Below are 144,179 nucleotides of genomic sequence, written 5' to 3' on the forward strand. Positions count from 1 at the left end.
TTTGCTTAATGAAGATGCGGCAATGCTCTTCGTGGACATGCATTCGAAGAAGCATATCGAGAGTGAGTGAAGAGGGGAAGAGAGAGACAGAGAAGCAGATCGAGAGTGAGTGGAGAGTGAAAGAGAAAGAACAGAGATTAGAGGGGGAATAGTTTTAGACTTTGTGTTCCAACTTCTAAGTATTAAATTTGTTTCCAAAAAAAAAAGTATTAAATTAGTCAAATGCTCGGGTTGTTTTTAAAAACCCGAGCATTTGTGAAATTTTCTCTTTAATTTTCCAAAAGCATGTCAAATGCTCGGGTTGTCAAAACAACCCAAGCATTTGCAAAGTAGCAAAAGAGGTTTTTTCTACTAGTGTCCCTTCAAATAGCTTCCTGCGGCCCCGGGGCGGACAACATGGGCACCAGTATACGGTCCACGCGGGCGACCGGATTTGTGTACTATAATCAACAATTTTTCTCGATTTTAGGCAATTTTTCGACACCCCGGCGCTTCGCGATTTTTTTCGCCACGACCTCCCTAGGTCGCCGGGGTGCCTGAGGATCCCCCATGGGGCCTCAGACCTTCATTTCTTTCCGGCTTTTGCCTTCCCTTAGCTCGCTTTGGCACGACCCTAGCTAGGCCTAGGAAGGCCTCCGAACGGCATCACACGACCCCTCCACTGTACGAGTGTACCTTCAAATGGCCGCTCACGTCGCGGGGTGGATCCCATGGGCACCGATGCTCAGGTCTCGCAGGGGCCTGGATTCGTGTTCTATAATCCATAGTTTTTCCAGTTTTCGGGCCATTTTCCGACTTATCGAAGCCCGACGAATTTTTTCGTCCTGGAACTTCATAGGGTCCCCGAGGTTCCTGAGGATCCTTCATGGGGCCTCAAACCGTCATTTTCTTCCCACTTTTCCTTTCCCTTGGCTTGCTTTGGCACGACCCTACCTAGCCCTCCGAATGGCACCACATGTCCCTTCCACGGCACGAGTGTGCCTCCAAAGGGCCTCCGACGGCGTTGGGGAGCCCGGATTCGTGTACTATAATAAATGATTTTTCCAGTTTTCTGGCCATTTTCCGACTTCCCGGGACCCAGCGAGTTTTTCGTCCATAACCTCCCTAGGGTCCCCAGGGTTCCTTAGGATCCCCCATGGGGACTCATACCTTCATATCCTTCCCACTTTTGCCTTCCCTTGGTTCGCTTGTCATGACCCTAGCTAGGCCTAATAGGGCCTTCGAACGGCACCACATGACCCTTCGGCACGAGTGTACCTTCAAATTTCCTCCCACGGCCCCGGGGTGCACCACGTGGGCACCGGTGCCCGGTCTACGAGGTCGACCGGATTCGTGTACTATTATCCACAATTTTTCCTGTTTTCGGGCAATTTTTCGACATCCAGGGCTCCGCGAGTTTTTTCGTCCACGACCTTCCTAGGGTCCCTGGGGTGCCTGAAGATCTACCATGGGGCCTCAAACCTTCATTTCCTTCACTTTTGCCTTCCCTTGGCTCGCTTTTGCACGACCCTAGCTAGGCCTAGGAGGGCCTACGAACGCCATCACATGACCCTTCCATCGCCTGAGTGTGCCTTCAAAGGGCTCCCACAGCCCTGGTGTGCACCCATAGGCACCGGTGCCCAATCCCTGCAATTACCCTGATTCGTATACTATAATCCACGATTTTTCCTGTTTTCGGGCCATTTTTCGACATCTCGGGCCCATCGAGTTTTTTCTTCCCTGACCTCCCTAGGGTCCCGGGGTGCCTGAGGATCCGCCATTGGGAATCAAGCCTTCATTTCCTTCCCACTTTTGCCTTCCCTTTGCTCGCTTTGGCACGACCGTAGCTAGGCCTAGGAGAGTAGGAGGGCCTCTGATTGCCACCACATGACCCTTCCACGGCACGAGTGTGCCTTCAAATAGCCACCCACGGCGCCGACGTTCACCCCATGGCCACCGATGCCAAGGCCCCGCAGGCCCCCGGATTCGTGTCCTCTAATCCACGATTTTTTCAGTTTTCCGTCCATTTTCCGACTTCCCGGGCCTGACGAATATTGTCGTCCTCTACCTCCCTAGGTTTCCCAATGCTCCTGAGGATCCCCTGCGAGTCCTCAAATCATCATTTCCTTCCCACTTTTGCCTTCCCTTGGCTTGCTTTGGCACGACCATTGTTAGGACTGCGAGGGCCACCGAATGGCACCACATGACCCTTCCACGGCATGAGTGTGCCTTCAAAGGGCCTCCGATGGCCTTTGGGTGCACCCCATGGGCACTAGTGCTCGAGCCGCGCAGGTGCCCGGATTCGTGTACTATAATCCACGATTTTTCACGTTTTCTGGCCATTTTCCGACTTCCCGAGGCCCGACGAGTTTTTTCGTCCAGAACCTCCCTAGGTCCCCTAGGGTGGGTGAGGATCCCCCATGGGGCCTCAGAACTTCATTTCCTTCCCACTTTTGCCTTCCCTCGGCTCGCTTGTAACGATCCTAGCTAGGCCTAAGAGGGCTTCTGAATGGTACCACATGACCCTTCGGCACGAGTGTGGCTTAAAATAGTCTCCCACAGCCCCATGGTGCACCACATGGTCACCGGTGCCCAGTCTACGCGGGCGACCGGATTCGTGTACTATAATCCACAATTTTTCATTTTTTCAGGCAATTTCCCGACATTCTGGGGTCCGTCGAGTTTTTTTTCCAGGACCTCCTTAGGGTCCTCCGGGCGACTGAGGATCCCCCATGGGGACCTAGACCTTCATTTTCTTCCCAGTTTTGCCTTCGCTTAGCTCGCTTTGGCACGACCCTAGCTAAGCCTAGGAGGGCCTCCGAATGGCACCACATGACCCTTCCACGGCACGAGTGTGCCTTCAAAGGGCCTCCTACATCCTCGGGGTGCACTCCATGGATACCGGTGCCCAGCCTTTGCGGGCGCCCTGATTCGTATACTATAATCCACGAGTTTTCCTATTTTCGGGCCATTTTTCGACATCACGGGGCCCGACGAGTTTTTTCGTCCAGGACCTCCCTAGGGTCCCAGAGGTGCCTGAGGATCACCCATGGGGCCTCAAACGTTCATTTCCTTCCCACTTTTGTCTGCCACGTGTCATGATTCCATCGCTTAGCCGATTAGGTGCTCTCAAATTAGGGGGACCTCTAGGTACAATAGTTATCTCATACACTATAAATAGTCCTTGAAATCAGGAGAAATGTACGTTTTTCAGAGCAGTGTACTGTTACTCTGTCATAATTCTTTCTCTCTATTTTCTCTCTCTAAAATTTTCCTTTACTACTCCTAATACCTGACTTAAGCTTCAAAGGGGAAAATACCACCCAAACCCTTAGGGTGGGTCCATTTTTTGCAGGTCCAGAAGCGGAGCTAAGGTTCGGGTTATTTGGGTCAGCGTACCTCATTAACTCTATGAACTTAGAGTAGTATTCGTTGACAGTCATGGTCCCCATCCTCAGGTTGGTAAACTCTAGGCACTTCTTTTTTCTTAAGTGAGGTGGATAAAACTTGGTTGTCAAGGCTTCCTTAAATTGCTCCTACCCAAAATCCTCTCGAGTTTTGGATTTACTTCCGGATCTACTGGCCATTTCTTCCTGGGTAAGAAACAACGACTTATTAAGTTATCCTACTAAATTTGTAAATCATAAAACAATCATGATTCAATATATGATTGACAAATTGCACATAACATAAAAAGAACAAACTGGAATTTTATTTATTAATCCTTGAAAAGGAATGCTAACAATTATAAGGAGTAGAAGTCTAATTACAAAACTACTAATTATTAAAGCTACAAAAAAATCTCCTTCCTTGTGAAAATTTAATAATATTTTTATACTTAGCTAGACAGAATATCATACAATTATTCAAAAGAAAAATAATGCCAATGTAAATAAGGAAACAAAAAATTCAAACTATTTGTGTTTTTGAAAAAAAAAATTATATATAAATATGTATGTAATAAGTTTTTTTATTCAGAATAAAAGGTTTTCGTGTATGGAAAAATTAATCGAGGCAGTTCCCAGGAAAGAGAGGTGCGGCACAAATGGCCAACTTAAGTGCCAAGTCATTCCTTAGCCCGAACTTTCTTTAGAAAAATAAAGCCACACACTTATTCCCAAAATATATAAATCGGAAAATATTTATACATGAAATATAACTTTTTAGGCGGGATAAGAAAAAAGTTATGCAAATAAAATGCAAAAAATTATGCAAATAAAATGCGAAACTCTAACTTATATGCCCTTCTTAAATCTACCCAAACTCTCATTAATAAGGCTCTTGATAACACTTTGTAATACTCTCAAGTTTCTCAAGTGTTATATTAAGATATATTATTCAAAAACGGAAATTTGGGGGTGTTACACCAGGCGATTTTTTTCGTCCTGGACATCCCTAGGGTCCCCGGGGTGCCAGAGGATCCCCCATGGGACCTCAAACCTTCATTTCCTTTCCACTTTTGCCTTCCCTTGTCTCGCTTGGCACGACCCTAGCTAGGCCTAGGAGGGCCTACAAATGGCACCACATGATTCTTCCACGGCACAAGAGGGCCATTAAAGGGCCTTTCACAGCCCGGGTATTCACCCCATGGGCACCGGTGCACATACCGCGTGTTCGCCCGGATTCGTGTACATCCACGATTTTTCCTGTTTTCGGGCCATTTTCTGACTTCTCGAGGCTTAGCGAGGTTTTTCGTCCCCGACCTCCCTAGGGTCCCCAAGGTGCCTATGGATCCCCCATGAGGCCTCAGACCTTCATTTCCTTCCCACTTTTGCCTTCCCTTGGCTCTCTTGTCCCTAGCTAAACCTAGGAGAGTATGAGGGCCTGCGAACGACACTAATGGCCTTCCACGCATGAGTGGGCCTTCAAAGGCCTCCAACGGCCCCGGGGTGAACCCCATGCCTACTGGTGTCAAGGCCATGCTGGCACCCAGATTCGTGTACTAATCCACTATTTTTCCTGTTTTCAAACCATTTTCCGACTTCTCGGGGCCCGACGAGTTTTTTCGTCCCGAACTTCCCTGGTGTCCCCAGGGTGCCTGAGGATCCCCCATAGAGCCTCATACTTTCATTTCCCTTCCACTTTTGCCTCCCTTGCCGCGCTAGGCACGATCCTAGCTAGGCCTATGAGGGCCTCCGAACGGCACGACCTGACCCTTCCACAGCACGAGTGTGCCTTCAAATCGCCTCCCACGGCCCCGGGGTTCACCACATTGCATTGGTGCTCGGACCTTGAGGCGCCCGGATTCGTGTACTATAATCCACGATATTTCATGTTTTCGGGCCATTTTCCGACTTCTCGGGGACCGACAAGTTGTTTCATCCTGGACCTCCTTAGGGTCCTCGGGTGTTTGAGGATCCTCCATGGGGATTCAAACCTTCATTTCCTTCCCACTTTTGCCTTCCCTTGGCTCGCATGGGACCACCCTATCTAGGCCTAAGAAGGCCTCCGAACGTTACCACATGACCCTTCCACGACACGAGTGGGCCATTAAAGGGCCTCCCATGGCACCGGGGTGTACCCATGGCCACTAGGGCCCGGGTCCCGCGAGCGCTCGGATTCGTGAACTATAATCTACGATTTTTCTTGTTTTCGGGTCATTTTCCGACTTCTCGGGGCTCCGCGAGTTTTTTTCCTCCCGTACCTCCCTAGGGGCCCCACGGTTCCTGAGGATCCCCCATGGGGACTCAGAACTTCATTACCTTCCCACTTTTGCCTTCCCATGTCTGGCTTGGCACGACCCTAGCTAGGCCTAGGAGAGAAGGAGGGCCTCCGAACGGCACCACATGACCCTTTCACGGCACGAGTGGGCCTTCAAAGGGCCTCCCACAACCCCGATGGCACCCCATGGGCACCATAGCAAGGGTTGTGCGGGCGACTGATTTCGTCTACTAATTTTTCTCATTTTCGATCCATTTTACGACTACTCGGGCCCGGCGAGTTTTTTCATCCTGGACCTCTCTAGGGTCCTCGAGGTGTTTTAGGATCCCCCATGGAGCCTCAGACTTTCATTTCCATCGCACTTGTGCCTTCCCTTGGCTCGCTTTTGCACGACCCTAGCTAGGCCTAGGAGTGTTTCCGAACGGTACCACATGACCCTTTTTCGCCCACATCCCAGGCGTGCACCCCATCGGCACTGGTGACCGGGTCCTGCGGGCCCCTTGATTCGTGTATTATAATCCACGAATTTTCTAGTTTTCGAGCCATTTTTCGACTTCCTGTTCCCGGACCTACCTAGGTTCCCCGGGGTGCCTGAGGATTCCCCATGGGGCCTCAGCTCTTCCTTTCCTTTCACTTTTTCCTTCCTTTGCCTCGATTTGGCACGACCCTAGCTAGGCCTAAGAGGAGCTTCGAACGGCACCACATGACCCTTCAACGACACAAGAGGGCCTTTAAAGGGCCTTTTACGGCCCGGGGATTCACCCCATGGGCACCGGTCCACAGAACCCGTGTTCGCTCGGATTCGTGTACATTCATGATTTTTCCTGTTTTCGGGCCATTTTCCGACTTCTCGAGGCTCAGCGAGTTTTTTCGTCCCGAACCTCCCTAGGGTCCCCAAGGTGTCTAAAGATCCCTCATGAGGCCTCAGACCTTCATTTCCTTCCCACTTTTGCCTTCCCTTGGCTTTCTTGACCCTAGATAGGCCTAGGAGAGTAGGAGGGCTTCTAAACAGCAACACATAACCCTTTCACGGCACGAGTGGGCCTTCAAAGGGCCTCCCACGGCCCTGTGGTGCACCCCATGGGCACTAGTGCCCGGGCCCCGCTGGCGCCCGGATTATTATACTATTATCAACGATTTTTCCAGTTTTCTAGCCATCATCCAACTTTTCGGACCCGGCGAGTTTTCGGGCGTCGAGGTACCTGAGGGATCCTCCATGGGGCCTCAGACCTTCATTTTCTTCCCACTTTTGCTTTCCCTTGGCACGCTTTGGGAGGACTTTAGCTTAGCCTACGAGGGCCTCTGAACGGCACCACATGACCCTTCCTCGACACAAGTGGGCCTTCAAAGGGCCTCCCACGGCCCTAGGGTGCACCCAATGGGCACAAGTGCCCTGACCCCGCATTCGCCCAGATTCGTGTACTATAATCCAAGATTTTACCAGTGTTCGGGCCATTTTCCGACTTCCTGGAGTTCGACTAGTTTTTTCGTCCTGGACCTCCCAAGGTCCCCGGGGTACCTGAGGATCCCCCATGGGGCCTCAAACCTTCATTTCCTTCCCACTTTTGCCTTCTCTTGGCTCTCTTGGCATGACCTTAGCTTGGCCTAGGAGAGTAGGAGGGCCTCTGAACAGCACAACATGACACTTCCGTGGTACGAGTGGGTCTTGAAAGGGCCTCCCACGGCCTCGGGGTGCAGTCCATGGGCAGTGGTGCCCAGGCCCCTTGGGCGCCTGGATTCATGTACTATAATCCACGATTTTTCCAGTTTTAGGGCCATTTTCCGACTTCCCGCGGCCCAACGAGTTTTTTCATCGTGGATCTCCCTAGGGTGCTTGAGGATCCCCCATGGTGACACAGATCTTCATTACCTTCCCACTTTTGTCTTCCCTTGCCTCGCTTGGCACGACCCTAGCTAGGCCTAGTAGCGAAGAAGGGCCTCCGAACGGTACCACATGACCCTTTCACAGCACGAGTGGGCCTTCAAAGGGCCTCCCACAGCCACGAGGGCATCTCCTAGGCACCATAGCAAGGGCCCTGCGGGCACCTGGATTCGTCTACTAATTTTTGCAATTTTCGGGCCATTTTACGACTACCCGGGCCCGACGGGTTTTTTTGTCTGGGACCTCCTTAGGGTCCTCGAGGTGTTTTAGGATCCCCCATGGAGCCTCAAACTTTCATTTCCTTCCCACTTGTGCCTTCCCTTGGCTCGCTTTGGCACGACCCTAGCTAGGCGTAGGAGGGTTTTCGAAAGGTACCACATGACCCTTCTTCGGCACGAGTGGGCCTTCATAGGGTCGCCCAAATCCCCGGCGTGCACCCCATCGGCACTGGTGCCAGGGGCGTGCGGGCGCCTCGATTCGTGTATTATAATCCACGAATTTTCTTGTTTTTGAGCCATTTTTCGACTTCCTGTTCCCGGACCTGCCTAGGTTCCTTGGGGTGCCTGAGGATTCCCCATGGAGACACAGACCATCCTTTCCTTCCACTTTTGCCTTCCCTTGCCTCGATTTGGCACGACTCTAGCTAAGCCTAGGAGGGCCTCCGAACGGCACCACATGACCCTTACACGGACAAGAGGGCCTTTAAAGGGCCTTTCACGGCCCGGGTATTCACCCCATGGGCACCGGTGCACAGACCTCGTGTTTGCCCGGATTCGTGTACATCCACGATTTTTCCTGTTTTCGGGATATTTTCTGACTTCTCGAGGCTCAGCGAGTTTTTTCGTCCCCAAGGTGCCTAAGGATCCCCCATGAGGCCTCAGACCTTCATTTCCTTCCCACTTTTGCCTTCCCTTGGCTCTCTTGACCCTAGCTAAACCTAGGAGAGTATGAGGGCCTGCGAACGGCACTACATGGCCCTTCCACGGCATGAGTGGGCCTTCAAAGGGCCTCCAACGTCCCCGGGGTGAACCCCATGCCTACTGGTGTCAAGGCCATGCTGGCACCCGGATTCGTGTACTATATAATCCACTATTTTTCCTGTTTTCAAGCCATTTTCCGACTTCTCGGGGCCCGGCGAGTTTTTTCGTCCCGAACTTCCCTTGTGTCCCCAGGGTGCCTGAGGATCCCCCATAGAGCCTCATACTTTCATTTCCCTTCCACTTTTGCCTCCCTTGTCGCGCTAGGTATGTTCCTAGCTAGGCCTATGAGGGCCTCCGAACAGCACGACTTGACCCTTCCACAGCATGAGTGTGCCTTCAAATCGCCTCCCACGGCCCCGGGGTTCACCACATTGGCATTGGTGCTCGGACCTTGCAGGCGCCCGGATTCGTGTACTATAATCCACGATATTTCATGTTTTCGGGCCATTTTCCGACTTCTCGGGGACCGACAAGTTGTTTCGTCCTGGACCTCCTTAGGGTCCCCGGGTGTTTGAGGATCCCCCATGGGGATTCAGACCTTCATTTCCTTCCCACTTTTGCCTTCCCTTGGCTCGCTTGGCACCACCCTAGCTAGGCCTAGGAGGGCCTCCGAACGTTACCACATGACCCTTCCACGACACAAGTGCGCCATCAAAGGGCCTCCCATGGCACCGGGGTGTACCCCATGGCCACTAGGGCCCGGGTCCCGCGAGCGCTCGGATTCGTGAACTATAATCTACAATTTTTCTTGTTTTCGAGTACTTTTCTGACTTCTCGGGGCCCCGCGAGTTTTTTTCCTCCCGTACCTCCCTAGGGTCCCCAGGGTTCTTGGGATCCCCCATGGGGACTCAGAACTTCATTACCTTCCCACTTTTGCCTTCTCTTGTCTCGCTTGGCACGACCCTAGCTAGGCCTAAGAGTGAAGGAGGGCCTCCGAACGGCACCACATTACCCTTTCACGGCACGAGTGAGCCTTTAAAGGGCCTCCCACAACCCAGATGGCACCCCATGGGCACCATAGCAAGGGCTGTGCGGGTGCCTGATTTCGTCTACTAATTTTTCTCATTTTCGATCCATTTTACGACTACCAGGGCCCGGTGAGTTTTTTCGTCCTGGACCTCCCTAGGGTCCTCGAGGTGTTTTAGGATCCCCCATGGAGCCTCAAACTTTCATTTCCTTCGCACTTGTGCCTTCCCTTGGCTCGCTTTTGCACGACCCTAGCTAGGCGTAGGAGGGTTTTCGAACGGTACAACATGACCTTTTTTCGGCACGAGTGGGCCTTCAAAGGGTCGCCCACATCCTCGGCGTGCACCCCATCGGCACTGGTGACCTGCCTAGGTTTCCCGGGGTGCGTGAGGATTCCCCATGGGGCCTCAGCTCTTCCTTTCCTTCCACTTTTGCCTTCCCTTGCCTCGATTTGGCACGACCCTAGCTAGGCCTAAGAGGAGCTTCGAACGGCACCACATGACCCTTCCACGACACAAGAGGGCCTTTAAAGGGCCTTTAACAGCCCGGGATTCACCCCATGGGTACCGGTGCACAGAACCCGTGTTTGCCCGGATTCGTGTACATCCATGATATTTTTTTCTGTTTTCGGGCCATTTTCCGACTTCTCGAGGCTCAAAGAGTTTTTACGTTCCGGACCTATCTAGGGTCCCCAAGGTGCTTGAGGATCCTCCATGAGGCCTCAGACCTTCATTTCCTTCCCACTTTTGCCTTCCCTTGGCTTTCTTGACCCTAAAAGGCCTAAGAGAGTAGGAGGGCCTCTGAACAGCACCACATGACCCTTCCACGGCACGAGTGCGCCTTCAAAGGGCCTCCCACGACCCTGTGGTGCACCCCATGGGCACCAATGCCCGGTCCCCGCTGGCTCCCGGATTTGTGTACTATTATCCACGATTTTTCAAGTTTTCTAGCCATCATCCGAGTTTCCGAGCCCGGCGAGTTTTCGGGCCCCGAGGTGCCTGAGGGATCCCTCATGGGGACTCAGACCTTCATTTGCTTCCCACTTTTGCTTTCCCTTGGCACGCTTTCGGACGACCCCAGCTTAGCCTAGGAGGGCTCTGAACGGCACCACAAGACCCTTCCACGACACAAGTGGGCCTTCAAAGGGCCTCCGACGACCCTACGGTGCACCCAATGGGAACCAGTGCCTTGACCCCGCGTTCTCCCGGATTCGTGTACTATAATCCAATATTTTACCAGTTTTCGGGCCATTTTCCGACTTCCCGGGGTTCGACTAGTTTTTTCGTCCTGGACCTCCTCAGGGTCCCTGGGGTGCCTGAGGATTCCCCATGGGGATTCAAACCTTGATTTCCTTCCCACTTTTGCCTTCTCTTGGCTCGCTTGGCACGACCGTAGCTAGGCCTAGGAGAGTAGGAGGGCCTCCGAACAGCACAACATGACCCTTCCATGGTACGAGTGGGTCTTGAAAGGGCCTCCCACGACCTCGAGGTGCAGCCCATGGGCACTAGTGCCCGGGCCCCTTGGGCGCCTGGATTATTCATGTACTATAATCCACGATTTTTCCAGTTTTAGGGCCATTTTCTGACTTCCCGCGACTCGGTAAGTTTTTTCATCGTGGACCTCCCTAGTGTCCCCGGGGTGCTTGAGGATCCCCCATAGGGTCTCAGACCTTCATTACCTTCCCACTTTTGCCTTCCCTTGTCTCGCTTGGCACGACCCTAGCTAGGCCTAGGGGGGCCTCCGAACCTCACCATATGACCCTTCCACAACACGAGTGGGCCTTTAAAGGGCCTCCCACGGCCCAGGGGTGTACCCCATGGGCACTGGTGCCCAGGTCTCGCGGGCCCCCGGATTCGTGTATTATAATCCACGATATTTTCTTGTTTTCGGGCCATTTTCCGAATTCCCGGACCCGGCGAGTTTTTTCGTCCTATACCTCCCTAGGGTCCTTGATGTGTCTTAGGATCCCCCATGGGGGCTCAGACTTTCATTTCCTTCCCACCTTTGCCTTCCCTTGGCTCGCTTGGCACGACCCTAGCTAGGCCTAGGAGGCCCTCCAAACAGCACCACATGACCCTTCCATGGCATTAGTGGGCCTTCAAAGGACTTCCCACGGCCATTGATGCACCCCATGGGCATCGGTCCCCCGGCCCCTCGAGCGCATGGATTCGCGTACTATAATCCACGATTTTTCCTATTTTCGAGCAATTTTCCGACTTCCCGGGGCCCGACGAGTTTTTTCGTCCTGGACTTCCTTAGGGTCCCCGAGGTGCCTAAGGATCCCCCATGGGCACCGGTAACCAGGCTCCGCGAGGGACAGATTCGTGTACTATAATCCATGATTTTTCTAGTTTTCGGGAAATTTTCCGACTTCCTGGTGTCAGGCGTGTTCTTTCGTCCCGGACCTCCCTAGGGTCTCTGGGGTAACTGAGGATCCCCATTGGGGCCTCAGACCTTCATTTCCTTTACACTTTTGCCTTCCCTTGGGTCGCTTGGAATGCCCCTAGCTAGGCCTAGGAGAGTAGGAGAGCCTCTGAACGACATCACATGAACCTTCCACGGCACGACTGGCCCTACAAAGGGCCTCCCACGACCCAGAGTTCACCCCATGAGTACCGGTGCCCGGGGTCCGCGGGCGCCCGAATTCGTGTACTATAATCCACGATTTTACCAGTTTTCGGGCATTTTCCGACTTCCCCAGCCTGGCATGTTTTTTCATCCCTGACCTCCCTAAGGTCCCCAAGCTGCCTGAGGATCCCCATGGGGCCTTAGGCTTCCTTTCCTTCCCACTTTTGCCTTCCCTTGGCTCGCTTTCGCACGACCCTAGTTAAGCCTAAGAGAGCCTCCGAACGGCACCACATGACCCTTCCACGGCATGAGTAGGTCTTTAAAGGGCCTCCCACGACCCCTGAGGTTACCCCATGGGTACCCTGACCCCGCGTTCTCCCGGATTCGTGTACTATAATCCACGATTTTTCTAGATTTTGAGCCATTTTTCGACTTCACAGGGCCCGGCGAGTTTGTTTTGTCCTGGACCTCCCTAGGGTCCCCGGGCTGCTTGTGGATCCCCCATGGCGACTCAGACCTTCATTTTCTTCCCACTTTTTCCTTCACTTGGCTGGTTTTGGCATGACCCTAGCAAGGCCTAGGATAGTAGGAGGGCCACCGAACGGCACTATATGACCCTTCCATGGCACGAGTGGGCCTTCAAAGGGCCTCCCCACGTCCCTGGGGTGCACCCCATGGGCACTGGTTCCCATACCCCGCGAGCGCCCGAATTCGTGTGTTAAATCCACGATTTTTCCAGTTTTCGGGCCATTTTCCGAATTCCTGGGCTCTACGAGTTATTTCGTCCTGGACCTTTCTAGGGTCTCTCAGGTGCCTGAGGATCCCCCGTGGGGCCTCAGACTTTTATTTCCTTCCTACTTTTTCCTTCCCTTGGCTCGCTTTGGCACGACCCAAGCTAGGCCTAGGAGAGTTGGAGGGCATCCGAACGACACCACATAAGCCTTCCATGGCATGAGTAGGCCTTCAAATGGCCTTCCACGGCCCCGGGGTGCACTCCATGGGTACCGGTGCCCACGCCTCACGAGCGCCCAAATACGTCAACCATAATCCACGATTTTTCCAGTTTTCGGGCTATTTTCCGACTTCCTTGGGCACGGATTCGTGTACTATAATCCACGATTTTTCCAGTTTTCGGGCCATTTTCCGATTTCCTGGGGACCTGCGTGTTCTTTCGTCCCGGACCTCCCTAGGGTCCCCGGGGTGACTGAGGATCCCCCATGGGGCCTCACACCTTCATTTCCTTTCCACTTTTGTCTTCCATTGGCGCGCTTAGCACGACCCTAGCTAGGCCTAAGAGAGTAGGAGGGCCTCCAAACGGCACCACATGACCCTTCTACAGCACAAGTGGGCGTAAAGAGGGCCTCCCACGGGATCGCCGTGCACCGCATGGGCACCCGTGCCAGGGACTAAGGGCGCCCAGATTCGTGTACTATAATCCACGATTTTTTTCCAGTTTTCGGCCAATTTTCCCACTTCCTGGGGCCTGGCGAGTTTTTCGTCCTGGACCTCCCCAGGGTCCTCGAGGTGCCTGAAGATTCTCCATAAGGCCTCAGACTTTCATTTCCTTCCGACTTTTGCCTTCCCTTGGCTCGCTTTGAAACGACCCTAGTTAGGCCTCCGAACGGCACCACATGACCCTTCCAAGGCACGAGTGGGACTTCAAATGGCCTTCCACGACCCCAGGGTGCACTCCATGGGAAACCGGTGCCCAAGCCTCGCGAGCGCCCAAATACGTCTACTATAATCCATGATTTGTTTCCAGTTTTCAGGCTATTTTCCGACTTCCTGGGGCACGGATTAGTGTACTATAATCCACGATTTTTCCAGTTTTCGGGCCATTTTCCGAATTCCTGGGAACCGGCGTGTTCTTTCTTCCCGGACCTCCCTAGGGTCCCCGAGGTGCCTGATGATCCCCCATGGGACCTCAGACTTTCATTTTCTTCTGATTTTTACCTTCCCAAGGCTCGCTTTGTCCCGACCCTAGCTAGGCCTTGAAGGGTAGGAGGGCCTCCGAACCGCACCACATCACCCTTGCATGGCACGAGTGGGACTTCAAAGGGCCTCCCACAGCCCGGGGTGCACCCCATGGGCACCGGTGCCCGGGCACCGCGAGCGCCCGGATTCGTGTACTATAATCCACCATTTCTCTAGTTTTTCGGGCCATTTTCTGACTTCCCGGGGCCCGGTGATTTTTTTCATCCCGAACCTCCCAAGGGTCCTCGGGGTGCCTGAGGATTCCTCGTGGGGCCTCAGACCTTCATTTCCTTCCCGCTTTTGCCTTCCGTTGGCTCGCTTTGGCATGACCCTTCCATGGCACGAGTGGGCCTTCAAAGGGCCTCCCACGGGCGTGCGGTGTACCCTATGGGAACTGGTGCCGGGGCTTGAGGGCGCCCGAATTCATGTGTCATAATCCACGACATTTCTAGTTTTCGGCGCATTTTCCGACTTCCCGGGCCTTGCGTGTTTTTTCGTCCTGGACCTCCCTAGGGTCCCCAAGGTGCCTGATGATCCCCGATGGGGCCTCAGACTTTCATTTCCTTCCAACTTTTTCCTTCCCTTGGCTCGCTTTGGCACGACCCTAGCTAGGCCTAGGAGAGTAGGATGGCTCTCAACGGCACCACATGACTCTTCCATGACACGAGTGGGCCTTAAAATTGCCTCACACGGCCCTGGGGAGCACTACATGGGAACTGGTGCCCAGGCCTCGCGAGCGCCCGAATTTGTGTACTACAATCCACGATTTTTCCAGTTTTTGTGCTATTTTCCGACTTCCTGGGGCCCCGCGAGTTCTTTCGTACTGGACCTCCCTAGGGTCCCCATGGTGCCTGATGATCCCCCATGGGCCCTCATATGTAACACCCCGTATTTGTATACCCGTTTAATAATTATTTGTATTAATTTATTTGATGAAAATAATTTTAGATTTCTTTTATTAAAAATATTTTTTTACTAGCTTTGACTCTACCTTTTAAGTGGTTAAAAAACAAACTGATTCCTAAATTTCCTAGGTTAAAACCTAGCTAACTTTATTATAAAGATAGAGTAGGAAAAGAAAACAAAACAAAAAAGGGATTAAAGGTTTTACGGGAGTATTTCCCAGCAAAACCAACAAAAACTTCTTCCCAAGCACTATTCATCATCTTCTCCAAAAATAAAAAAAAACTTCTTTCTATTTCTATTTCTTTTTTGTTGATTCAATACCCTAAATTCACGAATTTTGTTCAACTTTCTTCACAATTCAACCTTTCTTCATCTATCTTTTACAATACTTAGATATTGAGAGTATTTCAAAGAGGGAAAATTTGGGTTTTACTTTGGACGATTTTGGGACAAACTTCGGATCGAAAGTGCGATTTTCGGGTCTCTTATTGTGTAATTTTATCTTCCCTTAATCAAGTAAGTTATAATCATAAGTTTTATTTCGTATTTGGTGATTGATTTTCAGAATTTGGGGTTTTACAAATTATGGTTCATAACAAAATCGAATTGGGGGAAAGTTATGTCATGTGAAATTTGTTTAATTGGCTATTGTATAATGGTTATTCGAGTTGATTTACATGTTTTCAAGTTTAGATTTCAAAGTTTATTGCTTACAAAACTTATATTGAGTTCTTGTCATATTGGATAAATGGTTAATTGCTTGGTTCAAACAATTAGTCAGATTATTGTGATTATAACGAATTTATGAGATTAATTCATGTCTGAGCATTTGTTTACATACCTAGTCAATGCTATTATCCCTTTACTGTGCGTCGTCGAATGCTACAGAGTACTTGTTTTATCTGGAGATCCATAGACCACGCAAACTATGTTATTTGTTTATTGTCAATGCCAAGTGTAGTCTTGTGCACAAAGTTTTGTATCTTTGGAATTTGCAATGGTGGTGCTGTGATGCAAATAACATTATGATAATTGATATTTCTACCATTTATGGAGTACATATATGTAGATAGACATAGTAGGTGTCTGATACTTTCTTTAGAACATAGAAGTGTCGTCGCTACTTTACTACACTATATGGCTATATACTCCATATTATTCTGATAATTAGATGTATAGTAATCCTTATAAATATAGTGTTTATATAATGATATGAATGATTTTGCGAGTCAACTTTAGGTATGTCGTAAGTGGCTTATACTATGTTATTATTATATTGTAGATTGCGGGTTCGTAGAGGAACCTTTTTGACTTGATATTGGGATTTGCTAACTTTGATTGCTGATAAGGTAAGATTTCTTACTAAACTTGTACAGTTAAGGTTTGTATTTGTTTGATATTGTTGTGGAATTTTTATTCTGAAAGGAAAAATCATTTTTTTACAAAAGTTTGGTATTGAGGTTTAAATCGTTTATTTATGCTCATATTTGAATTGAAAGAATTTATTGGAATTTATATTGAAAAGAAGAAGTTCTCCTATGTAACAAGTTTGATATGAAAGTTTTAGATTTTGAGCAGAGAAAGTTCCTCGCCCTTACGAGGGTTTCTAGTTTGATTAAAGTTTGAGATTTTGAAAGGAGGAAGTTCCTCACCCTTACGAGGGTTTATAGAGTTTTATTGTGGAGTTGTCGGTAAGCGGTATTCTCCGAGTTTGGAAGTATGTTGAGTTAATAGTGTCTCAACAATATATTTTAGTAGTTGGGAGTATGTTGATCAATACTCTTGCCATTTGTCTTCCTTCTTGGTACGTTATCAAGTTAGGGGTATGCATACTAGGGACTTTGGTGTTTACCTTGTCTAGTGAGCCTAGCTAGCTCATTGGATTTTTATTACTTCCTACTCACAGATTACGAAAGATTATATTTGAAAGTTTTACAGAATAGTTCAGGAAGAAAGAAAGATTGTATTTGAAGTTATTAGAAAGTTAATATATTTTATATATAATCTGTACAGCTTTTAAATAAATTTGTAAGATATCCTTATATATCTTACCTGCACATTGAATAGTTTTGTTTTATTACAGTATCAAATCTTGCTCAACCTTTGGCTAATATTACAGTGTTTAATGTGCAGGGACTTGAAGATAGTTAGCTCCAGTTGGGTTAAAGAGTGCGTTGGATCCTTTTGATTTAATAGGACTTTTAAAAAGACTTCCGTTGTTATTCATTTATAAGATTTATGTTCTGGTTTGTAATAATTAATTTACATTCTATTTAGTTGGTCTGTAATAATTAGTTAAAACTTATTGTTTATTGTTTTAGTTAGAGCCATTAGCCTTGCGGTTATTTTTAATAATTATCGCGGCGTAGCACCTTTGGATTTTCGAGTTAATTTATATTAAGTTGATTTTAGAAGTATTGGAAATTCAGGGTTGTTATAGTTTGTATCAGAGCCAGGTTTCGATCCTGGGACCTGTGGGTTATGGGCCCACCACACTTCAAGCCTGAGATGAGTTCGAGGAATGGGGCACAAGCAGATCAGAGACCACAAAATGGTAACAACAGTCGCCCTGCTCTTTCTACACCAGATAATGCTGCACCTAATCGCAATGGAGGGACTGCAAATGCTACTCAGGGGCATAGAGGTGATGTGAGGAGGAACACTGGGCAGGTTCATGTGATGAACCAGACAGAGGCAAACACCAAGGGCAACGTGGTCACTAGTACTTTTTCTATTCATTCGATGTCCGTTTATGTGCTATTTGATTCTGGTGCTTCTCGTTCTTTTGTGTCTTAACCTCTTGTGAAAAAGTTAGGGTTAGAGAACTCTAGAACTTGTGGTGTAGATATCTCTATTCCTTCTGGTGTGATCATAACTTGTATCCAGATGTCCCTATTATGTGTGGTAGTACCACTTTAGTAGCTGATTTGATAGCTTTTCCTTTGCATGATTTTGATGCAATTCTAGGGATGGATTGGCTTAGTAGGCATAAAGCCAAGATAGATTGTGAGAAACAATAGGTGTCTGTAGTTGGTCCTAGTGGAGTCCATGAGTTTTATAGAGGGTCTTCTTTGAAAATCATTTCTACGTTGACTCTAAAATCCTATTTGAGGAAGGGTTGTCCTATGTACTTGTGCCATGTTCACGACACTAGTAAGGAAGAGCCACGTGTTGAAGATGTTCGTATTGCTAATGAGTTTGTAGATGTTTTTCCTGATGATATTCCTGGCATGCCTCTGAGACGTGATGTTGAGTTCAGTGTTAACTTGATGCCTGAAACTGGACCTATTTCTAAGCCTCCTTATAGTATGGCGCCTGCTGAAATGAAAGAACTTAAGGCTCAATTAGAAGAGTTGCTGGATAAGGGATACATTTGGCCTAGTGTATCCCCATGGGGTGCACCTGTTTTGTTTGTGAAGAAGAAGGATGGGAGTCTTAATCTATGCATTGATTATAGAGAACTGAACAATGTTACGGTGAAAAACAAGTACCCCTTGCCAAGAATAGATGATTTGTTTGATCAGTTGGTGGGAGCTGGAGTTTTCTCGAAGATTGATCTGAGATCTGGATACCATCAACTTCGTATTGCAGAGAATGATATTCCTAAGACGGCTTTTAGAACTCGCTAGCTCATTGGTTTTTTATTACTTCCTACTCACAGATTACGAAAGATTATATTTGAAAGTTTTACAGAATAGTTCAGGAAGAAAGAAAGATTGTATTTGAAGTTATTAGAAAGTTAATATATTTTATATATAATCTGTACAACTTTTAAATGAATTTGTAAGATATCCTTATATATCTTACCTGCACATTGAATAGTTTTGTCTTATTACAGTATTAAATCTTGCTCAGCCTTTGGCTGATATTACAGTGTTTAATGTGCAGGGACTTGAAGATAGTTAGCTCCGGTTGGGTTAAAGAGTGCGTTGGATCCTTTTGATTTAATAGGACTTTTAAAAAGACTTCCGCTATTATTCATTTATAAGATTTATGTTCTGGTTTGTAATAATTAATTTACATTCTATTTAGTTGGTCTGTAATAATTAGTTAAAACTTATTGTTTATTGTTTTAGTCAGAGCCATTAGCCTTGCAGTTATTATTAATAATTATCACGGCGTAGAACCTTTGGATTTTCGAGTTTATTTATATTAAGTTGATTTTAGAAGTATTGGAAATTCAGGATTGTTACATCATACTTTCATTTCCTTCCGACTTTTGCCTTCCCTTTGCTCGCTTTAGCACGAGCCTAGCTAGGCCTAGGGGAGTAGGAGGGCCTCCGAACGGCACCACATGACCCTTCCATGGCACGAGTGGGCCTTCAAATGGCCTCCCACGGCCCCGGGGTGCACTCCATGGGCACCGGTTTCTAGTCCCTGCGAGAGCCCCTGTTCGTGTACTATAATTCACGATTTTTCCAATTTTTGGGCCATTTTTTGACTTTTTGGGGCCCAGCGAGTTCTTTCGTCCTGGACCTCCCTAGGGTCCCCGAGATGCCTAATGATCCCCTATGAGGCCTTAAACTTTCTTTTCCTTCTGATTTTTGCCTTCCCTTGGCTCATTTTGGCCAGACCCTAGAAAGGCCTAGGAGAGTAGGACGGCCTTCGAACCGCACCACATGACCCTTGCATGGCACGACCATCAAAGGGTCTGCCACAGCCCAGGGTGCACCCCATGGGCACCGGTGCTCGGGCCCCGCGAGCGCCTAGATTCGTCTACTATAATCCACAATTTCTCCAGTTTTTAGGCCATTTTTAGACTTCCCGGGCCTCACACCTTCATTTCCTTCCCTCTTTTGCCTTCCCTTGGATCGCTTTGGTACGACCCTAGCTAGGCCTAGGAGAGTACGAGGGCCTCCGAACGGCACCACATGACCCTTCCATGGCATTAGTGGGCCTTCAAAGGGCCTCCCACGATCTTGGGGTGCACCCCATGGGAACCGGTGCCGGGGATTGAGGGCGCCCGGATTCATGTACTATAATCCACGATTTTTCTAGTTTTCGTGCTATTTTGCGACTTCTTGGGGCCCGGTGAGTTCTTTCGTCCTGGACCTCCCTAGGGGCCTCAGACTTTCATTTCCTTCCGACTTTTGCCTTCCCTTTGCTCGCTTTGGCATGAGCCTAGCTAGGCTTGTGGTTATAGGAGGGCCTCCGTGACACTTCGATGATAGGAGTGGGACTTCGAATGGCCTCCCACGGCCTCGGGGTGCACTCCATGGGCACCGGTTTCCGGGACCCGCGAGCGCCATGATTCGTGTACTATAATCCTCGATTTTTCCAGTTTTCGGGCCATTTTCGTACTTCCTGAGCCCAGCGAGTTCTTTTGTCCTGAACCTCCCTTTGGTCCCCGAGGTGCCTGATGATCCCCCATGGGGCCGCACACTTTCATTTCCTTCTAATTTTTGCCTTCCCTTGGCTCGCTTTGGCCCGACCCTAGCTAGGCCTAGGAGAGTAGGAGGGCCTTCGAACCGCGCCATATGACCCTTGCATTGCATGAGTAGGCCTTCAAAGGACCTCCCACAGCCCTTGGGTGCACCCCATTGGCACTGGTTCCCGAGCCCCGCGAGCGCCCGGATTCGTGTACCATAATCCGAGATCTCTCCAGTTTTCGGGCCATTTTCCGACTTCCCATGGGGCCTCAGACCTTCATTTTCTTCCCACTTTTGGCTTCCCTTGGCTAGCTTTGGTATAACCCAAACTAGGTCTCCAAACCGCACCACATGACCCTACCACAGCACAAGTGGGCCTTAAAAGGGTCTCCGATGGCCCCAGAGTGCACCCCATGGGTACTGGTGCCCTGACCCCGCGTTCGCCCGGATTCATGTACTATAATCTACTATTTTTCAGTTTTCGGGCCTTTTTCCGACTTCTCGAGGCCTGGCGAGTTTTTTCGTCTTGGACCTCCCTCGGGTCCTCGTGATGCGTGAGGATCTTCCATGGGGCCTCAGACCTTCATTTCCTTCCAATTTTTGCCATCCCTTGGCTGGCTCTAGCACGACTCTAGCAGGCCAAGGAGAGTAGGAGGGGCTCTAAACGGCACCACATGACCCTTCAACAGCACGAGTGCCTAAGGGTGCCCGGGCCTCGCGAGCGCCCGGAGTCGTGTACTATAATCCACCATTTCTCCAGTTTTTCGGGCCATTTTCTGACTTCCCGGGACCGGTGATTTTTTTCATCCGGAACCTCCCAAGGATCCCCGAAGTGCCTAATGATTCCCCATGGGGACTCAGACCTTCATTTCCTTCCCACTTTTGCCTTCCGTTGGCTCGCTTTGGGACGACCCTAGCCAGGCCTAGGAGAGTAGGAGGGCCACCGAACGGCATCATCTGACCCTTCCATGGCACGAGTGGGCCTTCAAAGGGCCTCCCACGGGCGTGGGGTGTACCCTGTGGGAACCGGTGACGGGGCTTGAGGGCGCCCGAATTCATGTGTCATAATCCCAGGGTGCGCTCCATGGGAACCGGTGCCCGAGCCTCGCGAGCGCCCGGAGTCGTGTACTATAATCCACAATTTTTCTAGTTTTCAGGCTATTTTCCGACTTTGTGGGACCCGGCGAATTCTTTCGTCCTGGACCTCCCTAGGGTCCCCACGGTGCCTGATGATCCCGCATGGGGCCTCAGAACTGCACCACATGACCCTTCCAAGGCACGAGTGGGCCTTCAAAGCGCCTCCCACGGGCCCGAGGTAGTGCCAGGGCCTGAGGGCGCCTAGATACGTGTACTATAATTCACGATTTTTCCAGTTTTCTGGCCATTTTCCGACTTTCGGAGGCCCTGCGAGTGTTTTCATTCCGGACCTCCCTAGGGTCATAAGAGTGCCTGAGGATTCCCCATGGGGCCTCATACCTTCATTTCCTTCCCACTTTTGGCTTCCTTGGCTAGCTTTGGCACGACCCTAACTAGTCTTAGGAGAGGCTCCGAACGCACCACATTACCCTTCCACGACACAAGTGTGCCTTCAAATGGCCTCCCACGGCCCCGGGGTGCACCCCATGGGAACTGGTGCCCAGGCCCAGTTGGCCCCCGGTTTCGTGGACTATAATCCACGATTTTTCCCGTTCTTTGGCCATTTTCCGACTTCTCAAGGCCCGACGAATTTTTTCATCCCGGACCTCCCTAGGGACCCTTAGATGCTTGAGGATCCCCCCTGGAGCCTCAGACCTTGATTTCCTTCCTACTTTTAGCTTCCCTTGGCTCTCTTTGGCACGACCCTAGCTAGGCCTACGATGGCCTCCGAACCGCACCACATGACCCTTCCATGGCACGAGTGGGCCTTAAAAGGCCCTCCTACGGATCCGGAGTGCACCTCATGGGTACTGGTGCCCTAACCCCATGTTCGGCCGGCTTCATGTACTCTAATCCATGATTTTTCCAATTTTCGGGCCATTTTCCGACTTCCCGAGGCCCGGCGAATTTTTTCGTCCTGGACCTCCCTAGGGTCCCCGTGGTGCCTGAGGATCGCCCATGGGGCCTCAAACCTTCATTTCCTTCGAACTTTTGCCTTCCTTTGGCTAGCTATGGCACGACCCTAACTAGGCCAAGGAGAGTAAGACAGGCTCTGAACGGCACCACATGACCCTTCCACAGCACGTGTGGGCCTTCAAAGGGCCTCCCACGGGCCTGGGGTGCACCCCATGGGAACCGGTGATTCAGCCAGCCAACGCCCTTCTTCGTGTACTATAATCCACGATTTTTCGAATTTTCGGGCCATTATCCGACTTCCTAGGACATGGCGAGTTTTTGTCCTAGACCTCCCTAGGTTCCCCGAGGTGCCTGATTCCTGAGACTTTCATTTCCTTCCGACTTTTGCCTTCCCTAGGCTCGCTTTGGCACGACCCTAGCTAGGCCTACGAAAGTAAGAGGGCCTCCGAACAGCACCACGTGACCCTTCCAAGGCACGAGTGGGCCTTCAAAAGCCTCCCACGGCCACGGGGTGCTCCCCATGGGAACCAGTGCCCGGGCCCCTCGGGCGCCTAAATTCGTTTACTATAATCCACGATTTTTCCAATTTTCGGGCCATTTTCCGACTTCCTGGGGTCCGGCGAGTTTTTTTGTCATGGACCTCCCTAGGGTCCCCGAGGTGCCAGAGGATCCCCCATGTGGCCTCATACCTTCATTTTCTTCCCACTTTTTCCTTCCCTTGGCTCGCTTTGGCACGACCCTAGCTAGGCCTAGGAGGGCCTCCGAACGGTACCACATGACCCTTCCACGGCACGAGTAGGCCTTAAAAGGGCCTCCCACGACCCGGAGTGCACCCCATGGGCCATTTTCCGAAGTTCGCTCGGATTCATGTAATATAATCCACGATTTTTCCAGTTTTCGGGCCATTTTCCGACTTCCTGGGGCCTGGCGAGTTTTTTTGACCTAGACCTCCTTAGGGTCCCTAGAGTGCTTGAGGATTGGCGATGGGGCCTCAGACCTTCATTTCATTCCTACTTTTGCCTTCCCTTGGCTGGCTATGGCACGACCCTAGCTAGGCCAAGGAGAGTAGGAGGGCCTCCGAATGGCACCACATGACCCTTATATGGCACAAGTGGGCCTTCAAAGGGGTTCCAACAGCCCCGGGGTGCACCCCATGGGCACCAGTGCCAGGTCCCCACGAGCACCCGGATTCGTGTACTATAATCCACGATTTTTCCAGTTTTCGGGCCATTATCCGACTTCCTGGTACCGGCGAGTTCTTTCGTCCTCGACCTCCCTAGGGTCCCCAAGGTGCGTGATGATCCCCCATGAGGCCTCAGACTCTCATTTCCTTCCGACTTTTGCCTTCCCTTGGTTCATTTTGGCACGACCCTAACTAGGCCTAGGAGAGTAGGAAGGCATGTGAACGGCACCACATGACCCTTGCATGGCACGAGTGGGCCTTCAAATGGCCTCCCACTGCTCAGGGGTGCACCCCATGCTCATCGATGCCAGGGCCCCACAAGCGCCTAGATTCATGTACTATAATCCACGATTTCTCCAGTTTTCAGGCCATTTTCCGACTTTCCGGGGCCTGACGATTTGTTTCATCCCGAACCTCCCTAGGGTGCCTGAGGATTCCCCATGGGGCCTGAGACATGCATTTCCTTTAATTTCGACTTTGCCTTCCTTTGGCACGCTTGGCATGACTCTAGCAAGGCCTAGGAGAGTAGGAGGGCCTCCGAACGGCACCACATGACCCCTCCATGGCATGAATAGGCCTTCAAAGGGCCTCCCACAGCCCCCGGGTGCACCCCATGGGCACAGGTGCCCAGGCACCGTAGGCGCTCGGATTCGTGTACTGTAATCCACGATTTTTCCTATTTTCGGGCCATTTTCCGACTTCTTGGGGCCCATCATGTTTTCTCATCCCAGGCTACCTTAGGGTCCCCTATGGGACCTCCGACCTTTATTTCCTTCCCACTTTTGCATTCCCTTGGCTCGCTTGGCACGACCGTAGCTAAGCCTATGAGTGTAGGAGGGCCTCCGAACGGCACCACATGACCTTTCCACGGCACGAGTGGTCCTCCAAAGGGCCTCCGACGTCACCGGGGTGCACCCCATAGGCACAAGTGCCCGGGCCACGCGAGCGCCCGGATCCATGTACTATAATCCACGATTTTTTCAGTTTTTGGGCCATTTTTCGACTTCCCAGGCCCAGTGAGTTTTTTTCGTCCTAGACCTCCCTAGGGTCCCCGAGGTGCATGAGGATCCTCCATGGGGCCTCATACTTTCATTTCCTTCCGACTTTTGCCTTCCCTTGGCTCGCTTAGGCACGACCCTAACAAGACTTAGCAGGGCCTCCGAACGGCACCATATGATCCTGCCATGGCAGGAGTGGACCTTCAAAGGACCTCCCACGTCCGCGGGGGGCACCCCATGGGAATCGGTGCCCGGGCCTTGGGTGTCCCAGATTCGTGTACTATATGATCCACGAATTTTCTAGTTTTCCGGCCATTTTCCGACTTCCCGGGGCCGGCGAGTTTTTTTTCCTTGACCTCCCTAACGTCCCGGAGGTGCCTGAGGATCCCCCATAGGGCTTCAGACTTTCATTTCCTTCCGACTTTTGTCGTCCCTTGGCTCGCTTTGACACGACCCTCGCAAGGCCTAGGAGGGCCTCCAAACGGCACCACATGACCCTTCCACGGCACGAGTGGGCCTTCAAACAGCCTCCCACAGCTCCGGGGTGCACTCCGTGGGTACCGATGCCCAGGCCCTGTCGGTGCCCGAATTCGTGTACATTTTCGCGCCATTTTCAAACTTCTCAGGGCCCTGCGAGTTGTTCGTCCCGAACCTCCCTAGGGTGCCTGAGGATCCCCCATGGGGCCTCAGACCTTCATTTCCTTCCCACTTTTGCCTTCCCTTAGCTCGCTTGGCACGATCCTAACTAGGCCTAGGAGAGTAGGAGGGCCTCCGAACGGCACCACATGATCTTTTTACGGCAGGAGTGGGCATTCAAAGGGCCTCCCACAGCCCCGGGATGCATCCCATGGGCATCGGTGCCCGGGCCCCGGGTGGCCCGAATTCGTGTACTATAATCCATGAATTTTTCAGTTTCCAGGCCATTTTCCGACTTCCCGTGGCCCGGCGAGTTTTTTCATGCTGGACCTCCCTAGGGTCCCCGAGGTGCCTGAGGATCCCCCATGGGGCCTCAAACTTCCATTCGCTTTCGACTTTTGCCTTCCGCTTGGCTCGCTTTGGCACGACCCTAACAAGGCCTAGGAGGGCCTTCGAACGGCACCACATGACCCTTCCACGGCACAAGTGGGCCTTCAAAGGGCCTCCCACATCCCCAAGGTGATGGTCTAGGCTCTACATGCTTTTCGTGTTGATGTAAGTCTCTTCCCTTCTTTCTTTAGTTTTCATACATTCCTTGCTCATCATCTTTATCTTTGTGTAGTGTTCGATCAGGATGGCAATCATGAGTCACCGCCACACTACTGACTCTCGTAAGCTTCGAGAGGAATGACGGCTTAGAAGGAGCTAGTGGTTATTTGTTAACGGCCAAATCGAGCTCGCGGGGAAAGAGAAGGCTTTCACCGAGAAGGAGAAAGCTACCAAGGATGAGGAGTCCTCGGCCAAGGACCAGATCATCACCGGATGGCAAGAGTCTCTAGCAGGTAGAGAGTTTGTAGTGGATATGGGGCTTTAGGCTGCCGATGTAGCCACGAAGAAAACTCTTCAAAAGGTGCGAGGGACCCTTTCGAAGATAGCTCCATCTCTGGACTGGGATCATATCGAGGCCGAGTATACGACCATGGTCGAGGCCGAGTTGGCAGCAAACTCTTCCTCTGGTGATACTGAGGCTATGCTCGAGGAGGATGTTGTTACTTATTTTCTCGAGGATTCTCAGCGCGATGATGAGCTCGAGGCTCAGCCAGATGAAGAGTGAAACTACCCCGCAGGTGATTCCAGGATTGCCCCCAACGCTCAAGTCAGTACTGGAACTTGAAGTATAGAGAGAATTGGTGGGGATGTCATTCATTACCTTTATAAATTAAGATATGTTCCTTAATTATAAGCATTGGAAATGATGATATCTGAGTGCTAGTTTGAATTTGAGACCTAGCTGGGCCGAATCTTATCGATGGACCAGCCTCTTGAATGATGCGGTAATTTACCTTGGGCCTAGGGCCTAGAGACATATTGGGCCAAAACACTAGGTGTTTTCAAAGAGAATCAATTCGTGGATTGCACTTTCACAATAATTGGTAAGATTTCTTTCATGATGCTAAATTATGTTTGATATCCTTACATATGCCAAAGAAGAATACAGCTCCGCCAGAACATGGTTCTATGACACAATGAATTATTGCTTTACAGCACAAATTAATTAATTAATAAATAGTACAAATTATATAGTAGCAGTAGTATATATTAAAAAAAAAAAAAATACACTAAAAATTACGATACATAAACTTTCAATACACCTAAAATAAGTAATAAAAAAATCCTCACAGATCCACCAGTTATCACCGACGCGTGCCAGTACTTTCCAACTACAGAGTACAGAACCACCGACTAAAACCACATCTGTATTACCAGTCTGTCTTTTGATGTTTTTGCAAAATCTGAAACTGGGGATGGAATTGCTTATTGATATGTGCACGCTTTCTTAAGAGAGATGGCAGAATTGGGCTTCTTAGGATCATAAACAACTGAACAATCAATGAATCTATAGAATTTAGGTTTAACTAATCTCCCCAAAACATAAGCTCTAGATCGAACTGTGAAGCTTAGTGACATATTTACTGCTGCCGTTGGTACACCCGTTGAAGTACCCACTAAACTCTGCCCACTTCCATATAGTGGAATTTTATCTCCATATATCTGCACATTCACTGTTTTCTGACTCTTTCTCGATTGATAGAATTTCTTCAGCTGCATCCCAACAATCAATCAATCAATCAATCAATCAATCAATTTTGTAAGTTACCCATAAAAAATTAAAAGTCAGAAAGAAGAGAAACTTACATTTCCAGTGGCGACAACAATCTGGGAGTAAGATAGATCTAAAGGAGTAGAAGTAACATGAACTCCAAAAAATGTAGCTGTGTTGCGATACAGAAACTTGAGTGTTGAATTTACTGATGCCATTTCTGTTGCTACTCCTGTATGATCTGATCCAGCTGATACCATGAATCTATCGAATTTAATACTCTGTTGAAATTGAAATTGAAATTGAAATTGAAATTAGAAATCAAATCTGATGACTTTATGTGGGTGTGTGTTAGAAATAAGAAATAAGACATGAACCTTGATAGTGATCTTGGGTTTCTGAGGTCTTGCAGCACCCCAAAGAATCAAAGAAAAGAAAGAGAAAAGAAGTAAAAAACCGAATATAAAAGCAAGAACATAGCAACGACGAGGAAGAGGTTTGTGACTTTCTTCATCTTCAATAAGTCCTTCTTCTTCAATAACATCACATTCCTTCCATGGTGATTGTTGTTGTTGTTGTTTCTTATTATGTGCGGCTTTTTTGGCAGCATCGTTAGGTGAGATCTTGCGAGACCCTGAAAAACGAGTAGATGAAGATTCTCTCGAGTGTCTCCCAAGAGATGAGTGAGAATGAGGTGGAGAACCCATAGGACTTAACACTGGTGTTGAATGAAACGATGTTGTTGTCTTCTCACCATCGTGCGAGTCTCTTGATGGACTCTGCACGTAGTACACTGGTCGTCTTGGTGGTGATCTGTTTGGTGATGATGCCGCTAGACTCGTCACCTCGGAATCTGTCTTGGCGTGCATCTTCAACTCACACGACGAGACTACTAAAGTCTAAAGGGTTTGCCTTTGCTTCTGATGGAGAACTGCTAAAACTGCTTGTGTTTGTGTTTGTTTTATTTTGGGTTTGTGAGATCAGAATATTTACGCTCGCTGTTGTCTGTGATGTTTCGGTGGAGTTTGATTGATTATTATTGTCTTTAAAGAAAATTAAGTACTATAATAAGTTGAGAATGTGGTAAAACACTTAATAAAGTTAAACAAAACCTAACCCATCTAAAGAATAAACAACTCAAAGCACTCAAGAGTATACTGCTAGGAAGGATCTGACAGCTTCGTAATAGTTGGCACTTTGGCAGGATCTTTCTTGTGTTATGCCAACCTACCGTCTTAACCTTTTCTTTTTTTCCTTTTTTTTGTTTCGGTGTGGGGGTATAAAATGACAAATGTTGTATAGGTTAAATAGAGAAAGAAAATGAATCTTTTGTCAAATGCAGTATGGTAACTTTATTAATCTCAATCATTTGATTTTAACCTCTTTGATTATGATTTCAAATAAATCAACATTTTTAAGTTGTAGGCAAAAAAACGTGAACATTGATTGGATTTAGACTGCAAGTTAAAAGTATATATGGTTTATTTGAGTATGCAACTCAAGAGATTGAAAAAAAAAATGCGCACTTTAAAAGGTTGTATTTGGTAAAAAAAAAATTCAAAGAAAATATTGAAGTGTACAATTAAATATAGTGATTAACTTTTGTTTTGTTTTAGTTTACTCACAATTTGTAATTATATTTACTTGTTCTCTTCTAAATGTGATACTTCCTTATTTTATATTTAGTTGCAACACGAAAGATACGCATTAATTAATGTGAGAATTGTACAGAGAGAGATAAAAAAAAAAGTGAATTTTAGGATGATGAGAGAAACAAAAATAAAGAATTTATAAAAATAAGCAATGTAGCAACTAAACTGAAATACCCAAAATTAGAAAGTTACAACCCAAAGAGAACAAAAAAAGTATATTAGAGATTATTCACCTTCTATTTCCTCCTCAAATCTTTGTGGCGAAAAAAAAATAATAGAAGCAGGTAATGTATCCGGATCGAAAGAGATAAGTATTTTGATGTATATAACAATCTGATGTACAATATTTGTATATTACCTTCGTCTCAAAATTTATTACTCATTTTTTGCAGTGTGTCATATAAGTTTTACTCAAAGAACTATTCATAATCACTCATATAACTAGCGTTTGTATTTCACATGTATGAAAAAATATAGTCATGTAGGATCTTATTGAATTCGTCTCAATATGTACTTTTATTAATATGTGATTCTTGTAATTTTTACCAAAATATAACCAAAAATATTAATAGTGTAAATTGCCCATTGATAAGCGTAAAATTGAAAGTGTTGCAATTAAATGGGAGCGGAGGAAGTATGTTGGATTCAACTCTTCATGGCAGACCACCTAGAAGACAAATAAACTAATTAACCCAGGGGTTTTCTGAGAAAACCCTCTCTAATCTTAAGTTAGGCAAGCAGACAATAAGTAAAGTATAATAGAGAGTATTTGTGGATAATCTTTACCTTGTGTCATCTGTAGTATTTATAGAGTTCCTTTAAACATGAGAGACTTTGGGCCTTTCTCCTTTTGGGACCATTTTGCAAATTAGGCTTATGGGACTTGGTGATGAGATAAAGGGTGCAAATTCAGCCATAGGGTGATGTAGAATGCATGAAGTTATCTTTTATGGAGATTAGAGAGGAAACTTCGAGTACTCAACATTCAACCAAGAGTACTTTAGAGAGAGATTGAGAGAGAAATAGAAAGATTAAGAAGGTGAAATGATCCAGAAATGTGTTTACTATTAATCATGATCTCAATGATAATAAGAGTATAGTATATATAGAGAAGTAGCATAACAGAATTCTAACATAATGGTAACAAAATGGAAGTTAGTTAGACAACTAACTTTCCCACCCAAAATTGGGTTTAAGTTGTTAAAATTATACCCTATATCATACCTCCTCCCTTTATAAAAGACTTGACCTCAAGTCTGGAAAGGGAACTCAGGAAACTGAGCTTCAAAGGCATTAGCAAAGACCCAAGTAGCTTCACTAGCAGGTTGATCAGCCCATTGGATCAAATACTGAACTTCAGCCACATATGACTCTTAACAACCCTCCTATCCAAGATGGCAAAAGGTTGAAGTACTTGATCAGCAGCAGTACCATGGAACCAAGAGGGAATCTGAGGAGAAGATGGTAGAAGTCCCCTAAAAGGCTTCAACTGGGAAACATGGAAGACATTGTGAATCTTCACATAAGGAGGAATAGTGAGTTTGTAAGCTACATGGCCGACAATGTCTTCCACTCATAATTGACCAAAGTATTTATGAGCTAACTTTTGGTTCATTCTAGCTTGCACAGAAGATTGTCTATATGGTTGAAGCTTCAGCCAAACCCAATCATCAATGTGAAAGGATCTCTCAAACCTTCTCTTGTTAGCCAACACCTTCATCTTATGCTGAGCTTTAGCTAAATGAGTTTAAAAAGAAACCATCATTGCATCTCTCCTTTGCATAGTTCTATCAACCGCTTCATTAGAAGATTCCCCAGGCAAGTAGGGAATGTAGACAAGAGCTGGTTGGTTATAGATAATATCATAAGGTATTAACTTGGTAGCAGTGTGATAGGTAGTGTTATATCACCACTCAGCCAATGGAAGCCACATAAACCAATCCTTGGGATGCTCACCAGTCATGCACCTCAAATAAGCTTCCAAACACTTGTTCAAGACTTCAGTTTGTCCATCAGTTTGAGGATGGTAAGCTGAAGACAGTAGCAACTAAGTACCTTGTAGAGTAAACAAGGCTTGCCATAATTGACTGAGAAAAAGAGCATCCCTGTCACTAACAATAGACTTAGGCCAACCATGGAGCTTAAAAACTCCATCTAAGTATACTTGTGCCACATCCACAGCAAAATATGGATGATGTAAAGCAAAGAAGTGAGCATATTTGCTTAACCTGTCAACCACCACATATATCACTTCTTTGCCTTGAGACTTAGGGAGCCTAGTAATGAAATCCATAGAAACTTCATACCATACTTTTTGAAGAATTGGAAGAGGCTGGAGGAGGCCTGGATAAGCTGATGGATCATACTTGCTAGCCTCACAAACTACACAATTTCTCACAAAAGAGCTGACATCCTTGTGCAGACCCTTCCAAGTGAAGAATGTTTTGAGTCTCCTAGTAGTGGCATCTCTACAAGAACGTCCCCCCTTCAGCAGAGGAATGCATCAAGACAACAGATTATGTTTAAGTTGGTCACTAGAGCTGACATAGGAAAAACTAGGTCGTTACTAATCTCCTAAGGTCAAACAAAACCTAACTAAATCACTAAACTAGGTAAAGTGATAAGTAAGGGTCGAAATCCACAGGGACTAAGGAACACCAAAATGTATTGATAAAACAATAAGCTAGGCCGGAATCAAGTCGGAAATTGTCAATAACCAACTAAGAACTACGAAAAAGCTAAATATCAAAGATAACTAAAGTTAGGAGATGGGAGTAAACACCAACTAATCATGAAATAGGCATAAGAATATCAAACATAGAGATAATACATGAACACTACTTGAATTAGCTATTGACCCAACACACAACTCCCATCTTACTCTCATAGGCGGAGAAATCCTCAAAGACATCAAATAAGGACTCTAATCCATGACTAACATATCCCGAGGTTCAAAGTAACCCAAGTCAATAATAGAAATCAGTAGGTCACACTCTCATGCCAACCTAAATCAATCAACTCCATCTAATACGACATTCAAGTGATCAAAGAGAATGCAACATATTCTCTAAATCCAAACTCAAATGGCCAATTCAATCATGGTTGGGTTTTCACCCAAACCCTAACCAACAAACTACTCCATAAATACAAAAATGAGGACTTTAGAGAAATAAAACTTTAATAACATGATAATAATCATTAATCTAACATTAAACTAAATAAAATAAATCAAAAATAATTAAACTAATCATGAACAACAAAACTAAGAAAAACAATTAAAATAAAACAATAAAAGAGGAGATAGAGTAAGAAATGCTCATTGATGAATGGTTGAAAGTTCCAATACAAGTGTCACCCTTGAATCTACAATCTTCAACCTCTCTTTGAGTTTTCTCCCTTTTCTCTCTCTAGGTTTTGAGATTTCTCTCACTTAAAATCCTAATCTAAAACTAATGGAGGCTAATCCCCCCTCAAAAATTAGGTTTTCCTTCATGAATAGGGATGATTCCTACTTATAGGTCCAATTATTACATCATCAAAGAGTCGCGAAAAAAACAGAGCTGTCCGGAAAATTTGAAAGGAGCGGGCGCTCCTATGGTAACTGGGCAAAACAGAAAGTTGGAGAGACCAGAGAGCGACCTGGGAGCGGGAGCTCCAAAAAACAAGGAGTCGGCGCTCCATGAAAAAGGGAGCGGGCGCTCCTAAGAGAACTGCACAAACAGCTCAACTTCAAATGACCATAACTTTCTCGTTTTTAATGCAAATCAAGCATGTGACCTATCGTTGGAAAGATAACGAGCCAAATTTACTCTCCAATTTGAATCACTGAAAAATGATTTTGTATGGAAGATATGGTCGTTCAAAGTGGACCATCTTGTGAACCTTGCTTCTTCAACTTCCATTTGCCTCCGTCCCTTCATCATTCATGGTTTACTCCACATTTGTGCATTCCTTTGGCTTTATAGATGAAATTAAAAGTATATTTTAATTGGACCTATAAAAAACCAAGAAAATAATGTAAAAAGTAACTTGAAAAGTAAAACAAAGACATATCTAAAAAGAACTAGTAAAACAAAAAAAGGTGCATTTTAAGCAAAACAAACAAATAAAAGAGGGTAAAATACAAAATAAAGGTTAAATATAGGGATAAATAAGAGGTTTAGAGTGATATAAATATCACTCATCAAGAGCCAACCACAATCTTACCATGTCTTCTGACTATGCCATCTTGTAAAGTATACTTAGCATCCACAGGTTCTTGTGCTAGTAAAGCATGAAAGAGTTCCAAAAGAGCAGGATCTAACTGATAAGTATCAATGATCAAAGAGGAAAGATTGGACTGCATAGTACAATGCCAAACACAATATCTCAGAACCTGACACTCTGAACAAAGCATCAGCCACTAAATTTTCCTTGCCAGATTTGTAAAATATCTCATAGTCAAAGCCCATCAACTTTGAAAGCCAAAATTGCTGAAAAGGTGTACTGATTTTCTGCTGTAAGCCATTTAATTCTCTTTTGATCAATGTGAATGACAAATTTTTGACTAATGAGATATTGCTCCCATTTCTGGACAGCAAATACTATGGCAAGCAACACTTTCTCATAAACAGAGAGTTTTTGCCATTTAGGACCCAATGTCATGCTAATGAAAGCTAAGGGGTGGTTGTCTTGCATAAGAACAGCCCCAATTCCTTCATTAGATGCATCGGTTTCAAGGATGAATGTTTTAGAGAAATCAGGAACCGCTAAGACAGGGGCTGAAACAAGAGCCTCCTTTGATGCTTCAAATGCTTCTTGAGCTGAGTCAGACCACACAAATTCTCCTTTCCTGGGCAACTGAGTCATGGGTTTGCTAATTAGAGCATAGTTCCTAACAAACTTCCTATAGTAATCACACAGACCAAGGAAGCTTCTCAATTCTTTAATTGGAGTAGGAATAGGCCAAGCTTTAACTGCTGCAATCTTAGAAGGGTTAGTTATAACACCTTGTACTGATATAAAGTACCCCAAATATTCAACCCTTGATGTGGCAAATGCACATTTACTAGGTTTGGCAAACAAGTGATGATGTTGCATCAACTGAAACCTAAGTGATGCCAGTGAAGTGACAAACTAGGACTATAGACTAGTATGTCATCGAAGAAAACTAAAACACACTTCCTAAGAAGTGGTTTAAACACATAATTCATCCAAGATTGGAAAGAGGCAAGGGCATTGGTCAATCCAAAAGGCATGACCAAGAACTCATAATGACCAGAATGAGTCTTGAAGGCAGTTTTGTGAACATCATCAACATACATTCTTAACTGGTGATACCCTGATCTCAGGTCCAGTTTACTAAACACCACAGCCCCTGCCAACTCATCTATAGCTCTTCAACTACAAGCCAGGGATTGAAAACTTATCTTTCATAGTTCTCCTATTAAGTCGTTCCCAGTATTCCACACATAGTCTCCAAGAACCACCCTTCTTCCCTACCAACACAACAGCACTAGCAAATGGGCTAGAATTATCTTGTATAATACCCTGATTCAACATTTCTTGCACAACATTTTCTATAACATCTTTTTGTTTGAGAGGATACATATAAGGTCTAATGTTGACAGGATGAGCTCCTGGCAACAAAGGTATTTTATGATCAAACAAGGATCTACTAGGAGGTAAGGGAGTAGGTTCTTCAAAAAGGGTTTTATATTTGTCTAGTAAGGCTAAGAGTTCAGGTGCAGCATGTAGTCCAGTGATGTGACATAAGCAAGTAGCGGTGGAATGTAAGTTATGATCATCAGGATGTGGACTAGATACCTGTAATTAAGAAGCATGGTTGAACAGAAGTAACCTTAGAAGTTACCAATTTCTGAGCGCAGACCCTTTAATTGTAGTGACCTTATTAGAAGACATTCCCCTCAACACATGATGAGTGCCATTATAGGCGAACTCCATTCTAAGATTCTGAAAGTTCCATTGCACTGTCCCCAAAGACTGAAGCCACTAAACTCCCAGAACCATATCACACCCTCCCAGAGGTATAAGCATGGTGTCTGTGACAAACATAGTGTTCTGCAGCCTCCACTGAAACCCTTTACACATAGACTGACAAGAGAGTGTATTTCCATCAGCTAGAGAAACAAACTTAACAGGCATGGCAACAATCTGACATCCTTACTTCATAGCTAAGGACACATCTAAGAAGTTGTGAGTGCTGCCTGAATCTATCAAGATATGAAGTGGCTTTTTACCCACATAACTAGTGACTCTCATGGTATTGTAACCATAATTACCAAATAGAGCACTAATAGAAATATAAGGTTCTTTCTGAAACATCTCCAAGGTTTCCTCCACACCATCCTCACCATACTCTTGATCATCTAAACCAAGGATTTCTATAGCAAACAGTTGAGTTTGTTGTATCTGGCATTTATGACCCTTATCATAAGGTGCATCACAGAAATAGCATAGACCCTTAGCTTGTTTATTTTCTCTTTCAGCAGGTGTAAGGTATTTGGTTGGTCTATAAGGCCTTGTATTATGCGAGGTTTGAGTTTGAGTGGACAAGGAAGGTGTTGGAAGCAAAGGTTTAGTAGTGGATGGCAAAGAAAGGGGTTTATAATTTGGAATGGGTTTGGGCTGATATTTGTGGTGGAAGAAGTGGCTTGGATAATTGCATTTTTTGAAGTCTAGCATACTCTACTGCATCAACAAGAGTAGCAGGGTTGAAGGCTCTAACAAAATGCTTCAAATTAGGTTTCAATCCACCTATGAAACTATCCAAAAAGTACTGCTTAGGAAGTAAAGGATTTATCTACAGCATCAATCCTTTCGGATTTTCAAATGCATCTAGATATTCATCAATGGTACCAGACTGAGACAACCTGTTGAATTCTTCCACAACATTACCGCCTATATCTTCTTTAAATATAGAACACAAATCTACTACAAAATCCTCCCAATTCAACTGTCTTCTTACTGCTATGTAACTATTATACTAAGATTCAGCTTTACCAATCAAGTACAAGCTAGCAAGATCTACTTTTTTATTATCTAAAATCTTGCATATAAGGTGAAATTCTGCATACATTTCTTAATCCAAATTCGAGGATTAGATCCATCAAACACAGGAAATTCAATTTTCGACACAAAACCTAATGATTTACCTCCATGGTAGGGAGGATCATTTGATCCCTCACGCTCTGCTCCAGTTGACTGTTTTTCCTTATCTTACAGGAGTTGAATCATTTCCTCCAATTGATTCGAATAATCTCCATTCTTTGTCCCAATTCCAACAATCGAGACTCCATTAATGTCTTTAATTGAGCTACTGTAAGCGTTTTTCGTTTCGCCAGATTGCCTCAATTAGTGAAACTGGGAAGTTTGAGCTAAAACTGGATAAATTGGTTGAGTTCAGGAGCGAAAATGCTCTGATACCAATGATGTAGAATGCAGGAAGTTATCCTTAAATGGAGATTAGAGAGGAAACTTTGAGTACTCAACATTTAACCAAGAGTACTTTAGAGAGAGATTGAGAGAGAAATAGAAAGATTAAGAAGGTGAAATGATCCAGAAATGTGTTTATTATTAATCACGATCTCAATGATAACAAGAGTATAGTATTTATAGAGAAGTAGCATAATTTAATTCTAACAAAATGGTAAGAGAATGGAAGTTAGTTAGACAACTAACTTCCCGCCCAGAAATGGGTTTAAGTTGTTAAACCTCTAATTGTACCCTAATCATAGGGCTTGGGCTTATATTTAAACCCCAACAATTTTCCCTTCACACCAATTATCCCGAATGAATAATGTATTAATGAAGATCTAGGGACTTTTTGCTTGACCTTGGCAGACACCCTTAGCATACATCGTTGACAGACATTGCTAGCAAACATCGTTGGCAGATTTTGTTGGAATTCTCCAATTAACTCCTTGACATTAATGTCAACTGTATTGGTGGCTCCTTCATGATCGTGGAAATAGTTACTACTTGATAAGCAGAAACGGTTTTTTTAGACGTGGTCGTTTTTCCCTCTTTGGCACATTCTCCTTAATGATAGCTTCTTCGAATTTCAAATTTAATTTGTAACTGTCTCTTTTCGACTACAAATAGGGTGTTTGAAACACCTGAGTAAATTTTATTGACTCTAAATTTCTTCTCTTTCTCTTCTTCTTCTCCCATGGTTCTCTCCTCCATGCAACTTTCGCTTTCCTTGAGATACAAACTTCTCTCTTCTTCCTCTTCGAGGAAATTATCCGACCCTTTTTCTAGAGTTTTCTTGTTCAAGTAAATTTTCTTCGACTTTTCAAAGGATTCTTTCTCTCTTTCTGAGTTTTGCTTTACATCTTCCTTCTTAACCTCCCAATACAAGTGCATTTCTTCTACCTCTTCTTTAAACATATATGCCTCTAAGACAAACACAAAATGCTAAAGCTGAGCAAATTACTCACTTTGTCGACAGGCAAATGGTATTACACAGTAATCCCATAGCGGCCATAGGGGCAACCCAGACGGTGGAGCCTGTATCATCTAATTTTGCTTAAATAATCAATAAACTTTTACATTGACAATTTCATTTTGAAAAGGATGTAGAAGAAACAAATTTTACATTTAAAGTCTGAATGCGAGTTAATTTATCAAAAGTACAATTAAATTGTGTTAGCCATTTAATTTATATAATTGTTATGTGAATCATTCAAATTTAAAATTTGTGTGGAAAGTCACAATAGAATTTTGTTTTTATCACCATGTGTCTCTCCTTAATATGATCATTATTGAAATTTGGGGGTTTTGGTTGAAGTTTCTGAATCTAGTATTTAAGAGTGCAACACCGATGTTTCAAATTTTGCTTGATTTAATTAGTTGGTCATAATAAAATGCAGGAAATTTGAGAAATCACAATAAGAAAGAAGACCCTTGAGATTAATTAAAAAGAATTCGTAATTGTGCTTATTTATAAATAATTCATAATTAAAATTATTCAAAGTGGACAACCCATAGTTTAATTATTCTGGTCCATTTTTCCTTTTAAATACTAGTTTGGAGTAACTTGTCAATATCAATAGTTTCTTAGGAAAGAAGCTCAACCTTCGGAGTAACCTCCTTATTTCCACATAACTGACAGCTTTCCTACATTAGCTCCCTTGAAAATTGAAATAAGCCAAGAGTGAGTAACCATAAAGGAAGGTGGAAGAGGGTTGGCACTCATTCGGCCCGGGTCTTTGGTGTTTGACCTTTCTAACGCATGCGTGCTGTGAAAGTTTCAAATTGATGATGGTGGGGTCATGGATGGAAGATTTTAGTAATTATTTTACGTTGCGCTATAATATTATGAGTAAGCCTAAACATTTTCACAAGAGATAGTAACAAGTTAATAGTTATCTGTTATTTTATAAGAAAAAAATTCTTAAAGGGACACATTCATTGAAATGTTAAAATCATGGTCAAACCATTTATTGGATGTTTGGTTAGAGGTCTACGAGAAAGGGAAATGAAATTGATTTTGTCGATTCTCTTTTATGTTGTTTGGTTGGGAGGTTTTGCAATTCCCTTTACTCGTTTTTCAATTTGAAGGACCTCAAATCCCTTTACATTCATTCCCCACCCCCCCCCCCCCCCTCTAAGGTTTTTCATTCCCCCATTTTCCTCTACAACATAACCACCATTGACGGACCTTGGCCACCATCCCACCATCAATTAGTCCTATCGTCGACAGCTGACCACCACCACCAGTCCCCATCATCGACGCCCACCACTAGTCCCCATCATTAACGCTCACCACCGAGGCGAGACAAAATATTACGATTGCTTTAATTACTCCAACGAGGAAGAATGCAGTCATCAACAACAACAACCACTGTTGTTGGTGGCAAACACGTATACAAACTCCCGCGACGAGCAAACAAAAACTGTTGTATCAACCGCACCCAAAAGATAGAGAAAGAAAATGTTGGTCGATGGAAGCTGTTGAATGGAAGACGAGAAGGCAAGGAAGGTGGCACACCGGTGATGTGGTTGCCGGTGAATTGTTGTCATAGTCCTATTCTGTGGTGAGCTGGGGAAGATGGTATGGTGGACTGGTGGTGCTGTGAGAAGAAGAGAAAATAGTGGGTGTATTCCCTTTCTTGTATAAATCTACCAAACAATTCAATCTCATTCTCTTTCTTGACTCCGTTCTCTATGTTTCCCTTACTTGATTCCATTCCCTTTCCCCTTCATAAACCAAACGAACCCCTTATTTTAGTTGGTTTCAGATCCGTTTTTGACAAGTCTAACCTCCACGTCGTGTATGCAAGGCATTAAACTTCAAAAAGGATGCACTTAATATGATTGATCTTGCATAAAGTTCCTACACGGTCATGTACAGGAGAATAAAATCGGTGTGGGGATTACAACATCAATGGAAACCAAACAATCAAACATCTCATCACCAACTATACAAACCTCACAATTCTAGTGCTCGTCTACAGTTTCTTGCTTTTTCAATGGCAATCTACGAATTGACACACCACTTTCATATCCGCTACTATCTCCTGATTCATCCATCAGCCTACCTCTTGTGGTAATCTGGCTAGAAATTCCATGCTCCCGTGAAGTCCTACGATCCTGAATCAAACACATCAATATTATGTAACTAACAGATGATGATTATCACAAATAAGTTATCAAGAAAAGAACAGTAATAAGGGTATGGAGAAATCACCATAACACCAACTTTAGGTGACTCTTACAGCAAACAATTTAAAAAGCTTCTAGACTAAACTATGCACTGTGATTGCAGTTCTCTACAGCATACTGTTTAAGTACATTAAGCAAGCCAGATGAAAAATCTTAGATGATTAACTCAATCTATTATCATGACATGACAGTAGGCATAACTTTATACTCCAAATGCAAATTTTCCAAAATTGAGCAAGTCTAGGTTCAAACAGTAAGAAAAGGGAGTGCAAACTCACGTCACGGAGCGGAAGCTCCTCAGCTTCCAGCATATGTACTATGTTACCCATTTTCGGACGCTTTTGTGCATTTGGGTCTACACATCGTAAAGCTACTAACAGAACGCGCTTAAGTGCCCGTGAAGAAGGTATTTGAGGAAATTTAGGATCCAACACGCCCTCTGCATTTCGGTTTGAAACCATTTGTTTGAGCCAATCAACTAGGTTCACCTGTAAGTGTTGCATTGACAAGAATGAGAAGGATGAAAAAAGACATCGAGAAGCAGGTTGGTCCCTAACAACAAAAAGCCTAAGCATGTTCAAGTTTATATAATAAAATTATTCTGGAAGTTCTGCAGAAACTGAAGAAGACATCTCAAAACTTCCTAAAACTGTCAGATATCTCCAAACAAGAAAGGATACAAAATGTCACAATTTCCGCGTTACTGCCTAAAAATCATTTAGCATGTGTTGGGAAATCTATTGCTAACCTCTCCAGGCGGGCGGCTGTAGTCCACAGGGTTTCTTCCAGATATTATCTCCATTAGAAGAATGCCAAAGCTATACACGTCACTTCTTTCATTCAACATACCAGTACTGGCATATTCTGGAGCAACATATCTACAGTATCAAAATACAAATTGACATTTGGTTACCTTTGACATGTATGAGTCATCATAATTAAAGTAATCACCAAGTTTAATTGTAACTTCAATAATTTTCAACTAACCCGAAAGTTCCCATCACACGTGTCGTCACATAATTACTCTCTGATCCCAGGAGCTTTGCTAGGCCAAAATCAGACACTTTCGCATTCCATTGTTTGTCAAGCAATATGTTACTCGACTTAATGTCCCGATGGACAACTTTAGGCTCTAGCCCCTCGTGCAAGTATGTCAATCTAAAGCCATTCATTAGTATTCATGCGAATTGTTAGAGCATAATGTCCCGCTTTCAGGAAAAAACTGTAGAAACATACATACCCTTTTGCTGTCCCAATCATAATATTCATGCGAGCTTCCCATGTAAGAGGGCTAAGAGGTCCTACATCCCCATGAAGCCACTGTTCTAAGTTCCCGTTGTCCACATACTCGTATACAAGAATCCTATATCATACAAGAAATGATAAATCAAATACTGTTGCACATAGTACTAGCAAAAACTGAGTTTTGACTCTAGTGAGATCTATAGCAATTTCAGGGATGTGCCACAGCTAGATCTTGAATTTGGTTAAAGAATCTAGCGCAAGTCCTCAGAACTGTTGTATGGTAGGACAAAAATGGCATTTAAAAGGTATGACAGTGAACTTGCAGATCAGGGGGTGACATTTCTTCCAAAAATTGCATGCGGAAGTTTTAACAGTCTTTTAACATAACACTATCTCATACTGAGATTCGCAAAAGAATCTATGATGTGAAAAATCCGTGATGGATTGAAAGTACGAATCAGTGAATGGTATTATATGTACCTATGAGCTCCTTCAGCACAATAACCCAACAATCTGACTAAATTCTTGTGTCGAACACGTCCAATTGCTTCCACTTCAACTTTGAACTCCTTTTCAGCCTGACCTCTGAGATCAAAGGACAACAACGAAAATTTCTCAAAAAAGAAATCTGCTAAGAAACAAACCACTAAAACATACAAGATATCACAACCTATCATGCATCAACGGTCGTAAAAGGTTAAAATAAGTCATCACAATCTATCATGAGTCGGTGGTGGTTCGGTTTTAACATTGTGGTGGATGGAGGGTTTTCATAGGTAGTTTGGGCAACGGTGGTGGTGGTTGTGGGGTTTTCGAGGTTTGAAAGATGATACAGTGGTGGCTGGGCGAGTGTAGTGGGGGCTGTATTTTTTGTTTTAGTGGGTGGTGGTGATGGGGCTAGGGGTAAGGGTGATTGGGTGAAGGTAGTGGTGGGGGTTAGTGGAAAAGAGGTGGTGATGGAAGGGGAGGGGAGGGGGAGTTATTGTGTTAATTTCTTTTTTAGAACTTACATATTAAAATAATTAGATTTAGGTGTTTAATTAAGAATTTATCTTGAAACACGTCAAATTAGTTCTTAATCACCTAAATCAGGGTATCAAACTTGCATTTGCAAGTTATCAACAGGTAACGACCCACTTTGGGCAAACACACTCTTAAAGATCGGATTATTTCCAAATTTTGGAAAGATAGTGACTGTTTTGAGAAGATTGTCCAAAGGTGAGATTATTCTTATAAAAAAATCTTACTTTTTGCATGTGAGGTAGGTAAAGTAAGGATAAAATGATCAAATTGCTCCAAAACTTTACCAATAAAGAAAATGTTGCATTTAAATAAAAACACCTATAAATGAAAATGGTTGCAAACTGAAAAAAAAAAAAACAAAGGAAGTATCAGTTTTGTAAATGCGGTCAAAATTAGTACTTGAATGGTTCAAAATTTCTAATGTTACATGTATTTAGAAACGGAGGTAATAAAATCTACTCACTTTATGATTACATATGTTTTCTTAGTTCTAATCCAATTTTGCTTTATTCCTTTTTATTTTCACAAACCTTTTTCCCTCTTTTATCCTTCATTATCACCAGAAATATATGTAGCCAACTTCTTTCCTCTTTCCTCTTTCCTCTTTCCTCTTTCCTCTTTCCTCTTTCCTCTTTCCTCTTTCCTCTTTCCTCCTTCAAAGTAACAAAAAGACCCATGGATTGGTCTTTATTTTCCTATTTTTCTCGATTATCTCTATTATATATAGAGATGGAAATGGATCGGGTTCGGGGCGGGTGGATCGTCACCCGCATCCATCACCCGTATCCACCCGCTTCACCCGATCCATCCATCCATCACCCGCGGGTGAAACGGATGGATTGGGTGATTATCGGGTGACGGGAGAAAAAAATCCAGTAGCCCAACAACATAAAACCCACAACAATTTGCATAAGAAAATAAGTTTTATATAAATATATATATATATATATGTATATATATATATATATATATATATGTATATATATATATATATATATATATATGTATATATATATATATGTATATATGTATGTATATATATATGTATGTATATATATATGTATATATATATATGTATATATGTATATATATATGTATATATATATATATGTATATATATATATATATGTATATATATATATATATATATATATATATAAACGGGTGATGGGTCGGGTGGTAACCGGGTGATGGATGAAAAATTATCACCCGAATCCGTCACCCGTTAACCCGTCACCCGCCTCTCATCCGTTTAAACCGGGTTGTCCATCCGTTTAATAGTGCGGGTGAAGCGGGTGATCGGATCATCCGCTGGATATTTCCATCTCTAATTATATAAGGGAGGGAGGAGGAGGATGGTGTTCCCGCTTGAAATACTAAATTACCCATAATGATCTAATTGATGGAATGAAAAAAATCACAAAAGAAAACATAGAATCTTTTTTCATTTCAACTTGGCATTCTAAACAAGTTTAAAAGGTATATGCATCAAATACTTCAATCAAAAAATTAAATGAACAAAATATCTTGACATTTAAAAAAAAGAGAGAGAATAAGATATATATATATATATGAAGTCCATCTGAAAAGTCTTAAAACCGCTCACTATCTTTGATACTTTTAATCAGTCAAATCAACTCACTATTTTTCTGCTTTCTACTCAAAATTCATTCACAAAAGATTGATATTAAAAATCACTCACAACCTTTATTAGTTTTTTACATTAGCGAGTTAATATATCAAAATTCATCTATTTATTAATTTTTCACATTTTAAGTTCAATCATAAATATAGTACAGGCGTAGTATACAATAGAATAACAAGTTATGAAATTAAAGCACGCATTACGTGTTTATGAGGATAGTTATAACTATAGTAAGTGCATAAAACTTTTTTAAAAAAAAGAATATTTATACTCCATATATTTTCATTTTCTTATGAAAAAAGTTAATTTTTTTTTAATAAAAGGTAATGAAATGAAGTAAAATAGGTAACCCTTCTAAGAGTACATTCATCATACACTCGGGTGTATCATAACCCACATACATGACACACCCCAAGGCTATTTTTTGCTCATTTGAACCTTACCTATTATTACTATGTGATTATGCTCATTTGGAGGTTTCGAATGAGCAAAAAGATAGACTTGGATGTACCATGAGCATGGTACACCTGAATATATGATAAAATTTATCGCCCTTCTAACTAGGGCGGTTGGTACCAAGGATGTCTTAGCCTAGTGGTTAAGATTGAGGTGTTGTGAACGATAGGTCACAAGTTCAATTCCCCCTCCCTTTCTTTGTACTTTGTACTGCCTTCGTGGCTCATATGGATCAAAAAAAAAACTAGAGCGGTAGGCCATACATCCATACCAACTCTATCACCGATTCAACAGAACAACTTACATTCGAAGAGTATATGGAAGTGTATTCTTAATTTCATTTTAATTAAAACAATGATTATTACCATAATTACTGTTTATCTATCAGATGATGATTAATTAGATGAACTGATTTCTCCCTAATTCTATGGTACGTAAGTTGTAATATCCTAAAATCGCTGTCAATTAAGATTATGTATTTCCGAATCCTTACATATATATATATATATATCCAAAGAAAAACAAACATATATTACTGAAAAAGACAAAAACAGTAATTCCAAGGTAAGAGAGAGAAAGGAAGGAGATTGAAACCTGTTATTGAGCAAATTTTTAACAGCCACATGAGTGTTATCTTGAAGAATTCCATGATAAACAATTCCATAACCACCTTCACCAATGACATTTTGATCAGCAAATCCATTAGTAGACTCTTCTAGCTCTCTAAGAGTATACCAATGTCCCCAACCCAAATGTGAAACTTCTGGAACTAACAATAACAACCCATTTTGCTGCTCCCCACTACCATGACATGAATATGATGACCCGGATCCAATTGCCCGTTCCGGATACGATATCCTATGATCCTTCCCAATTTCAATGTGAATTCTCTGATGTCCATTTGGGTTATTCTCCGATTCAGGTACCGGGTCGGGCAATGTGCCTCGGGTGCTTATTACTCCGTCACCCGAATTTTCTTGTCGGATTTCCATGATTTCTTTGGAGATGTTTGGGATGTTGTTGCTGGTGTTGTTGTTGTTGATGGTTCCATTTGTGTGGGCGTTTCTTACTTTGTTGTTGCGTTTTGAAGTGAACCAGAGAGAGATAATGAAAAGAAGCAGAACAATTCCAGCACCAACACATATTCCTAAAACAACCCACAATCTTAGCCCGAAAATTGAGGTCTTTTTGGAGAGCTCATCGTTAAGAAATGGTCGTTTGTTTTCAGACATTAAAATTTCACAAAATTAAGCAACTTTTTTGTTTTTCTTCAACTTGATGAAATTGCATGTCGAAGGAGGACGGAGAATTATAGGAAATGGGGAACAATTACAAAACCGGAGTAGGACAGAGACAGAGGGTGAGGCACTTAATACTGCGTTTTTTGGGGTTGGAAAGACTAAAGAGTGTGTGTGTGTGTGTGAGTAGCAGCTGTTTTGATGGGACATATCAAATTAGAGAGAGAAATACAGGATACTACACTTTGTTTCTTTCGTTTCTTTTGTGTCGTATAAAACAGGACAGAAGAGCCTCCTGGACCATATTGAATGTCACATGTGATATACTACCTCCGTTTTTTATTATTTGTAATGATTAAATATTTTCCTTCCCTATTTTCTATCAAATTGTTGCACATAATAAAAAATGGAGGTAGTATTAAGTTTTGGATTCGAGACTTTGTTGTCATAACAATGTATTTATATGATAGTTGTTCCCTCCTAGCCCTCACTAATCTAATTACATAGGGTATAGATCTCACCCATATAGCCAGAATTTACCATTCACTATGTGGATGGAACCTCATCACCAAAAAAAGTCAGAAGTACTAAAATCTTGTTCTTTTGAACTTATTTTCAATTTAATTCAATTATTCTTTGTATTTTAGTTTCTCTTAACTAGTGATGGCCACAAATGCAGGCTGGGTGGGCCAGATTGTGGGCCAAGATTTCACGACCCAGGACCGAATCGTGAAATTCATGGGTTGGGCGGGATGGTTCGCGGGCTGAAAATTCTTGGCCCATATCGGCCTGTTACCGATTTTCACGGTTCAAGAAGTGGTTGTGGCGGTTCGTGAGTCTAATGGGATGGATCGCGCTGGCGGACCGGCATGAGAATTTTTTTTTTTTTAAATTTAATAATCATTGAAATTATTCATTATTATTACGTAAATTTTTTAAAATGAATTAAAATATATATACAATTATTAATATTAATGAATAATTTGATTATTTTAAAATTTGATTGAATTATAATACTTCATGCAACTTGATTAAAATATATACAATTTAATTAAAATATACACAATTTGGTTTAATATTTACTTGGACTGGGCTGATCCAATTCATAGGTCGAGCTGAGGGATTTTAGTAGCGGGCTTTAGTGGATTGGGCTTAAGAAATCTGATCTACGATCCACCCACCAATTTCCTGATTCGAGCTAGGTTAAATCAGGCTTTTTACGAACCCGACCTACACAGTCCACAAGATGAGCTTGGCTGAATTGGCCCGCCCTATTAGCCATCTCTATTCTTAATGTAAAAGAACGGGGCTTAAGGCTAACTAATTTGATCTGATCTGAACTAATCTGATTACAAGATCTTATCTTTTAGATTTTTCTCAATATATAAGAAAAAATATAGTCATGTGGGGTCTTGTTTGATTCGTCTCAATGAGTACTTTATTAATATTCAATTATTATAATTTTTACTAATATGTAATGAAAGATATAATGATTTTTCAATATAAGCATGATCTGAACTGATCTGAACTTATTTTTTCTGATATAATCTTATCTGATTAGATCTGAAATAAGCAAAAATAAGGTGAACTGAACATAGCCTAAATTTGGGTCCGAGTAACAAAGTTTGCGCTCCTGGACTTTTTGACTATCAGCCATTTGGCCACCTTTATTCTCCATGAATAATATATCTCTCTTCTTCATTATTACTCCTACTTGCTAGAGCCTAGACCGCGCGGATCTAGGAGAATATCTCTGGTGGATATAGATTAGTCATTATTAGTGAAATATCTCTGGTGTAATTGGCATTTGTGTCTACTAAACACTTGATCATGTCATTTGGTTATTAAGACGTCTACAAATTTGATAGGAACATATAGCTTTGAAAAGCTTGTTCAAAGGTGTAACGTTCCTACAAGAAGTCAACTACACTGATATGTTATTTCTAACTTATACTTTGCTTTATTTTTCTAGATTCTACCTACATTTTAAGATTCAATATTTAAGGAAACAAATTGACTGGTATGGACCTCGTTCACATTAACATCAGTGTGCACCAAGCTAGAAATGATAATGAGCCTGACCTTTTTACGAACAGTTTGGGTCGGCTCGGCTCGGTCAAATCTCGGTTCGTGGTGTCTCGACTCGGATTCGAACTCAGCTCGAGGCTTTAACGAACCGAGTTAAGTTGGCCAAAGCTCGGCTTTAAAGCTTGTGAACGGGCTCGATTATACTTTTATATAGAAAAATAATATATTTATATGTATAAATAAATACAGTAACCTAGCTATTATACAATAATAAGTTAATAGTTCTTTTGTCTAAAAGAAAACATATAAATCTCAAATATTAAAAAAGGAAAAACAAAAAAAACATGTAAAAAAACTAAGGGTGATAGACGGTCAATCCTGTTCGTGAACATTTCGAGCTCGGCTCGTTTAACATTTCGCAAAGCTCGACTCGAACAAAGTTTGGCTCGTAAGCTTCGAGCTAAAACAAACTTAAACGAACACAAGTCGAGCCGACCACCGTTCGAGCTTGACTCGACCGATAAGCAGCCCTACACCAGCCAAAAGCACGTATCATTTATGAACAATCGACTACATCATTCAAAAATCTAATACTATCATGCAAAAACTCTGTATATCATGCAGAAACTCTCTATATTATTTAGAAACATACTATATCATATTAAAACTAGATCATTTCTAAATAATCCACTATATTATGTAGAAACCCATTATATCATTCAGAAACTCATTGTATCATGTGGAAATTACATCATTTCTGAACAATTTACTATAACATTCAAACACTCACTATTTTATGCAGACACTCACTATATCATTCAAATACTCACAATATTATGCAGAAAGTACATATTTCTATATGCTAAAGGACATTTCACAATATATCCTACAAAACCTACATGCATGTATATTAAAAGATTAAAATCAAAATTTTCCAGTATATATTGCATATAATTTCATTATATGTTTTCTGTTAATAAAATTCATATATTGTATATAAGTTTATTATATCTTTATAAAACTTACTATACGAAGTTAATATCAATTATCAATCCGATTCACATTAAGTTAGTGTGCACTGAGTCTATTTATATCTTTTTACTAAGGAAAATAGAAAAAGGAACTGCCTTCACATGTCTTTTAATTAATTTTAAGTAGAAAATATTAAAAGTGTGGCCCACTTAAGGAGTAGTAGTGTCAAATAAGATATAAAGAAATAGTGAATAGAATTTAAAATATAAATGTTAATGGAAACTGAGTGAAACTAGCTAGGAAAAATAGGGAGAGTTTTTGCTTAAATTAACTTTAATTTAACATGTACAATAATAATGTTAATCGGTTTTTCTAACCTATGCATCCAGTGTAAAAGTTAAGGCTTATCTATTAAATAAATTTATTAACTAAAATAGAATATCCTCCCTATAATTATGCTAAATATATATTAATGACAATTTTGGTGTGATTAAAAGAAAAGATAAAGTATATATTAATAAGAAAGCTAATTATTTAACATAACCGTAAGGTTGATATTCTATTTTAGTTAATTAATTTGTTTAATAGATAAACCTTAACCTTTACTCAAGGTGCATAAGTTAGAAAATTTGCAATAATAATTATAATTGTTTACCTCCTTTGCTAAATGAAGTTCTTACAAAAGAAGGTAAACTTGTTGAAAGTGGTGAGTATTGGGATTTGGAAATATTACAAAATATTGTTGCATTTTCCAAGATTTTGAACATGGTTTGCTCATGAAGCCAACAAATATTAATTTTTTTTTAAAAATTACATAAATCTAAATTGGTTTTCATTCAAAAAAAAAGGTAGGATTTTACTCAATACTATTATCTTTGATGGAGTAATAGGTAGTAGTAATAAGTTAGTGGTGTGATTGATGTAGAGGGGGAAAGTGAAATATGTAGGAAGAGAAGTTCTAAACTTGTTAGTTGAGAATTGAATACCTTTACATTGATAGGATTGTTCTCTTTCATATTTGATGTGAGTATGTGACTTCCCAATATTGGGGGATCAACTAGGTAACACCAATTCCTAGGGGTCACTACTTCCTTTTCCGTAAGGGGGATTTTGGTAATTTCCAGCAGTGTGGGCTTTTGTCAAATTGATGGAACAGTCCCAAACAAAGTGGGTGTTCGGCAGAACTTTAGGCGCCACTATAGTGCGTCGGTACCTTTTTATAGCTGAATGAGGGTCTCCATTGCGAAGCAGATGACCAATTTTTTGTGGCATAGTAGGTGCCAAGGCAGAAAAAAAAAACTTTGAGCTAAGCGAGGGCCTTTACATATGCCGTATGGGTGTTCAGACCGAGTAAATGCCCTACTCAAGTTGCCGAGTAAATTCCCTACTCAGGTCGCCGAGTAGATGCCCTAGACAAGTACCCATCCTACTTCTGTGGCCAAGTAGGGACCTTGGTTGAGTGGGTGCGCGCCCCACCCTTGTTGTCGTGTGAGTACCTTGGCCGAAAACGGGTGCCTTATCACTGTCGTCAAGTAGGGATATTAACAGAGTGAAAGCCCTACATTCGGTGCCGAGTAGGGACCTTAGCCGAATGTGTGCCATATAACATTGTTGCCAAGTTGGGACCTTAACCGAGCGGGTGTCCTACTTTCATTGCTGAGTAGGGACCTAGGTCGAATGGGTGCCTTACCCTAGTAGCCAAGTAGGGGCCTTGATGTATACATAGTCATGGTTTTGCTAAGTATAGGGATGCTCGTCAGAAAACCGAGTAGGTGCCCTAGATGGTCCCTCAACTAATCAGGATTAACGATCCCAAAGAGGGCCAAAGGAAAGGGGAGGGGGTCCGATATATGCCCTTAGTGCTATGCAAGCATATGGAAGGCAGCCATCCTACGGTATGTTGGGCCCCTAAGTAATTTCGAATGAATAGCATCATCGGTCTTGGAGAAGGGTGAAACGAGCCCAAGACGGGAAAAAATTGATGTCTATGATCTACGTTTTCGAACAATTCTAAGGTTCGAGCAATATAGCCCGTGGGATGCATACTAGGGATATGGGAGAATATTTGAAGCACTCCCATGCTCTGAAACCGGACTGCAATTGCCTCATGAACCATTTCGGGGTGGAGCAGGGACGATGCAATGCAATGAAATGAACAAAAGGCATCGAAGGAGACAAATAAAGCTTGAAACACATGGAGGGCATCCTAAGGCATCTGGAATCCTTAGGAAGGTCACGTATTAAAAGTGTTGTCCGGTCCCGAGATGTCTCAACCTACAAGATTTGAGGAGCCTTGTTCTAGAAAAATTTGTCATATATGTTGTCTAAGTTGGAATAGATAGATCCTAACTTGTAATTTGAAATTTTGCATATGAAAATTAGTTTTAGTAGCTAGAGTGGTTTGAAAGAGAACCTCTCTTCTTGCTTAAGAAAATAGAGTAAGTTCTCCATTTAGGTAGTCGAGCATTTTTTTTTTTGCAGATTTTGCAAATGCTTTCTTACTAACTTTGCTTTACAATGAACCAATGGACTTTTGGTATGTCATCGTAAATTGACGGAATGATTATTTGTTCATGATTTTTGCAAGCAATGTATCACTTAAATGTCTAAAACATGCGCAATCACTCCTCAAATTTACCACTCATTATTAGGGGTGTGCAAATAATAGTATTGGACCGGAATTTGGACCGAATAGGAATTTAGACTGGACCAGATCGAGAATTCTGGTACCCGGTTCGCCGAAAATCAGGATTCCGGGTTTTCGGTCCCGTCCAGACTCGGAATATTCCTGTCCGGACCAGTGGACCGCAATTTTTGTTGTTTTGTTTACAAAAATAGTTTAAAGGTTAAAAAAAAATCGAAGTTATAAAGTTTGAAAGCTTAAAACCTACTCTTTATTAACTTTAAGATTATTGTTGTTAGAATTAATAACTTTTAATATATCTATTTTATAAATATAAATAAATTTTCTTTTCTAAAAAAATAATTCTAATCCAACAGGTCCAAAACCGGACCGAACAGGATTGAAAATTTTCTGGCCCGATCCCAGTCCAAAAAAATCAAATTTCGGTCCACCAGTTCAGTCGGGTCTGGTCCTGAACCGATGCACACCCCTACTCATCAATATATTGCATTCCCATAGCATTGCATGTAATATTGTAACGACTTGTTTAATTAATGTCTTAATGGTCATGAATGGTAATGTAAATTTTAGTGAAATATTATGTAAATAAATTCTTATATTGTTACCCACGATAGTAAAATTTCAACACAAAAACACAAATTTTCCTATATAAATTTTCAATACCATAGTTCCAAATGGTTACGGATTTTTAGGAAGGAAATTGATATTTAAGGATGAGACTAATGACGTGGGATTTTCTTTCCAAATGTATACTTCCTCTATTTTTTAATTGCACCATTCAATTCTGTTTTTGGAGCTATTTTTCTTTTTGTAACAGTTTATGCCTTGAATGTGTTTGATGAAATGCGCCGAAAAGCGTCGAAGAGCATTTTTGGAGTACCGCCCGATCGGGTCGGGCGAGGTCACCCGATCGGGCCCGGGACGAGCTGAAGAATTGAGTACTCAAGGACATCGCCCGATCGGGCGAAGTACCGAACAACAACCGGGCGAGTTTCGCCCGATCGGGCACGCAACGAAATTTGGGTGGAGTAAATTATCACCCGATCGGGCGGCTATCCGGTAAATGCGGAAACGCGTTTTCTGACAGGACATAAATATGTTATCTATATTTTAGGTTTTAGACGACGAAAAAACACTCTATTCTCTCTGTAATATGTTCTCTTCTCATAATAAAATATTCTCCCTCTCTCTGCCGTGGATGTAGTCAAATTGGTGAACCACATAAATCTGTTGTCTGTTTTTATTGTTTTTTGCATTCATAATTTGTTTCTCTCACGTCCGTTATAACAAATTGGTATCAAGAGCTTTGGTGATCGATCTGTGTGAGAAAGATGTCTGGGATGAATGTCAAAATTGATAAGTTTACTAGGAGGAATAGTTTTAGTCTGTGGCAAATCAAGATGCGGGCTTTACTGAAGCAACAGGGGTTGTGGGCACCGTTGGCAAAGAAGGCAACGGATTCAGTTGTCGCTAAGATGGAAACGCTGGAGGAAAAAGCGCATTCAACAATTATGTTGTGTCTGTCTGACGACATAATTACTGAAGTTGCGGAGCAGGACACTACTGCTGGTCTGTGGTTGCAGTTAGAGGTTTGTACATGACGAAATCTCTAACCAACAAGTTGCTTTTGAAGCAACGTTGTTCAGCCTGCGTATGCAGGAAGGTACGTCTCAAGAGATCACTTAGATAATTAAATCTATCTTGCTAGATCTGCAAATATTGATGTTAAAGTAGATGATGAGGATGCTGTTTTAATATTGTTAGTATCTTTGCCTGTATCATATGAGAATTTTGTGGATTCCTTTATTGTCGGGAAAGATAGTCTGTCGTTAGAAGAAGTAAGATCTGCTCTCCATACTAGAGAGGTTCGTCATCAGGCTTATGGGTCTAGTACAGAGAATCAGGCATCTAAATTAGTAGTTACTGGAGGAAAGGGACAAAAGAAATCTGGTAAAAAGAAGACGAACTTTAAAAATTCGAATTATAAGGGTCTTAAAACTACTGATATCTGTAATTACTGTAAGGAGAAGGACCTGGAAAATGAATGTCCTAAGAAAAAGAAACAGCAGGATAAAATGAAGGTTTCGCTGCTCTGGCAGAAACTGGAGGTGATTCTGAGGAAGACCTGACCCTAGTAGTTAATAGCCAGTCACATTGTAGGGATGTGTGGGTTCTTGATTCTGGGGATCGTATCATAGTAGTCCATGCAGGGAGTGGTTTTCAACTTACAAGCAGATAGATGGAGGCAATGTTTCTATGGCCAACAGTGCTGCCTGCAAAGTAGTTGGAATAGGCTCTATCAGGGTGAGGACTCATGATGGTACATTTGTACCTTGAACGAAGTTAGGCATGTTCCATTAATGGCAAAGAATCTGATATCTTTGAGTCTTCTAGATAGTAAGAGTTTCATTTTCAAGGTAAGGTGGACTATGAGTGTCTACAAGGGTTCAAGGTGGTTATGAAAGGTATTAAAGTGGTACCTTATATATTCTTCAGGGGTCTACTGTGACAGTTCGCTGCTGTTGCATCATCTGAGATTCACAAGGAGGAGTTGACCAAGTTGTGGCATATGAGACTTGGTCACATGGGTGAAAGAGGGATGCAAATCCTGTCAAAAAGGGATCTTCTATGTGGGCGCAAGGTGCAGAATCTAGAGTTTTGTGAACACTAAGTGTTTGGGAAGCTTCATCGCAGCAAGTTCCCAAAGGCTGTTCATACAACTAAAGGTACTCTTGATTGTTGGGGACCTTCCCGAGTTGCATCTATTGGAGGTCACAGATATTTTGTGTCAATGATTGATGATTATTCAAGAATGACTTGGGTGATTATGATAAAGCATAAAAGTGATGCTTTCAAGAATTTCAAACAGTGGAAGGCTTTAGTGGAAAATCAAGTTGAAAGGAAGGTCAAAAGGCTGCGTACTGATAATGGTCTGGAGTTTTGCTGGTCTGAGTTCGATGAGTTCTGCAAAAATGAAGGGATTGCTCGCCATCATACTTGTTAGAAATACGCCACAATAGAATGGAGTTGCAGAACGCATGAATCAGACATTGTTGGAGAGAGCAAGGTGCATGCTCTCAAATGCTGGGATGGCTAGGAGGTTTTGGGCAGAAGCTATAAGTACAGCTTGCTATCTGATAAACCGAGGACCCCATACAGGTATTGACTGTAAGACACCTTATGAGGTGTGGTCTGGTAAGCCTGCAATTACTCTTTGTGAGATTTTTGGTTCTACTGTCTATTATCATGTAAATGAGGGAAAATTAGAACCTAGAGTAAGAAGGGTTATTTGTGGGTTTTGGAGTGGAGTTAAGGGCTATAGAGTATGGTCACCTTCTGAAAATCGTGTCATACTTAGTAGAATGTAATATTGATGAAAATTCCATGCTTAACTCTCCTGTAAAGTCTACTGTGGTGTCTGTCAGTGGAGATGTTGATAAACAGGTGGAGCTGCAAGTCACTCAGGCTGAGAGTGAATCACAACACCAAGGTGGAGAAGATCAACATGAATGAAGAAGAGCTCTAGCTACAGTCATCTGAAATCATCAACCAAGCATAGCACTTGATAGAGCTAGAAGAGTTGGTGTGGGGCCTCCAAAGAGGTATGGTTTTGAAGAAATGGTGGCCTATGCACTTCAGGTTGCTGAGGAGGTGGAGGTTGAAAATCATGAGCCATCCACCTATAAAGAAGCTGTTTCTGGAAGTGAGTCTACTTTATGGCTTGCTGCAATGGGAGATGAGATGGAGTCTCTAGATAAAAATCAGACTTGGGAGTTAGTCAAACGTCCTAAGGAGAGGAAGATTGTACATGCAAATGGGTCTTCAAGAAGAAAGAAGGGTCTTCACCTACTGAGGGGGTTAAGTATAAAGCTCGGGTTGTTGCAAGAGGGTTCACACAAAGGGAAGGGTAGATTATAATGAGATTTTCTCACCGTAGTCAGACATACTTCCATCAGGGTGCTACTAGCAATGGTTGCACATCAGGATCTTGAACTTGAGCAACTAGATGTGAAAACAGCTTTCCTACATGGGGAGTTGGAAGAGAGATTTATATGACACAACCAGATGGGTTCCAAGTTCCGGGAAAAAAGACTATGTTTGCAGATTGAAGAAGTCCTTGTATGGCTAAAGCAGTCTCCTAGGCAGTGGTATAAGCGGTTTGACAGCTACATGATTGAGTTGGGCTACACCAGAAGTGAGTATGACTGCTGTGTGTACCATAACAAGCTGGATGATGGTTCTTTCATATATCTGGTCTGTATGTAGATGATATGCTTATAGCTGCTAAGGCTAAGTCTGATATTCAGAGGTTGAAGGGTCTTCTCAGTGTGAGTTTGAGATGAAAGATTTGGGTGATGCAAAGAAGATTTGGGGGATGGAGATCTAAAGGGAAAGAGAGCAGAAGAAACTTTTCTTGTCACAGAAAGGTTATATTCAGAAGATTCTGTCAAGGTTTGGCATGACAACAGCAAAGCCTATAGACACTCCAAGTGCTTCCAATAATCATTTGTTTGTGGCTTTTGCACCCAAGACTGCTGAGGAGAAGGAGTATATGAGTCGGGTTCCTTATGCTAGTGCAGTAGGGAGTTTGATGTACACTATGATTTGCACTAGGCCGGATCTTGCACATGCAGTCAGTGTTGTTAATAGGTTCATGGGTGATCCTGGTAAGGAGCATTGGCAGGCAGTCAAGAGGATTTTTCGGTACCTAAGAAGTACATCTGATGTTGGTCTCATTTATGGGAATGATAATCAGTGTTTAGTCACTGGTTATTCGATTCTGATTATGCTGGAGATGTTGACAGTAGGAGGTCAATGACTGGTTATGTATTTACTCTTGGTGGTTCTGTCGTTAGTTGGAAGCGACTTTGCAGGCTACAGTTACTTTGTCTACTACTGAAGCAGAGTACATGGCATTGACACAGCTGCTAAAGAGAGGATATGGCTAAAGGGCTAGTTAGTGATCTCGGTTACATCAGATCAGCTACTGTGTATTGTGACAGCTGAGTGCAATATGTTTAGCTAAGGATCAAGTCCATCATGAGAGGACTAAACATATTGATGTGAGATACCATTTCCTGAGGAGTGAGACTAGGATTAAGGTGAAAAAGGTAGGAACTGCTGATAATCCTGCTGATATGTTCACCAAGCCGGTTCCGCAGAGTAAGTTTCAATATTGCTTGGACTTACTCAATGTTCGTGATTGTTAATTGCCCTCCTTGGGCAATTCTGGGTCCTTAGGGACTAATCTGTTATGGTTGTCTTTTGGGACAAATCTAGTGTTTGGGAGATTCTGGGCGTTGTGATTAATGCATCTGATTTTCTGGTTATTGTGAGAGGATTCAAGTCAAGGTGGAGATTTGTAAGAGTTTATGCCTTGAACGTGTTTGATGAAATGCGTCGAAAAGCGTCGAAGAGCATTTTTGGAGTACCGCCCGATCAGGTCGGGCGAGGCCACCAGATCGAGCCCGGGACGAGCTGACGAATTGAGTACTAAAGGACATTGCCCGATCGGGCGAAGTACCGAACAACGACCGGGCGAGTTTCGCCCCATCGGGCGTGCAACGAAATCTGGGTGGAGTAATTTACCGCCTGATCGGGCGGATGTCGCCCGACCTGATCGGGCGACTGCCCGGTAAACGCGAAAACGCGTTTTCTGACGGAAATATAAATATGTTATTTATATTCTAGGTTTTAGACGACGAAAAAACACTCTATTCTCTCTGTAATATGTTCTCTTCTCATAATAAAATATTTTCCCTCTCTGCCGTGGATGTAGCCAAATTGGTGAACCACGTAAATCTGTTGTCTGTTTTTATTGTTTTTTGCATTCATAATTTGTTTCTCTCTCACGTCCGTTATAACACTTTTTTAACCTCATTTCACCTACCTTCAACCCAATTAATTGTCAAATCAATGGACAAATGGGTCTAATCTTCTCCCCTTCTCCTCTTTCCTTAAAATTTGTGCAAATATCAAATGGCCGTACAATCAAAAAAAAAGTATTACACTACAATATCATTACCACCATTCATGACAACCTAACGATCTAAACAGTAAAAGTAATACAACTTTATTGCCTCTACTAGTCTACTGTATCCTTGTACCGAACGGGCGGGTTTAGAACGAAAACAATTTTCCTAACAGAGGCATATGGTTTTAGCTTTCTACGTTTGACAAGGATAAAAACTACATCTAAACACCGAGTTCTCAATAATTCGCTTTTTTACTACCAACAAATTAAGTTTCAAGAACTGTCAGAACAAATTAATTATTCTAGAGTTTCTATATCATCTGCGTGAATGCAATCTATGTGTATTGTTATACAACAATATCAGCAAGATGCTGTCATGGTAACCATCTGCATATTCAAGAGGAGACACCTGAAGATGAACTCTGACCACAGTAGCTCGTATCTTTGCAGCGTGCCTTCAATAAAAACATCCAATGAAGAAGATCAATCCACTAGCATCGCCAAAAAGTTTTTTAAAGATGCCTTATTTAAGGAGTTGGGCTATTTAGTAGACGATTTTGGTAGCAATTGAAGGGATATGTCTTTTGACATTCTTGACAATTACGAAATATTAGTAGGAATGTATTATGTAAATAATAATTTATGTTAGTTTAGTAATTACATTTACTTGCTAGAGAAAGAATGACGGTTAGTAGGACAATTTTGATTAAGCCTACCACTAAGCTAATGTAAACCTATGGGGTCATACTTTGTAGCAACCAATTAAAGAAAGCAATATAAACCCATAATGGGAACTAGGTTCCATAATAGCCAGCCAAGTGAAGTGTATTAAGGTCGGAAGGTCTTTCATTAAGCGTATTCTCCAACTATTATAATGATGGAGTTTAAAAAACACAAGTTAATCGGTAACTTGAACTCAGCCCTAATACTCCCTAATCGGTGCCCCATCCCCTTCAAAAGTAAAAGAGAGTGAATTAAACACTTAGTGCTCTTGGATCTATAACCTAGCATAAAGAAGAAATCACGCTACAAAGATTGTACATATGATCCTACAATTCCGCCATATATGCATCTATATGTTCCAACAACAACCATTTGACCTTATCTCAACCCGATTTGATAGTAATAAGAGGCTCAATTACCTATTTGTCTTTGCGTCATAACCATTTCTATCTATTTGCTTGAGCTAGTAAGGGTAATTGGTTATTTGAAGTTCTGTTTGCTACTCATTTAAGATGAAAAGATTTTGACAGAATCATACCTTAGAGGACATGGAGGCACTAAAAGGCTTATAATGTACAGTCATAGATGGTTCTGGAACATATGCCTGCCCTGAGTTGTTCTCCGACAATTTGGTCATCATGAGCCTGTAGTCGGAAAAAGCAGGTTTGCTGGAAAGATTAAATGTGGCCTCCATGGAAGCTTCTTGATCTGCTGCGAAGGAGCCTACTTTACTAGAGTTGGCCTCATCAAGTGGTCCTGCAGATGGCGGCTGTATCGCTCCTGTTAAGTTAAAGGGAACCGCACTTGAACCATTTCTCATGGTTAGCATCTGTTAAACCAGCACAATGGATGAAAGACTTCAAGTAAAAAGTAAACTTAATCCTCAGAGGAGGGAATATACTGATAAAATTTAAAATGCAGTCACTCAACATAATAGGGTATATGTATTTGTGTAATACTATGATTTGTGTGTAATTTCTATAGTGTGTTGGAAGTTGCCAAATGAAATATCATAATTACCCACAAAACCCATGTTTGGTAGGGGAGAATTGGAGTAGACCTCTTAACTCCCACCATTTTATTACCTAACGGCTTCTTTGTTTAGAGGAAATAAAGTGGGAATTAAAACTTAAAGCCCTACTTGTCATATACCTTGTTTGTTTAGTGGGATTGGGATTTTTAGAGAGGATTAGGAGTGAGATTATATAGCCTCTACTCCCATGAAGATAAGACATGAGATGAGACATGTTTATGGGTGAGAATAAAAGAGGAGGATAAAATGACCTATTTGTCATAAATAAAGGTGAGAGGGACGAGCTTAGTTACATGGATTCTTCAATTTACCTCAAGTACCTCTGTCAGATCCTTGACATGCGGATGTGGACACGGACACTTGGACATTTCATTTTGGGCCAAAATCATTGAAAATTTGCATTGAATAGCTGAGTCAGACACTTGGTCACGTACCCGTGTCATATATGGGTATACGAGTCCAGGTAACATTAGGGACGAGTATTAGTGAGGGCCTTTGAGTAATTTTGTTCTTTACCCTTAGTTTATTAGTGTTTGATAAGTAGCTTCTGGAGGACTTTTTCATCGCCTTTTTTTCTTTTTCACACGGTCAATCGGTAAAAAGTTAATTGGCGTATTAGCGGCTTATTTTGTTAGCTTTGGCTTTTGCATTCTCTCTACATTAAAATGCCAACAATAACAACTGATTTTATCAAACATTTTTATGAACAACCCATTGTCAAACGGCAAACATATAACAGTTAGTCAAATCAACCAAAGTAAAATAGGCAACAACTAATTAGCAAACACCCTCATTATCTCTTTTTTTTCTTCAAATTTCCACACACCAATTTCTACTCTACATACACCTCAATGCCCCGTCCTCTAATCCTCAAACTCCTAAGGACTTAATCATAGATATCAGAATTTGATACAAACTTTTTATCTAATATCCAGGGTCCTTATAAAAAGAATTCAGATACAAATCTTACAACAATTTAACTTAAACTTTGAGAAAACAGGACTAGAACATTACAATTGAAACCATAAAATAACATACCTGGACCTGTAGCTGAAGCTGTTTTAAATAATCGATGGCCTCATCCAACATTGAAGCCTTATCTGTCTGTAAGAAACGAAATCATGGTAAATTCTAAGGGCTCGTTTGGTTGAAGTTGGAAAGTATAACTTCTCATGAATTTACATTGTTCATGAAATTTTATTTCCTAAGAAATATATTTTTTTGTTTGGCTGAACATGGGAAATACCTATGGAGACTTAGGTAAGTTATTTCCTCCATTTTGTAGGAAATAAAACTTCTTATGTTTTTGCCAATCAAACAACAACACGTATATTTACTTCATAGGGATTCTAATTTCCCATGCATTTGAAGTTTAACCAAACAAGCGCTAAAAGTATTAATCAAAATGACAAATTAAGATTTAGTTTGAAGAAATTAGTAGCACCTTACTGGAGTTGGGAATCAATTTCTGTAGTGCTTTCATTTTCTCATTAATCCTCTGCCGCCTTCTCTGTCCCCAAAAATCTTATCAATCACTCAATGCATTCACTCTTTTGTAATCAAAATACTCTTTTTTTTAAAATAAAAATATAGTAATTCTGAAAAAGTAACCTTTTCCGACATATTATGGACCTCAGCTGCTCTAGTACGCTTCGATGAGCTTCTACCGGAGGCTGACTTCACACGCGTTTCGTCCTGCTCCAGTTTATCTTGAAAACAGTTAGTCATTCGCAATTATATACTACCTCCGTACTTTTTTAGTTGCACCATTTGGTTTTGTGGCACTATTCATTAACTAACTTTGTTGAGTTATCTCGCATTATTATATAAGAAAAACATAGTCAAGTGAGGCATTATTAGATTCGTCTCAATACGAGGATTTCAAATATTAAATTTTTATAATTTTTACTTACACCCAACAAAAGATATTAGCGTTCAAAGAATCGTATCGGCAAACGTGAAAAAACAAATGTTGCAACTAAAAAAATACAGAGGTAGTATTACTTCCTCCGTTCTGTTTCTATTGCAATAATGAAATTTTTTCACTATTTACTCATCACTCTTTAACCATCTATGTTTTTTCATAAAATAAAATGTAGAGTATTATTGTTAAATTCATCTCGATATATATTTTCAAAATATGAAACTCGTATAATTTAGTTGTATTATGGCAATCGGCAAAACTCAATTGTTACAATAGATTAAAAAATTGGCATTTTAAAGTTAAATCTGTATACTATTTATCTCATCATTTCACCAAATACCCCCGACAAATCAAAAAATTCACAATACACCCTCAATGTTTCAGAAATGCACCGTATACCCTTGAGTTTTCGAAAACGTGCACCAGATACCCTTTTGCCTAACTGCCGTTAACCCACAGTTAGCTTTATTTACAATTTTGCCATCATTAACCCTAATCCTAATTAAACCTAACCTAATCTAACCCTAATCCTACCCCTAAACCCCAGCAGCTCCCCCCCCCCCCCCCGCAGCCGCCATCCCCCACCCCCGCCACCCCGCACAACAGTAATCCCTCGCCACCCACGCGCATCTCTCTCTCCTGATCAACAAGGGTGGGCAGAAAGAGTACGAAAACCGACAGGGGTGGGGGGAAGGGGTGCGAAAACCGACGAGAGCAGGGGGAATGGGTTTGAAAACTGACGGGGGTGGGGGGAAAGGGTGGAAAACCGACGGGAGTAGGGGGAATGGGTTCGAAAACCGACGGGAGCAGGGGAAATGGGTTCGAAAACCGACGGGGGTGGGGGAAAGGGTGCGAAAACTGACGGGGGTGGGGGGAAGGGGTGCGATATCCTACAGGGGTGGGGGGAAAGGGTGCGAAAGCTGCGTGGGGGTGGGGAAGGGGGTGGGTGGTTGCGGGAAGGGGTGAGGGGGCAGCTGTGGGGTTACGGAGTGGGGGTGGCGGTAGTAGGGGTGGGGTGGGAGAGGGGGTGGCGGCTGTAGGAGAGGGGGTGGCGGCTGCAGGGGTGGAGGGGTGGTGGGCTGGGTAGGTTAGGGTTTAGGTTTAAGAGTTAGATTAGGGTTAGGGTTAGATTAGAATTAGGATTTAGGATTAATAATGGCAAAATCGTAAATAAAGCTAACTGAGAAATAACGGACGTTAAGAAAAGGGTATTTGGTGCACAAAAATAAAATGTCAGGGGTATATGGTGAATTGTTGAAACATTGAGGGTATATTGTGAATTTTTTGATTTGTTAGGGGTATTTGGTGAAATAACCGTTCTTTAACTCTATTTTCTCATTAGGAGAAATTTACAATTGTTAAATCTATATACACAAAAAAAAACTCAAGACAAACAAATGTCACCACATGTATGTTTCAAAACTCGAACCCTTGACCTCTCATTCGTTTTCTTTTGAAATAAAAATCATTTAAAGGCGAGATAATATTTTTATTTTTAAAGACTTCAAATACACGTTTGTAAATAATACTTAGGCCTTGTTTGGTTGTATATGGGAAGTCATACTTCCTAGAAAGTTATTTTTTCCATGTATTTGAAATTTCTAGGAAGTGTAAAATTGTGTTTGGTTGACAATGGGAAGTAGAACTTCCTATGGGAAGCTCTACTTACCTAGGGGGACCTAGGTAAGTAACTTCCTCCATTTTGGAGGAAGTAGAACTTCCTAAGAAGTGCAAATTCCCATGATTTTGCCAACCAAACAACTTTATATACTTCTACTTCCTAGGAATTTGCACTTCCCATGATTTATTTTGTCAACCAAACAAGGTCATAGCGTATTGTCCGGAATACACAAACTAGTTTATCTTTATATATATTTTCAAAATATCAGTAATTAAAGATATTAATTGTTAAAAATTATAAATTAACAAGCATAAAAATTTAATTATTTCAATAGAGAAAAAACGGAGGAAGTATCTAATTGACATTTTATCGAGATACGTGAATAGCGCATATCACAAAAACAGAGTTAAATCTATACAAATATATTAAAAGGTGTGCATAAACAAGAAACTGTACATAGTGCTCTTCCTAAGGAATTTTAGTTCATGTATTCCATGTATAATAAAAAAACTAAGAAATTGTGTAATATAGAATTTGATCCAAAGATCTTAAATATATATACTAAAGTTTTAACTACTCTACTAAGATATATTATTTAGTTCTATTATCATAAAGTTTTATATCAGTAAATGAAATTTTTTCTTACGCAAGGCATAGCCTGGCCTAATAACTAGTCTTAATGGAAAATCCGTAGAATTATCTAATTACGTAAAATGGGCACATTATATGTTACCAATTGATATGTGAATGATAACTGATAATATGAGAGTAAAAAGTAATCGGAAAACCTCGCTTTGGCAGTCGGCATCATGGATGGTTTCCATGGAAAGAGAAGAGCTATAGTAGGCACCAGCAAAATGGAAATTGGGGTCAAGTAAGGTGGACACTTCAGAAATAAGAGCAGATCCGGGAAATTGCCGGCTGTTATCAGGCGGAGTTGGTGGTGGTTGGTGGTGGTTGGTGGTGGTGGTGGTGGAGGTGGAGGGTTGAGATGAACTGTGGAGAAGGTTGTGCAACAGAGAAGATATGTCGTCGGAGGAGGTTTCAGGCGGAGAAAGATCAGCCATCTATATATAGTTATATACTGTAGTATTATTTATGAGTAAAGAAGATCAGAGAAATGGAGGAAAAAAGGAGGGGATGGATGAAGCTTTTCTTTGCTCCTTAGTCTATACTCTAGTGTATGGGTAGATAGTACTAGATAATGGTATTGGTAAGCCTGCCTTATCAATACTTCCTCCGTTTTTCTTAATAGATGTATTTTATTATTGGCATTATTTGTCAACGAATTTTGTTAAGATTTTTCGTATTATATAAGAAAAAAACTAGTTATTAGGTCCGAGTTATACTCTGAGTAAAAAAAAAATTATTTATTAATAATACTTTATGGTAATAACACTAAATACAATTTGGCTTAATTATTAAAACCTTAGTATATGTACTTGAGGTGGATTACATGAACTAAAACTCCCTAGAAAGAGCGCCACGTATCACAGTTTTTTGTCTTCGCACGCCTTTTAATATATTTGTATAGATATAGTTAATTGGAGATTTGTTGGATTAGTTTTGATACAAAATTTCAAATATTAAATTTTATAATTTTCACTTATACGCCATTAGAGAAATTTACGTTTAAAAAAGCATATTAATAAACGTGGTAATTGAAATGGTGCAAGTAGAGAAAATGGAGAAAGTATGAGTTTGTCACATACATGTAGAGTGGTGGACGTTTGGACAAAGTTATATGCTCTTCGTTTTCTGTTTATGGGTAGATATATTGTCCTTCTTTCTTCCATGCCATTAATCAAAAGTTAATTAATTGAGCTCGCATTTGTTTTGACAAATCAAACAAATTCCTAGCTGCCCAAAACTTAAAATTTTCCTAGTTTACTTAAGGTTGTAATTGACAAAATTGAAATGTGATAATTTCGAAGAGTTGCATTTAGTAAAAAAAAATCCATTATTAAAAACTAAATTAAAATCATAATCTATAGAACATCCCAAACTTGGGATGTATAATGTGAACTAAAGATACAAAGTTAGTAGAGGTGATCAAATGACGGGTCGGGCGGCTCCTAAATTTGGGCATTAGTCCGGGTGGGCCAAAAATCGGACAATTTTTTTGTGTCTAAAACCCGTTTTTTCGAGCCAAAATTTAGACTAAAAAGTCATTTTTAACTAGCCAAAATCCGTCCTAATTAAAAAAAATCGAGTCGTGTCGGATCCTATAACTTGCAAAAAAAACTGCCCATGGCCGGTCATTTTTGGGCCGGACTAGCTTTGATCACCTCTAAACGTTAGTGAAGCTACTCTAATTTAGGGTAAACTGGGGCAACAAACGACTAATTTCAGTATTGGACCAACGAACTCCACAAATTTTCCGAGCTTCCATCCAGCACCAATAATGTCATTGACGCCCAAACTCATTAAACCGGGTTTTAACTCGAATACAACTATACAAGCCGCACAAACTTTGAGATGGAAAATGTCATCAAACGTGGCCAACTTACGAAAGCACGTCAATTTGTTTGAAGAAATGCCTAACAGAAACATGTTTTCTTTGAATATCTTACTTTCATATTATGTGAAGTCATGGAATCTCGTCACTGCAAGGCAGTTGTCTGATGATACGAGTGCTCGAACAACTATAACGTGGACAATTTGATTGGTGGTTATGCCAAACATGGCGAATTCTATGGGGTCCTTCAAGCTTTATGCAGATATGTATAGGTCAATGACTATGCTGGATTCTGTTACTTTAGCTACATAATTGTCGTGATCAACAAAAAAAAATTGATGACTCAAATGATTCAAGTTGATAGCCATATTGTAAAGATGGAACTTACTTCAGCTTGAATTGTTTGCAATACTTTAGTGGATTGTTATTGCATTTGTCATTGCTTGGATTTGGCTTGTAAGCTCTTTTATGAAATGCCAGATAGAGATTCTGTTACTTCTTACTTTTAATGCTATGATTACTGGGTATGCTAATCATGGGTGGGATGACGAAGCTGTTGATTTTTTTTGGAGGATGCAGAAAGCGGGTTTCAAGCCTTCTGAGTTCACGTTCGCTGCAGTTTTAGGTGCTGGTGTAGTGGTGTTGAGTTAGGAAACTTAGTTCTCTACAAGCAATTTCATGGCTTTGTGGTGATTGGTGAAGGTCAACTTTATATGGAATGTTTTCGTAAGCAATCTTTGCTTTGTTTTTATTCAAAGCACGATCATGTCGAAGAAGCCAAAAATCTTTTCTACAAGATGACAGATTTTTTTTTTTTTGAGGGGAATGAGATGACTGAGATTGATGGTGTTTCATACAATAGAATCACATCAGGCCATGCATGGGAAAGGAACTATAAGAAGTCTCTTACCCTGTTCCAGGAGTTGCAGGACACAAAATTTGACAGGACGAATTATCCTTTTTCTACTATGTTGAGTATAGCAGCTTATACACTTGATTTGGAAATGGTTAGACAAGTTTCATTGCCAGTGTATATCGTGACAACAGCATCATCATAACTTTAGAGTAGGAAACTCACTCTTACACATGTATGCTAGATGCGGACGACTTGAGGACGCCAATCTGATCTTCCAATCTGTTTCACTCCAGGACACTGTCCCATGGACAACAATGATCTCTGCTCTTGTACAAACAGGGTACCATGAAGAAGGGCTTAAGATATTCACCGACATGTCTAGGACCAATGTCAATCCAGATCAAACCACTTTTTCCACCATCTTAAGGGGCTACAGCTAGTTTCACTGTCACTAGGGAAACAGTTGCACTCTTTAGTATTCATATCCAATGTGTTTTGTGGAAGTGCATTGCTCGATATGTATGCAAAATATGGTTCAACGAAAGATGCTATTTGTTTATGCCAAATTCTGATTAGGCAGAACTTAGTTGAGGATCTACAACTAATGCAAATGCAGCTAGAAATGATTAAAGAAACTAGCTACGGAACTAAAAGAGGATGCAAAGAAGAGACAAAGACACCAGGAAATGGTGACGCGGAAAACCCCAGGAAGAGGGTAAAAACCGCGGGTGGAATTGAGTCCACCAATCCACTATATGATAGGGCTGGCAAACAGATCAGGTCGGGTCGGGTTCGTGTTCGGGTCAGTTCAGATTCAGGTCAAAAACCTCTAACCCGAACCTGACCCATTTAACTTTTCGGGTCAAATTGCTTAACCCTAACCTGATGTTTTCGGGTTCGTGTCAACCTGAATGTGACCTGATTTAACCCGAGTTTTTGATAATATTTTGTATATATTAAAAAAAAATTAACCAAAAAAAATCATAACTAAAAATCAATACAAGTAGCATTTCAATTAAAAATCAGATGCAAATTACACATTTATAGCCAAAAATTTCTATCAGAAGGATTCAAAACCTTAAATTTACAACAAAATTTAATTTCTTCTTCTTAGCCTACGTACCGATTCCCCATGATTTCTTCTTTCCTGCCAACAAGATCAGAAAACAATAATGAACGAATAATCAAATCATCAATGGAAAACTATTAATATTCATCAAATCGTAGTAATGAATAAAAGATAGAATAAAAAGTTTTTAGCATGAGCAAGATCCAAATATTTTCAGTTGAAATAAAAGTGTTAGAATTAATGAAAAATTCTGTAAACATAAAACCAAACATGACAGAGGATGAAGTATGAACACGAAGCAAAGATTCTAGAACAGACCACACAAAAGTTCATAAGGTCGATAATTACTCATAAAATAACTCAAAATTTTCCATATATTTACTCGAAAATTAGTCATATAAATTTAACTACTCATACTTTCATATACTAACTCGAAAATTATCTAAGTAATTACTCGAAAATTAGTTATACAATTCCTCTAAAATTAGTCATAAAATTACTCCATAATTAGTCATATAATTAGTCGATAATTAACATGCAATTACTCTAAAAATAAACATGCAATTACTCGAATGAAATCAAGAATGAAGGAAAATTACCTTAACATTTGTCTGAATTGTTGTACAATCTTCTCTTAATTTTATTTTGATTTTTCGAGTCCTTTTTGATTTTTTTTCCACTGAGACTTGAGAGAAGAAAGAAGAGAGAGTGAGAGCAAAAGAATGAGTGAAAGAATAAATGAGAGAGTGAAAGCGGCGCATTATGAATTATGACCGAGTGAATAGAGTTAGGGTTTATTTTAGGGTTGGGCTCAAAGTTTACTAGGTAGGTATTTTGGGCATAATTAAAATTTTGGTATTTTCGATCTAAATGGATTTTTTTGGGCTTTTATATTTTCAGGTCAATTCAGGTTGGTTTCGTGTCAGAAAATTCAACCTTAACCTAACCCGTTTAACTTTCAGGTCGTATTCGTGTCGACCCATTTAACTTTTCGTGTCAAAAATCTCAACCCTAACCCGGTGTTTTCAGGTCGTGTTCGTGTCGTGTTATCGTGTCGTGTCAGCTTTTGCCAGCCTTACTATATGAGAAGATTAGAACTTACAGCTAGCAGCTAGCAGCTTATAGCTTGTACTAAATACACTTGAGAATATTGTAATTGTAGAAGAGAGAAAGAATGTAAGTAAGAGCAATGTAAAGACTTATGTTTTACAGAATGTTTTTCCTTCTATTTATACTAATACACTTGTATAACATTATTCCTTATTCGAACGTTGCATAACTAACTCTCCTATGAAGGTGCTACAACTCCTAGAATCAAGGGAGATCTTCTCTTCTGCTGGCTAACCACTTCCTCCTATTTCTTTGGCCCAACGTCATTACTTGACTTGGTCATAGTTAGCATCCAATGTTCTTCCAACCGGATTATAATCATTCTTCATCTCTGCTTGTTGTAGCTGCTATCTGATGCTCTCTAGCTATGTCAAACGCGTAACCTGCAGGTTTCAGCTTAGGAAAATTTTAGGACATAACAATTGCCCCTAACTTGTGATGCCAACCTAGGCGTAGCTGAGTTAAAATCGCAAGTTACCAATCACAACAAACTGTTAGCAAAAGGACTTAAGATTAAAACAAACTTATATTTCTCAAATTTTTATCTCTTTTCCTGAGGAATTAAAACGTTTGAAGATAAAAACTTTTACTTGGAAGATAAAGTCTTTCAACCGCTAAAAAAGATAATTTTCTTGGGAAGAGATAAACTCATCAGGTAATTGATTACTTATCAACAGCTAAAAGATAAATTTTACGCAATATTAAATACTTATCCGTTGGTTTAAACTACCGTTGAGCTACCAGTATTTAAGGAACTTTCACCCTCCTCGGAAGCTTCACTTCACTTTCTTGCGAATTCCTCTTCTTCTCAGGTAAAACTTCTTTCTCTCACTTTTCTTCTTCAGGAATTTTTTAGATCTTTTCTTCTTCTCTAATGGGTAGAGCTATAGATGACGTCGCTTCGTCTGTTACTGAGCGAGATATAGAGGTGCTCAAAGTTCTGGGGGGTTTCCCTGAAAGCACTCAGATTATCCTTCCCACTCCCACATGCAGACCCGAAACCTGCCCGGAAGACTACATTTGCTACTATGAGCATCCTTTTTATCTAGGGTATAATTACGCATTTTCCCCCCTCACTAGGTCTTTTATGGAGGTTTTGCACCTATCTCCTGGCCAGCTGATGCCAGCTTTTTGGAAAACCTGCCTTACTCTAGAGACCTTACTAAAACATGGCACAACCCTTCTCTCTAAACGACTTTGACTGCCTACAGTGTTAGAAAATCGGGCAAGGGTTTCATTACTTTTAGGGCTAAGGCTCCCTTCCCCCCTTTAATAGAAGGCACAATTGCATCAGATTCCATATGGAAGACTAGGTATTTCTTCGTAGTAAAAGATTCGCTGGGCGAAGCTGGGGCCCTCTAGTTGGGGGTTGGTCTACTAAAGGTACCTATCTGTTCAATTTGCGCTTTGTTCCTAAAAACGAATTAACTATGTTCTTACCTTGTTTCCTTGCAGGTCTTGGCCCATTGTCTCCCAGATATCCTGAACAAGCTGAGAGACTACCAGAACTGCTTAATTTCCCTGAGGAACGCACCTTCACAGCTCCTACTGAGTTCTACCCTGACTCTAAGGCTTCTTCTCGCACCAACTCGATGTCAACAGGTAATTTTGTTTTTGTGAAGGTTTTTTTGCTTATATTCTTAGAATTAGGCCAACTAGGTTTTCCTTATTCATGCAGCTCCAGCAAGATCTAGCAATTTGTCGAGAGATGCTATGGACAGGCTGAAGAATAGGAAGAGATCAGCCGCCTCTTTTGGGCAACTCAGGTTGAGAGGGTCCTCGCAAGCACCTACGCTCATCTACCATCCCAACTACATTGACATCACGACTGACTCTCCTAGAGATGAAGTCCTTGTGAGCTTTCCTGCAGACTTTCCTAGCTGAGAAGGTCTAGAAGGTGGGATCTGGCCTGCAGCTGACAAGCTGTTCCAGCTGCACAAAAGAGGTTAAAAGGACAGACCCTGAGGTTGTCTTGAACCATGCTGTTCAGCTATCCCTACAGGTTAGTAACGTTTTTGATTTATTCAATAGAATATTATTGTGTGCTTATACTTAGTTTTTCATTGTCGCCAGCTTTCCCAGAGCTGCATAGCTGCCAGGGACAGCTTGCGGACTGTTGCACCCTTCAAGATAAGGTGGCTCGTCTGCAAAAGGACAATTTGAGCCACCAAGCTAAGCTGGAGAGGGAGAAACAGTCCCGGCTGGATGCTGAGAGCAAGTTAGCTGCTGAGCAAAAACTAATCGAAAAAGAGAGGCTGGAGAAAGATGAGAAGATAGCTGCGGTGGAGAAAGAAAATGCACGCCTGACTACAGCTGTCAGAGATGCTGAGGAGAGGGTTTTAGACGTTCAAGCTGAAGCTAAAATTATTGAGACTGCGAAGCTAGCATACCTGATAAAATTCAAGAAGCTGGATGACAAGGGTGTCAATTTTTACATTGACAGGTTCCTCAAGCTGGACTCTATGGCTGCACTGGAGGCTCTAGCTACAGGTGAAGGCAACTGACTCAGAGCAGTCTACAGCTGGATCTCCTCCTTTACTCAACCAGCCAGAGGGTGCTGCTCCAACTGGCAAGGACGAAACTGTCGGTGATGATGCCAGCGTAGCTTCTTAGTTTCTTCAGTACTTTATCAGTTTTCTTTCTGGAACAATTTAGTTTTAATTAGCTTTGGTACTTTTACCATTGCCTATGGGGGCAATGCGTTTTTGTAAGAACATATTTCTTTTAGCAGTTTAATCGTTTGAACTTATGCTTTTGCCTTTTGATCTTAGCTATTGATACTTTGATAAATACTTAAGTTACATGCATGCTTTTTGTTCTTAGATATTAGAACAACATATTTACCTGGGTAAGTGTTGTTCAACTTAGGTTGGGCCCGTTTCTTGGTGCTACGACCATTCAGCTAATTTGGGTGTATAACCCTTAGCTGCTTATGCTGGTGCTACGACCTTGTAGCTGGATCTGAAATTCCAGCTACCCACCTGGGTGCTCGACCCCTTGCGTTTACCTGCGTATGAAGTGGACTTTAGATGGCTTGCTGCTACGAGCAATAAAATACTTAAGTCGTTAGAAAATTAATTGTTGTTTACCTGGTGGACCAATGCTTTGTGCAAAGCATGGTTGCCTTTAAAGATTCTGGCGTCTTTGGCCCGGTAGTAACCTGGTATGCCCCAGGTTAGAAATGATATAGCTTAAGGTGAGAAGCGTTCCAGCTTCTAGGTACTGCTTTTCCATCTTTAGTAGTTAGCGATAAGCTCCTTTTCCAACTACTTGATCGATTAGATAGGGGCCTTCCCAGCTGATCCCTAACTTACCGCATTGACTCTTGGGTATTCTGAAAACTTTCCTTAGAACCCAATCTCCTACCTTGAATACTTGCTTTGACATTCTTGTTGAAGCTACGAGCCACTATTTGTTGTTGTGCAGCCATTCGTATTAATGCACTATCTCTTAACTCTTCGATGGAATCTAGGTCGTAGCTAAGCTCTTTGTCGTTGGCTTCAGGAGTCATCAATCCATATCTAGCTGTAGGGACAGCTACTTCCGCAGGTAGCACCGCCTCGCATCCATACACAAGTGAAAAAGGAGTTCTTCCTGTGGCGCCTCTTGGTGTTGTTCTGTTTGCCCAAGCACCTTAGGTAGCTCTTCTCCCATTTCCTTTCTTAGCTTTTAGGCGCCTCTTAATGCCATTGATAATTACCTTATTGCTGGACTCAGCTTGTCCGTTAGCTTGCGGATATCTAGGTGTGGAAGTTATCAAGCTGATGTTCCATTCGTGACAGAATTGCCTTGTCTTGTCACTTATGAATTGTGATCCGTTATCACAAAATTTTCGCTAGGTACCCGAATCTGCAGATAATGTTAGTATGCAAAAAGGATATTACTTTTTTATCTCTCACCTGCTGAAATGCCCCAGCTTCGATCCATTTGGAGAAGTAGTCTGTGAGTTAGCAGCATGAAAACTTTTTGCCCTGGAGCTACGGGTAGTTTCCCCACAATGTCCATGCCCCACCTCATGAAAGGCCAGGGTGTTAAGGTGGGTGCAATATCTCAGCTGGCTGATGTGTCATCCTGCGTGTTTCTGGCAGCTTTCGCATTTTTGCACATACTTCTTAGCATCAGCACGCATGGTTGGCCAATAATACCCGTATGCTAGGATTTTGTTTGATAGCTTCTTCCAGCTGCATGAGACCGCATTCACCTTCATGGAACTCCTTGAGGTGGGCTCCCATTGGTCTTTCTCTAAGCATCTTTGTAATAGATCTAGCTGGCGCAAGCTCTTTTGAATAGAGTGCCAGATAACATGATATCTTGTGGCTTTCATTCGCAGCTTCCTAGCTTCCAGCTTATCTTCTGGCAAGATGCCCCTCTCCAGAAAATCGATGATTGGCTGGGTCCAGCTAGGTCTTCCTGCCGGCTCATCTGTGCACCATGTTTACCTCTTTGCTGATAGCTGGCTCAGCTAGGTGGGCTATAGGTATTGATTTGAAATCGCATTTTCTGAGTGCTGATCCGAGGTTAGCTAGGGCTCGGCCTTGGTATTCTGGTCCCTCGGGATCTGTTTTATGCTGAATTCTTCGAATAACTTGGTTTTGTCTTTAGCTAGCTCCAGGTAAGAGGCCATTTTAGAATCTTTAGCTGCGTATCTCCATTTACCTGGCTTACTATTAGCAACGAATCACTGAAGACACGCAAACTGTTAGCTTTTAAATCATGTGCTAGTATCATACCTGCATTAAGGCCTCATATTCAGCTCATTGTTGGTAGCTTTAAAATCGCAGCAGATAGCGCGTACTATCATGTCCCCTTGTGGCGACTTTAGCACTATACCTAGACCAGCCCCTCTGAAGTTTGAAGATCCATCCACTACAGCTGCCAGAGCCTGATTTACCTACTTTGTTAATGTGGCACCTTCTTCTCAGCGGTAGCTGCTAGTCAGGGCTAAAGTCGCCACAAAGTCAGCTAGGGCTTGCGATTTTATAGCTGTCCTGGGTAGATACCTAATGTCATGTGCACTTAGGGATATGGCCCATTTGGCCATTCTCCCTGAATGCTCAGGTTTTCGTAATACTGCTTTGATGGGGTAATTAGTCATAACATGAATGGGGTGAGACTCAAAATAGTGTCTCAACTTACGAGATGCCATATATAAAGCTAACACTAACTTTTCAAGTGATGTGTACCTGGTTTCAGCATCTAGCAAGGATTTGCTAACGTAATAAACTGGGAGTTGTTGATTTTCAGCTTCCCTGGCTAGTACCGCACTTACCGCTTTGCTGCTAACAGCTAGATACAGCTGGAGAGTCTCTCCTTGAGATGGCTTTGATATAGGGGAGGTTGAGCCAGTAGGCCTTCAGATCCTGCAATGCAGCTTCATGCTCATCTGTCCAGTTGAATCCTTTATTCTTTTTTAGCACGTTGTAAAACAAGTGGCACTTGTCGGATGATCTGGATATGAATCTGTTCAGCGCAGCTACCTTTCCTGTCAGCTTCTGGACCTCTTTCAGGTTTCGTGGTGACTGAATGTTGATTAGTGCTTGCACTTGGCTGGGATTGGCTTCTATTCCTCGCTGGGTGACTATGTACCCAAAAACTTGCCTGCTGGGACACCGAAGGAACACTTGCTAGGATTAGCTTCATCCCATACTTCTTTAAGACTTAAAGGTTTCCTGCAGGTGGTCCACATGATCCTCTGCTTTCTTTGTTTTGACCAGCATGTCTCTATATAGACTTCCATCGTGTCCCCCAGCTGCTTCTCGAACATCTTGTTGACTAGCCGCTGGTAGGTGGCACCCGCATTTTTTAGCCCAAAGGGCATTACCTTTATAGCAATAGATGCCTCTTTCAGTCATGAAGGCGGTCTTTTCTTGGTCTGCAGGATCCATTAGTATCTGATTGTAACCTGAGATGCATCTAGGAACGTTAGCCTTCTCATGGCCAGCTGTAGCTCCACCAATGCATCAATATGTGGCAGCGGGAATGGATCTTTGGGGCACGCCTTATTGAGATCTGTAAAATCATGCACACCGCCATTTGCCATTTTTCTTTCCAACCACCACGTTAGCTAGCCAGTGGATATTTGACTTCTCGGATTTTGCCAGCTTTGAGTAGCTTGTCACCTCTCGTTGACTATCATATTTCTTTCTGGAGCAAACTTCCTTCTTTTCTGCTTCACGGGCTTTGATTAGGATCACGTTTAGCTTGTGGGTATGATGTCAGGCTCAATGCCTACCATATCTTCGTGGCTCCACGCAAAACAGCTTATATTTTTCTTTAAGAACTCAATAATCCGCTGCTTCTCCTCAGCTGGCAGGGATGCCCCAATCTGCACGGTCTGCTCTGGCTTTGCTGGGTCCAACGCCACTTCATCTACATCTTGATCGCTTGGCTTGGCTGGCGCTGGACCTTGCTGTAATTGCTAGATAGATTCCTTTTTTGCTTTTAGAGATATGCTATAGCATTCCCTAGCCAGCTTGCGATCGCCCCTGATTTCTTGCACTCCCCACTTGGTAGGGAACTTAATAGTCTGGTGATAGGTTGAAGGTACAGCTCGCATTTTGTGGATCCATGGTGTCCCCATTATGATGTTGTATGCTGAGGGACAATCTACCACATTGAACCTGGTTTGGAGGTTGACTCCTTTTGCATAGGTGGGCAAACGATCTCCCGAGCGTTGTAGCTGGCTCGCCATTGAACCCGAACAGAACGGTTGCTTTCCTGAGGATATCAGCTTCCTGCAGCCCCATGCTTTCTAGACGCTTTTGAAAATGATATTAGCTGAGCTGCCATTGTCTATCAAGACTCGCTTCATGAGGCAATTGCTGACGGTGAGAGATACGACGAGGCCGTCATGATTATCAGCTTCCTCATCTCCATCTTCTTCGTCGAAGCTGATGGTCATGCTTCTGAGCTTTTTCTCTTCAGCACTCCTCAGCGGGCTGGTGCGTTTTGGAACCTTCTCGGGCAAATCTCTTGGCTGCAGAGTATGTTAGTCCACATATTTCTGAACCTCCAGAGATAGAATTGATTACCTTATCGTGTAGGGGCTCAGGTGGCGGATGAGGCTGTTGCTGGCTGGGGCCAGCTTTATCTTCTCGCTGCCCCCTTCTTCCCCATCAAGTGCTCGAGACAGCCCTTCTTGAGCAGCCAGGCCACTTCCTTTTTAAGAGCATTGCATTCTTCTGTTCGATGGCCATGGTCGCCATGATAGCTGCACCACTTGGTGGTGTCCTTCTCGCTGTCTGGTCTGTCGCTTTTGCGTGGCCACCTAGCGGTGGTTCCCAGCTTCTCTAGTGCGTTTACTACGCCTCCTGCATCCACGTTAAAACAGTAGGAAGCAATGGAAGGGTAATCGTTATTAGCTGATTTACCTGTGGCCTTGCTGGCTACATTGTTACTTTCGCGCTTCTAATATGGCTGGTTGCGCCAATCATTCTTCTTCTGGTTCTGGGACTTCCGATCGTAGCTAGGCTCGCTCACGTATCTGGACGCCTCGTCCTCTTCGACACGTATTTCAGCCATAGCTCTGGCTCTGACCTCTTCGAATGTGCCGCATGGGTACCTGGTCAATTCATAATACAATCTAGATTTATAGGTTAGTCCTCTCCTGAACGCTTCCACTAGTAGAATAAATGCTACTAGCTGCGGTTAAAAAGTGCCCTATTGCTGCGGTATTGGGCGCGCAGCAATTAAGGGGACAGCAATAGGTATTAATAATATTGCTGCGGTTTTAAACCGCAGCAATATATACCAATATTGCTGCGGTTTTTTAGGCCAAACCGCAGCAATATTTTCATTTTTTATCAGGAAAAATTCAGTATATTGCTGCGGTTTTTAGCCAAAACCGCAGCAATATGACCTGGTACAGACAAAAAAAATTTTTTTTTTTTTTTGTCATTTCGCAAATGAATTTGAAAAATTAAAACCATGCAACTAACATATCCACTATCCACCATATTTGAAGACAAACTAAAGATAAAATCACATAAATCTTATTAATATATTAACATAAGAAAACTAATTACAACTTAATGATTAATTACAAAAATTATAATAAAAACAAAATATATTAAAAAATAAAGAAACAGATCTAAAGAAGAACATAATATAAAAAAAATCCTAAAATAAAAAATTTATGAACAGATTTCACCAAACGAACAAAAAAAAGGAAAACAAAGAATTTACTACCAGATCTACAAACAAAAACTATATTAAAAAATAAAGAAAAATCATAAAATAGAATAATCTACAAACATACAGATCTGAAAAAAAGAAAAAAAATAAAAAAAAAATCCTAAAAGCTATCTCAACAGCGACTCAGCGAGTACAGATCTGAAAAAAAGAAAAAAAATAAAAAAAAATCCTAAACCGATCTCAACAGCGATGGAGCGACGACAATTCTAAAATCCGGCTTGCTCCGCACAGACTACACAAACAGCGACGACGGAGCGCGACAAGCGAAGATCGTGAGATGGAGAACGGTGAACGAACGAGGAGAGTGAAGAGTTCGCGAAGAACGTTCTTGATGAGAGCGAAGATCTCAACAGCGATGGATCGTGAGATGGTATTAACACTGAAAGCACCGAAGATGGCGAAGAACAACGAACGAGCTGGCGGTCTTGATGAGAGACGACGCTCCAGCCGGCGAAAAGTGGGCGAAGATCCGACGGTTTTTGAGAGGATGATGAGAGGAGTGAGAGGAAAGAGGCGTGAGATGTAAAGGGTGAGAGGAAGAGAAGGAGTGAGAGGAAGAGAAGGAGTGAGAGAGGCGTGGAGTGAGAGAGGCGTGGAGTGTGAGAAGGGGTGAGAGAGGCGTGGAGTGAGAGAAGGGGTGAGAGAAATAAAACCCTAAGCGAGCTTTGTCACTCCTTTATATTTTTTTTTATAATATTGCTGCGGTTTTCTTAAAAAACCGCAGCAATATATTAAAATATAATTTTTTAATTTTATTTTAATATATTGCTGCGGTTTTTGTCAAAAACAGCAGCAATATATTTGGTCAAATAGTCGATTTTTTTAGAAATTTTCTCGATGACACCATATTGCTGCGGTTTTAGGATGAAACCGCAGCAATATCTTTATTTTATATTTAACTTTTTTTTTTCGAAATATATTGCTGCGTATGGGTTAAACCGCAGCAATATCACCGCAGCAAATAACATTTATTCTACTAGTGTTCGATAGCGGTGGGGACATCCAGGCTCTTGACAGAGATCATCTCCTTGTTGAATCAATCCAGGTACTGCCTCACAGCTTCATTAGCCTTCTGGGTGATGCGGTACAAATCGCCGGTATGCTTCTCTAGGACCCTGCTACTGGCAAACTGCATATAAAACTTGTTAATTAAAGCAGCAAAATTTTGGATGCTACCTGGCTTTAGACTTATCAGCCACTGCAAAGCAGGCCCGGAAAGGGTGGCTCCGAAGGACTGCACATGGTGGCTTCCAGCAGGTGCTCAGGAATGGACAGGGTCCACATCTTCTGCTTATATTGAGCTACATGGTCATAGGGATCCGCAGCTCCATCATACAGCTTGTGAGGCTGGGTCACATTGATCTTTTTGGGAATCCTGGCTCTTGCGATTTCTTCCACGAAGGGGGATTGAGCGTAGCCATCAGGAGATTCCTCAGCCACAGGGGTTGGTGCTCCAGGTAGCTTCGTCAGCATGCGAAGTATCTTCCTGTTCTGAGATTCTAGGAGCGCCATTTTCCTAACTGCAGGATCAGCTTCATCTGCTTCATCATCAGACCTAGCTGCTCCATCTTCACCTTCACTGGCTTCGGAATCCTCGAGATCGAGCATCTTAGGAGTTACGTTCCGGGCACGTTGTTTGGGCGTTTTGCTACTTTTGACAGAATCCAGTTCCTTTCTGAGGCTGTCAATGGTCTGCTGGGCTTCAGATTGAGTGCGGTGAAGGTCTTCTTGAGCCTTCAGCAAAGCTGCTTTCATTGCTTCAGCAGAATCGTCAGCCATTTCAAAGTTGGGTTAAAGTGTTTCTTTTTGGGATTTTGATGAGAGTTTAGCTGTAGAGCCCCACGGTGGGCGCCAAACTGTTTATGCCAAATTCTGATCAGGCAGAACTTAGCTGAGGATCTACAACTAATGCAAATGCAGCTAGAAATGATTAAAGAAACTAGCTACGGAACTAAAAGAGGATGCAAAGAAGAGACAAAGACACCAGGAAATGGTGACGCGGAAAACCCCAAGAAGAGGGTAAAAACCGCGGGTGGAATTGAGTCCACCAATCCACTATATGAGAAGATTACAATTTACAGCTAGCAGCTAGCAGCTTATAGCTTGTACTAAATACACTTGAGAATATTGTAATTGTAGAAGAGAGAAAGAATGTAAGTAAGAGCAATGTAAAGACTTATGTTTTACAGAATGTTTTTCCTTCTATTTATACTAATACACTTGTATAACGTTATTCCTTATTCGAACGTTGCATAACTAACTCTCCTATGAAGGTGCCACAACTCCTAGAATCAAGGGAGATCTTCTCTTCTGCTGGCTAACCACTTCCTCCTATTTCTTTGGCCCAACGTCATTACTTGACTTGGTCATAGTTAGCATCCAATGTTCTTCCAACCGGATTATAATCATTCTTCATCTCTGCTTGCTGTAGCTGCTATATGATGCTCTCTAGCTGTGACAAACGCGTAAGCTGCATGTTTCAGCTTAGGAAAATTTTAGGACATAACACTATCAAGGCGTTCCCTGAGATGCCTGATAGGAATATAGTCTTGTGGAATGCAATGATATCAGCTTATGCTCAGAATGGAGATGAAGATAATACCATCGGGTTGTTTGAGGAAATGGTTTCAGCAGGTTTTGTCCGGACCCCGTAAGTTCCCTTAATGTCCTCACTATTTGTAGCCATTGAGGGCCTGTCAATCAAGGAATTAGGTATTTCAACAGTATCACTGAAGTATATCATATGGAGCCTAGGAGCATTATATTACTATGGTTGACATCTTATGCCGAAGTGAGAGTTTTGGACAAGCAGAAAAACTGATTACTGAAAAGCCTTTCTACCCTGATGAGATTATGCTCTCATCTATTTTACACTCATGTAGGATCCATAAAAACAGGTTCTGGCAGGAAAAGTTGCCGAACAGCTATTTAATATGGAGGTAAGAGATGTTGGTGCTTATGTGAGCATGTCAAACATCTATGCATCAACAGGTCAATATGATAAAGTTGCAATTGAAGAAAGCAATGTGAGAACGCGGAGTTGGAGAGCCTCCTGCGTATACTTGGCCAGAAATCAACCACAAGATGCAAATGACACGTCTCATCCAAGATGGGAAGACATCAAGAAGAAAATTGAATCCTCCCTGTCTTTGAGAATGGAGGAGGAAGGCTATAAACCAGATACTAGCTGTGTCGATCATAACTGGGATGAGGATACCAGAGAAGAATCACTGAAATACCATAGCGAACGCATAGCCATAGCATTTGCATTGATCAGCACCCGGGAAGGTACACCTACATTAGTGATGAAGAATCTAACAGTTTTTTGGTAGAAGGAATTTAGAAGGAAAGGAAAGGAAGTGGAAGGAAATTTATTACTTTCCAATATTTGGTTCATTATAAAAAAATTAAGTAAAAGGAAATGGAAGGAATTGGAAGGAAAGACTCTTTAATAAAATATCACTTTCATTTCCTCCCAAAAGCGGGGGAATTCGGAAAGAAAGAGAAAATTTATACCAAACATGAGAAATTAAGGTTTTTTTCCTTTTCTCTTCCATTCTTTTCCTTTCTCTTCCCTTCCTTTCTCTTCCCTTTCTTTCCTTTACTAAAAATGAACCAAACACACTGTAAGAGATTGTTCTGATTCCTGCAATCAAAATCATCTCAAAGATCATTGGAAGTGGAAGGGAAATTACAGTGAGGGATTCAAGTCCATTCCATCATTTTAAAAACCGGCATTGTTCTTGTGGCGATTATTGGTGAATTTGTCTATGCTTGTAACAACTACATTCAAGCTCATCAAGTACAATTATTCGAGTTTAACCACCTGGAGTTCAAAATACATAACCAATTTTTTTGGCTAGTTCTTCTGTATTTTTCAGTTTTCACCACGATCGTTTAGATATTATTTATCGATTCAAATATGCTCATAAAAAACGTTCAATCACTTCACGGATTCTTATCAACAGCATTTACACCAAAACAACACTCAAACCAAACCAATAAGAGCAACAAAATTTTGATTTAAACTCATAATCGTCTAAAAGATAGGATACACTTATCAAAGCAGATCAAAATTACAAGAAAAACTTGAAATTAGAACAAAATGAGATGTGAATTACTTCTTGATGAGATTATCAGGAACAACTTTAAGCTGTTTGCGTTGTTTGGACTTGGCGATCCTCTTGAGAGTTTTAGGATTCGTGATCTTCTGAAGTTTAGTTCCAGACCTCAAAATATTCTCTTGTTTCTTCTTTTCTCTCTCCTCTTTTTTCTTCCTCTTCTCAACTTTGTTACTACGAATCTCCTCCTTTAACTCTTCCTTCCTCTCTTTATACGCCTTCTTCACCTCTCTCTCTCTCATCCTCTGCTCCAACGATGGCGGTTTTCGACTGACCGCCATTGCTGACGACCTATGCTTCCTTGGTTGCTTCCAATTCCTGCCGGAAACTCTGCCGGCGATCACACCGTCGTATGTAGGTTTGCCGAAAACTGGCTTGTTTGGATCGTCGGAAGACGAAACGGCGGCTCTTTTAGCTGGTGGATTGTCGTTTTGATTGTCGACCTCCATTGATGCATCGTCTAGAGCAGCTTCTGAGGCAGTAGTAGCTTGATCTTCGCGCTTGCGTTTGTATGTTTTGCCGCCAAATCCTTCGTCGAGGCACCGGAAATCGATTGTGCACGCCATTGATTTCGGGGTTTGTGGATGGAGGAGAGAGATTTTTTTATAAAAAAGAGAAGGGTGCCGCTAAATCCTAAATAAAGGTTTAGGGTTTCGACTTTCGACGATTGGGACTACCTCACTTTTTTTTCCTTTTTTTTTTCTATATATACTTCCTCCGTCCCAAATTAGTTGCTACATATGCTTTTTCACAGTTTACGAATGCAACCTCAAACACCAATATCTTGAGTTACATACTACTTTCGTACTTTTTTAGTTGCACCATTTGGTTTGGTGGCACTATTCATCAATCAACTTTGTTAAGTTATCTCGCATTATTATGTAAGAAAAAACATAGTCAAGTGGGGTCTTGTTAGATTCGTCTCAATGCGAGGATTCCAAAATATCAAATTTTTATATTTTTTACTTGCACCCAATAAGAGATATTAACGTTCGAAGAATCGTCTCGGCAAATGTGAAAAAGCAAATGGTGCAACTAAAAAAATACAGAGGTAGTATATGAAAAAATTATGAAAAGTATATATTTGGAAAATACAAATTGGGACGAATCAAACAAAATCCAACATGACTATATTTTTTTTTTATGTATATGAAGTAAAAGATAGTCAAAGTTATAACATGAATAGTATCTACGGTCAGAATGTAGCAACTAATTTGGGATGGAGGGAGTACTACTCCCTAATTCCTATGTTATGTTTTTTTCTCCTATTTAGAATCTTGACACTATTTACAATTGAAAATGAATTTTCTAAATTATTTCAACATAGGATTAAAAAATACTCATATAGGGTTTTGTTTGATTCGTTTCAATTAGTACTTTATTAATATTTAATCATTATAAATTTTACTAATAAGACACAAAAAAAAAAGTTATTTAAGGTCAAATACGTGCATTGGCAAATGTGAAAGTCAAAATAGGAAGAACAAAAAGAAACAGAGAGAGTATTATACTTCTCTCGTTTTCGTGATGCGTAAGTCATAATTGGGGTTTTGATGTACTCCCTCCATTTCACAATGTAAGGCATGCACGATGTTCGAGGTCGAACTTTCGCAGTTAATTACTCTCAATTTATGTTGATAGAAATTTTTTTAAAATAATATTATTATAGTATTTTTCAAGCCGAATCCAATGGTATAATTTTGTCATTTTTTTTATCGTAATTAAGAGATATTTGTGGTCAAAGCAAATTTTCATAAAGCGTGAATGGATTATATTTTGAAACAGAGGGAGTATACATTATCGTCATTAGGGTTCTAAATAATATTAATTCAGAAATTTATGATATAATCAGCATCAATTAATGTAATTACTGCTTATTTATTACTGACAATTTGCCTCTTATGAATGTTTAATAATTAACTAGTTCTTGTCCCGCACCATACGCCCCGAATAATTTGTTGATGTGAAGTTGAAGTCTTTAAAAACAGAAATATTTTTCTTTAAATGATTTTTCCCCATAAAGACCAACATGAGCATTGTAGTGTAGGTGGTTAGTGCATTATCATATCAAATGAGAGGTCATGAGTTAGAGTCTTGATACACACATTTTTATTGTTTGATGTCTCATTTGAATTTTAAATATATATATAGATAGATAGATAGATAATAGATTTATTTATTTATATTTTCTATACTTTTATTAAATTGATTGCCATCCCGCTTGATGCAACTTAAAAGAAAAGTAGAAGGAAAAAATGTGATCATATGTCTATATATACATGTAAATTTGTAAAGGTCACACTACCAAAAAGATGAGATAAAATGATAGAAACTAACATGATACGAGTATAAACTTATTGAGAGAACCCAAAACAACAAGATAGGAGCACAACATCAACATGAATCTTGCTTGTTTGGATCAATTTGTCTTATTGTGCTATTTGTTTTACGGGATCCAATGTTTTTTGGCTAAGCGAATTCGCTATATAGAGTAAATTTGTTTAGCAAAGCAAAATTCCATTTTGTGCTCCAATAGTTTAGCAACTAGCTAAGTATTTTTGCAAAAAATTGCTAGCAAGCCCAGTATTGAAGTTAGGGATGTGCAAAGACCCGATTGCCAGTTAGGATCAAACCAGAAAAACGTGGATTACATGAAATAAATTGAACAACACGTGGTACAGTTCCTTGTTTAGTAATGCCTTTTAACATCTTAGTATAGATTATCACTTATTAAGAAGTTAGTTGTTTTGTTGGCCCCAATGTTTTGGCTAAGCCAATTTGCTTTATAGAGCAAATTTGTTTAGCGAAGCAACATTTCATTTGTGCTCCAATAGTTTAGCAACTAGCTAAGTATTTTGAAAAAAAAAATGATAGCAAGTCCTTCTTTTGAAGTATTGGAGTTAGGGTTGTACAAATACCATTGTTGGACCGAAATATGATTTCTGGTACAATCTAACCTAGAAAATTATAGTAAAAAAAAAGTTTATATGTTAAAAAGTTTAAAAGGTACATAAAGTAAAAACCTACTATTTATTACCTTTAGGAATATTGCATTGTTATCAAAATGATTAAATTTTAATATATTTAACGTATAAATACATTTACGGTTTTTTCACCAAATATCGTGATAAATTTGATTATTTCACCAAATACTCCTGACAAATTCTTTTATTCACCAAGTAACCCAACTTTTTCCAAAATTCACCATATGCCCCGCGTTATAAAAAAATACAAAAAATAACCTTTTGGCTAACGGACATTAGATCTCTATTAGTGGATAACCTAATTAAACCCTCTAACTCTAATTAACTAATCTAAGCCTAAATTCAACCCTAACCTTAACCACCCTACCACCACCACATGACTATGGCTGACAAGAGTCCACTCATGGTACACCCGGGTGTACCATGCTCATGGTACACCCAGGGGTATTTCTGTAATTAATTGCAAGTTAAGGAGCACGCTGGTAATTTCGGGACAATAAATGACAAAAAGCAAAAATTTGAATCCAATTCTTCTTTCTCGCTCATTTCTCTCAATTCTTGCTCACCAGAAAAATCTGATTTTCAATTCTTCTCTCTCTCCTCCTTCCAAACACAACAATGGAGATCTGAAATTCGCGATAAAAAAATTTCAGATCTGAAATTCGCGAGATGAACGATGAGATGATGATGACGCGGACCCGAGATGATGATGATGATGCGACTGAAGAGACCCACAACCCATCCACGACGATGATGAAGACCCATGACCCAGATCTGATTATGTTTTTGCTCATTTGTTTTGTTGTTGTTGTTTTTCTCATTTTCCCTCAGTTATTCGTATTGCATAAACCAAATGTTTTTGGTTGTTTTACATGATCAGGACATGAACAAAATTATGGGTAGTGCTGATTTTGAATTAACATTGTAGGAATGAGCAAATGTATTCTGAAATAATTTTGAATTCTAATGTTCAAATGAGTCAAGCATCTATGCTATTTGGAATGATTGAAGATTATGTGCTCATTTGCATAATTTGTGTTGGATGATTATTGCTGCTTAGTCAACTCTTACACTTGCTCTAGTCTTTTTTTTCTATTCATTTCATCTATTTCTTCATTTTCTTTTTTGCTCACCTGTAATTAGTTCGTTTTCGTAACTGCTCATTTGCACCAAGTTTGCTCATTTTCTTAAATGAGTAGAAATACTTGATCATCTGCTCATTTTACTCATTTGATCATTTGATCATTTGATCATTTGCTTAATTTGCTCATTTGCTCATTTTGCTCATTTGCCCATTTTACTCATTTGGCGAAAATATACCTTGGGTGTACCATGAGCATGGTACACCCAGGTTTACTATAAAGATTCTCTGGCTGACAAAACAGACCAGTACCCGTTCACTCGGCCCAAAATACCTGGTCTGAGACCTGTTTCCACCCAAAATAATGACTAGAACGGAATCGAAACCATAAATAACCCGTCCAACCCAAAAGCAAAAAGTGACCCGACCCTAAACTGATTTGACAACGATGATCCGAACCCGATCCGAAAAGTTGTCATACTAGTTACTTTTTAAACAAATTTAAGGAAAAAATTGTCATGAAATACTATATATTATTTAGCTGATGTCCATTAATAATTTAACTTATTGTCACTAGTCTTATATGTGTTTTATTTATTTGCGGGATCGAAAATCCGATTTAATCTGTCCCGACCCACACCGACACGATCTAATATGACTCGATATGATCTGAAATGTCATGGACACGAGATGAACCACAGCCTGACTCGATCAATACGTGAACACAAAGTTGACCCGATTATGACTCGAAGGGGTAGTGGAGGGGGTTGCAAGCTAGGTGTGTGTGGGGGGGGGGGGGGTTGTGGCTTGCGGACAGTGGGTGGTTGGGTTTGGTGGGGAAGGTTCTAGGGCGGGGAGGTGGTGGTGGTTGACTGGTTGTTAGAGGGGTTAGAGTTAGGGTAAGGATGAAAGTATAGTTTTGATTATTAGGGGTTAGGATTAGGGTTATGGTTAAGAGTTAATTAGGGTCTAAAATAAAAAAATTAGGGTTAATGACTAAAATAGTAAACCGTCGTTAATCATTAAGCACATTTTGATGTATTTTATCGAAATTTGGGGATATATGATGAATTTTGAAAAAATTAAGGCATTTGGTGAATAAAAAAATTATCAGGGATATTTGGTGAAAAATCGATATATTTAACGGTTATTTCACCAAATACCCCTGACAAATCGCGAAATTCACAATATACCCTCAATGTTTCAACAATTCACCATATACCCCTGAATTTTCATTTTTGTGCACCAAATACCCTTTTTTTAACTGCCGTTAACTCACCGTTAACTTTATTTACCATTTTGCCACAATTAACTCCTAACCCTAAAATCTAAACCTAATCCCTAACCCTAATCTAAATACTAACCCTAAACCTTAACCCTAAGCCTAGCCTAGCCCAACCCAGCCCCCTCCCTCTCCACCATCCCCCACCCCTTCCTCTGCCGCAATCCCCTGCAGCCCCCAACCCCTCCCCCTCCCTCCGTCGCAACTCCCACCCCCTCCCCCTCCCTCTGCCGCAACCCCCACCTCCACCCTCTCCCCTTCCCTCTACCGCAACCCTAACCTGCAGTACAAACGAGCTTGACCTTGGCCTACCTGCAGTGCAAACAAGGCGCACCGACGAGCTCCGACAACAACCACCACCACTCCTCCATCTACTAACTGTCGTCTGCTAGTCAATCCCACCTCCGACCAACCACACTACTCCCTTCACCTTCATCGCTGCTCTCTCAAGCCCCCCTTTCTCCCAATCTCTCTCATGTTCTTCCGATTAAGAAGCATTTCACAATCACCGTGACTTAAGTTAAGACCGACGAAGGGTTTTCCAATAACCGGAAACTTGAATCCATCCCAAGACCAATGATTACGAAGGGTGGTCCAATCAGCGCGATTTTTGGGGAGGTTGCGCGATTTTGTGGGGGTGGTGAGGAGGGGGGACTGTAGGGGTGGTGAAAGGGGAGGGGTCTGGGTGTGGTGTTCGAAGGGAAGGGAGGCAGGCACGCGCAGCGTCGGTGGGGTGGGGGAGACCGACAAAAGCAGCGACGGTGGGGGTGGGGGAGGCCGGCACGCACATCGGCGGTGGGGGAGGGGGAGGGGGTGGGGTAGGGGCTGGGGTGGGGTGGAGGGGAGGGGGTGGGGTTGGGGGTTGCCAAGGGGTAGGGTTAGGGTAAGGGGGAGGGTTTAGGGGTAGGATTAGGGTTAGATTAGGATTAGGGTTAGGTTAGATTAGGATTAGGGCTTAATGATGATAAAATCGTAAATAAATCTAACGGTGGGTTAACAGCAGTTAAAAAAAGGTATTTGGTGCACAAAAATGCAAAGTAAGGGGTATATGGTGAATTGTTGAAACAATTGAGGGTATATTGTGAATTTCGCGATTTGTCGGAGGTATTTGGTGAAAAAACCATATATTTAAATCAAATAATTTTTTTTAGAAAAAATATAAATTTCGATAAAACAATTCCAAGATTGAATGTGACCGAAAAATTACGGACCAGCCGGTTCAGTCCGGTACTGGATCACTATTCAGTGCACAAAATACACCCGGTTTCCTAAGTTTTCTCCCATTCCCATCATTAGCCAAGATCCACACTTACCACTTGCCATTTCTTCTATCACCATCTTCCTGTTTCTGTTCTCTGCTTCATCGGAAGGTGGGTCTCTCTCGCTTTCTCCATCTTCTTTCTTGATATTTGTCAATTCTTTGTTTCTGGGTAACTGAATTATAAAGATTGGAGAACTTGTTTGAAGTTCTGGGATTGTAGTGAGATCAGATTGTTGTTTTGGTTCATCAATTTTATTTAAAGAAAGTGGATGTTATGAGTTCTTTTATGGTTTAATTCACCTGATCATTTCATCAATATATCTGTAAGACTGTAAGCAATAAAAATTAGATCTTGATATTGTTACTAAAAAAGCTTGTTTGAATTATGGGGTTTTTGCTCTTGGTGAGGTAGATTCACACTAACAGTTTCACAATTCCACAACTTAGCTGAAAAACCCTGAAATGGGTTCTAATCAATCAGTTCAAACTCTAGAAGAAGATGAAGAAGATGAAGAAGACGAAGAAGAAGAAGATGAAAATGGAGTGATAGGAGAAGGAGATTCAGTGAGTGTAAAGAAAGTTCTAGAACAGGAACCAGAGATGCTTCCATGTTATGCTTCAGCTTCCCCTCTCTCTCCTCAGCTATCCTCCTTAGGGACCCCACGGATGGGGCCCTCAATCAAGGTGTGGGACCCATACAATGTTCTTGCGCCGCCGCCGCTTCCCCCACCGCCTCCAACTGTGAGTTTTGGGCGTAGCTACTCATCTGATGGGATGCTGGTGATGGAAGATGAAAGAGAGAGAGATAGAGGGAGTGTGATGATGGAGGTTTATTTGATCAGTAATGGAGAAAGTGAGATGAGTTTGAGGCCTGATTTCATAAATGGGAGGTCCCCACATGCTGCCTTGACTACTAATGGTAAGAGGCAAGCAAGGGCTTTGGCTGTGTTCTTGAATTCTCAAGGAGTCAGGTTTAATGCTGTTTATACTTCGCCTTTCGATCGAGCTAAATCTACTGCTATTTCTGTTTGTCAGGTATCATCTTCAGTTATTTTTGATGCAAATAAAATATTTTGTTGTATAATTAAGTTGATTGTGGGATTTGTGTGCATTAGTTTTAGTATCATTGTGGTATGTATATTGGTGAAAACTAGCTTTTGCCTCTATGATGACTTGTCTTAGTTCTTGTGATTATTAGTTGGCCGTTACTCAAGGGTTTTAATGTGTTAAGATGAGTGCAGTTAGTGTTTCTTGTTGTTAAATTTGCAAGGGAGTTGATTTAAGTATTAAAATGATGAGTGATAAAATCTTATTGGATGGATATTAGGTTGCTGTTAGTGGAGTAATTATGGCTACGAAGTTGGAAATGAGGGTGGGAAATGGAAATGGAAATGGAAATGTGCATTCGTAGACATAGTTTTCATTAGATATTATAATGTGTTATTGGATTCCTGATGGTTTTTGCAAGATACTTACTCAACCCGTGTAACCGTGTTGGATTAGATACACAGGACAAATACCGATTTGGAGAGAGAACTAATTAGCCATATAAGCTTTTCTCTCTAGTTTATGATCGCAACTGCTCGAGTGCATCAATCCCTGATTTTGAGTCGTAATGGTTGTATTGTTGGAGAATAACCTTGAAGCTACACTTTTGGGGTACGTTAGTCACAGTTTCATAATTTGAATTAATGCAATAAGTTTGTGTATAGAGTTAGTAAGGGGTTGTACTAAAAATTAATGAAGGAGAACAGATATTAGGAGGTGGAGAGATGTGTTACCATGGGGATTCACATGCGAGATTCTATAAAAATCGTGTGCGTACTTATACTGCTCGATATGTGATATTTTAGAGTTGTTGTATTTGCACGACCCATTAGTATAGGCCTTCAAATGTATGTGCAGGCTACCCAAGTTCAGTTGGCAACTAGATCCAGTCTTAATTAGTTCCTTAAGTACTTATTAGCTTCAGGAAGCCTAAGAAGGACCATATTCACTCTCATGATCTTGTCTCTTCATTACCATGAGGATATTTGTATCGTTAATGGGATACTGGTGCTAGGAATGTGAATATTTTATTTTCTCAGTCTAATACTTGAATGGTGTAGCAGAAACCAAAAATATGTGTATAAAAGCAATGTGAAAAAGTTAAAAGTATTGTCACAAGAACGATATTTTTATCAGCATTGTGAAGTGAAAACTGTATACATATCTTTTTTCTTTTTCACTCAAATCAAAATCGTCTTTGATAAATCATCCTTTGGGGTAGTAAAACATAGTCCTAGCTCTAAAAAGACCTCACATGAGCAATTCTTTTGGATCTTTTCCCATGATTTGTCAAAGTGGCTTTCTTCTAAGGAAGATCTTTTCAGATACTTTGTGGTTTATATAAAGGTTATGCCTTTTCACAGTTGTGAAATGGAGTCCCCATATCCAACCAAATTAAATCCTATTCTCCTATTGGGTAGGGTAGGGGTCTTTAGATAGATGGCTAAAATAGATTATAGTCTTGACCTTTTTAGTTCTAAGTCTCATGGGCCTATGAAAAAAGTTTTTTACGACATTGGTTGAGTCGTAGCTATTAGACTTAGTGCAAGACTTCATGAATGTGATCGTGAAATGAAGATCAATAGAGTTGAGGAACTAGACCTTGCAGATCTAATTGAACTTGTCTAATCAAGAAGGATGTGTCATGGCCTTTATTCCTCATTGAATCAGTTCTGTTCTCGAGGAGGGAGATGCTTGAAATTAATGGAGCCTGTCACCTACTAAACCTATTGTTCTTTAGATGCCCAAGTTTGAGCTTGAGCTTCCTTCTAGACATACAAAACAAAAGCAAACATCCTGGTGCTGAGAGAGAGAATGCAATTTAGATGCCTAAGTAAAGTCAATCGAAGTACAATGATTGAGGAGGGATTATTAATAGATGTTTTACATACATTGTGCTAAGAATAGTATTGGTTGGCGTCTTTTTCTCTAGTGAAGACCTTATGAGTTTGAGTTAGTGCTTCAAAAATTGGGAGGGTTATGACCTGATGAATATATTCCATGAAGTCTCCGAGCTTTTAGGCGAGAGATTAAGGGCATCGATGGGGCATGATTTCTTAAACATGGTTTCCTCATTCTCCTTTCCACTTCATCTCCTAAATTTGTAAAATATAATTAACAAAGTTCAATATATAGAGGGTTTCTTGCTAACTAGTTCCTTCCATTTGTCTACTAATTTTTTGTATTATTATTTCGTCCTATTTTCTCTCTCATACAACAACTAGTATTACTTCCTTATGTTCTTGTGAAATGTGTGAACTACAACACCTCCCTCTATTCTCCCAAAGAAAAAACCTTCATTGATCCCTTAAATTACCACTCCCCATCTCTCTATCATATAATTATCTAGTAAGAAACACCCATTACTAATCTGACTTGGAGGACTTTTTGGGCAGAGTTCAACTATCAAAATTATTCTGCTACCTAGCTGTACTTGCTAATAAGGTTTGGGGACTCATCTCCCTCTACCAAGGAAACCTCTTCTGATGCTTAGATTAATAATTCTTGGAGGCACCTGAATACTTTAAATGGTGCAGGTGAAGCCTGGGGAGGGGGGTTGATGGGAAGGAGTTCCCTTTTGCCAGATATATATGAAATTTAGATTTGATGTATGGTTGAGAACTTGATATTGACTAGTGTACTTCTGCATGAAGACTCGTTTCCATCTTAAGAAAACCTGGAAGCAAACTCTGAGAAGGAGACAATGGTTGAGATCTATGGTAGGAATCGATGATATGACGTAGAAACAAGATATGTCCCATGCAAATGACTTTTTCACCCACTTTCTATGGATTGCCGCAGGTTCAGCTTCTTCATCCATTGCAATTTTGTTCAACTTGACAATGACACATTGACACTCATGTCGAGTAATTATTTGAAGCTTATCCAAAACCTGTTGGCTGCAAGGTCGAGAAGTCAATCTTCTCTCTGCTTTCTCTTACCTTCTTTCCTCTGGACTAGTTTGATCCTTGAGTTCGGAACACTTTTTAATTGCTGTAAATTGTGTGCTCATTACTTTCTGCCCATCACACATTGCACTTGAAAGTGGGAGCACTTATAGGTAGGGCCTAGGGGATCTGGCCTATGAGCTTTTGTCTGATTTGAAGGGTCTTGTATGCTAAAATACATGTAAGATATCCATTAAGTAACATGCTAGCTAATTTCCCATGAACTCAACTAACAACCAAGACCAGGCTCTTAAGTCTTATACCATCTACTATCTACTGTAGAGTGTAGACCACAAACCAAGATTGTACTGTTCTTAGCCACCATAGAATTGTGTGAGCTTTGTGCCTTTATATCTTTTAATTTCTCATTTATGATTCAGCTAAATGTCCAATATTTTTTCATGAGATTGTCACCTATTTTTGGTTGAGCCATCAGGGCGGCTTTTTTTTGGCTCAGCTTCCAGGGTTGCTGTTTGTTGGCTGACTAATCAGTAATGGCTCTAATACATAGTGCTGTTCAAAATATCTGATCTGACTGATCCGATTTTTTAGGTTTCGGAGCGGATATCTGGAAAAAATTATTTCGGATATCCGAAATATCTGGAAATTTTGATTTTTTTTTTTTTTTTTTTTTTGAAATTTCGGGAACTTAAAAACCAAGGTTAACTAAACTCTTCATTTTCTCAGCCAGCCGAAATTCAATCATCCCCCTTTCCCCAATCCCTAGTCACGCACCGGCAATCCCCACTCCCCACTACCCACCCCGGCTGCACCGCTATTCTTCTCCGGTCTTCTCACCAAGAGTATTCAACACTCACCAAGGTCGTACTAGCCACACCACACTCGCACCTAAGGGCTGAGTCTTTGACCTTCGCACCATGGTCTTTGACCTTCGCACTCCCTTCTCCAGCCTCCGCAATGCCTAATTGTTGGTCATCTCCTCACCGGCCACTGAATGAGGTCACTTTTAGCCGTCAAGATTCCTCGTCTTTCTCTCTCTGTGTTTTTTTCTTTTATTTACCCGCTTAAATGAGGTGACTTACAACAGCAGGATTTTTGGTGGTGGGTTATGGATTTTTAGGTTTCTTTTCGAATTAAGTAATGAAAATTTGGTTTTACAAGGAAACAAAAATAAAGGAAAAACGGATTGGATAATCCGATTATCCAATCCAAATTTTCGGTTTTCTGAAAAAAATTCAGATAACACTTCCCTGATACGAAATTTGCGGGTTATCCAACATGAACACCACCGCTACTAAGCCCACGTTACACGCAATAGCACCTAAATTACCACAGGAGAAACATATAAAAGATCATTAGGCCATGCAAGCCTAGAAGGTCCCAATAATTATACCCTATAAAAGGGTGCTTGCTCATTTCAGTCAGATAGTACCAAACTAAAACAGATCTTAAATTTTGAGAAAGAATGCCTTGTCTTAAAAAAGCCTTTTCTTTGGGATTCAATCTTGATTGCTTGAGTATGTGTATCAAATTAGATCTCAGATGACAAGTAAAGTAATTATTGGCAGAATATTGACAATGGCGGTTAGAAGGAAATGGAAGTGAGCAAGAAAATGTGAGTTGATTGTGTACTAATAGAAAAGGATTACAGATAAGTCAAGGCTTTCGAGAGGCCAAGATCTCTCCCAAATTACAATACAGTACTCATTAATTTCTGGATACTTACTTCTCTCTCTAACTCCCTTATTTATAGACCTTCATTCATTCTTTCTTTCCTTACATCAGTAGCTTCTGGCATCTTCTGAATATTCCGTGACCATTTGACTATCAGGTGATATTATTATTCTCCCTTCTTGAAACCCTTTTTCCACGTCTTGCATATGTCAGCAAAGTAGGAGGCCTTACTTGATTTGTTGCAGTATATCTCTAGTTGGTGCAAGTTTCAAGTTTCTCTTTTTTGAACTTTGGTGAGGAAGGAGGGAGCATATAAAACTCCACTTTATGATCAATATCATTGCCTTCCAATCATGTAGAAATGGAGCAATCATTCTGGTTTGTATACTATCTTTAGAACACATAGGGCATGTTTGATATGATATTATTGAGTCGTAGAAATGGAAACAAGAAACCACTATTGGTATGAGGTGATTTAATTCTTTCCCTGTACCAGCTTATAAGTTATTATATATGGCTTGGTTGCAAGTACTATGAGATCTATGACCTTTCTGATTAAGGAAAATGTTGCGAGTATTATGACCTTCTAATTAAGGATATTGCTGCAAGTATTATGAAATTGAGAAAGCATTTTTCATTCTTGATCTGCACATAATGTATGTATCACATTGAATACGTGAAATCAATTCAGAATGTGTGTGCTAATATGTAATGGTGAATAAAGTGGTATCCGTATATTCTGTAATGTGCATATATGCTTACTATATCTCATTGCTGCACCTGCCCAGGAGATGAGTTTTCCAGAACAAGAGATACAGTCGGCTGAAGCACTTACTGAAATGAGCCAGGGACATTGGGAAGGCTGCCAACGTTCTGATATGTATACTTCTGACATACTGAATATTTTAGATAGACTGCAGCCGGATTTTGCTGCACCTTCTGGAGAGTCACTCAGGCAAGTGGAATTCCGAATGATCCAATTCCTGAACAGGACATTGCTTGTTTTGCCTGATAAGCTTAGATCAGATTTTCCATCTCCTCGCCCGAATGATGGTGGGTTTGCCCAACAGAATTCACACGCTTATGCAAACTCTCTGAGTGATCGGGATGGACCATCTTACTCTTCACCGCAATGGGATTTGCTTTATAGACACCGACAATTATCGAGGAAAAAGTCCGGGAAAAGCAGGCTGCAGGTGGTTACTACAACAGGTGACAATAACTACCATGATGATGAGTCGTCCCCCAAAGAACCGAGCCGTCAAAGCTCCATTAGTGAAATGAATGCTCAAAATTTATCAAATTGCATTGGAGTTTTTAGTCATTCCGTTCCTATTAAGTGCCTCTTGATGGGCATCCTTGGTTGTAGCCCGGTGATGTCACACAAGATTTGCATAGAGGATTCTTCTGTGACCGTGTTGCAACATTCTTGGAAAACCGGCTGGCAAATAAAAAGATTGAATGATACAGCTCATTTGAGGCTTCTCTAGTCCTCTGAATTCTGCAAGAAGAAGCCATTGCTTGGTTATTCGTGTTGCTTCCCAAAGTTTTGCGTATGTAACTGTATCTTTTGTGGTTTTACTGTAACCTTGTACCCATATTTATTTGGTAGTTTCGTAACTCCAGATTAAGCAATGGAGTTAGGGTCACTGTCTCGAGTAATTCTTTAAATCTGTAAGCATTAACACGAGTTTTTTTTTTCTTTTCTTTTCTTTTCTTTTCTGGTGTTTATACTGACATGTACTTCTAAAAATTAAGAAATGAGAAAGTCTTTGTGATTGACCACAAGTTCCTAGTACTCCTCTCTGGTCCTTTAACAGCCATTCAATGGTTTGACTCATCTATCATGTGTGTAATTTTTTTTTTTTTTTGGGGCCCTCACTGGAGTCCTCATGGTAAAATGAAGGATCCTGCCAGACTGGTACTCTCGTGGGTTATCTCTGCCTGGATTTGCGGGCAGACATTTTGAGATTGGATGGATGGTAAGGGGAAATCCTCTCCCAAAGTACCCCTAGTGGGGATCGAACCCCAATCTCAAAGTTAAAAGGTTCTTTTCTTACCACTATACGAAGCTTAGCTTGATATCTATGATGTGTTTATTACTTGAAGTAATTTTCAACGTCGTTTTTATTTACGGACATGTAACATTTTTTTGTCTGATTTTTTTCCATGTTTCTGATGTCTAACTATCATATGAATGTAATACAAGCCATTTAAATCGTAATCTCAATATTATTAGGCACAACAAAGAAAGCCATCTTACCAAATTAATACAAAAATAAGGTCGCATCGGCATTATAGTGGTATTAAGAATATGTATGGGGGTAAGAAGCACCCTATAAGTTATGTGCCAATAATCCCCATCCTACTACTTATTACATGATTTTTTGGTATTTACCAAAGTTAAAGACTAGTTTATTTTTCAAAAAAAAAAAAAAAACAAGAGAGGTTGGAAATAAAAGGTGGGAAATTGAAAGAAAATTTTCCACAATCGAAAGTTAATTCAAGTTAGTTGAAGGAAACAATGATAAACATGATTAAGATAATCAAATAGGTTAAATAGACAGGTCATTTAAATGAGTAAAACTAATATTTACAATATAATGAAAAAGTAAGTTTTGTGTAAATTCGTTTTACAATGAGACATTAATTTGAGACCCTACCATTCTTGCTCAAAAAAAGGTGATTTTGCATATTATAAGATTCACTATCTAAAAGCATCCACCAAAATGACCATTATGTTCATGAAAAATGGTCATGAGAGTTAGAAGAAAAAAAAAATTGCATTCCAATCATGATAAAATGTAAAAAAAATTGAGAGTGCGTCCGATGTAACATAAATTAGTGCGTAACAATATTTCATACGTGTGAAATAATTGATAATATTATTACTCATATTTAGGTCATTATTGGAGTATTTCACATTAATTTGGAGGTGTCTCATGTTATTTTTATAAACTAGTTATTAGGTCGGGGCTATGCCCCGGGTAAGAAAGTTTTCATTTATTAATATTGTACTTTGATATAATAGCACTAAATACTTCTTGGTCTAGTGGTTAAAACTTTAGTACATGAACTTGAGGTCACGGGATCAAAACCTACACTATGCAATTTCTAATTTTTTTATTGTACATGGATTACATGATCTAAAACTCCCTAGGGAGAGCGCCACGTGGCACGGTTCTTGGTTTACGCACGCCTTTTAATATATTAGTATAGATTTGTTTTATGTCATTTATAAACTCTTTTTGTGAATATTACTCACTTCTATGACATTTTTAAACAAACTTATATCATTTTGGAGCAAGTAGCCCGATTCATGTTATTTTCAAGTATTTTATTATTATTTGTCAACTCTTTATGTATCATATTATTATTACTCATTTTATGTCATTTTTCAACGAACTTTGCGTCCGATGTAACATAAATTATTGCGTAACAATATTTCATACGTGTGAAGTAATTCGTAATACTATTACTTATATTTATGTCATTATTGGTATATTTCATATCAATTTGAAGGTGTCTCATGTTATTTTTTTATAAATTTGTTTTATGTCATTTAGAAACTCTTTCTATGAATATTGCTCACTTCTATGATATTTTTCAGCAAACTTATATTGCTTTGGAGCAGGTAGCCGGGTTCATGTTATATTCTAGTATTTTATTATTATTTGTCAACTCCTCATGTATCATATCATTATTACTCAGTTTATGTCATTTTTCAGCAAGTAACAGTTTCACCTATTTGATTATTATTTGTTAGCTCCTTATGTATTATATTATTATTACTCAATCTTGTGTCATTTTTACTCATTCATTTTTCAGCAAACTTGTGTCATTTTCACCTATTTAATATTAATTTATGAACTCCTTATGTACCTACCAATATTACTCTTTGTTTTTTTATTAGGAAAGATAATTGGTTCGAAAACCAACCCCTTCTAGACTACTAGCCTGAAGGGCACACCAGCCCAAAGGCTGGGTACAAGGCTAAATAACCCAGAAGTAATGCCCCAACATATTGTTGGGATGAGTCTTCGAACCCGGAACAATACCTTGAAATTCGGGATGGTACTCTACTGAGCTATCACCTTTCCTTCAACCAATATTACTCATTATGTGTAATTTTCACTCATTTTTATGTCATTTTCCTAAAAACTTGTGTCTCATTTCTGTATCATATTCATTCATTTTATGTTAGTTTTCAGCAAACTTATATCATTTACACCTATTTTATTATTATTTATCAACTTCTCATTTACCACATTATTATTACTCATTATGTGTCATTTTATTCATTTTTGCATTATTTTTCAACATACTTGAATTATTTATCCACATGAACACCAACAATCTCTCTATAAAACATTCTTTTAAAAAAAATCAAGATCCGCCAAAATATTATTGAAAATCAAGATCCGCCAAAATAATTAAACTTTAGAGGATTAGATCCATACAAACAAGTTCCAAATTACCTCTAGTATCCTACCTAACCATTAGGTAAGCTACCATATTTTAGACTCTCCTTACATGAGAAAACATAAAGCTACTAAGCCTTTTGATAAGTATATAATGTCATCAAACACATTTATCAACATGTATGAACAATCACAACAATATCTCCATAAAACATATTTTCACTTACTCAGTTCTCTACAGACCAATTACTTTGTCTTGGTTATGATTTTTTTTTTTGAAAAAAACATATCTTTTACGTCATTTTTCAACAAACTTATATTATTTTCAAACTACTATTAAAATATCAATATCCAAATGACCCAATTCATCAACTGGCATAATCGAAACAAACTTCATAAATTGCGATGACATAACATGCAATTAATCAGTGCACATGTTTCATGCGTCGCAACCAACACGCAAAGATACTAAAACAGATTTCATGAATTAGGGTGGCATTAACAACACTAATAATTTATAAATGTAAGAATAAGAAGACCCCTAAGCCAAAAGATTCACACTAACAAGGAAGTTTGTAAACAAACATTAATCCTTGAAGATTTCTCAACTTAGATGGAACATGTTCCACTCTTGCATTCCTTTGGGAAGCAGTAGTAACTTCAAAATAAAATCGACTCTTTTTTCTTATGTAGCTAGAGCTGTTGTTTTACAAATGGGGCACAAGTTCTTGTGTGTCAGCCATTGTTTAACACACTCACTGTGAAAATCATGTCCGCAATCCAAGGTTCCGATGTTTTCTCCATCACTGTACACTTCCTGTGGGAAGCCGAAAATTGGAAAAAACAAACCATTAAAGAGAAAGGATGCACAATTATATAATCGGATAAGCATATCAGCAGAAAGCTTTATTACCTGACAGATACAGCAAGGCACTACCTCAACTTGATCATCACTCATAGACATAGTATGTATATACTTGTGCTGTTTCATTTGTTTCAAAATTGTTTCCTCGTTCAATCCAGTACAAACATTCCCAATGCTCTCCTCCAAAGCCAATAGCTCCTGTAAATGCACATTATATCATAACCAAGACAAAGTAATTGGTCTGTAGAGAACTGAGTAAGTAAATATATGTTTACCTCATAAGACATGTTATCAACATCAAGCCGCATGTCCCTGTGCTGATCATGAACATCAGCCATTCCAAATAAGACTGACTGATCCAGGATCATAACATCCTACGAACAAAAATTAACTCAGTAATACAAAAACTCAACCACCATTTCATCAGATTTATGAACAAACTCGTGTAAAGGACATGTTCGAATTGCCTGCAGAAGGACGGCAAAATATTCTATTACGTGGATCCACAGATTCCCTCAGTCCCTCACAGTGGTGACAGAATAGAAACAAAAAGTTCTGCTTCCTTCACATGTATGAATCTTCTGTGTGCAGACACCCATGTGTGTTGACTACATAATCTTCCCCCAGATCCTTGCTATAAAAGAATTAGGGACAAATGACAATACTCTTAACAGAACTACACTTCTTTGTAATGTATTCATTACCAAAAGAGTCACAGAGAAGACTGACCCATGTTGCACAATAATGTCAAGGAGACAACACTTCAGAAGAAGAGATAGGACCTGCCTTTAAGATATTCAAAAGACCAGCTACACATATCAAGGTTAAAACTTATTTCTTTGCGAGATATGCCCTAGATTGTTGCATTTGATAAGGAACGGATATAACTTAATCCAAGTGACCAAATTATAAGGAAAAATTGATATCATCATTCCCAAGTTTCTTTAACTTTCTTCAAGTAATCCCAAGCTTTGGCCTTCAGTTATTCAAGAATGATCCCAGCCCAAAAATATTTTCCAAAAGTTTCTTAATTCTTCATATACAACAAACCTAAATAAAGCAGATTGGGCAATTTTATAAGTCCCCTCAGAAAGCCGGATAGAATAATCAAATATAAAGATTATTAATCCATTTTTCCAAATATATATAATTAGTATTGCAATTATTATCATAAAGTTTATAATTTAAAATTAATTGTACTTTTTTCATTCCCCTTCTAGATATTATACTACGATTAATTAGATATGACACCATTGCAAATTGTTGAAAGAACAATCACTTGGAACCGGTTCAACACTAGGGTGTATCTCTGGCTTCCTGCCAAGGAGATGGTTGAGGTGATGAAATGATGGACGTTTGGCCAATGGTGGCAATTCCTTCCTATCAAAAAGAAAAATGGTGGCAATTCCTGATGGGATGGGCTTCCACTGAAATCATGGCCAATAGGTGATACATAATTTGAAAAAAATAAGAAGCAGAAGGACAGGGGCTTATGCAGACAGCAACAGCATGATGAGTTGGAACGTTGGTGAATAAGCTGGATACTAGAGTGTTAGCTGTTTATACTTCATTTTCTTTTCATTTGACCTACCGAAAGATACAACGTTATGATGTTAAGCTCCACCAACGAATGGATTCTTGGAACATTGGCTTAAGTCCCACTTTGGCACTATCTCAAACATAAGATTGTGCATTGGACTTCTATATTAATGTGTGGATCAAGAATAGTGGACATTTTTGCATTGAAACTAATTTTGTAACTTTGTGCGCTTATGTCTGTGATTAACATGGCCTCAAGTTCCCCTGATAATAGCTTAGGTACTGTGTCATCCTCTATAAGGACCACTTTTTTAAGGTTACTTTGAAATAACTTTTAGTTTTATAGTGAGTTTTCACAAGCATTCAAAAAATTAGCAAAATAACTGATTATAGCTCCCTTTAAATAAGCAAATCTATAGAGAAATTAATATACATTTACGTCAATAAATTTAAAACAATATATATAGGACAATAGTAAAACGAGGTATGTGAGATTTATAGATTTATAATATTGAGTTTCTCAATATATAAATATTTGGAAATCTTTGGCTTGCTTTAAAAAATTCAAGAAAAAATATTTATAATACTAAATTTTGGAAGTCTATTTGAAGAGAAAAATGTCATTACTTTTTTAAGAAAGTAAAAGTAAAAAATACAACTAGAGTTTCATATTGATGAATTTAGGTCATTGGAAACAAATTACAAATATTAGAAGAAACACGTGAAGTGGACTTCCATCCATTGAAAAGCTAAAGTAAAAATTTATGAGCGAAAGGCAAAAGCCTTAATGGCATTATTGGAAGATATTAACAAGTGTGGTAATGGTAACGGATATATGGGTCATTTTGTGAATAAAGCCTATATGCCATTGTCCATGGTAATGTTTGTCTGTCCCCAAATATCATTCTTTCTTTAGAAATTTCCATTATCACTTTAGAGGTGTTATTGAGCGGTGATGTATATTTAAAAACAAAATACATGTTTGAATAAGTTCCAATACCCTGGGCATTTGCGTAGAACTTCCTTTACAAAATTGCATATAAATTTATTCTCACTATTCACTACAATCATTATTTCCACAACTATGAAACAGGTTGCAAGAGCCTAAAACTCTAAATGGAATCACCTTAGTATGCCATCCATACAAAAAAATTAGAAAAAAGCTCGCCCCATCATTGTCTTTCTTCTTCTTTAACCCCCACCATCCCCCATAAGTGGTCTCCAACAAAAGCCGTGCCCTACCCATAAAAAGATACCTAATTATCCATGACATATAGTTTTAATTTTATCTTCTCGCTATTCTTTCCCTCAATTCCTGTGATCTCCCTCCTCTTACTTTGATGTATCCCAACAAGAAACAAAAAACAATAGTTAGTAATCAATGGCAATTTGAATTTCCCCAATCTCCAGTCTTGTACTACCACAAACCCTCACCATCGCCCGAAATAATCATCACACAAATTGAGCCACAACCATACCCATGAAAAGATAGCCAATTACCCATGAAATATGATGTTGACTTCTCGCAACCCTTTCCCTCAATTCCTATGATCTCCCTACTCTTACCTTGATGTATCCCTAAGTTCCCAACAGGAAACAACAGTTACCAATGACTATTTGAAGTTCTCCGACCATCGGTCCTTTACTACTTCAAACCCCACCGCCTTTTTGTTTCCTCTCTTTTGTATCTTCTCCATACTCACGTCTAAACCTCCATCGGTTGACATATAAATTCCTAGATTAGAACTCTATTTTGTGCATGCAAAATACAGCTAGGCAGTAACATTTACAAGCCAATTTCTAATATTTCATGAAGGATGTGCATACGGACCAAATAATACCTTGTCTAAGGACCCATTTCAACTAGAGGTGATAATGAGCTCGGTCTGTTCACGGAAAATTCAGGCTCGGCTCGGCTCGGTCAGAGCTCGACTCTTGGTAGCTCAGCTTGAGACCTTAACAAGCCAAGCCGAACTAGGCCAAGCTCGGCTTAAAAAACTCGTGAACAAGCTCGATTATTATTTTACATAAAAAATTAATATAACTTAAAGCATTTAAAAAGTTATTATATGCTAACACTTTAAATTTTATTATGCGTATCTTTTTATACCATTTTTACACCGAACAATTCTTTTTTTTTTTTTTTGTATACTTTTAGATCTACTTTGTCGATTTTTTATGTATATTTGTAAGTAAATTCATTTTGGTTAGCATGTAAAAAAGAAATAAAATATATTTATTCGTGGTACTTTTTGAATTTAGTCTATAATTCTAGAAGATATGTCAACAACTTTTTTAAAATGTTGAATATAAATCTTCTGTTTAGTTTAATGTTGTTTGGTTTGTTCTTAATTTGTTTCAAATCAAGCTCGAACTCGAGCCAAGGTCAAGCCTTGAGAGAAGCTTACGAGCTCAACTCCAGCTGATCTCGAGCCTTCAGAGAAGCTCAAGGGTCGAGTTGAGCCGAGCTGGCTCGGGTCGTGCGATAAGCACCCCTAATTTCAACCATAGAGTATTCATGATCCACAAATAACAATATTAGTTAATAGTGTCCAAGATCAAATGAACAGTGAATTCTAACTTACACATCCTATTCTTAGGGATCAAAATTTTTAGCTAGAAAGGAATAACTTAGATGATAGCCTACAATGGCAACAACCATAAAAATGAGTTACAAAGATGCTTATAAATTGTGCAAAATTGGAATTAAATTCTAACCTCAAAACGTAACCCTTCACCTCTACGCATGATATCCAAGACATTTCGAAGCTGTTCCACGAACAAACACCAGTATCAGTTTAAAGTTATCTAGATATCACAATCACAACATAACAACATGAAGCAAGATAATAATGGAGAGAGCAAAAAAGACAAACAGTGTCTACTAAATGCTTTCTTTCATTCTTTTTTTAAAGAAGTTGGATGGCGGAAAAATGTATGCTCCCACATCCAGCTATACATCCCAGCAATTACGCTGATTTGCAAGCACCACGATGAACCTTATATAAAAACTTTTACTACGAATCCTTACTGAAATCTTCAATCCCCGTCTCCCAAAAGACATCTTCACTTATATACCGGACATATTTAAATATCCATCAGAAATAAAGTAATACCCCATAGAATATGTGTCACACTTTCAAAAACAAAGCGTCATCGCCAACGGAGCGCGAAGGTAGAAATGGATCCTATAAAACCCATGTGTCTCAAAGATAATCATTGCTAAAGCCTAAAGACATTAACATCAAAGAATACTCATTCTTTTATGCCGAGAAAGCACTCTTGTGCGCTTAGTCTCTTCATCTTGCTTGTTACACCCGAATGCACAGTCTACAATGAGGCTATATAGCAAACATATACCCCAGCAAGATTAACCTCCTCCACAGAAGATCAAAGATTTGAACCAACTTGAGAGTGGTAGGTCACGGTAATCTACCTCTCTTAGTTACTATAAAGCTAAAGATGGCAAAGGTAATTATGACAATGGTAACAACAACCACACAGGCATATTTGTGTTTCTAATCAAGATGACTTATTGCTTTAAGCTAAACCAGTCTTGACAATTGGAGAGACTATTTATGATAACCTGCCAAAATGATCCTGCTGTACATTATACCATAAATTCACCCGGAAATACTAGTATGACATTCTAGAATCAACTCTCATTATCTGGAACCCTCTATAACAATATGAAGATGGAACATAGCAACAACCAACTTTCAACAGTCATAATTACATAGTTGCTTATATTACCTTGATTATTGCACTTCTGCCCAGTACTGATCCTTAGATTAGTACAATCCTAGAATCCCTTATCAACCTATCTTACATAATGCAGCGCCAAGGACGTCAAAGTCATGCCTAGCCTAAAAGACTCACATAATGCAATAAGCAGTGAAGATGAATGTCATTATCTATCTCTGTAACCAAAAAGAAAAGAATTATTCGACCATCTGGTTATATGACGTCGATTACTGATTGAGAATACTTGTGGATGTACATGATGCCATCTGATTAGTAGAGAAGAAACTGATCTTTTCCCAGCAAAAAAATATCTAAAATATTCCATTTAACTTCTCTGCTCCAAGTATGAAAATTAACATAAACTCCTTAATGTTGTTCCAACCTTGAATAAATGCTATTGCTTGGCAAACAATTTTGTCAAGTTTGGCCATGATATTGTTCTCCTCCATCAAAACAAGGACTCCAGCTAGTCATAAATTCTAAGGTCGGAAGGTTGGGTTTCACGCCACATTCTCTCACTAAACACAGTAAAATCAAGATTTTACACCAGGACCTCTGAGATTGAGACATTTACTTCAAAACTCTTTATGGAACCCGAGACCTTTCAAGAAAGCATTGTGTTGATTCTTCTGCTGAAGATGCACTATGAATAACAGCAAAACCAGCCAAAAAAAAATTACAGAAACTGACTAAGAAATGGTAGACAAATCAACAGAAAACAGAAGACTTTCACCAACTCGCTGCTGGTGTAAAACGGTGCCTTAGTGGTTTGGGTCATCAAAGCCATGGATCATGACATAAAATTACGGATAGCAACGCCCACATAACTAGATCCTTCTAAGATTTTCCTTCAAATTTGTCAAAGATCTACAGAATACAAGAGAGAAGTCTCGAAAGAAAAAAAAAAAACCGAGGAAATAGTGAGGAAAGAAAAGTAGAAAACACAGGGATTGAGTCAGGGAGAGTAGCTGTTTGTAAATGATTGCGTAGGGAAAGGGCAGGAATGGGAAAGATGAGGCGCATTTAAAACACAAAACCCTAGATTCTAATATACCTTCCCTGCTAAGCAATTAATTGCTAACCATTTAATGTGAGGTTTTACAGCTTCACTCACCCTAGATTCAAAGGTCAAACTAGAAAAAATGGTCCTTCAAAAATGTTTCATTCACGTACTTAAGGATAAAAACATCACCAAGCAAACTTTCTATGGAAAAACTCTATTCACTACCCAAAAAAAAAGTTGAGGAAAAAACAAGGACAAACTAAAGCTTCTAATTGGCGCGTCTAAGTATAACGATCTCGAAAAAAAAAAAAAACCCTTTTAGAATCCTAAAACTACTAAAATTGTTAGAACATATCCCCCAACTCCCAAGTTCCATCTTTAGGCTCACATTTATTTAACATACAGGCTAAAATCTAGTCCTATTAAACGCAAACAGTAAGTTGGTGCAGCAGCTACAAAAGTGTGTGAAGGATATATTTGCAAGCTGGCAAAAAAATCTAATCTACAGCACCTAAAAGTTATCTCTTGTTAATATTATTATCATAAGTTTAACTAGAGCAGTTATAGCAAGCGTTAATCATCAAAGTTACATACAGCACGTCCCTCAAAAAAAAAAAAGACGTGCAGCTTAAATTTGGAACATAGTAATTAAGTATGAAGTTGGCTAGCTTCAGCAACAAGTCCCACCATGTAATCCAAGCAACACATCATGAACATGCAAAGCCAGGTTGAACTTTCCACCCAATCAACCATCCACTTTCCAGTAGCTGCAGCTCTCATGCCCATGCACAAGTACCAACAGATATGAGCCAAAATGCATTCAAAAGTAGTATCTTGGACTCTGCTATAGGATCCCATTTGTTTCGGCATCAAGAAAGAGATTGGTAGAAACAGGGAGGGAGAGAGAGAGAGAGAGGGGGGGGGGGGAGGCGGGGTTGCGACAAGAGTCTAGAACCACAACACACAACCTCCAAGATAAAAAGTCAAAAAGTTGGTGATAGAAGTAGCAGTTGTGGGAAAGCTACATAAGAGGCCTCTGAGGTATTCCATTGCCGATGTTATCATGTACAATATTGTTGGATTTGTCTCAATGCATATATTCATAATATCAACTTTTTACGATTTTGCTGATCAACAAATAGAATTGTGTAATGGCAAATGCAAAAGTCAAAATGAAACGAAGAAAAAAAATATATGTTTTTGTATGAAGCAATGAATAGCATGTAAACCTTCAGGCTCATTTGTACAAAAGGACTAGCGTGTGCAACACACTTAATAATACTTCTAATAGCTAGTACTGCTGCTGCTGCATATGTTGAACAATTCCACAAAACGACATGCTAAAAATCTTCATTAGACAGTCTATAAGTAGAAGAACAGCAGAAGTAGAATGTAGGAAGTGAAGGACTACAGTGACAGTCTGAGAGGGAATATGAGGACTGAACATAATTTTTGGCACTTGAAGAGGATTTAATTTTCAACCAGATGCAATGTAGGGTTATCAAGCACGAGAAAAAATTCCCTAAACCAGACGGTGCCAATAAGGACATTTATCCTTCAAAAAATGAAACCTTGCAACACCACAAGCAAAAGAAAATCAAAAAGATATTTGGAACAACACATAGAAGCATCATATCAAATATATACCTCAGATACAAGCCTGCTTCTTCCTTCACCAGCAGCTGCTAAGGCTCGCAAAGAATAGGGAATGCCAACAGCACCATCACCTTGCCTCTCAATCCACAATGCTGACCTGGAGTGTGGCTGATTATGCCCCTGATTTCCACCACTAGAAGGAAGAACTCCGTCTTGTGAGGAAGCAGGACCTGAGCGTTGGCTATTGTTACTGCTCGGGCCTGCAATTTCAGACCCAACTGTAGACAACAATGATCTACGAACATATTCAGACAATCGACGGGAGTACTGTGATGAAGGATGGCGGTGAGGGCCCCAACTAGGTCCTGGTGTACTGTGGGAAGCTGAAGCAGACCCGGTGCGAGAACTCGACGGAATGTTTCTAGAAATTCCAGCAGTACCATTCAGACTCCAATTTGTTGGATTTTGAGCAGAATATCTTGCCTCCACTGGAGGTACAAACATAGGATGTTCTGCAATATTCCTAGACAGATTTCTAGAATTCAAATCTTCAGGCAATGCAGCTTCCCTCTCAACCGAGGAACTTCCATGCCTTAAATTAGGAGCCCCATTCCACCTGTGAGTTTGCACATGTCGCCGAACGGCAGGTACACGCAATATGACGGATTGACTTTGTGGAACTGAGCTGTTCGCGGGAACTGGTGACATCAAATCAAGAGGAGGATTCATAGGCACAAATCTAAATGGTTGATGAGCTGACGGGACATCAGGACGCCGGGCACCACCATTGAGAGCGGTTGAAGAAGAATTATCTGGCATAGAATCTTGCTGTATTGAGGGATTCACCCTCATACGATAGTTCCTCTGAGAAGTTTCTGGACCTCCTAGCACACTTAGAGGACGAAGACTATCAGCAGGACTTCCTCCACCCACGCCTAATCCAAGTCCTGGATTGACCTGTTCGGGAGGGCTAATGCTTGGAGAGCTTTGTGAGGAGAGGGATACAACATCACTGGGAGCGCCATCATAGCGAGGAGGAACTGTGTGCCACATGCCACCTTCTGCCCTGGAAAAGTAACTTCCACCACTAGAAGACTGTCCAGCATTTCCTTCAAGAGTCTTTCTCTTACAAGAAAGACGTCGACTATCTAATGAGCAACCAGGCCTGCCTTCCTCCTCTTCAACAAGGAAACCACCACTTCCAGACGAAGAAGCAAAAGGATCAGAAGAGCTACTAGCTGAGGGAGCAAATTTGCTCTCAAAGCCAATAGATTTAGAAGCACTAGGATAGTCCATATCATCACGAACTCTATGAAAATTTCCATCGTTCAAGACATGGCTTTGAGAAGCAGAATCAGTGTCGGAACTTTGCACATATGCGGGACCAATAACAGCCTGGTCGCTGCTGAGGTTTAAATTAACACCAGTATGTGAAACAAAATTTGTAGGCTCATACCGTTGGTCCTCTAATGTCAATGCAGCACCAACGGAGCCATTCAACGAAGAGGGCCACCCACTTTGAGTCATCCTGTCATCATAGCTAACAACGTTCGGAGGATCATTAGAACTCGATTCACCAATATTCCATCTACTAAAGTTTCTCCCTTCTTGACTAACACCACCCATGTATGTATCCGAACTGCTACCTGAAACTCTATAATCAGACAACCTGCTTTCAGCAGGATTCCGGAGATTATTCCAGCAAATTTGCTGATCTACACCCATGTTGCTTGATGGGGACCCATAATCAAAGTTTATTGAATCAGGCAGGGAACCGATGGCACTCCTCTGTCCCTGCATCACAGCTTCTGTGTTCTTACTTTAAGTAATTGGTGCAAGATAAATCAAAGACAAATGGAAAGCGCGCTATGGAGCTGCCCAAACTGAAACCACAAATGAAACAAAACAACATAAGTCTGATTTGTCGACAAACAAAAATCTCTCAACTCTATGGCATAATGCTGATACAGAGATAACCGAGAAGTAATACTGTAATACTGAAAAAACGAGGGGAAGGTACATGATCATACGTAGGAGTAACAAAATCAAATCACTGACTAATACTCTCGCACAGTTAAGGTTGATTCTCAAAAGGTCACTACTACAAAAGCACATAGCAGAATAAGTCACCTCAAGCTATCAATACTCAAAAGAACTTTCCAAGAAAACCAGCAAGCGCACACATTGATAAACAGAAGGAGAAATACAATAAAAGCAAGCAAACAAACAATATCTTAACTCAACAATATGAATGTTAACCAGCACCATTCATCGTTAATCAACCAACTCTATTCCATGTAACATCAATAAGATGTAAGCCAGCATCAGGCAACACTAATTGACAACAAGGTACAGTTCGACCATATACGAGTATACAACTTTTTAAAAAAAGGTACACTATAAGATTGAAGCTCAACCCACAGCGTATGCCAAACCAAAGCAAAACAACTGAAATAAGAAAACCCATAAGCAGGCTAATACTCCTATTAGCATGCCAACATTACAGATTATCAAACAACAAGCAAAACTACAATTTTGCATCATGAAAAAACATGTTGAGGCCAAACCAAGCAAAACAATTGAAATAAGAAAACCCATAAGCAGGCTAATACTCCTATTAGCATGCCAACATTACAGATTATCAAACAACAAGCAAAACTACAATTTTGCATCATGAAAAAACATGTTGAGGCCAAACCAAGAAAACAATTGAAATAAGAAAACCCATAAGCAGGCTAATACTCCTATTAGCATGCCAACATTATAGATTATCAAACAACAAGTAAGACTACAATTTTGCATCATGAAAAAACATGTTGAGACCCCCATATGACATTTCATGAATACTTACATAAACTTTTGTCAAGAAAATGAACACATCACAATGTTTACAAAGGTTGAAACTTTCTGACAATTATACATTGATATGTAGTCATTCAATCGGAGACCTAACAGTTACATCTACTTATCTAAAATGTTTAATTAAAAGACCTCATAAAACTACTACAAAAAAAAAAAGCTCATTCAAGTAATCATCTTTATTTCCTTTATAAATAAAAAAAAAAAAAAAAAAAAAAACCCCAACTATAAAACATAAATATGGGTAGAGAAAAAGGATGTAAAGATTCAAACCAGTCAATGACATACTAGAAAGCTCAAGATTCGAGGGCTAGAACTAACCCAAAACAAAAACAAAAAAAAAAAACAAAAAATTAACATTTAAAGATCGTCTAAAAGAGAAACAAGAACAGAAAAGAAAAATTAAGAAGATTACCTTCCCAGCTAGAAATGGATCTGCCTCTAAAAACCCAGAAAAAATAAACATAAGAATAATAATGTAAAAAAAGTGATGAATTGAGGCAAAAAAAAAAGTGAGATAAAAAAAACCTCCCTAACCCTTGTGATAGAAATTTATGGTGTTTCTCTCTCTACTCTGTACTCTCATCTCTCTACTTTCTCTAATAAAGAGGGGAAAAAAGAGACAACACAAAACCCACTGAGCAATGGGAGGAAGAGAGAGAGAGATAGAGGTGTTGAAGGAGTTGGGGAGATGAGATGAGAGAGAAACGCAAAGAAAAACAAGCTAAGGTGCAAAGAAAGAGAAAACGGGATTAATGAGGGCGTCAGGAATCTGCAATTTACCAAAATAACCATATACCATTAACTGCTCGATTGGGTTAGTGGTTATAAATAGTGGTAAATGTATAAAGGAGTTTTCTTGTAAATAACTATGGAAATGAAGTAAAACACGAGTTTTTCTTAATAAACTAGTTATTAGGTCCGGGCTATGCCTCGGGTAAGAGAAATTTCATTTATTAATATTGTACTTCGATATGATAACACTAAATACAACTTGGTCTAGTGGTTAAAACTTTAATACATGAACTTAAGGTCACGGGATCAAAACCTATACTATGCAATTTCTATTTTTTTTATTGTACATGGATTACATGAACTAAAACTCCTTAAGGAGAACGCCACGTGGCGCCGTTCCTGGTTTATGCACGCCTTTTAATATATTAGTATAGATTTTCATTACCACCCGATACCACTTTTCCAAGTGATAATGGATGGTAATGAGTTTTTAGGAAGAAAATGAATATCTTATGATGAAGTAACATGACCATGAGTAATGAAATTGGATTTGTAGTACAAATTTACACTATAATGTATTACTATTTCCATCATTTATGACCTCTTAATAAACGACTCGTAAGTGCTATCACATAAAGGTAAAGTCTTGTTGAGATTATGGTCCTATTACGAGGAGTTTCACACCGCATTCGGCGAGTGGACTAATCTCCCGCGGGAGTTTACATGGGTAACTCGAAATGCAGCATCCCTCCTAGGTGGGTTTTTTCCATGCCCAAGGCTCGAACTTAAGATCTCAGTTAAGGAGCGAGATACCCTTAACCACTCACGTCAATACCAGTTGGTTGAGATTATGGTCATGGAAGGGGAAAAACCTTGTCTACCCATTGGGTAGACTACCCATCATTAATAAAGACTTGTTGAGAATTGTGGTAATTGAATCCAACTCAACATAACCTCTGTATCTAAATAAGTACAACAATTTGACTTTCACGCTTATCAACGTACAACTTTGACTATTAATATCTCTAATTATGTATTTGTACATGTTATAAAAAGTTGATATCATGAAAATATTCTTTGAAAAAAATCAACAACATTTTATATAATCAATTTTGTTTTTATATATTAGTAAAAAAGTAAGGTCAAAATGAGGTATGTTAATAATGCAAAAATCAAAGTGTTGCATTTAAAAAAAACAAATGAAGTATTTTTTTCATGTTATATTAGTAGTGGGTTATCTACCCGATGAGTAAGTGTAACAATGTCCGTAATAAAATCCAACTCAAATAATGAAGAGTATTTTTTAATACTTAGTAGGTTATCTGAATACGTATAACATATCAGTTTGTTTCTACGTTCACAATTTCAATTTCACCTCAACAACACTCCAAAATTTAATGCTGTTCTAAATCGTTTTTGATATTTACTTTAATCTTGATATTCTGACCATACATTCGAAAAAATAAGAAAAGTTAACCTTACTTGGTTTTCTTCCTTTTAGGTACAATACAATGAATGAATGAAAAGATATGAATTGTTGAGGAGTAAATCCTAATATTATGAAAGCTAAAAGTGGTATCCTACTTGCTGTTTACCAAATGGCATTGTGTCTTCCCACTGTCTTCTCTTCCCCACTTTCTTTGTCAAACAACAACTGAAGATTATTATATAAATGAAGAGCATTCATACACGTTATGAATCATTTTCTCATTTAGTGTGAATGTTATTAAACTTGTCAAGCTCTTTCACCCAAATAAATAGCTTGTCAAGCTCACATGAGAACATGTATTTATAATGGCTCTTAAAAACATTTGGTGATCAATCGTTGTATATTTTTTTTTTAATGAACAATCAAGGTATCCACCACCAATAGTAGTGACTAATTTCTTTGTCCCGGGTACTTCACTTAAGGGTAAAGGGCTGGCCAAGAATCTCTTTCCATTCCCAAAAGTTGAGGATCGAACCCATGACCAAGGTTAAGGGACAAAGTGAGCAACCACTATGCCAAGACCACTTGGTTATATATTTTCTCTTGATCAAACATATTTTTTTCATAAATAAGAAGTAAGGTTGATTTAGTTAATTGTAAGATTCTTTCCGCACTTGTATTATGGATTCGACTCTTAACCCTTTTCAAGTGGGATTTTCAATTTTTTCAGAATTTTGTTATCATACTTTCTACGGTATTTTTACCATACACCACCATTTTTTTTCTCTTTTGATTTACACTGGAATATGCTTTTTTGCGCTAGCATTTTAATTTGAAAAATATATAAATTTGTATTTACAATCTATTAGACTTTACTAGCGTCAAAATTCACATTGCACTCGTATGATGCCCTGATCATATACTTGTTCCATGAATATGTCTTCATTTTATATCAGCGACTATTTTTCTTCATCTACTACTGTATTGGAATTCAAACGTTCTCTTTACTCATCATAACCATAGTTTGGTCAATCGTTGAGCTTACTTTAAGAATGATGAAGTGGCATAATACAAATTATCAACTATCGAGCCTAGTTCGTGACCATCCCAATGTCACAAGTAAAAACTATTGTTTTGTATAATTAAACTTTATCCCAAGGTCAGATCATCTGACATTCTACCAAACATTGTTTATCACACCAGGTAAGGGTCATCACACCACGTAAAATCAACTAAAACGTTCAAGGCAAAATTTTAAGATATATGATTTGATGACAAATAGTTATATTTCACAAAGTTTTTAAACTATATAGATTTATCATGTCATCAAGAAATTTTCAATTATAATTATATCACATATGTTGTGTGGTAAAAAATTGAGAGAGTTAGAGTCGAAAAGAGGATTCCTCACTTCTTTCTCTCATTCAAAACCGTGCATGAGACTTTCATCTCGCATGGCTCCTAAATTTACCTATACCTGACCATATTTAGAGACATGATCACGGCCGAAGACATGTCCTGATTTAGTCTACATGGCCGGCAAACACGTGGCGGAATCCAGCGTTGAACCAAGTCAATGCCTATTGAGCAGTTAAGATAATCAATGGAACTCGCCACAAGTCTAGGGTATAGTTAGCTGAAATATTTGACATTTGTGACAACCTATAACGGTAATATTAGCTAGATCTTTAATTACAAATAGAGCTTATGTAGCCAAATATAAGGCATTAGTTGTAATCCACTCTACTCATTCGCTCACTACTCAATGTTCTTGTATTTTTTCATCAGATTGTCCTCAATAAATACAATCTCTAGTTCTTCATTTATTTCTTAGGCACTTGGATTGATTGCTTAAACAGTTATTGATAGATTGATCCTAGTTGGTGAAATTTATCCAAAACAATTTGGCTCCCACCGTGGGGCATTCAGTCTAAAATGTGCTATCTCGAAACTCGTGTTCCACAAAACTCCATAGCAATACCATGGCTGGAAACATCCCTTCCTCTATGGAAGAAATCTGGAAGCGCCTCAATAAAAAGATCGATATTCTCCATAAATAAAATGACGTCCTGCGTGGCCAAGTCCAATTTGCCATATTTATGGCGACCTTGTCCTCTCGTCACCCGGCATGCCGTAACATATAAGGCGCAACCACTCGCCTAGATATGGATACCATCACCCCTTCTCGAAGTCTCCCTGTAGCACAAATTCTCCCATGCGGCCATGCCTATCCCAATCCTCTCACAAATATCAACACCTCCGGTGACACGCCCTGCTGTCACCATCGTTGTTATCCTTTTGGCCGGTGACCCCATACTTGGTCGAACATGAGACCCATCTACTAGGTTCCAACCCTTTTCGAACCCCTTCAACATTTCCAACCTTCGGGTCATCATCCCGATCTGTGCCCAACGCACCACCTCATCCAAACTCTTCTAGAAATGTCAATGTCTAACACTCCAAATCGAACTTGTGTCACCTTCCCAGAGATTCTTCCTCCTCCACCTCCTCCACCCTCTTGTGTCACATTCTCTCAAAATATACCTCCTCTGAGTCAACCAACCAGCGTGCTCGTCACCCATAGAGCCCGCTCCCTCGCCTCCCATGTCCAGTCTAACCGTAACCTACCGTCATAGATGATCTTTCTTCACCTTGTCCTTGGGAGCCTGAATGAAGCCATGAAACAAAAGTTTGCCCTTTTGCAAGAAATGATACATAAAGTCCTATGGATGACCCCTGCAATAGCTGAGGCAAAACCGAACAGCTACGCCGACTCATCCTATGCAGATCATATTGATAACATCGACATCCCTAAAAGGTTCACTGCGTAAAACATCCAGTTGTATGATGGGACCACTGATCCCAACGAGCATATCAAGCAATACAAGCAAAGAATGATGACCATTCATGTTCCTCGTGATATGAGCGAAGCTAGTCTGTGTAAAGGGTTCAGGTCCACTCTGTCCGATCCTGCCCTAGATTGGTTGACTAATCCGACAAATGCATGCATTGCCTCGTTCGAAGAGCTTCAGAACATGTTCAATCAACAGTTCACCACTAGACGAAAAGTCCAGAAGCAGACAAGTGATCTGTACCGCGTCGTCTAGCGCTATAGAGAAAGTCTCAGAGAATATATCAATCGCTTCAACAGAGAAAAGGTGTACATTCCTAATTGTGACATCCCAACACCTATTAAGGCATTCAGACAAGGACTATATGGAGACTCCGATCTTTATAAGGACTTGACCAAGTACCCGTGCACCAAGTTTGAAGATGCATTAAACAAAGCTCTTGCTCAAGTCCGCTTAAAAGAAGATTGGACTCCATAAAGGAGCCCTCTAAACCTGACCGATCTAGCAGAAAGTATACGTGGAATCGGCGGCGAGATATCAGAACAAAGCTATATGAATGACCACTGACCAGTATATCACTACAGTAGAAGACGAGGAACCAGATTGGAAGGACGAGTCCGAGAGCATCACCTGAACATAGAAGAATACAACTTTTTCGTGAGCACCGCAAGACTCATCAACCATCTGGCAAAGCTCCGAGACGCAGTCAAGTGGCCACCTAAGTCATCACGTCTAGGAGACCGCAAATATCCATCCAAATGGTGCGACTATCATGGAGACATGTGTCATGTGACTGATGATTGCATCACCATCCGTAGAGGAGTCTCATATCTCCTGAAGAATGGTCATCTCAAAGAGATTACGTCCGAGAAGGCCAAGATAATTGTCTCAAGAGATAAATCCACATCTGCTCTCCAAAAACCTCGTAACCCTCATTCTCATATTAAAATTATAAATGTTATTACTAGAGGATCTGACGTTTGTGGTTTAACTTGCTCTACAGCTAAAGACATGCTAAGGAATGCTATAAGGACAAACCTGTCCTAAGGCGTGCCATCAACCTAGGACCAACAATCATTTTCGATGATGTGGACGTAGTAGATGCCTCAACATTCCACCATAATGGCCTGGTCATCTCTCTCTCTCTCTGTTAGCAACTGCCTGATCAAAAGAATTCTGGTGGATAATGGAAGTTTGACCAATATCATTATGCTAGACACGTTTGTCCAGATGGGACTGAGCGAAAGCGACGTGGTCAAAAAGTCCAGAGTCCTACTCGGTGTCAGTGGAGAAGCCAAGAACACCATTGGAGAAATCTCCTTCCATGTTTACGCTGAAGGTGTCAACCTACAGGTAAAGTTTTTGGTCATATAATATGTGTCAGCTTATAACATAATTCTTGGCAGGCCCTGGATCCATGAAATGAAAGCTATTCAGTCATCCCATCATCAAACGGTGAAATTCCCCACCCCCTGGGCAATACAAGAGATTAAAGGTGATCAAAGAGTTGCCAAGGATTACTACAAAGTCATGCTCAAGCCTTCAGTGCCCAGGAGGAGGTGGCATATCAATTACAGAGCAGTATGTACCCGACAACTATGTGGAGCCATAATCTGAACTCCTAGACGAAGTGGTCCTTGACCCGGAATTTTGTGATCAAGTAGTACAAATTGGCTCTGATCTGCCTAACGAGGTAAGGACTGACATTATTGCTTTTTTATGCGCTAACCGTGATTGCTTCGCTTGGAAGCATGATGACATGACATGCATTAGCCCGGATTTTATCGCACATAAATTAAGGGTTGACCATGAGCACCCTCCAGTTATGTAATCCTCTGTAAATTTATGAATCTTATAAATATATTTTAGTGTATAGTTATTTATATTTAAATATATTTTAGTATTTAAATGTTTTATTTCTTTAAAGATTGACTATTTGAATGTCAAAGAAATTATTTTAATGATATAAAGAAGTTAAAATATTTTGTCTAGGCATGCTTTGAAAATTATTTGAAAAAGCTTAAAATACTTTTTGGATTTGGAAAAGGATTTCTAAGTGGGTATGAGGAACCGGAACACTTTTTGGATTAGGAAAATGACTCCTAATTGGGTATGGGGAACCCATACACTAATTTCATTAATCAGTAAACTCTATTTGAGTCTGATCACCTTTTCCTAATCCCACAAGGGGAAACTATAAAAATTCCATAAACCTCCAATTTTTCCCACACAACTTATTTTCTCTCTCCTCCTTTTTTTCCCAAGTTTTCGGCCTAGTCTTTTCTCTCTCTTTCTTTTCTTTCTCCCTCTTCCTTCGACCTTCACTCCTCCCACGCCGATTGTTGTTTCTTCGCTGGCGACTCATCGACCATCGCGTGTCGCGAGCCTCCTTCCCTCCTCTTTTTGCTTTGGTTAATTTCTTCCTCCCCAAGTTATTTTCATTGCGAAGTTTATGTTTTTAAGATTTGTTTCAATATGATTATGTTTAAAAGTTATAGTTTGATTATTTAATTATGAATCTAAGATAATATAATTTATGTATTGAAGAAATAAAAATTCAGATTTACTTATTATGTTTGAATTGGATTTTTAATCATCAAAGTACAGATTTTTAGGGTTTCAAAGGTTGAAAAATCGTAGTAGTATGTTATAGTTTATGAAATTAATTGTTCTTATGATTTTAAAATGTTTAAGAATGTTTTAAAAGAGTTTTAATATATAATATGTTGCTGAAATTTTGAAAGGAGTATTGTTGATGGAGATTTATGATTTTAAAACATGAGTTTTGAGAGTACTACGTACTATGAGACTTTAATACTTAAGTTTTAATGATAGAAAAGGTTTTTAAACACTTTTAAAAAGGGTTTGAAGTATTTTATTATTGTTGTAAATTCACAAGGGATCAATTGTGGATTTATATTGTTTGTTTTAAGCGGAGAAATCTCTTTAGGCGACTTTTAAGGTTGTGAAAGTGGCCAGTCAATTTATCTACACAAGGTACGTACATACCTATGTGTTGATTGGATTAGTATCATGATTTTAAGGATGAGAATTATATAGCATCATGTATAGAAACTACTTTGAGTTAAAATATGAATTCTATTATGTTAGATTTGCATGTTTTATGCCGTTGTGTGAAACATGTTAATTATGAGATTTATATTATGTTTGTATGGGAGATTGATGCAAGCATATGGAATTTGGTTTATATATATATATATATATATATATATATATATAGGTCTGGATCATGATTGAATCATGTTGTTCCCTTTTTATTATTTCACTACTTGGACCGAGGGCCTTATCTCGTAAGTTGATATTTTATACCTTTGAAAGGTTGGTTGGCTGTTGGCTAGGTTCAACAAATAAGGAATATCCGATTAAAGTTGGAATTAATCTTGGATTGTTGAGTTGTTTGATCACTTATCTAATCCTAAGTTAAAAGTGAAAGTTTATGATTGTTTGATGATTGTATTATTTGTATTGCTTGTGAGTTATAACAAGTAATAAATTGTTAATCATGTAAACTGAAATGTGGATAACAATAGTTTTAGACTTGTGCCCGTCTAAAGTGTTGGACAATTAGAGAGTTGGAGTACATGGTAGTAGCCAATGGCTTTTCCTGGGACCGAATTGATCACGGTGTCCTATTTTTATTTAAAAGGTTCCTCGATATCGTGGGTCATGGGAATACGAAGTCGCGCCCATATTTCGGCTTCCAGAGGGAAGACTGATTTTTAGTCAGACAACTCGTTCCATTGACTATTCCATTCAAAGTAATAAAATGTTGGTTGTGAAGTTTAGTTCAGTAAGAGTTATCTGCAATGTTATTATATTATTAATTTTCCTGTTTATTATGTAGTAGTATCATGTTATGATTGTTTATTTGTTACCATGCAATACTCAGCTTTGTTGATTACGTGCTTTTGTGTGTGTGCGTTAATCGTGGCAATGCCTTATTGATCTTGTGATGACCTATTTTGGTGAGCAGTCTCTAGGGATCAATAGTGCATTGTCCATCTACAGGTTGATGCATCATGGGTTCAGAATTTAGAGAGTTCGTGTAGATTAATTATCATATTGACTTTTACTCTTCGTTGTTGAATTTAAGTATTGTAGTTGGTTTTGACAATTGTCGTTGACTTTTCTTGGTTTGACTTTTTGGCTGACTTAGTTTTATTTATAAATTTTATTTATTATGTTTTCCGCTGCAAAATTCTGAATAAGCCAGTGCGTTATCACACGGGCGATAATACTTTGATGATTCTCTAAGTTTTATATTGAAAAGTATTTTGTAAAATAGATAATTATCGGGGTGTTACAAGTTCGCCAAAAGCAAAGAAAGTTTACACCACAACACAAGCAAGCTATAAATGAAGAAGTTGAAAAACTGCTAGAAATTGGTAAGATTAAAGAGGTACATTATCCTGACTGGTTGGCTAATGTGGTAGTTGTCAAAAAGAAAAACGGTAAGTGGCGTGTTTGTATTGATTTTACTAACCTCAATAAAGCATGTCCCACATATCATTTTCCTGTCCTGCATATAGATGCCATAATTGATGCTATTGCTCGCTATGAAACGCTGACCATGCTTGATGCCTTTAGTGGTTATAACCAAATTCTAATGCACCTAGAAGACTAAGAAAAAACAACGTTCATAACCGACAGGGGCATCTAGTGTTGGGGCGTTGTGCCGATCCTCCAGCAAAGCTCTCGTACAGTCAAAATGTCTGGCCATCCAATGCAATATATGACTTAATAAGTTAGTTATGTCAGGTTACAATAATAATTAGCAACAATCCTTAAAATAGAATGCGAAATGCATACATAGTGTATGTTTGTAATGTTGGGTCGGGCCGGATCCGCGCTTACATATGCTACTGCCCAAGATCGGACTTTCCTTACTGTCGTCCGTCTTGTGGGGTCGTGATAAGAGCTGATTAAATCAACTCGTAGTATGTTACACAAGCAATTCTATCTCCTTTTATCGTATGTTTATTGTTATCCTGGTTGTTGCTATACTTTGCTATCCTTAGAAAATTCCTTGTAATCTACAATTTTTTGTAACTTGGTTTGTTACCACCAATTGTTGTATAAATATGCTACGACAAGTAATGAGAATGATCAAGCTTTTTCATAACTCTATTAGAATTTACTCCGATTGTACTTTTTTCCAACAAGTTTATACTCTAATTGTGTTCATTTGCCTATGCACTGACCTCAGATATCTTTCATTACAATTTAATATTGACAAAGTACTCATTGAGAAGAATAAAGCATGATCCCATATGACTTTATGTTTTTTTCTTATATACTGACAAAAATTTATAAGTTTATCTCTAATTGTATATAGTATCAACATTTTAGGTGAGAAGATAAAAAAGATACAAAAGGAGTATGATAATGTTCCCTTAAAGTTGTCAATTATTAGCCGAATTCAAGCAACCCCACTACCTACTTGTGCTTGGGAGTAGTTTAGCTATTATATCCCCATACTCTTAAGCGTTCACCTTTATTACTGGGATAACTGACCTGCAAGAGGTTCAGTACGTTCCTTATTCTTACCAAGGGTTCCTTGGTGGGGGAGGGGGGCAAAAGAAAAGTTGAAGTCAAGTCTACATAAGAACATACTCCATCTCTACCTAATCCAGTTGTGGATGTTTGTCTATGTACTTTTTTTGCCTCAATTACATTATTAGATATTCATTAAATAGAAAAAATGACATAAAAAAAATAAAGCTATAAAAGATGAGAGAGGAGTAAGAAATTCTCATCAAAGAAACAAGAAAACTTCAAATATTCGAGTTTCCTTTTTAGATGATTCAAATTCCATGTTTTTCAACAATCTTATATCATCTATACTAATATATTAAAAGGCGTTCCTAAGAACGTATATGTGCCACGTGTCACCATCCCTCATTCAATAACATTTTATCCACGTCTTTCTCATATAGTAAAAAAAAAAGGAAGATTGTTGACGTGAAGATTTGAACCCACAACCTCAAGTATGAAAGAAAAAGATCCAAACATACTCCCCCATACCAATTATTGTTTTTTCAATCAAAATTAATGATGATATATGAATGGAAAACTTTTGAAATTCATATAATGAATGAGATGAATTTTTTAAATGAGTATCAGATGATTCATTTAACTACTATATTGTAGTACAAAGAAAACCCGGGGCATCGCCCGGGACCAAATACTAGTTTCTATCTCTAGAAGACGGGAGTTTCTCTCTAAAGGCTCTAATTTAAACCTATAACTAAACTTAGGAGGCTACCCCCCACCCCCCTTTCAAAAGTTACAGTTCTTGCTTTTTTTTAAAGGATTAAATATTTCCACATTAAATCGGTTGAAAAACATGTTTTAGCAAAGGCGAAGCGGACACTCCATACAATTTTGAGCTGGAGGAAGGTTTTCAGGTCATATGGAGCGGGTGCTCCATACAGTTTGGAGTTGGAGCTCCATTCTTGCTGACGCACCCGGATTTAAACAGCCTTAAATTTTTCGTTTTTCATCATTATCCTTATGAGCGCTCGTTGGAAATATATCTGGAGGCGCATGTTAAGGTAAACTACTAATGTGCACCTCCCTGAGCTCCATGGGGAGAAAGAAGAAGGCAACAATGCCAATTTCAAGTACGCTGGGACCGGACACACCTAGAGATGAACCTTGTAGTGATGAAGTTGAAAAACAAGCACTGGATGGGAATGTTATTAATGGAAAAGTAACTTCTATTAACCCAAAAAATTTGCCATTAATGGAGAGCTCAAAAATAGTGGAGAATGATGCGATGCTCAAATGGAAAACGTTCACGACACAGAGTAGAATCTCTGATAAAGGTATGAGCCTCAAATACATTGCTCCTGTAGTTTTGAATGGTTCCCCTATTGCTAAACTTGATATAGATGAGGTGACTAAACTGAGTGAAATATGGATTAGCTCCATCATAGTATATGTTATTGGACAATCTCCTACAATAACAGCTATGACGGCCTATATTAGATCACATTGGAACGTTGTTGTTGAACCCAAAATATTCAAACATGAAGAGGGATATTTTTGTGGTGAAACTTGAATCTGGGGCTGAGAGAGATGCCATTTTGTTTGTTGGACCTCATATGTTCTATGGAAAACCAGTCATAGTTAACCAATGGGTGCCTAGTTTTAACTTTCATAATGAAGTTTTGAGAATCATTCCAATTTGGGTTAAGTTGCCTAATCTGCCCCTGCATTACTGGAGTAGTGATTCTCTCAGTAGGATTGGTAGCCTTTTGGGAATGCTTGTGTATGCGGATGAATGTACCTCTAAGGCTTTACGAGTTTCCTTTGCTAGGATACTTATTGAAATGGATGTTACACAGAAGATTCCTAATGAGATACAGATTGAAGAGCCTAATGGTGCCACTTTCAAGCAGAAAGTGACTTATGACTAGTTGCCCCCTTATTACAAGAAATGTCTCAAGGTGGGCCATAATTATGAAGTCCCTATGGGTAAACCTAAGAGTATGCCTAAGCCTGTGCAGAAGTGGGTGCCAAAAGTCCAAGCAGTGGCTGAAAAGGGCAAGTTACAGAACAAAATGCTCCTATTGGTGATCCTCCAGTGCTAGTAGATCCTAGTGAACCTATTATGGTCAATGGTGATCCTAGTATTGCAGTAGATCTAAGTAGTGAGACTACAACTATAACTACCCCTAATATACATCAATCAGCTACTAAAGAAAATGATGAGGAAGGAGTATGGAAAGTGGTTACTAGGAAGTCTAAGGATAAGGGGAAGCAGGCTGCTTACCAAGCTACCAAGGCTGTTTATTTCCATCAAAGTGGACAAAACTCAGGTGCTCCTGGGGGTGCTAAGGGACCTAGCCCTTATTTGTCTTGATGATTATTACAGCCTGGAATGTGAGAGGGCTGAATGACCCTCTTAAATAGAAAGAAGTTAAAAGCTTCTTAAATAAATTTCACATTAGTTACATTGCTTTGTATAAGACAAAAGTTAGAAGAAACAATGTTGATAAAGTTAGGAAAAGGTTTGGGCTTGATTGAAAATGGGAGGATAATAATGATTACTCTCCTATGAGAAGAATCTGGTTTGGATGGAAGCCAGGTGAAGTAAAAGCTCAGGTGGTTTCTAAGTCTGAACAGGTAGTTTTCATGAGTGTGAAAAATCTGATAGAAAGTATTCGGTTTCATATAGCTGTTGTGTATGGCCTGCACACTATTCATGATAGAAAGGATCTCTGGAGAGAGTTACTGCACCATATTTCTGAGTGTCATACTCCTCTTATTCTCATAGGGGATTATGATGCTGTCTCACATGCACAGAACAGGCTAAATGGTGCTCCAATTATAAATCATGAAACTCAAGATTTTATTGATTTTATTATGGAAGGGTAGGTAATGGAAGCTCCTAGTAGTGGCTTGTACTACTCATGGTCTAATAATAGTGTAATCCCCCATTTTTTTAAGATATTTAATTAAATAGTTTTAATCAATTTGAATTATTAAAGCTATTTAATTTCGGTATTTAAGAGCATAAGGGTATTTTGGCCATTTTACCCAAAAGAGTATTTGAGTATTTCCACAAAGAAGTATTTTAGTATTTTCAAGAAAGTATTTTATTAATATTAGTAGGAAGATTATTTTCGAAATTGATCATCAAATGTATTTTGGCAATTTGATGAGTAAGGGTATTTTAATCTTTTGACCAAATTGACTACCACTATAAAAAGGGGAAACCCTAAGGTTCCCATCATTCTCCATCCTTTTTCACTAGCCACCATTTCTCAAAAAGGAGTAAGTGGATTTTCCTCTCAAATCTTGTTCTTCCTCAAGTAAGTTCTTCAACTAATTTTCTTCAAAGATTCAAGTTCTAATCTAGTTTTGTTTTTGAAAATTATCGGAAGATCTTGCAAATATCAAAGGGAAGCAAAGAGGTAATTATTTTTCTGAATTTTTTGGGGTTTTCTTCCTTATTTTTTTCTCTCTCCTTCTCGCCCCTCTTTGCTTGTGATTCCGGCCACCACGGTGGTGGTTCGCCGACGAGTTTCGACGAGGTCCGACGAGACCATTGTCGGGACTGCAGTGGTGGCAGCCGACTGGGCACGGGTACCGCCTGCCACTGCCGCGCAGCTGGTGGTGGTGGTGGTGCTCGTGGTGGCGCCGTGTTTAGATTTGTGGTTTTGAACCACTTGTAAAAAAAAAACTGTTATTATTATTTTAATAATTTACAGCAGTAATTTATTAAGTAAATTAGTAGTTTTTATGAAGTTTTAAGTATTAGTTATAGAGGATTTTGCCTACTAGTAAAGGTTTTCAAGTTATGACTTTAAAATAATTTTTAAAGCCTTTTTAAGGAAAAATCAGCTTTATTGATTTTTATTTATTAGTAGCCTTGAATTGTTGTTGGAAAGTACTAATTGATGGTACTTTATTGTTGGTAGGTTTCAAGCATAATAAAAGCCAGACAAACTTTTGACTGTTGATTTTTGTGCTATCAAGGTACATACACTTCACTTTGACCTTTGACTATATATAGTACATTAAAGGTTATTTATTGAGCATGAGGAGTAAGGAGAGGCTTATGCCTTATAATTGTTTGAGTACATGTTGAGAACTTAGAAAGGATATTAGGAATGGAACTTCTTAGTTATTCCTATATTTGAAAAGCATGTGTTTGATGTTAATTGCTTTTGAGCATGATTAGAGTTATTAAAGTTATTCTTGAAGCTAGGGCTTGCCTGAGAATATCTTATTGAGCATGGTCTCATTTGAGATTATATATTTTATTGAGCATGGTCTCATTTGAGGTTATATATTTTGTTGAGCATGGTCTCATTTGAGGTTATATATTTTATTGAGTAAGGTCTCTTTATAAGTTATATATTTTATTGAGCATGGTCTCATTAGAAGTTATATATATTATTGAGCAAGGTCTCATGAGAAGTTATATTTTGTTGAGCAAGGTCTCACAAGTTTTCAAGTTATTGAGCAAGATCTCACAAGGTAAAGTTATTGAGCAATGTCTCACAAGTAGTTTAATCATTAAGCAAGGACTCAATTGATTGGATCATGGATCCTTAAGAAAGTAAGAAACGACTCATGGAGTCATTAAAGTAATAAGATGAGCAAGGGCTCAAAGAATTTAGAATTGAGTTATTTATAGTGTTTGTTGCATTCATGTTAAAGAAAGATAAGAAATTAATTTATTTGCTAGATGTATATTATTGTGATTGTGTCTCACATAATGGGCTTTGGCAATAAAACTCTTGGGAGTTGGGATTGGTCCCCCATGAGTATTGAACATAAGGGGGGAGTTAGTGTGAAACTATACTCCTGCATATAGCTTAGCATGACGATGCTAATGCTTTTATTTTATCAAGCAAGTTATGGAATTCCAATTATCAAGATCTTTGAGTGGACTAGGCGTCACTCGTATTATTTATCTCTGAGATGTTGAGTCTAGAGGCTCACTCTCACCCTCTTTCATTACTAACAAGCTTAATTTCTCGAGTCAAGTTATTTAAAGTTCATGGAACTTTAGTAAGAGGTGTGGGATCTCTTACACAAGGAATAGTAGCCCGTATGATTCCAAGAGGAGGACGGTGCCGGCTCATTGCCAAATAATAATAAAAGAAAGTATTTAGTAAGTATAGTTATATGTTTGTCGCATGTAGAGTTATAAGAAGAGCAAGCCGAAGTTGTCGAGGATTGCATGCACTATTATTCGCATTAGTTAAGTTGTGTTATGTACTCAGCGTTGCTGATGTATGTGTTTCTTTGTTTTCTTTTTGGTTTTTTTTCCTTAACGACCCTGTGATGACCCATTTGGCGAGCAGAGTTTAGAGAAGAAGTTGCAGGTACAAGTTCTCGATGTGCATGGGAATCATAAGCATCCGGAGGGGAGTTTTAGTACACAAGTATTTTATTATTTAAGTTATCTTGAATTTTATGTTTGACTTTACTTGACCAATGGGGTCAAGGTTTGACTTTTGAAGATGAGACTAATATGGGATAGTCTCCAAGTTTGTAACTCATTTACATACTTTCTTATTTCAGTTGTATTAAAGTATTTCCAGTTTATTTTAAAAGACTTCCGTTGTATTCTCTGATTAGCCTTACGTATTATCATGCGTGGCATAACAACTCCCGCAATTTCTCCTATTATATATAAGGAGGAGTCGTGGGGGTGTTACAAATAGTATTGGACCTGATAGAGTATCTAACATAATTGATAGGGCTTTTGTAAATGAGGAGTGGAGCTGTAAATATCCGGAAGTTCAGGGGAAATATCTCCCTTGTGGGATATCAAATCATACTCCACTTTTGCTTGATCTTGGAGGAAATGAAACTGGAGGAGGGAGGCCCTTTAAGTTTCATAATATACTTGCGGAACATGAGCAATTTCTTGATATTGTGAGTGTAGCTTGGCACTCTACTGATGGGGTACATTATTTGCAGAAGGTATGGAAGAAGATGATGGCAGTAAAGAAGGCAATGAAAAACCTTCATTCTAACTTGCCTCCAAACTCACCCTAATATTCATCATAATGATCAGCTGCAGATGGAAGAAAGGGAGACTTATAAACAATATAGACACTGGAGTAGAATTGATGATAGCATCTTGAAACAAAAATCAAGAATTGATTGGCTCACTCAAGGTGATACTAGCTCCAGGCTTTTCTTTACTGCTGCAAAGGTTAGAAAAGCTAGGAATAATATTATTCTACTTTATAGTGAGCAAGGAGTCCTGTTAACAAAACCAGAGGAGATTCAAGGAGAGCTTGTTGGGTTTTATAGAAATCTCTTAGGATCTGTTACTCCTATGTTACAAGCTATTGACTTGCAGACTGTAAGAGCAGGCCCAAGACTTAGTACAGCTGCAAGTCTTAGGTTACTGCTGCCCATTACTAACCATGAGATTGATAGTGCTTTGAACAACATTAAAGATACTAAAGCACCAGGGATAGATGGGTCAATTCTTTCTTCTATAAGAAAAGTTGGCATATCATCAAGGAGGATGTCTATAAAGCAGTGCATGAGTTTTTTGAGAGAGCTAAGATCCACAAGCCTATTAATGCTACTCCTATCACTCTTATTCCTAAAATTGAGAATGCTACTAAGGCTAAGGAGTTCAGACCTATAGCTTGTTGAATTGCATTATTATGTACAAAATAATCTTTAAGATTATTACAAAAATTAAAGACTACAAGGAGTAATTAGTGAAGTGGTTGATGATTCACAATCTGGATTCATGCCAGATAGGCACATATCTGAAAACATTCTCCTTGAAACTGAACTGATAAGGGGGTATAGCAGGAAGGGTATGTCACCTAAATGCTGCCTTAAAGTTGACATTAAAAAGGCTTATGATTCACTGGAATGGCCTTTCTTGCATAGCATGCTAGTTGAACTGGGTTTCCCTAGCACATTTATCAGCTGGATCATGGCTTGTGTGCAAAGTGTCAGTTATTCTATTTTAGTCAATGGAAGACCTTCTACTCCTTTTAATGCTAGGAAGGGTCTGAGGCAAGGGGACCCTCTTTCTCCCTTCCTCTTTGCCCTTAGCATGGAGTACCTAAGCAGGTGTCTGGGGGAGCTCAGCAATAACCCAGACTTTAACTTTTACCCCAAATGTGAAAGAATACAACTGACTCATTTGATGTTTGCAGATGATCTGCTACTTTTTGTAGAGCAGATCATAGTTCAGTGTCTAAGATTTGCACTTCTGTGGAGAAATTTTCTACTGCTTCAGGACTTCATATAAGTCTTGAGAAGAGTAATATTTACTTGGCTGGAGTGAATCCTGAGGAAGCTGCAAGTCTAGCTGAGGTTAGTAATATGAATCTTGGCACTATCCCATTCAGATACCTGGGGATACCTCTGAGTGCTAAGAAGCTCACATACTCTCAGTGTAACACCCCAAAATTTCAAGCGAAAAAGAAAGAAATTATAATAATAGTATTATAGGACGATGGCGGAAACATCGTCTTATGGGAATGTCACTACTACAAGAAATGCGTTTAAATATCTAAGTGATAAAACCAACATAAATAAATAGTATAAATAAATTAAATTGATAGGGAAATAATAATTAAGGGAAAATAAGTCGAAGAAATTATGAGCGAAAATATGTGGTGTTACACTCAGTGTAAACCATTAATTGAGAGAATCACAGCTAGAGCCCAAGGGTGGATAGCCAAACTACTTTCTTATGCTGGTCGTCTTCAACTGGTCAGGAGTATCCTGAGTAGTATACAAAACTATTGGGGGCATATATTTCCATTACCAAAGAAGGTGATTAAAGTTGTTGAGGGTATTTGCACAAGGTTTTTATGGATTGGGAATACTATTGAGTCCAAGAAAGCTCCTATAGCTTGGAATACATTTTATGAGCCTAAATCACGTGGAGGATGGAATCTGATCAACATGTCTCTGTGGAACAAAGTTGCACTGCTCAAGCTTTTATGGGCTATTGCTTTCAAACTAGATAGATTGTGGGTGAAATGGGTGCATGCCTACTATATTAAATGACTCGCCTACTCAACTGTAAGTATCACTTCCAATTCTTCTTGGCTGCTCAGGAAGATTATTGACACTAGAGATACTTTGAACTTGTTGGGTGGTTGGAATGTCATCAGTAAAGATGGCAAGTTCAGTATCAAACAAGCCTATAAGATGCTACAGGGAGAGAATCAAAGTGTCACATGGAAAAGATTAATCTGTAATAATAACCATGCTTCTCCTAAAAGCAAGTTTATTTTATGGTTGGCATTACATAATAGACTTGCTCACTGATAGGTTAAGCATGTGGAATGTTCCTTGTAGGATTACTTGTAGACTCTGTGATGGGGCTGATGAAAGTGTTCAACACTTGTTTTTTGCTTGCTCTTATTCAGCCAATATCTGGAGCAAGGTTGGTCAGATCATCCAAGTAACATGCCAAGGTGTTGCTTTTGAGCAAGAGTGTAACAAAGCCATTGCTAAAGCAAGAGGTAGCACAAGACAGGCCAGGCTCTACACTATGTGTTGCACTGAAACAATCTATGTTGTGTGGGCTCAGAGAAATAACAAGATTTTCAATGGGAGTTGTGTAGATAGCAGTCAAGTTGTTAAAGATCTCATCTTTAGGGTTGCTTGTTTATGTAAAGAGGATGATAGAAAATGTTTAGTCTACTAAGCCTTCTGTTTTGAGCTTACTGTAATCATTTTGGTATGTTATTGTTGTTGGCCTCCCTCAGATACAACCTGTTCTACTGAGGTTGCCTTCCAGTGACTGGTTGTATCCTTTACCATATTTTTTTGGTAGTCAATAACAACTTTGAATTGCCAAAAAAAAAAAGAAATATATCTGGCCAAACGTTCATCTCCAACCTGAATTCCTGAAAAATATTGTGTATGCCGAAAGTTATGACCAATTGAATTTGAACCTTGTTCACAAACCCTTTGAAAAAGTCTTATCTTGTCAAAATTGCTTCATCCTATGCTTAGTGTGCGAGATGGAGTCCTCCTTTAAAATGATCCTACAACATCAAACACTAATAAGCATTACCAAATTAAACCTTATATAAAAGCCAAAGTAAGAAAAATTCACAAAAAAGACTACAAATAACTTACACTAGTGGAAACAAGCCCATTTGATGCGCTCAAAATCGGGCTTATAGATGCGGTTTTGGTCCGCATCACATGGGCCCGCATCAGCTACCAAAAAAATCTGATGCGGTTAAATCCACATCAGTATAGTAAGAATCTGATGTTCTTAACATGACCGCATCAGATTGTGTGGTTTTCGAAAAAAAAAATTGGTAGCGGAAATTGTATAACAACAACAACCATATATTGAAAAGGAAAAATAAAATATGCAACGTAATTAAATTGAAAACGAAATATTAAATAACCAAATTATACTAATCTATACATACATAAAAAAAAAAAATCTGATAATCGAAAAATAATGAGCAAAACTATAAACTATACTAAACTATAATTGAATAATTAAAAATGCTGAACAATATAAATTAAAACTGAAAACTCGAAAAAATATAAACAAATCAAACAAAATAAAAAATCTAAACCCTAAATTACATGTGAAATTACATTCATCATCTTTGTCTTCGTCTCTTCGTCTTCGTTTCGTCTCTTCATCTTCGTCTGTGTGATGGTGGTTCGTGGTCTTCGTTTCGTCTCTTCGTCTTCGTGGTCCGTGAAGTGATGATGGCGGTGAAGTAACGAAGAGACGACGAAGATGTGGTTCGTGAAGCAATGGTGGTCAAGCAACGAAGAAGCGATGGTGGTGGTGGTTTGTTGTGGAAGGAGTTAGGGAGGATTGGAGAATTTGAGCGCTGTTTATTAGGGAGAGAGGAGAGAGAATTTGAAATGTTTAGGGTTTGGGTTATAAAGGAGGGGGGCGACTGGGGTTAGAAGGGAGGGACACGGGTTAGGGAGAATTGGGCCACAAGATTATTGGGCTCGATCTGGGACGCGAGTTTATGATTTATAAGGGTAAAATCTGATGCGGTCTCTGAACCGCATCAGATTAACGAAAATCGCAGCGATTTTTTTAATCTGATGCGGTTTAACCAGGACTTCATCATATTTTTTTGCCAAATTTTCCTTCCCATTTTTTGGTTGCTTTCCGGATGTGTTTTAACAAAATCTGCATCTGTAACTAAGTGACATATAAGGTTTTTCCCACTAGTGTTAATTTCTCTAAATTAAGCAAAATGATCTAGAAAATGATTAATGAGGAGGGAAAAAAGACTCTAAACATGGGAAAAATAAGGTATTTGATTAATATAAATATCACAATATCACTCGTAAAGTTCCTACATCATAAAAATGAAAATTTTAGAAAAATAATAATAAAATTGGAATTAATTACAAATTTAGTACCTTTGTCGCTTGGTATGACTGTACGGACACTGAAGGAACCAATCATTATCCTTGAAAAGGAAAGTTCAAATGAAGATTCGAGGAAGTATGAAGAATAAAGATTCTTATGTGGAATATGTTTGATATGTTTTTTAGAAACTTTTGATGCTTTTCGAGTCTTGAATATTGTTGAAATTCGTGTTGAAAAATCAGGGGAACGCGCGAATATTTATACGAAAAAATCGGAGAAATAAGGGTTTCGAAAACATTTGTACGTTGTGGAAGAAAAAGGAAGATGCATTTGGCGCTAGGACTCATCAGATATTGCAGGGAACCCAAACCCATGTTCGAATTGGACCCAATGCGTTTAGATTTGGGTCCATAAAAGGAGACCCGATTGCATGTAGTTTCAAGCATGGCCAGTTTATTTGGGGTCCCGACACTTGGCGGGTACCGTTACAACCGGTTACGGGTATGAGCCCTTGATGGAACCGGGTATGGGACAAGGTACCCGGTACGCGAAATTAGTTTTTGGCATATGTGAGTTGGTTAGTTGGCCTAGATATAATGAAGTCCAAATTATATGCCTAATCCACTTCTAAAATTTTAAGTTATAAGATCTTTAACTCTAATGCTCCCAAGTTTGAGGCTCACAAGTCACAACCGTTTTGGTTTTGCAATCTCACAATTTGCTTTTGCTGCCTCTTTCTCTCATACCCTTTCTCCAATAGTTCTAATAATTGCTAAGTAAAAAGTTAGAAGCGCTTTGAGCTCATTTAGTTTATTTTTTAAATGTTATATCTCAATCGACCCATTTTGGTACGCTATTAAAGTGACTAACGAACACCTAGTTATAGACCCGTTATCCAACGGTTCTAAAGCATGTGTCCGAAAATTTAGTACCTGGTTGGATCAGGTCAAATATTAGTTTATTGGGATCCGCTAGTTCCGATTTCATGTCCGGGTCTACGAACTTCAACCGGGTACCCAGTTGCATGTGCTCACTCCTTTTTGGCGAAGCGAGTATGCATGACACCAAAGGGCTTGTGCCTAGCGTAAGTGTCCCACGCTCAAACGAAAGTTAAGGTATTGCTTTCATGTCAAGACGAAGAATGATTCTTAGTTTTGTGCGTCAGTTTCATAACCTTAGTTTTGTAATCTACAATTGGTTACATTAACATAAGGTATTACCTTTAGTTATATATTCGTTTTATCTCAAAATCATCTTTTATCAATCATTATTCAATAATAATAGTTGAAATCCATAAAATTAGACTTTATAAAATAAATTGAATAAAAGATTTGTTTGAAATCTCAAGCACAAACAAATTCCACAATTTCAAATAAAAAAAAATTATCAAATCAACAGCCAAATCTGCTAAATAAAAAGTTAAAAAACTCTAATAGCTAAACTCTAACCGCTAAAAAAATCTACCTGCCAAACAAGACCAAAATACAAGTATGTAAGCTTAATAAAAAGAAGGGGGATCCATCATCTATCATCCATCATCCAACGGCAAAGAATTAGCTAATGTCCATGACGCACTACTAGGGTTTCTTTGTAGCAATCCCGCCCCCACTCTTCCATAGTAGGAGGACTATATATATTCTCTACACTCTCCTATTTTCCGGTTGCGGTGCAGTCCCGTCTGTCTCTGCCCTCCTCACAAAAACCAAAAAAATTTCCCTTTTCTCCTTCATCCATTCATTCATCAATCCATCGTCGCTCTATTTTTTTCCTCCGACGATTTTATCTTCTCAAATTCTTTTTTTTATCCTTTGAAAAATCTCAAAAAATCAAAATCAGTTATTATGGCTCAAGTTCAGTCTCCTCCTGCTCCTGTTTCGGGCCCAAACGGGTCAGTTAACCCGAATACTAGTGGTGGTGCTACTGGTGGTAGTGGTGGTGCTGGTGGTGGTGCTGGTGGTGGTGCTTTTGTTACGACGTCGCTTTATGTCGGTGACCTTGACATTAACGTCAATGACTCACAGCTTTACGATCTGTTTAACCAAATTGGTCAGGTTGTTTCTGTTAGGGTTTGCAGAGATTTAACTACTCGTCGATCTCTTGGTTATGGTTATGTCAACTTTAGCAACCCTCAAGATGGTGAAACTTTCTTCTTTTTACTCTTTTTTTTTTTTTGTTTTCATGGTTTTTATACTATTCATTGATTGATTGATTGATTTTGGTTAATTAAATGTGTAAGTTTTGACATTTACTTACAGCTGTGAGGGCATTGGATGTGTTGAACTTCACTCCTCTTAATGGGAAAAGTATTCGAGTCAGTTATTCTCATCGAGATCCTAGTATTCGCAAAAGTGGCACTGGGAATATATTTATTAAGGTAATTCATCAATGTCTCATCTACAAATTTATACTATCATGTTGTAAACATTTGATTCTTTTTGATTGTTAGAAACTGAACTGCTGAGAGTAACTGAACTGAAAATAACACGTAATTAAATAGATTCTTGGCCAGCCCTTTACCCTTAAGTGGAGCGAGCGACGAGAGGATTAGTCACTGCCATAGGCGGTGGATATATTGATGGTCATAGTTTTATATTGGAGCCTTTGAATGTTGATACTAATGAATAGATTATTGGAAGTAATTTTTTGTTTTTATAATGAATGTAGTATGTATTTGTCTTGAAGTAATGTTATGGCATTGAATTTGATAATGTTATATGGTGGTGTTGTAGAATTTGGACAAAGCCATTGACCATAAAGCGTTGCATGATACATTTTCTTCCTTTGGGAACATCCTGTCATGCAAGATAGCTACTGATTCAAATGGTCAGTCAAAGGGATTTGGGTTTGTTCAGTTTGATACTGATGAAGCTGCTCAAAAAGCCATTGAGAAGTTGAATGGAATGTTGATTAATGATAAGCAAGTGTATGTTGGGCAATTCGTTCGTAAGCAGGAAAGGGATACAGTTATGAGCAGGACAAAATTCAACAATGTCTTTGTGAAGAACATGTCTGAATCAACTACTGATGAGGACTTGAAAAATGTTTTTGGTGAATATGGACCTATTACCAGTGCTGTGGTGATGAGGGATGCGGATGGGAAATCGAGATGTTTTGGGTTTGTTAACTATGACAATGCAGATGATGCTGCCATTGCCGTCGAGGCATTAAATGGTAAGAAATTTGATGACAAAGAGTGGTATGTGGGGAAGGCTCAGAAGAAATCTGAAAGGGAGCAAGAATTGAAGGGAAAGTTTGAGCAGAGCATGAAGGAAGCTGCCGACAAGTATCAGGGTGCCAATTTGTACATCAAGAACTTGGATGATACAATTGATGATGAGAAGCTCAAGGAGTTGTTTGCAGACTATGGAAAGATTACTTCTTGCAAGGTAAGGTTTCTGCACAACTAGTGTTATTTCATGATCAAAATGTAGCCTCTAATTTTGTTTTGTCTGACTGTCCGATATGCAGGTTATGCGTGATCCTAGTGGAATAAGCAAGGGCTCTGGCTTTGTGGCATTTTCGAGTCCTGAAGAGGCTTCTCGAGCTGTAAGTAGTTTTCCATGTGATTATTGGGGCTTGTGAGAAATTGTGACACACTCATTTTTTTTGTTCTGGTGTTGATGTAAATTTTGCTGTCATCTCAGCTTGCCGAGATGAATGGAAAAATTATTGTCAGCAAGCCTTTGTACGTTGCCCTTGCACAAAGGAAAGAAGAAAGAAGAGCTCGTTTGCAGGTAAAAATCGTGGGTGTTCCTCTTTTACTTAAATTATTATCTCATTTTACAGTTTTTAATATCACAGTGTGCGTTTGCAAATTTCAAATAATTTTCCTTAAATGATGCCAAGATTAAACTGATTCTATGAAATGAGAAAAAGCAAGCAACCACAAGCTGCATAGATTTACATATTGGATTTTGAACATCATGTAACTTCTTGTGCTATTCAACTATGGTCTGCGTTGTTGAGTTGTGACGGATTGGATTCTGCATTTTTTATGTTCCATACTTATAAATTTAGAAGACTGGCTACTGCAAGCTGGCCTCAATATAGATACTATATTCACAACTATCAAGGTGCTTATTCTTAAAAATGAAAGATTGCTGTTTGATGGTGGAGGGACTTCTTTAAACACTTTTGTTGGCACTATGGGTTGTATTTTGGTTCCCTTTCATGTGTTTCGTTCAAATGTGATTGTTCTGAAGCAATTGCTTAGAGCTGAAATATTTTTTCCATGCCATTCGAAATAAACCTTCGTAAGAGTTTCTGCATCATATTGCTAAATGAGTTTCATGCTTCTATGTCGCAGGCTCAATTTTCACAAATGAGGCCAATGGCTATGACACCTTCTGTGGGTCCCCGAATGCCCATGTTCCCTCCAGGAGCTCCTGGTATCGGACAGCAGATATTCTATGGGCAAGCACCACCTATGATCCCTCCACAAGTAAAGACCTTATAAGTGCTGTATTTTATTATCTTTTAGTTCTTGTTTTGAAAATTAGAGGCTAAAATTCTTTCTGTTTAGTGAAGCAAAATTTAACAGGATCATCTTAATGTTTGTGGAAGATAAATTTAAACTTTTTCAAGTTGAAAGTATGATTTTGATCTGACAGGCGCTCCCTTACTTTCTTTATATGGTGTCTTATTCCATGTAGGCTGTAGCGGAGTCGAATTGCTGGTCTATTGTTGTGAATTTCTGATGCTTTGTTTGGACATCATATGTTTTCTATTTGTGGACTAGTTCAAATTTTAATCTTTGTGGCAACTGAGCTGTTTTTCTCTGAGTCAATAATTAGATATATGCCCTTTTTTTAATCATCAAAGGTAATAACATGAACATGATGTGTTATAGGGTGGATTTGGCTATCAACAGCAGCTTGTTCCTGGAGTGAGACCCGGAGCAGGTCCAATGCCCAACTACTTTATGCCATATATGCAGCAGGGACAGCAGGGGCAGCGCCCAGGGGGAAGACGTGGTGCAGGTCCCGTGCAGCAAAATCAGCAGCCTGTTCCCATGATGCAGCAGCAGGTTAGCTACTTTTGTGTCAGTTTGTGCATGATGTCGATTAACTCTGGATACATGTACAGTCTGAGTAAGTTTTGTGCTTTCAGATGCTTCCAAGGGGGCGTGTCTACCGTTACCCGCCTGGGAGAAACATGCCAGATGTCCCAATGCCTGGAGCTATGCTTCCTGGATATGATATGGGTGGTATGCCTTTGCGTGATGCGGGGATCGCCCAGCCTGTTCCCATTACTGCATTAGCTACTGCCTTGGCAAATGCAAGTCCTGAGCAGCAAAGAACGGTATGTTGCTTGATAAAATATGGTGTCTTTAGGTGTTATCTGTGTATCTGGTGGTGTATGTTTGGGTGTGCAAATAGCATTGAAATCTTTTACATGATTTTCAGATGCTCGGAGAGAGCTTGTATCCCCTGGTTGATGCCATTGAGCACGACAATGCTGCCAAGGTGACTGGTATGCTACTGGAGATGGATCAGACAGAGGTTCTGCATTTGCTCGAGTCACCAGATGCATTGAAGGCAAAAGTTGCAGAGGCTATGGAAGTTCTGAGGAATGTAGCGGCGCAGCAAGGTAGCAATGCTGCTGATCAGTTGGCTTCATTGTCTCTTAATGATAACCTGGTATCTTAAGATACAACAACCGCATCCATTGGATTGCAGCATCTGATGGAAAAATTCCTTCTTGTAGTTTAGGGTTTAGGTACTTTTTCAAAACAGCAACTTGACATATTTTGGGTTCTTATTCTGTTTTGTTGCTGAGAGTGTCGTTCTTTTTTGTTTGAATGATTGTGATACTTTTATTTGACTCAACTGTTTTGGCTTTGAAACTAGTTCTTTCAGTTCTTGCGCTTTTTTCTACTCGTTAAAATTGACATTTGCTGATTAAAACTGGTCTTTTTTTATGCAGTTTTCTTTTAACGACTAGAACTTTCACCAAGTTGAAATTAATTTTACTGATAACAACTTATTTTTACTGATAACAACTTATTTTTACTTAGTACTCCTTTTGTCCTTATAGTTTGAACACTTTGGTATATAAGGTTGGAACACTCCTCGTGCGGAGTTTTTCGAACCCTTATTAGATTGTAAAAGTATAGTTACCATGATTTTGACCATCTAATCTCATATTGCGAAATCCATCTCCACCAATCCTACTTTACCACTCAAATAGAAGCATTTATACGATACAAAATTCATTTTTATAAGATTTAACTTGAAATCCTACCGGATTCACTTTTAAAAATATATGAGCCGCACAAGGAGGCTGCAAGGGTGGGGGCCTCTGCCAACCCCTTATAGCTACACCCTTAGTAATTTTTCAATCCATTTCAAGTTGGGTCAATCCATTTCAAGTTGGGTAATTATGTTTTTTCTTAACTTTGTATTGGAGTTGGTTTTGGTCAATAATGTATTTAGATGGGTTGGGCATGGATGGTTTAGGTTGCATTCAATTGGGTTCGGTTAACATTTATAATATCGAGGTAATTTCGTCTTTGTAGCCTGACAATTTAACTTGGATCGAACGCATCTGTTTAGAATCTCGATTCGAAAACTGAACTTACGGATCCAGACCTAGTTCATTATCCATTGCCAATATGCCATCTCTGCACATAACTATACTGACATTGTACGTGAACAAAATTACTGAAATTAAATGATTTAATGTAATACTATATCCTCAAGGGATTAACTTTCTTTTCCAGAAGTTAGTAAAATCTTCATGTTTAAAACATGATTCAAGCAGTCATGTCACTAGTACATCCCAAGGAGCAAAAACTACCATTATAACCCCTCTCAGAGGATCTTATCCACTGAACGCAAAGTTTAGGATTGAGTTGCATTGCTTGTCGTCATATAGCGCATTGTGCAAGGAAATACGTGGTGGATAAAAAGACTCTCAAATTACAAGCACAACATTTGAAAAACTACCAGCACACAAAAGGTAATAATGCATGAGTCTAGGTTAAAGTAAAGAATGTATCTCCTTTGCAATTTTTCTTTCCTAGAGCGCCAGATAGGAATTCAATCAGAATGGGACAAGAAATAGGCCACAATGGCAAGAGACGGGGTTTTAGATTATGCAAAGAATTATATATACTTTACCTTGAAAGAAGAACGAAAAGATAGAAGAAAGAGCAACAAGTATTTCACTCATCCATATGAAACAACAAAATTTATATATATGCAACCCAAGGACTAAGAGCATGATTTAGATAAATACTTTTTCCGTTTTAAAATGCTTGACAGATAACTTATTGGCATGCATTTTAGGCGCATGATGAATATATAGAGTAATCAAAATACGTGTGACAGAAGTGAATAATGATGTATTCTATTCAATTGGTTTTTCTTGAACTTTTCTTAAATTTATATTCAGATATTTTGGATCTTTTCCTTAATTATTTTAGAATTTTTTCCTTTTTTTTTTGAAACTAACTAAAGTGAGTTGATCCCCTCTCCCCTCAAAAAAAAAAAACTAAAGTGAGTTGAATAGAATAAATCATCAGTTATTGAGTGTTAAGATTATTTTGATGTAGTCCCTTTGACTTGTATGGTATGACTCGAGGACAAGTGAGACCATGATTTTGCAACTATTATAGGGAAGTTGTGCAGTGACTGGTGCACAATGTGTCTGAATTTGTATGTTTGATGGTGTTTTTGTTAATCATGAAAGTAATGTTAGGGGTATTGACCAACTGATCTACAAGAGGGACACTGTGAGATTTTGTGAAGACAATTATGCATGCTCGAAAACAAGACTTTGTAAATGATCTAGTTGATGGAGCCACATCACCAACTGCTCAATCTTCTTAAGTTTCTTCGTGTTATAGTTTGGGGGACTTGTAATCAGTTGGATTACAATATTGATATTTTCTTTTTTGACATTAGAGAGTTGTGAGGATCTCTAAGAGAAAATTCAAGCGTTATTAGGTTTGCATGTAATTAAAGTCTTAGATTGAAAACTTTATTCTCCTGTCATCAAACTTGACATAGTTTACTATACTCAACACCCGAACAAGACTCTAAATGAGCCGATTCTAATCGAAAATGCTAAACACAATTGAACTTAACCTAATTGAAACCAAAGCTGATCCGAATCTAAATAGTAACTCAAATTCATCATAAATATAAAATTATAAAATTTTATCCGTAATTATTATAACTTTTATTAGTAATTCATAATTTATCTAAAGGTCCATTTTTTTTTTTCTTTCTCTAACTTATCTTTATTCATCTAAACTTCTTTGAGAATGCATAATAAAAATAAACGTTGACCAAAGGTCAACTTGGAAAAACTAGGAAGTTAAGTAATTAGAAGAAGAGGAAGAAGAAAAAGAAGCTTGATGATCACGCCTCTTTTTAGTGTTTAGGCTTTCGCACTTATAAAAACCAAAAACATGCTCACACTCACTCCTCTCTTCTCTCTCTCTTTCTCTCTCCACTGATGATGAATGGGAGACCCTAAAGCGACGTCGTGTTGTTCATCATCATCGTGGATTTCATTACCTCCTGGTTGCCGATTTTACCCTTCGGAGGAGCAACTCCTCTGCTACTACCTCCGCCCTAAAAACAATCAATCATCATCTTCATCTTCATCTTCATCGTCGAATTCTGAATTTTACGGCACAATTAAAGAGATAAATCTGTACAATTTCAACCCTTTTGAACTTCCAGAAATTACTTGTTTTCGATTCGGATTTAGGGGAAGAAAACGCCATTGGTATTGCTACACAGAGAAGAAGGTTAATGTTAATGGAGGTGAGGAGAGAGAAAGTAGGAGAAAGGCTGGTTTTGGGTTTTGGAAAAGGAAAGGTAAAGTTAGAGATGTTAATGTTATGAGTAATGGTGGAAAACTTGTTTTGGGAAGGAGGAAATGTTTCATCTTTTATTTGGATAAATGTAATGGCAAAACTAAAACTGCTATCAGGACTAATTGGTTGATGTATGAGTATGCCCTAATCGACAATGTCGAGGTTTTTTTCTTCTACTCTTTCTCTTCTTTATCATGTCCAATTTTTTGTTTTAGGGTTTTATTCTCTGCAATTTTGTAAATTTCTGTGAAGAATTTCAGATATATGTTTTGCTTTGGCTTCTATTCGATGTTAGAATTGCTTAATTTAGGTAAAAATAGAGGTGTATAAGTTTAACAGGAGAGAGAGATTGAAAACTTGAAGATGGAAATCAAGGGAAGAAGGTGAAGGTTTTTATTGATAAACTGGAAAATGTAGGAGTCAAAGATAAACTAAACAATTCGAGCACGTTTGGTTCATTATTTTTGGTCTCCAATAAACGGAATCAATTGCCGATTCCGTTTCTTCTTGTTTGGTTCAATCCTCATCAATCCATTACCATTATTTGGTGGTAATTGACTCCCCCAATTTGTTACAAAAACCATTAGTTTGTGGTGATGGTTACCATTTCCCTTTCTATTCCATTACCTGAACCAAACACCTAATAAAAGTAGTCATCTTTGTTACCATTCCCCTCCTCTGTTCATTTTCATTCCGTATCTCGAACCAAACGACCCCTTAGAACATAAAAATAACCTTTCACATTTTTGTAGTTGTCTACTGTCCTCTATCTATAGGAAGGGAGCGCCTACTTCCTTTCCCTCTACCTCTAAATTATCCTCGACTTTTCCCCAAACTACATCTAGTACAATTATAAAGTCATTCCTCATGTCAGCCTCTCTCCTTCTCACAAATAATATTATAGGAAATATTAGGGAAAGTTTGTTATTCATGATATATTAGTGTTGGAAGCTTTGCACAAGTAAATGTTACATAATCTAGCTGCCTAGGTTCACTGATCATTGTTTTCCCTTACATGTTTGCTTGCATTCATGCGTTTCAGCCACTTTCTTGCTTTAGCTTTGACTTTTTTCTTTCATTGTTAACATCATGTTCTGTATTAGTCATTTACATACTTTTTTGCAGGCCTCATTTGTTGTATGCCGAGTGTTTGTCAGATCACGTGGTCCAAACAGCATTTCAGAGCATGCTTTGAGTTCATGTGCTGAAGAAAGCATTGCAACTGTACGCCATATAGGTATTCAACACGACGGAAGCAATGTATCTGTTATGGATGATGATAAAGCACTTGGCTGTGATTATGTAAATGGTAAGATAACGGGACAACCACCAAATCTGATTGACGAGACAGAACCCAACAATCTGGTGATTTCCTTTTCCCTTGAGAGTGAATTAATATACTTGGATGTGCTATACATTTTGATGCTTTATCTTTATGTTAGATATCCAATGTGGCTTTTAAACAGTGAAATATTCTTTAATAGTGTTTAGGCAATATAATTGCTGGACTGTTGTGGTGTCATAAGAAGACTGGGTAGAGATCTAGGTTCGAAATGGCGCAACTTAATTTGGCTACTTGTAGGAGTAGCTGTAAATGGCATCTACTTATAAAGTAGACTAAGTCGGAGCCATCAGTCATATCTTGATCAGCATTTCAATGTAATTCTTCATCTGCACCCTAATGTATGTTGAACTTCCTTATAAGTTTCATCCTAAAATAAGGCAAATGCTTGGTTTGCAACTGAAGATAAATGCATTGTAGTTCTTTATCTAACAAATAGGCATTGAATTGAGGTAACTTTTCTTCTTCATCCCTGCCTAATACAAACATCAAGAAAGAGGTGAGGTGACTTGCCCGTCAAAATTGAATCCAGTTTAAGAGTTACAAAAGAAACTCAATTCTCTCTCTCCCTTTTTACGAAATATATTTGTTTAATAGAATGGTTTTGCTGTATCCATCCAGACTAATCCCAATTCAACCCATTTTGTTTCCCCAAGTCATGAGCTTTGTGGAATGGACGGAGTAGCTTCTAGACCTTTATAGAACTCTTCTCTACCTTCTTTTTTAACCCTATTGTTGCTCTCTCTCTCTCTCTTTCATATCCACCAATACCAAAGTCAAAGGAAATGGACTATACTACTGTAGCATTTTATTGTCAATTTGAAGTGTCTTTTTTACTCATACATACTCCTTGTCAACTATTTAAGGAAAATTTTCCACAGACAATGTACAGCTTGTCTGTCTCCACTTTTAGCAAATTCAAGCTTCAAAAAAAAGTGTCTTGAGTTTTTCCTCTGCTTTCTGTTTGCACATGTTCATTACTATGGTAAGCCTCTCTTACACGAGATGCTATAACTTTATTAGTTTAGTTTACTGTAGTTGAACTTTTAGAGCAGAGGAAACATGCTCAGATATTAGATAGAGTGGTAGTAGTTTTTCTGTCCTTTGTGGCAGTAATCTGGAGTTTCAATGGTTTATGGCACTCAAAGAGAAACAAAATTTTTCTTCAAGAACCTGGAAACTCCTTATCTTCCAAACTACCCATTTCAAAAGTCAAGCTTAATATAACGAGTTTGCTTACTGAAATTACGGAATTTGTGGATTTGATTTCTTCAGTGTTTCTCGTTGTTTTTCTCCATGTGAAACTCCTATAGGCTATAGGTCTGCCGACTTTCATTTGCAAATGGCATGAATTTAAGCTTTTCAAGCAGCACTTTGGTTGTTTGAGGCAATTTGAATCCGGACCTTGGAACACATGTAATGGCGGATGTTCTGTTAAATACTTCAATAGAGTAGCTAAATCAGTGACTCTATCCGTAACCGTTTGAAAACTTCACATTATATTCCTGGTCCTTGGCAGTTACTACATCATGTATTGCAATAGGATAATTCTTTATAATGGACATTTTTTTCTTGAAATCACATTATATCTATTTGACTATACGAGTTATGTTATTTTGGTCACTGAGAGTAATAATTTAGATTACAGGCAGAGAGATTAGCAAAGGGAAAGATGTTTGAGAGTGGAGCGGGGGTTGAGAAAGTGTTACCATATCTAATTGAACCTCGACATTAGTCATGGTATAAGAAGCTGATGGTTTGTAATTTTTGCTATCACTTCACTTGTAATGGGTCTTCATTGATGTATTGTTGATTTGTTTGTACAAATGGCATGTATGCCAAGAGTTGAGTTATATACATAATGATATGCATTGAGTATAGGGGACGGTTAATATTGTAAATACAAATAGGTAGTCTAGCTTGGAGAGAAAGCAAGTGAGGAGGAACTTGATTCCATGGTACCTAAAGAAATTGCAACTCATCTGAGTTGAGATTCAACTCCCTCTATTTGATGGAAGGAATCTGAATGAATGGATTTGGGAGATGGAAGATTACTTCCAACTTTTTTGGTTTAGCGAAGAGGAGAAGTTGAAGACTGCTTGTGTTGGCCTGGAGGATGACGCACTGAGATGGTTTTAAGCGGAGCACAAACGAGGGCCCGGGCCCTTCTTCTGGTGGGAGGATTTGAAGGAGTAGGTGATGCAGCGTTTCCCTTGAGCTGGAATTTTCACACTAGACTTTGGCAAGGTTTGTGAAGAAATCAAACTCATCTTCAAGCTAAGGGTAGGGCTGATTTTTCTACAGCGAGTACTTATCTCAAAGAACACCCACAATCCAAAGCACAAGGATTTGGAAAGCTGTCGGTGGAAACGGAGCAACCTGAATGGGAGGAGAGGAAGGGACGACCAACTTCGGTGGAGGAAGAGAAAGTGGTGGATGAAACAAAAGAAACTCGAACCACCATTACTGCCTTTCAAGCTTCCGACGAGGAAGAAGTTGATGCGGAGGAAGAGGATCCTTTAAATTTGAAGAGAAGTGGATTTGGAAAGAATCCATCCGTCGTCGCCGATGAAAATAATGTGGCACTAAATGAAGGAAGATCAGAAAAAGGAGCCTCGGGTGGTGCTTCCAAAAGTTTTCGAGGTGGTTACAACGACGAAGGGTGGGAGGCTTAATTGAATCTAAGTGGGTTGCAAGTGAACCACATTGGGAAAAATTCGAGCGTGGTGGTGCTGCATAAAGTGGATCCGGCTGTGGTCGAGGTTCAGAAGTGGTAGAATGAGGGTAGCCTCATGCTAGGAGGAAAATGCACAGGAGGTTAATTGAATTTGGTGAAGTTAAAATTGGGTCCAAATTGGATCCACTCCTATATAGCCCAAAGATTTTTTATGCAAGAAGTTCAGGCCCATTTTTGTTTACTCATCCTTTACAAATGTGAACACTTCTACACTTCATATTATAATAAGCCCATGTACTCGTGCAGAACTTTTAGGACCCACTAATTCTAACTCAAAGGTTAATTATCTACCTACCTATTCTTTTAACCCTCTCCATTCTTCGAGCTCACAATCCAAAGTCACAAGAAGTACATTTGGGCCGAATTCTGACTTTCCCAATTCTAAACCTACCACTCTATCCATTCCAATGTTTATCAACCCCAACTTAGCTTTCCCACCAGATGTTCCTTTCAATTCTATAATGTGCACACCGATCCAACCAAAGCAAACCATGATCATTCAACCCAAGACCGAGCATCCTTCCATGATGAGTCCCTCATATTTTTCAACAAGTCTAAGTCCACAACAATCATAGCAACTATCATTCAATACTTCTTTGAGCAGAATTCAGAATAGGACATTGGCCAACACTGTCAAGGCCAGGAATTTAGAGCTGATTACTATCCATCTTGAGGACAAGGTGAAAGTTTGGGTGGCCGGTAATGTTATGAATTGAGTATAATGGAGGGGTAATATTATAATTACAAATAAGTAGTCTAGCTTGGACTTTTGCAGAGAAAGCAAGTGAGTTAGCTGTATAAATGTAGGGGATTAATGAGAGTAAATGGGTATGAAGAGTATATTTGATGGTTCATTTTAGTGGTTAGCTTTGGGGTGTGTCAAGTCACTTGAATACTTGACAATCCATCCTTATTTTATGTAATTTCCATTGTTATCAATCAAATATCATCTGCTTTATTTTATTGCCAAAAGATCCAGTTTATTACACATACATAATGGGGAATGGGGGCAGTGCAAAAGCTTTTGCGGATTGGTTAATTAGACTCTTTACATTGGGAAAATCATAGTTGTGATTGGAGTTAGCAAATTATTAGTAACTTTTTCTCTCTTTAAGGCCTCTTGCTTAGTAGTTACCATGGTGGTAATGGTAATGACATACCACTTTGGTGTAATGGTGAATGCTAATGCACTTTGGTGTACATTTGGAAAGTCTGTTGTCAATATCTATGGTAATGCTATTTCACCTCAAACATTGCTTTCTTCATATACCATCCATTACAACGTAGGAAGGTGGTATTAAGCTTTGTGAAATGGACAGAGTAGCTTCTAGACCTTTATAGAACTCTTCTCTACCTTTTTTTTTAACCCCAATGATGCTCTCTCTCTCTCTCTTCATATCCACCAACACCATAATCAAAGGAGATGGACTATACTACTGTAGCAATGTATTGTCAATTTGAAGTGTTTTCTTACACATACATACTCCTTGTCAACTTGTTAAGGAAAATTTCCTACACAGAGAGTGAACAGCTTGCCAGTCTCCACTTTTAGCAAATTCAAGCTTCAATAAAGGTGTCTGAGTTTTTCCTCCCCTTTCTGTTTGCACATGTTCATTACTATGGTTAGCCTCTCTTACGCGAGATGTTATAACCTTTTTAGTTTAGTTTACTGTAGTTGAGCTTTTAAGAGTAGAGGGAACATGCTCAAATATTTGATAGAGTGAAAGTAGTTTGTCTGCCCTTTGTGGCAGTGATCTGGAATTTTAATGGTTTATGGCACTCAAAAAGAAACAAAACTTTTCTTCAAAACCTGGAAACTCCTTATCATCCAGACTACCCATTTCGAAAGTCAAGCATAACAAAACCAGTTTGCTTACTGAAATCCCAGATTTTGTGGATTTGATATCTTCAGTGTTTTTCGTCGTCTTTTTCCATGTAATACTCCTATAGGTCTGCTGACTCTCATTTGCGAATGGCATGAATTGAGGCTTTTCAAGCCTCACTTTTTGGCTGTTTGAGGCAATTTAAATCCGGACGTTGGATCACGTTTAATGGTGGAGGGGGATCTGTTAAATATTGTAATGGAGTAGCTAAATTAGTGACTATGTCCATAATTGTTTGAAAAGTTCACATGATTCCTAGCAGTTACTACATGTATCTATTTTGGGTTGGAAAACTGCAATAGGATATTTCTTTATAATGAACATGTAATCTTGAAATTACCTTATATCTAT

The 144,179-nt window shown here is 39.8% G+C and overlaps 8 protein-coding genes, 1 long non-coding RNA gene and 2 pseudogenes across 13 annotated transcripts in view; 5 read left to right on the forward strand and 6 right to left on the reverse strand.

The window, feature by feature from the left end:
- Positions 1 to 26,685: 26,685 nt before the first annotated feature.
- On the reverse strand, positions 26,686 to 28,494 carry LOC104902677 (hypothetical protein). The gene is made up of 3 exons (XM_010690539.4): positions 27,633 to 28,494; positions 27,351 to 27,536; positions 26,686 to 27,257 (listed from the first exon to the last, which is right to left on the reverse strand). Exons 1-3 carry the CDS (start codon positions 28,122 to 28,124, stop codon positions 26,970 to 26,972), a joined length of 966 nt encoding a protein of 321 aa, XP_010688841.1. The 5' UTR covers positions 28,125 to 28,494; the 3' UTR covers positions 26,686 to 26,969.
- Positions 28,495 to 32,208: 3,714 nt separating this feature from the next.
- LOC104902670 (probable serine/threonine-protein kinase At1g01540) lies at positions 32,209 to 45,433 on the reverse strand. Its single transcript, XM_010690528.4, has 7 exons — positions 44,539 to 45,433; positions 41,301 to 41,405; positions 40,816 to 40,938; positions 40,563 to 40,733; positions 40,324 to 40,453; positions 39,854 to 40,063; positions 32,209 to 39,503 (listed from the first exon to the last, which is right to left on the reverse strand). Exons 1-7 carry the CDS (start codon positions 45,174 to 45,176, stop codon positions 39,351 to 39,353), a joined length of 1,530 nt encoding a protein of 509 aa, XP_010688830.1. The 5' UTR covers positions 45,177 to 45,433; the 3' UTR covers positions 32,209 to 39,350.
- Positions 45,434 to 56,817: 11,384 nt separating this feature from the next.
- On the reverse strand, positions 56,818 to 63,310 carry LOC104902663 (transcription factor ALC). Of its 2 annotated transcripts, XM_010690520.3 has the most exons (6): positions 62,890 to 63,308; positions 60,168 to 60,251; positions 60,001 to 60,066; positions 59,595 to 59,660; positions 58,062 to 58,352; positions 56,818 to 57,255 (listed from the first exon to the last, which is right to left on the reverse strand). In XM_010690520.3, exons 1-6 carry the CDS (start codon positions 63,166 to 63,168, stop codon positions 57,196 to 57,198), a joined length of 846 nt encoding a protein of 281 aa, XP_010688822.1. In that variant the 5' UTR covers positions 63,169 to 63,308; the 3' UTR covers positions 56,818 to 57,195. The 2 variants fall into 2 exon arrangements, with proteins under 2 accessions (XP_010688822.1, XP_019105533.1); XM_019249988.3 differs by lacking the exons at positions 60,001 to 60,066; positions 60,168 to 60,251 and having other exon boundaries at positions 62,890 to 63,310.
- On the forward strand, positions 63,306 to 66,259 carry LOC130592034 (putative pentatricopeptide repeat-containing protein At2g01510; annotated as a pseudogene).
- Positions 66,260 to 66,413: 154 nt separating this feature from the next.
- Positions 66,414 to 67,754, reverse strand: LOC125494151 (uncharacterized). The gene is made up of 2 exons (XR_007270556.2): positions 67,084 to 67,754; positions 66,414 to 66,562 (listed from the first exon to the last, which is right to left on the reverse strand). It is a non-coding gene; the product is annotated as an uncharacterized LOC125494151 (long non-coding RNA).
- Positions 67,755 to 78,228: 10,474 nt separating this feature from the next.
- On the forward strand, positions 78,229 to 79,365 carry LOC130592035 (putative pentatricopeptide repeat-containing protein At2g01510; annotated as a pseudogene).
- A 424-nt stretch (positions 79,366 to 79,789) lies between these two features.
- Positions 79,790 to 80,597, reverse strand: LOC104902659 (rRNA-processing protein CGR1). Its single transcript, XM_010690515.3, has one exon. It carries the CDS (start codon positions 80,472 to 80,474, stop codon positions 79,905 to 79,907), a length of 570 nt encoding a protein of 189 aa, XP_010688817.1. The 5' UTR covers positions 80,475 to 80,597; the 3' UTR covers positions 79,790 to 79,904.
- A 5,861-nt stretch (positions 80,598 to 86,458) lies between these two features.
- Positions 86,459 to 93,944, forward strand: LOC104902651 (hypothetical protein). Its single transcript, XM_019249980.3, has 3 exons — positions 86,459 to 86,625; positions 86,964 to 87,551; positions 92,935 to 93,944. The coding sequence occupies exons 2-3, from the start codon at positions 86,979 to 86,981 to the stop codon at positions 93,634 to 93,636; spliced, it is 1,275 nt and encodes a 424-aa protein (XP_019105525.1). The 5' UTR covers positions 86,459 to 86,625; positions 86,964 to 86,978; the 3' UTR covers positions 93,637 to 93,944.
- Positions 93,945 to 97,033: 3,089 nt separating this feature from the next.
- On the reverse strand, positions 97,034 to 108,903 carry LOC104902646 (probable E3 ubiquitin-protein ligase RHG1A). Its single transcript, XM_010690503.4, has 6 exons — positions 108,589 to 108,903; positions 105,366 to 107,197; positions 101,690 to 101,740; positions 97,708 to 97,806; positions 97,481 to 97,630; positions 97,034 to 97,384 (listed from the first exon to the last, which is right to left on the reverse strand). The coding sequence occupies exons 2-6, from the start codon at positions 107,112 to 107,114 to the stop codon at positions 97,253 to 97,255; spliced, it is 2,181 nt and encodes a 726-aa protein (XP_010688805.1). The 5' UTR covers positions 107,115 to 107,197; positions 108,589 to 108,903; the 3' UTR covers positions 97,034 to 97,252.
- Positions 108,904 to 130,681: 21,778 nt separating this feature from the next.
- On the forward strand, positions 130,682 to 134,881 carry LOC104902638 (polyadenylate-binding protein 2). The gene is made up of 9 exons (XM_010690492.3): positions 130,682 to 131,172; positions 131,292 to 131,410; positions 131,766 to 132,422; positions 132,505 to 132,582; positions 132,681 to 132,770; positions 133,343 to 133,477; positions 133,886 to 134,062; positions 134,146 to 134,337; positions 134,442 to 134,881. The coding sequence occupies exons 1-9, from the start codon at positions 130,878 to 130,880 to the stop codon at positions 134,682 to 134,684; spliced, it is 1,986 nt and encodes a 661-aa protein (XP_010688794.1). The 5' UTR covers positions 130,682 to 130,877; the 3' UTR covers positions 134,685 to 134,881.
- A 2,557-nt stretch (positions 134,882 to 137,438) lies between these two features.
- The window catches only part of LOC104902625 (NAC domain-containing protein 72), a 12,124-nt gene continuing 5,383 nt past the window's right edge, over positions 137,439 to 144,179 (forward strand). For 3 of the 4 annotated variants that reach the window (XM_048637726.2, XM_019249973.3, XM_048637727.2), the window contains exons 1-2: positions 137,439 to 138,028; positions 138,992 to 139,231. In XM_048637726.2, coding sequence (XP_048493683.1) covers positions 137,507 to 138,028; positions 138,992 to 139,231 — 762 coding nt within the window. In that variant the 5' untranslated portion in view covers positions 137,439 to 137,506. The remainder of the gene's footprint in view (positions 138,029 to 138,991; positions 139,232 to 144,179) is intronic. The other variant, XM_010690479.4, reaches the window with a different exon arrangement.

The sequence above is a fragment of the Beta vulgaris genome, chromosome 1 (assembly GCF_026745355.1).
Source record: "Beta vulgaris subsp. vulgaris cultivar EL10 chromosome 1, EL10.2, whole genome shotgun sequence".
Taxonomy (NCBI): Eukaryota; Viridiplantae; Streptophyta; class Magnoliopsida; order Caryophyllales; family Amaranthaceae; genus Beta; species Beta vulgaris.

Bases quoted from the DNA above. Each gene is read 5' to 3' on its own strand.
- LOC104902651 (XM_019249980.3), top strand. From the start codon at position 86,979: ATGGGTTCTAATCAATCAGTTCAAACTCTAGAAGAAGATGAAGAAGAT. The intron at 87,552-92,934 runs GTATCATCTTCA...GCACCTGCCCAG, and splicing joins CTGCTATTTCTGTTTGTCAG to GAGATGAGTTTTCCAGAACA.
- LOC104902659 (XM_010690515.3), bottom strand. From the start codon at position 80,474: ATGGCGTGCACAATCGATTTCCGGTGCCTCGACGAAGGATTTGGCGGC.
- LOC104902638 (XM_010690492.3), top strand. From the start codon at position 130,878: ATGGCTCAAGTTCAGTCTCCTCCTGCTCCTGTTTCGGGCCCAAACGGG. The intron at 131,173-131,291 runs GTGAAACTTTCT...ATTTACTTACAG, and splicing joins CTTTAGCAACCCTCAAGATG to CTGTGAGGGCATTGGATGTG. The intron at 132,583-132,680 runs GTAAGTAGTTTT...CTGTCATCTCAG, and splicing joins CTGAAGAGGCTTCTCGAGCT to CTTGCCGAGATGAATGGAAA.
- LOC104902677 (XM_010690539.4), bottom strand. From the start codon at position 28,124: ATGCACGCCAAGACAGATTCCGAGGTGACGAGTCTAGCGGCATCATCA. The intron at 27,537-27,632 runs GTTCATGTCTTA...CAATTTCAACAG, and splicing joins AACCCAAGATCACTATCAAG to AGTATTAAATTCGATAGATT. The intron at 27,258-27,350 runs GTAAGTTTCTCT...GTTGGGATGCAG, and splicing joins TTGTTGTCGCCACTGGAAAT to CTGAAGAAATTCTATCAATC.
- LOC104902670 (XM_010690528.4), bottom strand. From the start codon at position 45,176: ATGTCTGAAAACAAACGACCATTTCTTAACGATGAGCTCTCCAAAAAG. The intron at 40,734-40,815 runs GTATGTATGTTT...GAATGGCTTTAG, and splicing joins ATGATTGGGACAGCAAAAGG to ATTGACATACTTGCACGAGG. The intron at 40,454-40,562 runs GTTAGTTGAAAA...TTGATACTGTAG, and splicing joins CGTGTGATGGGAACTTTCGG to ATATGTTGCTCCAGAATATG.
- LOC104902646 (XM_010690503.4), bottom strand. From the start codon at position 107,114: ATGCAGGGACAGAGGAGTGCCATCGGTTCCCTGCCTGATTCAATAAAC. The intron at 97,631-97,707 runs GTAAACATATAT...GTGCATTTACAG, and splicing joins TTGATAACATGTCTTATGAG to GAGCTATTGGCTTTGGAGGA. The intron at 97,385-97,480 runs GTAATAAAGCTT...GGCTTCCCACAG, and splicing joins TGCCTTGCTGTATCTGTCAG to GAAGTGTACAGTGATGGAGA.
- LOC104902663 (XM_010690520.3), bottom strand. From the start codon at position 63,168: ATGGCTGATCTTTCTCCGCCTGAAACCTCCTCCGACGACATATCTTCT. The intron at 60,067-60,167 runs GTTACTTTTTCA...TTTTGGGGACAG, and splicing joins TCCATAATATGTCGGAAAAG to AGAAGGCGGCAGAGGATTAA. The intron at 58,353-59,594 runs GTATGTTATTTT...CTGGTTTAACAG, and splicing joins AGCTTCAGCTACAGGTCCAG to ATGCTAACCATGAGAAATGG.